The 144,179-nt window shown below is 34.3% G+C and overlaps 10 protein-coding genes, 1 long non-coding RNA gene and 1 pseudogene across 11 annotated transcripts; 6 read left to right on the top strand and 6 right to left on the bottom strand.

The window, feature by feature from the left end:
• Positions 1-24,042: 24,042 nt before the first annotated feature.
• On the bottom strand, positions 24,043-25,721 carry LOC128172282 (uncharacterized). Its single transcript, XM_052838075.1, has one exon. It carries the CDS (start codon positions 25,433-25,435, stop codon positions 24,176-24,178), a length of 1,260 nt encoding a protein of 419 aa, XP_052694035.1. The 5' UTR covers positions 25,436-25,721; the 3' UTR covers positions 24,043-24,175.
• Positions 25,722-44,567: 18,846 nt separating this feature from the next.
• Positions 44,568-46,007, top strand: LOC128172284 (uncharacterized). Its single transcript, XM_052838078.1, has 3 exons — positions 44,568-44,754; positions 44,915-45,046; positions 45,190-46,007. Exon 3 carries the CDS (start codon positions 45,252-45,254, stop codon positions 46,005-46,007), a length of 756 nt encoding a protein of 251 aa, XP_052694038.1. The 5' UTR covers positions 44,568-44,754; positions 44,915-45,046; positions 45,190-45,251.
• Positions 46,008-49,148: 3,141 nt separating this feature from the next.
• Positions 49,149-52,419, bottom strand: LOC128174242 (uncharacterized). Its single transcript, XM_052839838.1, has 5 exons — positions 51,658-52,419; positions 50,661-51,347; positions 50,009-50,170; positions 49,673-49,823; positions 49,149-49,324 (listed from the first exon to the last, which is right to left on the bottom strand). Exons 1-5 carry the CDS (start codon positions 51,676-51,678, stop codon positions 49,149-49,151), a joined length of 1,197 nt encoding a protein of 398 aa, XP_052695798.1. The 5' UTR covers positions 51,679-52,419.
• Positions 52,420-60,513: 8,094 nt separating this feature from the next.
• LOC128172283 (uncharacterized) lies at positions 60,514-63,326 on the top strand. The gene is made up of 3 exons (XM_052838077.1): positions 60,514-60,621; positions 61,891-62,050; positions 62,620-63,326. The coding sequence occupies exons 1-3, from the start codon at positions 60,553-60,555 to the stop codon at positions 63,159-63,161; spliced, it is 771 nt and encodes a 256-aa protein (XP_052694037.1). The 5' UTR covers positions 60,514-60,552; the 3' UTR covers positions 63,162-63,326.
• A 3,312-nt stretch (positions 63,327-66,638) lies between these two features.
• Positions 66,639-67,746, top strand: LOC128172286 (uncharacterized). The gene is made up of 3 exons (XR_008242235.1): positions 66,639-66,931; positions 67,107-67,232; positions 67,652-67,746. It is a non-coding gene; the product is annotated as an uncharacterized LOC128172286 (long non-coding RNA).
• A 737-nt stretch (positions 67,747-68,483) lies between these two features.
• On the top strand, positions 68,484-70,072 carry LOC128174241 (uncharacterized; annotated as a pseudogene).
• Positions 70,073-76,230: 6,158 nt separating this feature from the next.
• On the bottom strand, positions 76,231-76,932 carry LOC128174239 (uncharacterized). The gene has a single exon (XM_052839837.1). It carries the CDS (start codon positions 76,930-76,932, stop codon positions 76,231-76,233), a length of 702 nt encoding a protein of 233 aa, XP_052695797.1.
• A 9,525-nt stretch (positions 76,933-86,457) lies between these two features.
• Positions 86,458-87,081, bottom strand: LOC128174238 (zinc finger CCHC domain-containing protein 9-like). The gene has a single exon (XM_052839836.1). It carries the CDS (start codon positions 87,079-87,081, stop codon positions 86,458-86,460), a length of 624 nt encoding a protein of 207 aa, XP_052695796.1.
• Positions 87,082-97,580: 10,499 nt separating this feature from the next.
• Positions 97,581-98,792, top strand: LOC128174237 (uncharacterized protein F54H12.2-like). Its single transcript, XM_052839835.1, has one exon. It carries the CDS (start codon positions 97,581-97,583, stop codon positions 98,790-98,792), a length of 1,212 nt encoding a protein of 403 aa, XP_052695795.1.
• A 1,402-nt stretch (positions 98,793-100,194) lies between these two features.
• On the bottom strand, positions 100,195-102,198 carry LOC128174236 (uncharacterized). The gene has a single exon (XM_052839834.1). The coding sequence runs from the start codon at positions 102,196-102,198 to the stop codon at positions 100,195-100,197; it is 2,004 nt and encodes a 667-aa protein (XP_052695794.1).
• A 7,797-nt stretch (positions 102,199-109,995) lies between these two features.
• On the bottom strand, positions 109,996-111,239 carry LOC128174235 (uncharacterized). Its single transcript, XM_052839833.1, has 2 exons — positions 110,958-111,239; positions 109,996-110,700 (listed from the first exon to the last, which is right to left on the bottom strand). Exons 1-2 carry the CDS (start codon positions 111,237-111,239, stop codon positions 109,996-109,998), a joined length of 987 nt encoding a protein of 328 aa, XP_052695793.1.
• A 9,481-nt stretch (positions 111,240-120,720) lies between these two features.
• Positions 120,721-138,983, top strand: LOC128172280 (uncharacterized). Its single transcript, XM_052838074.1, has 27 exons — positions 120,721-120,898; positions 122,009-122,058; positions 122,177-122,242; positions 123,134-123,208; positions 123,476-123,586; positions 123,823-123,907; positions 124,019-124,145; positions 125,092-125,173; positions 125,451-125,642; positions 125,969-126,089; positions 126,486-126,602; positions 127,033-127,160; positions 127,485-127,609; positions 128,021-128,163; positions 128,684-128,800; positions 129,121-129,215; positions 129,522-129,651; positions 130,080-130,255; positions 130,805-130,886; positions 131,422-131,544; positions 131,762-131,878; positions 132,984-133,217; positions 134,099-134,200; positions 134,563-134,679; positions 135,397-135,513; positions 136,556-136,792; positions 138,206-138,983. The coding sequence occupies exons 1-27, from the start codon at positions 120,805-120,807 to the stop codon at positions 138,451-138,453; spliced, it is 3,411 nt and encodes a 1,136-aa protein (XP_052694034.1). The 5' UTR covers positions 120,721-120,804; the 3' UTR covers positions 138,454-138,983.
• Positions 138,984-144,179: the final 5,196 nt, after the last annotated feature.

The following is a 144,179-nucleotide window of genomic DNA, read 5'->3' as shown; positions in this document are numbered from 1 at the left end:
TCAGGCATTAGTCCCAATGACCTCTGACGATGAAGATATACCATTAAGTAAAATCTGTGAATTGATCCGTGATTTACCCGAATTGGTTAAGGCTCAAATAATGAAGTATCAAAGAATCGCGGAACAAAATCGCCCTACTAGGCCTAAGATAAATTCAGAATTTCAAAGAATAGTAACCCTACAAGCCATAGTGATAGGAAATAATGAAACGCTGCTGCTATACCCCTCTTTCATCAAATTTATGAGAAAACACTTTCCACTTGATTTAGTAGAAACTCACACAAAAATGATAGAAATGTCAGAAACGAGAAGGAATGTAATTGGTTGGATATACCAATTTGAAAAAACTTTCTGCAAACACCCTTGTATTAGAAGTTTCAATTATTAATCGCAGGATGAAGTGGGTCTTGACAGTATTCCTCCTAGCTGGAGTGTTTGGGATACCTTTCGCAAACAATATCGTCAGGAAAAATGTAATTTTTGAAAAAGTTAAGGATATTTCTCTGGTGCATGGAAAATGGACAGCAATCACGACAATAAGCTTAAATCCTTATTATACCATTCTTAATTTGTTACAAACGGAATTAGTAACTGTCAAAAATACTTTAGTTCAAGCCATTGGGGATGAATCAAAGAAACTATCAGTCACGGATAATAATCAAACTATTCGCATGACACCCATCTTTCGGCTTTATCAGATGAGCGAAAGGTTTTCAGTTGAAATAAACAATTTTAAGGTAAACAGAAGATATTTGGAACAAGAGGTACAAGAAGTTCGTTTTACGCACCGTAGAAATACTAGAGCTGTAATAACAATTGTAGGGAAAGTCCTATCTTTTCTTTTCGGTACATTAGACGAAGAAGATTTAAACAGTATTAGAAGCAATGTTAGGCAGCTTGCCAATTATCAACAGCAAATGAAACATGTATTAACCGAAAGTATGACTTTTGTTAAGGATAACCAGCAAAATATAATGGACAACCGCAGGACAATAAATGAAATTATTACTAGTCTTAAGGAATCAATGACAGAACAATCAACACTGGGCAGAGAATTGCATGACATGCAAAGATTTAATGACATTTACATACGTTTCGACAGGACATTAAGTAGTTTATCCGAAATCGTCTCAGTAACTAGAAATCATTTACAACAACTTCGTTTACGTCTCAATATGCTTTCTTTAGGACATCTCTCTCCAACCGTTATTCCCCCAGGAGATCTCAGGCGCCTGTTGTTAGAAATCTCAGATCAGTTACCTTCGTATCTTAAATTACCTTATGATATAACCACCGACCTTTGGTCTTATTATAGGATTTTACCATGTACGACATTAATTGGGGAGGAAAATCTCATAATTGCAATGACTATACCCCTGTTAGATACAAACAAACGATTTGAGTTATTCAAGGTCCATAACCTCCCGGTGCAGAATTTAAAAACGAATCAATCCAATCTGTTGGCTAGATATGATATCAAAACTGAAGCAATCGCTATAGATGATGTTCGGGGAACATACACTACCTTATCTAAAATAGAAACCAACGCATGTAAAAGACAACACGGGAACTTTTGTTCTATAAATAAACCCTTTTACCCCGTAAGCTCGAGCGATTTATGCATAGTAAAAATATTTATAAATAACATGCCAGAAATAGAAAGACATTGTTCGGTATTAGTGGAAAATAAGTTACTTGATCCAAATGCGGTCAACTTGCGTGAAGGAAAGTGGTTAATCACTTCTTCAAAGCCATTAGAAATAAATGTAAAATATGGACAAAATACACAAAGTACAAAGGTTAAGAGCCCGATAGACATTTTGAGTTTGGGACAAGGTTGCTCGGGTTTTCACGGTTCATTATTATTACCACCATTTTATAATAGAGAAAGTCAGTTCAACATGACCAATTCTTTCCAAAAAATTATCAATGAGATCGATACATGCACCCTTTAAACACCAGACACCCCGAAATTAGCCAAATAAAAATTCATTACAAACTAAAAGATATTAAAATTTTCCCTATGAATGCACTAATGGCGGAATTGCCAGTAATTAATTTGCAACCCATGAAATCCTCGTCTTGGGTGGGAAGCCCCTGGTTTTATGTGTGTTTAACTTTGGCAGTAACAATAACGATAGGACTTTGTATTAAGAAACATAAAACTATTAAAAAGTGGGGTGGTATATGCTGTAGTGGTTGCTGGACAGGTTGTCGAAAAAGGGGTAGTGACGGAGATAAGAAAGGTTCTTCCAAAGACACTGTATTTTTTTGTGAGAATCCAGGGAAAAGGACCTCTAGCGACATTATTGAACTTGAACCAATCCCGAAAGTCACTAGGATCCAAGAGAAACCCCGACGAGGCGGAAGAATCGCAACTCGCAAATTGACCAATTACACGGGGACAATTTCGACTAAACTAGCATAACAATTTCTTCGAGAGGAGGAAAATGAAGACTATCCATGGACCAAATACTATCGACCGGACCCAGAGCTGGCACGTAAATACCTGGAAGAGAAGGCCGCGATGTCTACGCAACGGAGGAACGCAGGAGACGCTCCGCGAGAAGTCGCCTCGCCATCCGCGCCGACCCTCTATCCACGGGTGCCTATGATGGATGAATAATTAAACTGCAGCCGTGAAGAAGTTGTGTATTTCTTATAAAGGAATTGTGAAATCTAGTGAAAATTAAAAATGTGAAAATGTAAAATGTGCGTTATCTTGTGCTAATATAAATCTTGTATTTGGTGATTCACTCTGGAGAACATCAAGAAGAAACCGATGGACTCCGAACCTATGACGCTAACCTCAACCCTGAGAAGAAAGAAATATTTTGTGAATTTACAAGCATGCATGGACTTAGTGTATATATGTGACATTAAACTTAATCATACTTAATATTACTTTGATGATGAGTTACGATTATATTCAACTATGGTTATTTCATCTTGGTCATTATTATCATACTTTATTCATTATTGTTTTCATGATTGTAATGCGATATAATGAAGCTATATGATTTTATGTACATGTATACATCTTGGTTATAGATTTGTTTTTGTAGATGAATGATGTTCCAAGCCGGAGGTGGGAACATGTCACTTGTTACTACCTCTTAACATAGATGTTCTGACTGGTATGTCACTAGGAAGTTCGTCTGATCAAGGGTAGATCAAGGACGCTTTCCTATTCCGGGCGCCAGGCATGAGAAATCTCCCTTCGGGACATTTCTTTTGTTTTGGGGACGTATGTAAACAGATAGCCATGCTATGACCTTGAGTTGTTAGTATTACATAATGATCACTATGATACTTATGTGTACCTAGGTGCTGCGCACTGAATAGTGTTAATGATAATTGACAGAATGAACTCTGTGACTCTTGTAGCAATGCGTAGTATTCCTAAATGATGTTATGAAAACAGGTGCATAATACGGGCATAATAATATCCAAATTGAGAGTTTAACAACAAGTGACATATTTGGCGATTATGTGTCTGCAACGATAGCTCTAGTACTTCAAATTGAGTCATGAATTGTGTATTCTATATATTAACCTTTGTAACCTTATAGGCCGTGTATGAATGAACGTATTGTGAGTAAGTGATGCCTCATACCAGGTGGGGGACTCCGAGACCCAGGACTCAGAGACTCACATCCTGCATCCAGACTCTTTGATTGGCAGTTTTGACGGTTTTGTTACTTTATTTAGAAATTAGAAATATTTAGAAATAAAATATTAATCTTAATTTTGAACACTAAATGTTCACTCATGATCGTCGTATATGGGCCGAACTAGTCAAAACTGTCCATCATAAGTAAAACCTTATATATACCCATATGAAATGAGATTGTGCAGACTCCTGATTTGGGCTGCTATTAGCTGATGTAATTGTAACTATACGATCACGCTTAATAAAACCGCTTGAGAAAGAAATACTGGACTTGTCATCACTAAGTTTGAGCTGACCCTCAATTGGATCCGTAAGACGGAAGGCTTACATAAGTAATTCGTTAAATATAGCCCTAAATTAGGCTCAGACGGCTGCTTATTTCGATTAAATTAGGGTGAACTTAATCTCCTGCTTGCTTCAGTTTTTCACTTTGGACATCCTTTCAACTCCCCCTTTTTTAAAAAAAGTGTTTGCTTCTTACCTTTACAGGGCTTTCATTCGACAAAATATCAAGATGTTGATTTGAAATGTTTACTTTCACGAACTGACAGTCGTACTTGAAATTCAATAGTGTTGTAATTTTAACGATATCTTAAAAAATATATAACGGAAGTCCTTGAAAATAAATAGGAATTGTCCTTTAAACATGCTTATGAAGTGTACGAAGTTTGATACACATGCATGCGAGGGTTTTTTTTAAAAATTTAGCTAAAAAGGCTGAAATGGACACACACACACATACATACATACATACATACATACACACACACGCACAGCAGCGACGCTATATCCCCCTTGCAACAAGTTGCGCAAGGGGGATAATAAACTTCTAGATTTTATATTTTACTAGAAGAACCTAGATACTGTGAACTAGTCTATATACACGAGGTACAATTTTTACTGCGAAACTGAAAGGGTCAAATAAAACCACGTGGTCTAAAATTTGAATGACTATAACATTCGCAGGGGTGTCTTTAATCTTATCAAACTGAGAAAAAGTCCTTATTTTCTCTCTTTTTTTAAGCACACTTCAGACCAAGTAAATCAAATTAATAAAAGATATGTCTGTGCAGTCGATTTTATCAAATTTTCACAAAGTTTGCAGTTTGCAATCGTATAACTGTAAACAGAAAGTACACACTAACATGTGTTAGTTTGTTTACATTAGTGTTTTGTATGCATTTTAAGTTCTTTATCTACCTGTGCATTGGCAAAGTTTCCTGTAAAAGTGATATATACACTGTCTGGAAAACAGAGCGCAACGAAGGATAGATAAGGCTACACATCGTTTTGATATGCTAATGAAGGGATAATGAGATATGACGTCATAATATACGCCCCGCCTCTCTATCTCCATATATAGAAAATATACCGAAAACAGCGGTTTAAGCAAAAAATACAGCTGATTTAATATTTCATAAGAAAAATATAACTACGAATCATTCATGTGTGTTTTTAAATGTTTATAATAATCAGAATATACGAAGAATTTCCATAACGCATCTGTCGTATGGGTGTGAATCTGTGTCCTAAAAGCGCTCGTCAGACGATGTAAACACGTGTAGCTGGTATCCCGATGATAGCGATCTTTTGATGATTTATCAGGAATGTAGAATAGATATACAGAGTATTTGTAATGCACCAGATAGCTTAATAACTATTGTATTGTGGTTTTACAGAGTTGATGAATTTCTGTTCGACTTAATGTGTTTCGTTCAAAACATGAGGAGAGACTGGATTGTTTACATTTAGGCCTATACACTATACAGTACATGTAGTCCGTTAAATTGTTGATCATTTTCATCTGAACCAATCGACATGAGTCAGTTCATCGTACTTGTACTGACAATACTTATCTTTACACAACTGTTGTTGTTTTTGATTTTCAATTTGTAAGTAAACAATACAATGCAGTGTGAAAACAGCTGATTTGATTTTCTGAAAACCAGTACAGTACATGCTAAAAGATTGTTACAAACAGCTGATTTTATTTTCTGGAAATTGATGAACAGTTGATCAAGAACACCTTTATACTGTGTTCAAAATTCTTCCATGACAGTTCATTTATATTTTTAACCCATTCATCCAATTGATATAGGATGTTCATGCACATTTATTCTTTTGATTTTTATTATAACTCCGACAGTATGTATTACTATCATAACACTGTATGAACTATTCTCACCTGGGTTCATACTTATGATTCTGTACTATTGGTAATAAAAAAAAAAAACAAATGATAATAAATTATTGACTGCATGCATGTCTCCATCTGATTGTTTCTAAATGATGAATCTACATGTATGATCATATATGGTATTGTTTGTGTAGAATGTGCATGTGTAACTTTCAAATAATATTTAAAGTGCTGGTCATTTTACCTATCCATGCAAAGTGTATGTAGACCTTTCAAAAAATATTCAAATTACTGTTGACATGTCCTATACATGTAAATTAAATTGTATGACTTCACATAATTATTTTTGCTAATTTAAGAGTAATCTGAAAAGAGTTACACTTATATGAAAAAAAGGTTTGAAGAAAATGTAAGTAAATGACATACATGTATACATACAATAATTTATCATTGAAATAATGACAAATCTGATACTTCTATCAGAGAGAGACAGGTGCATTTTTAAGGTCAGGCTGGGTAAAGCAAATAAATAAATAAACTCTCATGCACATATCAGGGGTGAGGATGCTCATAATCTCAAATCGGTCAAACTGAAAAGCTATTTCAAAACTGTATTTCAATTTGTGTAAAATTTAAATGCACACCTGAACATAATGAAATGTTTATTAAGATAAACAAATTCCATTGTCTATCAAATTGTACAAAATGCTCCATTTCAGTCTTTTAGCCATTTTGATTAAAATTTAAACTTTCTGAAATATATATAATTTTCATTTTAGCTGGTACCTGCTTTGTTTTGGGATTTACATAAATGATGTTCTTATTGGTGACAATTTTACCCCACCCTTATCCTGGAGTCATATAAAAGATGAAATGATGAAAAGGAAAACCTGAACTTTAAGAACAGGAAAACTGTGTTTTTGAAGAGAGAGAGGAGCATAACTAAGAAGTCATACAATAAACACATTGACATCATATAAAGAAATTACAATTATGAGTTTGCATGCATATGTCAGATTTAAATGATGTCACATAATTTTTATTTCTTCAGAAAGTCTTTTTATCTTCTTGATTTAATAAAACAAAGGAACCAAATATAATTGTTTTTAAATTCATAATTTTGTTTGAGAAGTGGAAGGGGAAGGACATGCATTTACTTAAGTTAATATATTAAATTGCTATATGCTGCATGTACATGTATTAAGGATGTAAATGGGTGGGAGAGAGTCTCTCACATTGGAGAATTCAGACTTATTTATATTCTATATATTGATTTGAACCAAAAATGGCTTTTGATGGCCTTGTCGCAGGAATTACACACCATCTTTTCTTTCTCGGTAATGAGAAATAAGCAATTAGAAGTTATTTTGTGAGGGAATAGATATGCTAATCCTCTCCCTCTCCTTAATCTTAATCATTCTTCATGCGTTGAATAAAAATAATAGTAATTTTAATGAGTGTTAATTATATATATTAAAAGTGTAACATGTGTAATATATGTGTTTGATGGAATGCCTATGGGGGGTGGTAAAAGGCCTCATACATGGGCATATCTACATGTATAGTCCCTGTGGAAATTTCTAATTTAATTCACAATTTACATAGTAAAACACGATGGTACCTGGCTCCTGGCAAACAGAATAAAGTTATCCCTTTGAACCCCCTTCCCAGAATAATATTATATATACAGACCCAAGCAGTGCTATAGAATATGCATTATGCAGTCATTGGGCAAAGGCAGCACATGGATTCATCTGGCATTAAATAATAGTGAAAAAATACTCCATACATTTATCTTATATTTCAATTTATAATAGTAGCAATTTAATTATCAGGGGCTTATATGACATCCAACCCATCAAATAATTGTGAGTACATTTAGCTCGGATTATTTTTCTCAAATTCCAGAACTCACTAACTCCGCGAAAGCGGTTAACCAAGAAAATTCATACACAGCGGGGTTTTTTGTTTACATCCATGATGCGACAGAGGAAGTGCGGGCGATTCATCGTTACCTTCTTGTCTCTTTAAGAATAAATAAAACATGAACACTATGTTTAAATAACCGTTTACATAATGTACTGTTGAAACATATCTTAAAATTAATTCGGATTAGGTGATAAATGACATTGCGCCTATTTCAGAGGAGTTATCTCTCAAAGAGTTACCTCCCCTTTTGGGATCACTTGTGCATTTGAAATGTGTATTGATTCGAGAGACCTTCCAAATTGAGAAATTAAATGCAAAAGTTCAAGTGCAAGACGGCTATAGATATTATTTAACTTGGTATAATTTTCTTCCCCTTTATGAGTTCTGTATGAAAACTGATGCTCATTTTTTGAGAGATGAAGGTTTAATTTGTTATTTTAATCAAAATATACAAAAATGCACTATTTTTGGAACAAGTAGCCAGTTTTTTAAGAAATTTACATAACAAGTAAACTTTACAACTGAATGAGCATTGATTTCTATGATGTAGGGATAATTTTGAATATGTTGCCATATTACTTACTCTAAACTGTCTTTGCCTTGCTTTTGAACTTTTTGTCTCAAATAGCATTGACGTTTTTTGTCTAAAAGACGCCCACGTGACCCTAAGAAGTCACGTGACCGACAAATTTAGACATGGTCAAGTTAAAGTGACCTTTATCTTTACAAAAAAATCCAAAATAGTGTAGAACTATTCATTATGCACAAAAGAATAGACAAAAGCAAAACGACCTCCTTTTACTGCTGTTTAAAAGCAAAATGTTGGCTTAATTGTCCTGCGAAACCGCTAACCGTGTTAAAATATCCTCAAAAGGGTTAATGGGATAATAAGTTTTAAGGCTGACGTCAGAGTTTGGTTGATAATATTAAAATAATTCATGGTGTTCTCTTATATTGAATTCTAAGATAAATGTTTATTTTAAAATAATATATATATATATATATATATACTTATCAAAACCGACGAGTTCCTCACAGATATAACAAAAGTTTTATATCAAAAGGAATTTTATCATTATCAAAGTATGTTATGACGGCGAAGAAAAATTAAAGGAATACTTACGTTCTCTTTTGCCAGTTATATGACAATAACTGCACCTGATAAGGACTGTGGAAGTTGATGCTCTAATAGAATCCAATGAATGCTATATAACGTATGCTGATATTATTTAAAATTCAAACCATACATGATTTAAAGCTTTTTGTGTTTTAAAATAAGAAACATGTAATCAAATATAATTTCTTTTTGTTGCTGAAGACCATCTGCCCATGTATTATGTGTCCAGTATCTAAATTTGCGTTTAAAACAGTTTTCAAATATTGTAATATTAGCAAGATCAGACATGATTTATTCATTTGAGAAGGTCTGTTTGCTTAGACACTCTTACAGATTACCAAAATATGGCTGTGCAAGGCTAATGTTACAACATTTAATCTGCTCTAAATAAAGGACACAGAACATTTTAGATATTACATAATTCAGGTATTTTTTATGTTCTGAAATTAGCAACATGCATCCAGAGTTAGTTTGTATTCGTAGCTATCACTACTAAGTCCAAACAGTACTGAATTTACCATTTTTTACCGATAAACATAGACATTTACGGACGATGTACTGGCAATACTGATTAACTTAGAAAATTTTACTGACGGGTTTTGCATTGATTTTGAATTATATTTACTAACGGTTTACCCAGGAATTTATTCCCTGATAAGTTAAATTGCAAATTTCATTACCAATTCTTTATCATTCAGTGGCCCTGGTAGGAACATACACAACATACATAATAATGTGTAAATGTAGTACTAGTGTTTTCTATACATGTTGGAGTTTATATAGACTCTCTCAGAGAGAGAGAGAGAGAGAGAGAGAGAGCGAACGAGAGAGAGAACTAGAGAGAGCAAGAGGAGAGAGAGAGAGAGAGAGAGAGTTTGTATTGATTTTGAATTATAAGGAATTTTAAGTTACTAATAGTTTAACCAGGAATTGCTTATTAATAAGTTAACATGCAATCCTACATGCAATCCTATTTAATTTTTATGACTTACAATGTATAATTATTTAGATTAACTTAGAGCGGTCAATTTAGTCACTGTTTCATTTTACACCAGATCAATTGATCACAGAACCTAAAAACACATGTTTAACAACTGGTTGATTGAAGTTAAAGTTTGAAATGAGGATGTTGACATTTTTTTCCTCGGTCGCTGGTTATGTAATAGCTACTGTACACAGTCCTTCTTGACAATCTGCAGTACACGGTAGGGAGATTTGGAACAATGAGGTCACAGAAACTCGTGTACATGTACATACACTTCCTAAGGTCTGAATGGCCGGCAAGTGATTATATAATAGCTACTGTACAGAGACCTTTCTTGACAATTTGCAATGCACGGTAGCGAGGTTGGGGACAATAAGGTGACAGACAGACATGTACTTGTATGTACGCACACGTCCTCAGGTCTGAATGCTCGGTAAGGCTGAACAATAATGCAATATGTTGTTTTAACACCCCTTTATACCCCCTCCCCCAGTTTTTGAAGTAAAGGAGTTGTCATTTATCATTTCTAAGAATTTAAAATATAAAAAGGATGAGTTTTAAATTCGGAACATAATGTTTAAATAAAATATAGTCTCTTCAAGCTTCATTGTAGATGGATAATTTCATTTTTAGATTCATATTAAACACCTTCAGCCTCTGTCCAAAGCGCTTCAAGCTTACTGCGATCATAAGTATACGGAAACACAGTGCATGAATTTAATATGTAAAATGCGCGGACTCCAAACTCATTTTAAAAGAGTAGAAATATTGTAAATGTTCTCCCAGGGGAGGGGGCATATTTTTTATACAAATTTCAGAAATTACATTTTCGGGTGGAGGGTGCAAGGGGGGGGGGGGGGGGGGGGGGTTCAGATCCCCCGTAAATCTGTGCATGGGTAATACGGGTAGATTGAATGGTAATAGCTAGGTAGTGTTATTGGTGATCAAGTTTATTGATGTTTAGCTCAAGTTTTTTCACTGACTTTTCGTTTCTTAATACCTATCAAAATTCATGCTTACAACATGAATATAATAAAATCCGCCATTTTCTTATTTTCAAAAATCAAAGCTTAATTTTTCCTTCACTTATATAATCATATAAAGAATTGACATTTTCATTCAAGGAAAATGTTATCAATTAGTTTATTAATCGTTTAATTCTTTTTTATCATAATCAAAGTACTAAAGTACTAAACGCCGGGCTCTTTTGGTGTGCCTTCATGCATATTGTATAGTAATGACTGAAAATCTTTCTCTCTCTCTCTCTCCTCTCTCTCTCATGCTTTTAATGTCGGCAAAGCGTAGGATAGCGACCAAATTTTGTAAACAGCTATGAACAAAAATATGTCTGTCTAGTAGAAAAAGTTCAACAGTTGCTGCCTTGAATTTTGCAACAAGCGTTTTATTTTCAATCTCCATTACTTCAACGCCAGCAAAATAGTTCATGGAAAATTATGTGCATTGTATGTGTCGAAAATACATAGCTATAAACAAAAATGTGTCTGTCTAGTAGAAAAAGTTCAACAGTTGCTGCCTTGAATTTTGCAACAAGCGTTTTATTTTCAATCCCATTACTTCAACGCCAGCAAAATAGTTCATGGAAAATTATGTGTATTGTATGTGTCGAAAATACATAGTCTTGTTTTTATAACACGTTATTAATAAGAAAACTAGAAATGACAACTCTCTCGAAATTTAAACAAGAGGCCCATGGGCCACATCGCTCACCTGAGGAACAATAGGTATGATAAAGTCAGCTACATGGAGTCATAAAACAAACAATCTGGACAATGTACAATAATACATGTAGATCCTGTATAAATAAAATCCATTTTTCCCCCTTGGAACTCGGATAGCCCTGATTGCTGCCAATATTTACAAGAGCAGACTTTAATCACCGCTCCTGCACATATATAGGGACTCAAAGTTACGCAGGCAGGGATGACCGCACACCTACGCAACTCAACAGGTACCAACGTTTACGCAAGCAGGGATGACCGCACACTTGCACCAACAGCTCAACCTAACGCAAGCAGGGAGTGCCGCACACTTGCGCTAGAAAGGCCTGAACACCAGCATGGATGACCATACATTAGTGCTCCGCCGCTACCACCACCAATACAAGCAGATGTGACTGCACACTTGTATTAATGCGATACAGTGCAGGAATGACCCAAACTTTGTATCGAAGGTTAGAAAACACTTAGATTAGATAGAGCAAGGATGTTCACACACTCAATCTATCCATACCTGTTCAAGTTTAACCCCAAACAGTCGCTCATCGAAATGCAATAGACACTGTCACTATATATGTGTCAACCTAAAATAATTCATAGTATCTAAAAATTGGAAATCAAAAATAAACAAAATAATCTGGCCTTACCCAAAACTTCTTATGCAGAACAACTTATATACATTGAATATTTATTATTGTATAAAAATAATCATCACAATAATTGGTTAACAGTGGATGCATTAATTAAAATAATCAAGAATCAATAAATCAAGGGCAATAACTCAATACAGTAATACAAAAAGATTCTAATTAAAAAATAGCTGCCTGCTTCAATTCTATAGTCATATCACATGTTGAGTATTGCAGTTCTCAAAAAGATCCTTTACAATTGTTTATATATGGGATATTTAGCTACATCAAACTCTGAACCTTCTTGTGAGGCCGAAGAATTGTCCTGGAGCCAAAGTTTTAACAATGATAAAGAATCATCTTGCTGATTAGTTTCTGAGAAGAAGATTTTTAAAGATTTACTTTATATATTCCTATGTACAACTTTAACACCCCCCCCCCCCCATGTGGCCTCACACTACCCCCAGGGATCATGATTTTCACAACTTTAAATCTACACTACCTGAGGATACTTCCACACAAGTTTCAACTTTCCTGGCTGATTAGTTTCTGAGAAGAAGATTTTTAAAGATTTACTCTATATATTCCTATGTAAAACTTCGACCCCCCATTGTGCCCCACCCTACCCCCAGGGATCATGGTTTTCACAACTTTGAATCTACACTACCTGAGGATGCTTCAACAACAGTTTCACCTTTCCTGGCTGATTAGTTTCTGAGAAGAAGATTTTCAAAGATTTACTCTATATATTTCTATGTAAAATTTTAACATCCCCCCCCCCCCAATGTGGCCTCACCCTACCCCCTGGGATCATGATTTTCACAACTTTGAATCTACACTACCTGAGGATGCTTCCACACAAGTTTCAGCTTTCCTGGCTGTTTAGTTTCTGAGCAGATGATTTTTAAAGATTTACTCTATATATTCCTATGTAAAACTTCGACCCCCCCATTGTGGCCCCACCCTACCCTGGGGGTCATGAATTTCACAACTTTGAATCTACACTACCTGAGGATGCTTCCACACAAGTTTCAGCTTTCCTGGCTGTTTAGTTTCTGAGAAGAAGATTTTTAAAGATTTACTCTATATATTCCTATGTAAAACTTCGACCCCCCATTGTGGCCCCACCCTACCCCTGGGGGTCATGAATTTCACAACTTTGAATCTACACTACCTGAGGATGCTTCCACACAAGTTTCAGCTTTCCTGGCTGTTTAGTTTCAGAGAAGAAGATTTTTAAAGATTTACTCTATATATACCTATGTAAAACTTCGACCCCCCATTGTGGCCCCACCCTACCCCCGGGGGTCATGAATTTCACAACTTTGAATCTACACTACCTGAGGATGCTTCCACACAAGTTTCAGCTTTCCTGGCTTTCTGGTTCTTGAGAAGAAGATTTTTGAAAATTTCTCAAAATTTTTCATTAATTTCTAATTATCTCCCCTTGAAAACGGGTATGGCCCTTAATTTTCACAACTTTGAATCCCCTTTGCCTAAGGATGATTTGTGCCAAGTTTGGTTGAAATTGGCCAAGTAGTTCTTGAGAAGATGTTGAAAATGTGAAAAGTTTACGGACGGACGGACGGACAGACGGACAGACAGACGACAGACAAAATGTGATCAGAATAGCTCACTTGAGCTTTCAGCTCAGGTGAGCTAAAAAACCAAAATGCCAACACTTTTGACAGAACATGGCTCTTTGTGTAACTATTTGGTAAAGCGGAAGCTTTTACTACGACGCTGTTTGGATGTTTTGTTCATTTTTAAAGATGTGCTATTTATTGTAACATTGGGCGATTTGGCTGCCTACAGCCAGGACCCTGCTTTCAGCAGAGCCCGGCTAAATACATTATTAAATACAATTCCACACCTTTTATGCTCTAGATTAAGCTTAAAGTACTTATCAGTACTGGTCAGTTTGTCAGAAAAAAATGTCAGGTCTTCACTAAATTTATCAGTACTGTCTCAGTTTGTCAGTAATATTCTAAGTTTCTTAGTACCGTCAGTAAACACGTCATAAGTTTATCAGTAATGTTATAACATTGTCAGTAAATGTCAAAGTCTATTAGTAACTAGTGGGAATGGCAGTACTTTTATGACTTAATAGTGTATAAAGCATCTGCGTAGTTAGTATGCAATCAATATCTTAATATATGTTTTAATATTTTTTCAGATTGGGGAAAAAAAAGACTCAGCTCATACATAATTTTCTACATTTTAGAAGTCCTTTTTTAATTTTAAACCAGAAAAGGTTGTAAAAGGTTTTTCTTGCACAGAAATCAATCTACGCTGAATGAAGACATGACACGGACACTCCACTTAATAATGGACTCGAAACTAGCATTTCACTAAATTAGTTAAGATATAAGAGAAATATATTTACTTTCTTTTCTTTAACATAGATTTGATTTTTATATAAATTTAAAAAAAATATCCAAACAAAGGACTGGAAACAAGAAATAGCTTTCGAAAAAGCTTGCCTGACTAAACAAAATTATTCAATGGAAGTATGCATGGATTAATATGAGGTAATCTTTAAAAAAAATTAATTTTCGCTGCTGATCATAAATTCATAACGGAGCGTTTTTAAGAAGAAATTTCAATCTTACTTTGATCTGGTGCATGATCATCACTTGAAATGAAATAATTTTATTTCTTTTTAGGAATACACATGCGCGTATCATTTAAGTAATTGCATGTAAGCTTGAAAGCGGAAGATAAAACAATTAAATTTTAAATTGTTTTTGTTATATCAATAAATATTATGGAAATAGGAAAGGATATTCAAGCACGTATTATCTTCATTCAAACAATCTTGACAAGCAATTAAGCAAGGCAGAATTCTCAAAATCATGAAGGAAAATCATAATGCGTTGTGATGGGGTTGGGTTTGGAAAGGGTAGGCAGTTTTTGTTGTAACTTAATTCAATTCAATTAAAATTCCTTATTTTTAATGTCATATATTAAATGCTCCGACAATAGTGGAGAGTAGGGGGTACCCATGACATTTCCACTTTTTATTTAGTGAAGTTAAAAATGTGTCTGCTGCCAAAAAAATGGGAGAGGTAGCCCACCCACCCCGATGCTTCATGGCTGTGAAATGTACACACACATGGTGTGCTCCGGAGTATTTTACGATCCCCATTTGAACTTGTCAACTAATCGGCGAGCAAAAATTATGGCTGATACATAGTACGGCGCAAAGCTCTAGTTTATCTTTCACTCAGCAGTTGAGATGTCCGATGGTTTGAATGAACACATCCACTGGCATATAATCATTTGGAGGGGATAAACCGATTTGTTGACATTATTTTGTTTTGTAACAACTACATATTTCACAAACAACTTAAGGTTGTAAAGCATTTGCTTTGCACAAATTGCTGGGGTACCGACCATACAAGAAAACACTGTAAAAGTGAATCAAAATGTAAAGTTTGTATAAAAAAAAATCAGGTCATACCCCGGGAGATCAAAAGGGCGATTCTTACGAGGTTCAACAAAATATCATTGCCTTTAACGGTGAAGATAACGTCCTTTCCAATTTCTTTTTCAATGTGAGATGACCCTTTATGGCGTTCCACATACGTCAGCGGAACATGCGTTCCAATTCGCTAAAGCAATGAGATGTGGTGACCAAGATGCAGCTGCTCAAATACAGAGCGCCACAGATGCGCTGTCCGCTAAGCGGATCGGCGACAAAGTGAAAACAATGAGCAGTGGAACAACACGTGCGAAAAAGTAATGACGGAGGTTGTTGAAAATAAATGTGTGCAGGTCGAAGGATTTCGTGAGAAATTGCGCTTTTCTAACAAACATGCTATTTTCGTTGAATCTACATACAACGATACATGGGGTTACGGGCTTGATAGGGTTGGCACTGAAAACACCAAACAAGCTGCGTGGCCGGGGAAAAATTTGCTAGGCAAAATCATTGCTAAAGTTGCAAAAAATCCAGAAAGAGGAAAAAAGGTGAGCAGTGGAGCCGACCTAAACAAACTCAACAACCGAAGGAGAGCTCTTAACAACGTGACATAGTAAAAATGCTGAAGGACATGCGTGCACAGTCAGACTCCGATTCCTTCTCCGGATGGGACTCTTCCGATTCCGAATCCGAATCTTACGCACAAAGCCTACCCGGATAAACCCGACCGAACATGGACATGATTGTGATGAGACAACGAACGACAAACTTCAATTCAATTCAATTCTATAAGAATTCCATATTGAAAGTTTCACTTATTACATGGTTCGACAAAAGCGAAGGAGGGGTGGGGATGGGATAATTTCATGACTTCATAAAATTGTGTTGGGGGATGTCAGCCCACCCACCGCAGATGTTCCGTGCCTATGATGCCAATTTGGACTCGTCCACAAAAATAATGAATGATGAGTCATAATTAATATGGCGAGAAGTCCTGCTTTACCTCTCAACGGCTGAGATGTCCCAAGGTTTGAATAAACTCATCAATTACCATAGATCCATGGGGAGGGGGTGACATGAAGTTTTTGACATTCTCTTTGTAATAACCAGATACATATATTTTACTTTGGATCGAATGTTGTAGAAGAGATCTATCGACAAAACATACACACTTGACTAGTAATTGTTTTAATGTACATCTAAGGCCGCAGTGAGTAAGGCGACACACAAGTTATATACCCTTTCAAGATGAACGAAATTGCCCAAATGGTTGAAACTCGGGTCACATCTCAACGCATAAGACATCGGTTTATCTTCTTTACGAAATTGTTAGATATTGCTTGCTCCCGTTGCCTGCACTGTTTCGAAAAAGGTAACTTTCAAACCTTAAAAATACCTGAATGGAAATGAAATTTTTACTTATTTCTAAACTAAGACCGCAGAATCAAAAATTCCGAAATAAAAATTTAAAACCTCAATATTACTTCATGGCATTCTTGGATTTTAAAACGGATTTCAGATATGAACTTGATTTGGTAGATAAGGTCAAGAAAACCATTTTTGCTTCTAACCCTGATATAATATTTTTGCTCAGTAGAGAGTTATAATTAAAGGAGCCCCGTTTGCCTCTAATTTAGCCACTTGCCTTTTTTTAATAGGAAATGAAAGGTCTTGTTAATATACACATATTTTATTCAACAAATGTTCAGGAGTTGGAAACCGTTTTAGAGATATTTGAGCAAAAGTGAACTAAGGACCACGATGGTAAGCAGCTGTGTGACATATTGGGCATTCCTTTCTCTTTTTTTCTCCCAAATACAGTGTAAAACTGGTATAAAACAATATGCATCGAATCGCATACTTGTTGTTTATAGGTTATTGTTAACATTACAAATACAATGATAGATATGCTACCTCATTCAGAAAATTTTTGGTTTCTTGATTTTACAGGGTGTTTTTAGGACTGTTTGAGCCGATAAATATATTATTTTTTTCTTTTAATATAATCAGTTTTATAGTTCAGGATATAAGATAGGATAAGAATGTTTTCTAAACTTTCACAATATCAGCACTATCTCCAAATCAAACTGAAAGTAAAAAAAAAACAACAAAATACCTTGCCAAACAGCTGTAAAACAACTGCACTGCACACAATACGGCGTTCAAATGTTTAATGAATTGATCACGTGACAGGAAGCTTAACATTCAAATACAATCTACATCGCTTATATCAATAAAACTAGAAATGTTTGCAAAACACTTATGCCGCCTACCTTTCAAGCATCTGCGAAGAAAATGAACGGATACTGCAAAAGTTTTGGAATTGGTTACGCCCAAGGGGCACAACTCTATAAAAAATTGCCCGATCGTACCCAAAATGAAATATGACATAGATATTATTAAGATAATATGTATACCAAATTTCCTTCTCGTAAGATTAGGCCATTGTTAATGGTATGTAGCTGAAAGGATGACGGTCATAGTTTAACAATTTAAAAAGTTCACCAGGATATGAAGTTGGTTGGTCACGTGATCAAATCCTGTGAACCCCGAAGGGCTTCTCAGTACAACTGATCACGTACTAACCAACTTCATATCCCGGTGAACTTTTTAACATTGCTGTTAATTACTTATATTTACGTTTGAAAAATATGAATCGTTCAGAAGTATTAAAATTACCGAGATTTTATGTTTACAATAATCCAAGCGACAAGCGATAAGTGCGTAATTTGATCATTGTGACGTCACGAAAACGTTCATTTGAAAAATAAACAGCAATTTAAAAAGTTCACGGGGATATGAAGTTGGTTGGTCACGTGATCAAATCCTGTGAAGCCCGTAGGGCTTCTCGGTAGATTTTATCATGTACCAACCAACTTAATATCCCGATGAACTTTTTAACATTGCTGTTAATTACTTATATTTATGTTTGAAAAAAAAACAAATTGTTCAGAACTGTTAAAATTACCAAAATTTCAAGTTTACAATAATCCTAGCAACAAACGATAAGAGCGTGCTATGATCATTGTGACGTCATGAAAACGTTCATACAGAATTGACCGTTTTCGCTTTTCTATAGGTTTATATAAGGAAAAATATTTGCAATTGTAAATATAGGATATTGTGAAATGTAGCCCCTCGGTAGACCTACCAAAAATGAAGAATATCCTAATTTTATCCTTATTTTTTTTTTTTTTTTTTTTTTTTTTTTTTTTTTTTTTTTTATTATTATTATTGAGTTTTTCACTTTCACAACATATATACATACATACATGACTTATCTTGTACATGTATTTATATAAATTTCTTGAAAAGCTTCTAAGTATATGATTATTCTATATTATACAGTTCTTATGTAGTGAAAGTAAATTTTGAGAGAGAGAGAGAGAGAGAGAGAGAGAGAGAGAGAGAGAGAGAGAGAGAGAGAGTAAATGAAGGGGAGAGAGCAAGGAAAAGGTTTGGGGCATTGTTCAAATATGAATATAAAACTTAAACCATAATCATGTGATAGATCCCTGTTCTACCGGGATACTTAAGGGAGGAAAAAAGGATAAAACACGAAAAAAGGACATCACAGTTCAAAACAAGATTGAGATGAGACACATAAAGAGACAATTTAACTATATATAGTACAGTGCTATAGCTTATCACATATATTTTGCCAATGGCTTTCATACTCCTTATATCTACAATTTTTCATTAGCATATATTTTTCAGTCAAGAGCCTTTCTATTACAACATTTTTTAATCCATGTATATTTGGATTTGTATTACTTTTGTATTTACAAGAAAAAATATATTGCTTCACAATAAGAACCAACAAGTTAAAAAATCTATAAATATCTCTATTTTTATATTTTCCAAAGAGAACTGATTGTTTATCAAATGTTATTAACAGATCAAACTGTCGCAAAATCCAGTCTTCAACAGCAGACCATAATTCTTTTACAATAGTACATTCATAGAATAAATGTCCAATACTCTCTTCATCTCTTTTACAGAAAGTACATACAGGAGACTCTGCTTTTTTTATTTTGAAAAGATATTTATTTGTCGGAACAATCCTATGAAGAATTTGGAACTGTAACCAATGTAGTTTTGATTCTTGTGTAGATTTAAAGGGGAGTTCAAAAATTTTGTGCCAGGTTTCTTGTGCATAGTTATGACCATTTTCTCTCCATTTTGGTATAGATGTACATGTTTCTCTCTTTTTATCTAATAATAAGTTGTACATAAGTTTGCAGCCTTTACGGTTATTATTAAAAATTAGGATATGATTAGGGATAACAGGTCCATATTCTTTTATTGTTTGTAAGTTTGGTATGTTTAAATCTTGTGTATTTAGTCTGGTCCTTACAGCAGTTCTTAAACTTGCATATTCAATAAAGTTTGTCATTGGATTTATTTGTTTCAATTTTTCAAAGCTTATAAAAGTTCCATTAATATTAAGTAAATCACTAACAAAGATAAATCTTGTATTGGCAAAGCTTTTAAAAAATACTGATTTATTGTCTACTGTGATTTTCGGATTGTACCATATATTATCATTTATAACCTGGGGTTTACTTATTAATACATTTTGCTCCTGTATTTTTAACCAGCTAATGAACACCTCTTTCCAGAATGAATTTCCCAAAGTTTTACATAAACTATGTGAATAATCTGTGCCATTCCTCCATATTTCTGGGATTTTAATTTTCAGAATGGATTCTAGAAGCTTTACCCATTTTGTATCAGCCCTAATAAGTCTTTTTATCCAAGTGGATTTGAGTGCGGTAATAAAATCCCTATAATCAATCATTTTGAGACCTCCATGGCAGTAATCTTGTACAATTATACTCTTCTTTACTCTATGCACTTTACCACCCCATAAAAATTGAAAAATATCATTTTCGAAGTTTTTCAAGTAATCAGTACTTGGGTTGGGTAATGTTAGTATTAAATTATTTAATTTTGGTATTAATAATGTCTTAATGACTGTGATTCGCCCAATAGGGGTTAATTTTCTTGATTTCCATTGATTTATTAATTTTCTTATTTCTGAGAGTTTTGGTAAGTAGTTTAAATCTTCCATTTCATCTAGTGTTACTGAGAATTTAATACCTAGGAGCTCAAATGTTAAATTGTCCCAACTCAGTTTCCATCGTGAGTGATGAAATACATCTCTTGAAAATTTTTTACTACCGATCCAAACCATTTTTGTTTTTGTGAAATTTATTTTTAAGCCTGAAACCTGTGCGAAAGAGTCTAAAACCCTGAGGATGCCATCATATGATTGAGGTGTACCATCCATTATTATTGAGGTGTCGTCTGCGTATTGAGTTATTTTGTATTCTTCCCCATCTATGATTATGCCTTTAATATCTTTATCGTTTCTTATTAGTATTCCTAAAATTTCAGCACAAAGTAAAAATAGGTATGGCGATATTGGGTCCCCTTGTCTACAGCCTCTTTCCGGGTAAAAATATTCTGAAATTACACCGTTTTGAATTACACAAGCTTTTATTCCATTATAAAAGGTTTTAATCCATTTTTTAAAGGAGGGTCCAAAATTAAAAAGATCTAGTGCTTTCGAGATAAAACTCCATGAGATAGTGTCAAAAGCTTTTTCAAAGTCAATTAACATTAATAGGCCTGGTATATCATTTTGTTCTGTATAGTACATGAGGTCATAAATAAGTCTTATATTTTCCCCAATAAATCTTCCTTTTAGAAATCCAGTCTGGTCCTTATTTATCAGTTTATCTAGAACTGTTTTCATACGTTCAGCTATACTTCCTGATGCTAACTTGTAAATTACATTTAATAAAGTTATAGGGCGCCAATTTTTCAAAAACTTTTTAGGTTTTCCTGCCTTTGGAATGCACGTTATTACACTAAGTTTATTAATTTCTGAAAAACTTCCTATTTCAAAGGATTGATTTATTGCTCTTGTAATGAATGAACCTAAGTCTTTCCAAAAAAATTTAAAAAACTCACTTGTGAAACCATCTGGGCCAGGACTTTTGTCATTTTTTGTTTTTTTAAGGAAATTCAGTACCTCTGTATTCGTTAAAGGACCTTCAAGGGTGTTTAATTCTTCATTATTAAGTTTAGGGCTATTTATTGTTTTCAACTTATCATAAAAACTATATTCATCTATGATTTCTCTTTTCTTATACAGCTTTTCATAAAAGGCTTTTGTTTCTTTTAATATTTCTGTTTGATCAAGAATGAATGACCCATCTTCTTTTTCTATATTTGGAATTTGTTTGTTAATAAAGTTCCGAGTCTCAAGATTAATAAAATATCTAGTAGGCTTTTCCCCCTCATCAATCCATTTAGACTTTGACCTTATACAATGACCTTTTAATCTATTTTTTCTTATGTTAAGTAACTCATCTTGTTTGTCTGAAAGTGAATTTAAAGAGTTTTCTGTTAGATTCTGCTCTAAAGAAACAATATCTTTTTCTAGTTTTTTTTCTCTTTCATTTAATTTTTTTTTTTTATAGGCAGAATATGAGATGGATTTGCCTCTTATTTCAGCAAGCAGAATGTCCAAAAAAAGTTGATCATCAATTATGAGTTGTATCTCGTCATTTCTAATATTTTCTAAGTTTTCTAAGTTGTATATGGGGCAAACATATTGACTTTTGACTTCCCTAATTATTTTTTTAATAGAATTAATATATGTCATATCAACTAAAAGGGAATTATTAAATTTCCAGAAGCCTTTCCCGTTTATAAATTCATTTATTTTATATTCTAAAATCACAGGAGAATGGTCTGATCGATAACTATTTTCATATTTAATTTGTGGTACTCGGTTTGTAAGTGTTTCAGATATTAGGAAAAAATCTAATCTAGCTTGTTTTATGGGGTTTTTTCTCCTCCATGTATATCTCTTTAGATTTGGATTAGTTTCCCTAAATATGTCTACCAGATTAAATGTATCTATTAATTTCAATACTTCCATTCTAGCTTTTGGGTTGTTCAAGTGCTTATAGTTCATAGAATCTGAATCTTTATTCATTACTAGATTAAAATCACCCCCCATTATAATATGCTGGGTATTTAGACACGAGTCAATTTTATCTATTATTTCCGAATAAAAATTGGGTGTATCTAAATTTGGACCATATATATTTACTAGTAAAAGGTTCATATTTTCAATAGTGGTATCTAGTATCACATAATTACCACTGTCGTCTTTATGTACATTGTGTACCTTATATTCAAAATTATTATTTAAAAGAATTGCTACCCCTCTTGAATTTGTTTTATAACTATTAAAAAAAGCTTTAGATCCCCATTGTGATTGTATTAATATTTCCTCTTTTTCATTAAAATGCGTATCTTGTAAAAAATAAATATTGTAGTTTTTCATTCTAAGATTTTTGAGCACATCTTTTCTCTTATTGAAATCATTGAGCCCTTGGCAGTTTAAAGTTAATACTTTTAACTTATTTTCCTCAAGATCCTTGTTGTCCATTGGATTTAACTATAATCATTGCCCCAGTGTGGAAGAAGAGAAGAAAGATATCAACTAATGAAAAGTAATATGGAAAAAAAAGTGCAGGCATGTCTTGGTGAAATTGGCGTCGAGTTTAACCCCCCAAAAACCACTGTATTGATCATAGTAATCAATTTGAAATAAAAGTATCGTTATATAACAACTAGATTCAGTTCGGGTGTAGGTGATGCCATAGGCACGCTCATATGTCTAAAATAAAAAAGATATATTATTTAATTTGCTGTATGATCCCTTTTTAAAAGTGCTTCTTTCGTGTATAGCTTAACTCGGGATATTTACAACAGTAAATTGAATTTTCTTGGGTAAGATACAAGACAACGAGAAAATTTTGACATTAAAGAGAGTACGTTTAGCCCCCTACTGTGTTTTGTGGGGAAAAAAAGACAAGAAATAAGGAAACATTACTACCTTCTACAGAAACCATTTCCATGAATATCAGTATTCGTAACCGGATATAAACACATGCTACGTAACATCAAAACTCAATGCTCCAGCGTAGTGGATAAATAAATTCCGGAATACTGTATAACTTATTCAAAATAAATAAGGTAAAAAAGATGAACTGGTTTACAAAAAGATCATTAATAACAAATTAGGAAAAAAAATAAAAAAAAAAATAAAACAATATTATGATTGAAATATTCGTGCACCGTATATCGAAAAAAAAGCCGAACTTTTCGGGCACATAGTAGACATGAAGTACATACTGTTATACTGATGAACCCAGGAATTGTAAATCTCAGTAGGTTCGGTAAAGACGAAAAATTTGGGTGATATATAAAATAAATATATAAATAAATAAATTTATGAAAAAAAAAAAAACAAAAAACAAAGCTAATGAGAAAAAAGGAACACATATGAGGTACTTCACATTTCATATATATAGAAAAAGGCTTAAGTTTCCGTGCACTTAGTAATTACCTACATCTTCATAAACAGATACAACATTATAGCGTTTTTAAGAAAAATTAACCGTTTAACTGGGAATGGTTTAACACAAAAACAGTGAGCATGTCACGTTCGGGTTTATATTCAGCCTTTGTTGAGCAAGTTTTTCACAGCACTGAGTCCAACATCGCATATGTGGGTGAAACGACGAGGTCCCAGTTTGTTTCCACTGTACCATCTCGATACGACAACTAGCGCGTTTTTTATTTCGTTATCGACCAGTGTTCGTAATAGTTGTCTACCTGCTCCATGCTCCCCATCATCGTTCGAACCTTCGTGGATCGCGCCGTCTTGTCCTTCGAATCGGTAGGCGTACACGTTATGGGTAGCACTCGGTACTCCTTCCAGTCTCATGACTTCGACCAATGATCGTCTGACCTGTTTGTACGATGTGGCATCGGTGGCGTGACCGGTGAAGCGGTTCCCGTTATCTTCTACAGAGTTACCAGCACTGAACACGGTTTTTACCTCTTCCCCTGAAATAACTTCATCGGCGGTGGGTCTGGGTCCAAGTTTGTCCCTATATACCGAGTTACTCTTGGTGAATACTAATTTGTCTCCTTTTATTCTGGTGTCTATGTTGCGCTCTGCATACTTTTGCTGTATATTGTAAAGCTGTTTCCTTTTTTCGCGCATTTCTTCAGGAAGTTGCTGTGCAACGCGGATACTTGATTTGTTTTCCTTCAGAACTTTTATGTTTTTCATAACTGTATCTTTACTTTGTTTGTCGGCAAACTGGATAAGTATAGGTCTAGGGAATTTTCTGCGGGAATCAAAGCTTCCCATTCTGTGCAGTTTCTCGATGCGCAGATTATTTACCACCGTTTCGTCCATTCCCATATCTTGTATAAATACATTTTTCAAAATCAATGGTAATTTCTCAGGATTTGTTTTTTCGGGAGCCTTTTCTTCTACACCGTTAACTATAACATTGTTTTCCATCGATCGTGATTGCAGTTCTAGAATCTGAGAATTTTGGGTATTTACTTGGGATTCTAGTCGAACGACATAGTCTCTTAACATTGCCATCTCTCGTTCCATTTTTTTTTGTTTTTGGTCAACCTCTGTAATTGTGTATAAAGTGTCATTTGCTTGTTCTTGTACACACTCTAATCTGTCATTTATTCCATCTTTCGATCTTATTTCTTTCGTTATTTCATCTATGTGTCGTCCTTGGCTATCTAATCGTAACATAAAATTAGCTAAGGTATTTTGAATGTTAGCGATGCCATTCATAATGTCCCTGATCTGAAAATCGTGTACTTTCTCGTGTTCCCCTTTTGACTCACTGGAATTTTCACCTGTTTCCATTGTATCAAGAGGACGTTTCTTTGTCTCAGGCATTTAAAGCATTGGGCGCTTAACGTGTACACTAGTAAGTTACAAAGTTGTATGGATGAGTTATGTTCACTGTTGTTTACCGTTGTACTGACCAAGCGCACTGAACTCAGGACTCAGGATTTAGAATATCATCAATCAGATTTATGAAATAACGACAATTTGTCCACAAACCACTATCAAAGTGTACTTACATATGTTTAGCTAAGATTTTTCACACTAAGTCCATTGTATTCTGTATTTTTGGTAGAATCTCTCTGCCAGAAAAAATCACTGCCCTACATGTTCACGCATGCGCACTCCAGATTTTTGCACATACATAATCTTTGACATAATTAATTTTATGGAATACCAATTTTACAGAAAATAATGCCATATCCAATATAAATAACTAAATTTTCAGTTGGTGTTCACAGTTAACTTCAAGTTCCCTTTATTATAGCCTCCCCCCCCCCCCCCCCCCATCACTTTATATACAATTAAAATACATGAGAGCATAGAGGTACATTTTTTCACTCCACTACTTACTATACTTTGTCCCGATTTTTTTATTCCACCACTTCGCTTGATATTTTGATAATGATAAGTACATTTGTGCTTAAACTACGGTCATCCACTAATATGAAAAATGTCCAGATTATCTGTTTTGAAACGCCCCCTCTACCACTTTAGGTTACAATACACATCCCAAAATAAAAAGTCTACGGGGTGTCCCAAGTACTTCCGAATGGAGAAAAGATGTAAATATTTCCCATTATAAATCTCCGTAAGAAATTTGTTTTCATCCCTGTAAACTTTTATGAGAGAAAAGGGATAATTTGTCAATGAAGATATCTTCAATATTTTCCATTTCATCAATTATAACTGTACTTCTTTCACAGGTATGTGTATTTTTATTAAAAATCATCAACAAGTGTTGGAAGCAATAACTTGGGACGGACTATCGTTATTAGGGTCTTCCGTTTTCAACGGAAGACCCTTTTGTTTTTCTACGGTTTCTTTTTTTTCTTATTAGGGTCTTCCGTTTCCAACGGAAGACCCTCTTGTTATTCTATTGTTTCTTTCTATTATTATTAGGGTTTTCCGTTTTTCAACGGAAAACCCTTCTGTTATTCTACTGTTTCTTATTATTATTTTTTTTTTTATCCGCAAATTTTGTGTAGGCCATTTCTCGTACATTTGTTGTCTGATTGTTATGAAACTTTCAGGGTATGTAGACAATGTTAAGGTCTAGGGACGTTTTTTTCAAATTTTTAAAATTCACTTCCGGTTATGAGTTATTGCCCTTTAATTGAAAATTGGGGGGTCTTTTGTCCAGAGTTGATCTCGGGAACTACAGATGATAGATGCAAGAAATTTGGCGAAATTGTCGGTAACATTTTATAGTTTTGCTGGCATGAAAAATTTGGTAATTTCTTTGTTAGTTTTTGAGCTATTTGTCGCCAAAGTTTAAGATTTTTTCGGGGCTGAAATTTTGTTGCTTTTTGTATTATAACCTTTAAACTAAAAATATTTTGTTAATACATATAGAACAAAAGTTGTTTAGAATAACGAGAGCTTTCATTTAAAATTAAGAAAAAAGGGTTGGCCCCTATAATTAGGGGTCAGCAGCTCATACACGTATTTTTCTGATAGCAAAAATCGTTATCATTTTATGAAAAAAAATTAATTCAGTTATTGTTAATATATTAAATAATGTCATTTGGTATCAAATTAAACAAGTTCTGTGCTATATTTCTTTTCAAATTTCATAAAACAAATATGTGAGAATCGTACATGAACGAGTTAATATGTCTACATAGACACACAAGCGAACAAATGCCACATTAAGGCCCAGGCATTTACTGCATTACGTTGTGTTGCGTCTTAGATAAATTGATGTGATTCAATTTCATTTTTTCATCTATATCATTTATGAATTTAATGAACACACATTATTTAAACGTTCTATGTGCAACTATTTGTCGGGGCGCCCCTGTTTGTAACCCCCGCGCGCGCGCCGAATGTAAACATTAACGAACGGCATTGTAGAAAAGAGAGAGCCGTAATGCAGAAGAGAAGTTGTGTATTCTTTCGGTGTACACATGCATTTTCAATTTGCTGTGAAACATATGAACATGCACAGGGAACAATACTACATATTTGTTTAAGGAGGATATTTTTCTCGTGTGAATCGTTTACGAGGAAATTAGGACAGCCACACTTCTGTCGACGATCAGCCGTTGATAAGCTACGAGTAATAAAGGAGAAAAGATGGACATTAAAGTGTGTGATTTATGTGGATGTTACTGAAGAAGGTGAGGCTTTTACTCCTTTTAAAGTTTCTTGTTAACTGGTTAAAATTTAGTATATAGTATAGATGTACATGTAAGGGGAACGGGACGTTTCGCCCCTATTGACGTTTCGCCCTGAGACGTTTCGCTCCTAAAGACCTTTCGCGCTGAGACGTTTCGCACCTATATTATTTATTATATATATTGCGATGTTTTCAGGCAAATATTATATATATATATGCATGCATGTACATATGTAATTAAACTTGACTTTATTGAAAACATATCTACAAATGATCATGTTTAATGTGGTACATTCACTGATAAGTTTAATAATGTAAAAAGCGATTATCCTATCCACGTTCAAATATAATTATGTTTGTTTAGCAATCATTATTAAGTGTCTGAATCGGTTTTCTAATTAAGATATTATAACTAATTTGGAGGCTCTCCATGTCAAGCTAAAGAGGAGAAATTAATTATGAGACGGGTGTTAATTATGAGAACTAGCGGCTACATATGCGAAGATCCCTTCTCCATTTTCATCATCATCAATTCAGTGTTGAAGTTGAAAGATTCATCTGAGAATGTCTGGTAAGTAATATAAATTTGTTATAAGTTATTGTTAAAGCAATATGAGCTGTATATTAACTTATTTGGAGGCTCTCAATGGTAGGTTAATATCAATTTACTGTTACCACATAATTAAAAGCCGCAAAACATCTAAATCAAGCAATCATAATTGTGTGTCTCATCAAATTTCTAATTACCCTAAGGTGTTATAACTCATTATTTGGAGGCTCTCCATGCTGATATCAATTTACTGTTACCACATAATTAATAGGCGCGAAACATCTCGGGGCGAAACGTCTCAGCGCGAAAGGTCTTTAGGGGCGAACCGTCCCGCACTCCATGTAAGTACGTGCACACTGTTAGATGTTTTTGTTATGGTGTGGGTGTTTGTTTACTAACGTGTAATTTTTACTTGTTTCATGGATGTTTAGACTCGCTCGAGGTTCATGGGGGACTAGAAAGGGTAACTGAATTTATCTATTTAAAAAAATAACAGATTGTGAATTTTCAACTCAGTATTCACAGCAGGGTCTAATTAGAAACATATCATATATTCTTGTGCAGAAGACTCCAAATGTAGTCATGAATACCCTGTAGACGTAACTTCAAGTAAATAAAATTGTATACTTCAGACTTCAGAGTTAAAACATGACTTTAATATCTTTATGATGCCGATCATTGTATCATTAAAGAGGTTTAGCAGACCAACGGGTACCCGGTACATGTACTTGTACATGTAGGTTACAAGTTAGAACTATGCCTACCATTCTACCAGTTCACATAATTTTTCTAGTTTAGCAGTTATGATGTGTACTTAAATTGTCCTTGTTAATGTTTTAAATGTAATTTTTTATTCTCTTTTTTTAATCTGACTACTGGCGTGCGAGCAGTTCTCGCCGAGGACCATTTCTCGCTGGTGCACTGTTACATCATATTTTCTTATCTAATTTTATGTGTTGATAAAATGACGTAACAATGCACTGGTGAGAAATGGTACTCGGCGAGAACTGATCGCACGCCAATATTGATTAATTACAGACAAAAACTGAAGGTTGCGAGTGTTATTTTTTATTGAACAACATTGTTTAGAATAATTCTTTATATATGTGACGATCAGACCGTTTTCAATACCAGTGCCAGATAGCTCAGTTGGTAGAGCACCTGACTAGAGATTCAGGGGGCCCAGGTTGAAATCCCGGTTTGGTCCTTCATTATTTCTCCCATCCTGTTACAATATTGGTGTTGTGACCAACCCCTGGAACTAACAGGTTAACTCGATCCTGCCAGGGATGATCTTCGAGGGTGAAGATCATTTAAGGGGGAGGAATGTGACGGTCAGACTGGTTTGAATACCGGTGCCAGATACATGTAGCTCAGTTGATAGAGCACTTGACTAGAGATTAAGAGGGCGAGGTTCGAATCCCACTTTGTTCCGTCGTTATTTCTCCCATCTTTTACATATACATGTATATCAGATATATGACAGATGATTAAGGTCATCACATGTTTTGCAAGATGCAATAAGTGTTAAAAACCTTTACTTTACAACAGAATACATTTAAGTGAATATTTATGTTTTTTGTTATTATTTGGTGTGGTTTTCTTGACAGTGTCGCATAAACAATTTACCCGCTCCTAAAACACAAACTTTCTTTTTGTGGATTCAGCTTACCGCTGATTGGCTGCTGTTGCAGCAGACAAATAAGATATGCACGCACAAAACACAATGAACTTATCAGAGAATGAGTTGAGTTTATTTAAACTGTTGGAATTTGGGTATTTTTTTTAAAAATGTATACTTGTGACAAAACATATATGTGGTACATACAGATGTAGCTTTATGAAGAAAATTTTGGTTAGACCATATATACCTATCATGCAAGTAAATGATATTTACAAAAAACTTGCAATTTATGGCGCACGAAATATACGCTAGTTATTACACGTAGTATTGTTTTTAAAACATGTAATTTATAAGAAAATAAACAAAAACCCTCGCTAAATTTATTTGCCAAAAAAAAAAACACAGTAGAAATGATAAAAAATGGTATACCAGAAGCTAATACCAGTACATGTACTTTTGACGCTGTTCGGTGGGTAATATTCGTTTGTGATTTACGAATTGAAATATTGACTGTTGCACTACAAGTACGGTAATAAACTCTCTCTCTCTCTCAAACTCTCTCTCTTTCTCAATTTGATAAGTGTTTATACCTATGAAAATTTTTAATACATGTATTATATTATGACTTGATATGCAAATTTTTGATCTTGTACTGCCTAAATGTTATGTCATGTATTGGGATATGTCATACTTATTACACTGCATGGTCAGTGTATTTTTTACAGAAATACTATGCATATGTTAATGTAAACACAGCTATTACTAGTACATGTATGTAAACACAGCTAATTATTTTTTTTATTTATTTCAGCTCAAAACAGACTCTTGTTACCACATGGCTTTTACCGGTACCTGTTGATTCTTGTGGGTCAGCTCCTGAGATTAACCTGTCACCTCAATCCACATGCATATTCCTTGTGTTCTACAGACTATTTACCGGTAATTCAAATTAAATCCGATAATGCATGAACAATGATGGAACTTGAAGAAAGCATCATGCCATGTTGTGGTTTGTGTTTGATAAGAAATTATGAAAACAAAATTAAGGCTGTTTAAAGAAATTCATAATTGCTGTGAAAATTTGTTTTTCAATAAAAGTATACAATTATGATTCCTTTATTTTTTATTTCATAAAGATATTTAGATGTGTTTACATAATTGAACCCCCCCCCCCCTCTATTTAATTGTCTGCATTAAGATTACATGTAGGATATGTAAATGTACATTTGACTTTGAAATAACATCTGCTATGATAATTACTTTTGAAATGAACAAGAAACAACCTATTTCTACCTTTCTAAGGTATATATGCATAAAAAAGTAGAAAAACATGTCAAATTTGAACATTTTTCATTGAAATCAACTCTCTCTCCAGCTACCTGAGTGTGTTTGAATTTAATTCTAATTTAAGGCAGATGTCTAACTTGTAGGTTGTAACTTACTGTTTTAGCATGGTTAGAAGGAGACTAGAAATCAGAATAGGTTAGATATTCACTAAATATGATTGTTAATTAGCTTACTTTTTTCATGAAAACAAGAAATCACAAGCAGGACAGCTGTCTATTTGTTAATTAAAATGGTACAAATCATTCAATAAACAAATAAAGATCAAATTTTAGAATCATTGATGATTGTTTTCAAATATGTGTGAGAAATTACTTAGGGAAATTGCCACACGTTTCATAAAATTAGGTAAAACATTTCAAACCATTACCTTTTATGAAAATCAAAAGATTGGGGGGGGGGGGGGGTATACATGTAAGGGTATTTCTAAGTGATGTGAAGCTTTTATCATGATTATATCATGTGGGCATATGTTGTATTGAATAAGGTTTCTTTTTCAAGGTGGTTGAACAAAAGTTGACCTCTAAAAGGTCGGGCAAAGATGTTTTACTATGGAGAACCCTGTAAATCTGTGTTTACTAAAGGAAATTGGAAATGGTGGGTTCACTTAAATGGCCATATTTTTATTAAACCTCAATGGAATTGGCAATATGTGGTATTCTTTTTCTCAGAATTGCATTAGCTTTCTTATTCTAAGACAAACCGTCTTTTCATAAAAATGTTAGTGTACAAAGTTAAAGGTACAAGGAACAGTTTCGGATAAAGTACCGTCAATATTTTTGTAAAATTGAGAGTGACTGTACTTGAAGGTTTATCATTGTTGCGTAGATTCATGAAATGAATTTTAATGATTATCAATAGTTAGAGGGATGTCTCTTGTTGGAATTGGTAAGCAATATTAAGGCCCCTAATTTTAAGTACATGAGAAGCAGAAATAAATTGTGAAACTTGCGGCTATGACAGATATGTTGACTTTACAGTGAAATTGAAGGTTACAAACGGGAGGTTATATAACATGAAATGTAGATGGATGGGATATTATATGCCTATTTAGTATTTACTGGGTATGAGGACAATAGCAAGTTTATTGTGATGTATTGTTTATCGAAATAAACAATAAAATAAAGTGTAATTATATAAGTACATGTAGTTTCTTTTCAAAAATGGTCACCTAACTCCTTAGCACAGTGGGTTAGAGGGTTTACTAGGAACCTGTAAGTCATGAGTTCGAATCCCGCTGGGGTTTTTACAATTTTTACCTTTTCAAATATTTTTTAAAGCTATTTTTTGGTTAAATATTGTAAAATTTGAAAATTCTAAACCGGTGAAAATTTTTCAATTATATAGTACTTTAATCCACATTAATATCGACAGATGTCCCATACCACCTTAAAAAGGAGGGAAATCAAATTCTGCTGATGAATGGTTTTGATGACTATTCACCATGGGCAGATAGCATGGATACTATTTTAAATTAGATAAAAAGGCATGTTTATGCGGGCTCCTTCTAGTGATCACACAAAAATCCATATTTTAAGAGCATAGATATACTCTCCGTTTAGCCCCTATTTGGCTAATATTTTACCTTTACAGAGTTTATTGGTAAATTGGCGTGCAGTGACCCTGAACCAAGTCTGTCAATGTGAAGGTCATAGCAGATCTTTTTAAAATTAGTTTTAGACAGTAGATTATTTTCCAAATATGCTTAATCTTGGTCAGATTGAACAAAAGTGCATGTATGTTAGGGGGAATGAAATTGAATTAAAAGTTCTATGCCAGCTGGAAAAATTTCAAGTTATAGGTCAAGGTCAAAGCAGAATTCTCTGAAATAACATAAGCGGGGCCCTTTGAAATGTTCACCATTTCAATGTTGTCTGGTTCATAGTAATTTTACATAGAAAATATTCACAGAGGTACAGTAAAGTAAACTTTACATCGATAAGTTTCTGACAATTAATGACGCAACGAGCACACAGTACGAAAGGTCAACCCTTTGAAAAGCAGTGAAGAGGAAAAGTTGCTCAGAATTATGTTTTAAACAAAATTGATTTTTTACATAAATTTTAATTTTGCATTCTTGGTTAAGAAAAAAGATGTTAGTTCAAGGTAAAGTAAACTTGTACCTAAAATGAAGTCAAATTTGTTAAGTCGTACTTAAACACATTGTTTTTTTTTGTTAAGTCGTTCTTAAAATGGTTAAGGGTTTTTGGTTAAGTCGTACTTAAAAACATTCGGATTATGTTAAGTTGTACCAAGAATCATTCAATTTTTTTTTTATCTTTTTGTACTTAGGTTTCTTTGTTACTAGATTAAGAACTCTGCTTCTTAGACGTACTTCTAGCGTTGCTTTCGACATTAAAGGAAAACCCACTCGTTGCTTTGCAACGAGCTTTGCTCTAGTTATTATTAGGGTCTTCCGTTTTCAACGGAAGACCCTCTTGTTATTCTTCGGTTTCTTTTTATTATTATTATTATTCTTTTTCTTTTCTTCTGACTCCTTTTTTGCCTCATAACTCAAAAGATTTTTAACCGATTTTGATGAAATTTTCAGAGATTTTTGCAAGTTGGCGTCCCTCAAAAATGTAAAAGTTTTAAAGAGAACGTCACCTCCGTTTTGACGTGACGTCATTTTTAAAAATTTCAAAAAGTCATTTTGTCCCGGACTTTTCTCAAAAACGCTTTAAGATAGAGGCTTGAAATTTTGAATGGTTATGATTTGATCGATTTACCTCTGTAATAAGGCTGGAAATGAAAATCTATCACTTCCGGTCGAAACCGGAAGTAAAACAAATTTTTTGAAAAAATGAATTTTCTGATTTAATCAAAAATGTATATGTGTTTTGTAGAGCTTATTAAGCTGAATCTAACACTGAAAGCCGTTTTAAAATCGGACAATGCATTACAGAGATATCGGGGTTTAAAAATTGATTTTTCCGGAAATTTTGATTCCGCGTCCTTGGTTTAAAAAATAGCGTAATGTTCAAAGTAATATTAACTTGTTCCAAAAATAATTGTTAAGTCGTACTTGGACACATTCGGATTTTTTTTGTTAAGTCGTTCTTGAAATCAGAAAGGTTTTTGTTAAGTCGTTCTTAAAATCATTCGGATTTTGTTAAGTCGTACCAGGAATAATTCGATTTTTTTCATCTTTTTATTTTAGTTACTCTTGTTATTGGTTAAAGAGCTCTGCTTCTTACAGGAACTTCCAGCTTTACTTTCAACATTAACGGAAGACCCACTCGTTGCTTTGCAACGAGCTTTGCTCTAGTTCTTTTTATTTTTTTTTCTGACTCCTTTTCGGCTTTATAACTCAAAAAGTTTACAACCGATTTTGATGAAATTTTCAGAGGTTGTGTGCAACTATAATACCTCAAAGTTTGTGAAGTTTCTTTGAAAACGTCACTTCCGTTTTTACGTTACGTCATTTTTAAAATTTTCAAAAAGTCATTTTGTCCGCGGCGTTTCTCAAAAACGCTTTAAGACAGAGGCTTGAAATTTTCAATGGTTATGATTTAATCGATTTACATCTGTAATAAGGCTGGAAATGAAAATCTGTCACTTCCGGTCGAAACCGGAAGGGAATCAAATTTTTCGAAAAAATGAATTTTCTGATCAAATCAAAAATGAATATGTGTTTTATAGAACTTATTAAGCTGAATCTAACACTGAAAGCCGTTTTAAAATCGGACGATGCATTACAGAGATATACAAGTTCAAAAAATGATTTTTCCGGAAATTTTGATTCCGCGTTTTTGGTTAAGAAATTAGTATCAAGTTCTTGGTTAAATTAACTTGTACCTAAAAAGTAATTGTTAAGTCGTTCTGTAACACATTCGGATTTTTTTTGTTAAGTCGTTCTTGAAATCAGAAAGGTTTTTGTTAAGTCGTACTTAAAATCATTCGGATTTTGTTAAGTCGTACCAGGAATAATTCGATTTTTCATCTTTTTATTTTAGTTGCTCTTGTTATTGGTTTAAGAGCTCTGCTTCTTACAGGAACTTCCAGCTTTACTTCCGACATTAACGGAAGACCCACTCGTTGCTTTGCAACGAGCTTTGCTCTAGTTCTTATTATTATTATTCTTTTTATTTTTTTTCCAACTCAAATATTTCAAAAACGCTTGCATCGATTGTTTTAAAATTTACAGGTGTAATGTGTATCTAAAGGATCTCTATGATATGAAAAAATTATTTGATGACGTCATCAATTTCGTCAGATATTGACGTTTTTCACGTTTTAAAAAGTGATTTTGTCCGGAGCTTTTCTCATTTTTGATTTAAGATAAAGCTATGAGATTTACAGAGAAGGTAGAACAATCGTTTTACTTATGACATAAGGCTGGAAACTCAATTCGGCCACTTCCGGTCGAAACCGGAAGCAAAACCAATTTTTTTGAATTTTCATGTTTTTCAATTTTTAAAATTTTACGTACGTATCTTACAGTAATTTTTATGCTGAGTTCAAAACTGAAATCCGTTTTTGAATCGGACGATGCATTACAGAGATATCGGGGTTTAAAAATTGATTTTTCCGGAAATTTTGATTCTGCGTCCTTGGTTTAAAAAATAGCGTTTTGTTTAAAGTGAAATTAACTCGTACCAAAAATAATTGCTTAGTCGTACTTAAACACATTCGGATTTTTTTGTTAAGTCGTTCTTGAAATCAGAAAGGTTTTTGTTAAGTCGTACTTAAAATGATTCGGATATTGTTAAGTCGTACCAGGAATAATTCGATTGTTTTCATCTTTTTACTTTAGTTACTTTTGTTATTGGTTTAGGAGCTCTGCTTCTTACAGGAACTTCCAGCTTTACATCCGACATTAACGGAAGACCCACTCGTTGCTTTGCAACGAGCTTTGCTCTAGTTGTATTTTATTTTTTAAAAATCCTATATGCGAAAGAAGATAAATGAACATCGATGCACCAGAATGAATGCGCTCAATTCCTCAAATTAAAAACATTGAAAAATTTAGTAGGCTTTCTCCATTATAAACGATTGTCGTTTACCAGGCATGAATTCATTTCGTATGATGTTCCATTTCCTTACTCACTTCATTGATGAATAAACTTAACTGAAAAATGTTGTCAAATATGTGAAAGAGTTATAATTCAAATCCATGTATTGGCAGTCATGTCGCTCTATTCTACCAAAGGCTCACCCATTATTTTCATTTTATTGGTGAAAAAAAACCAACAGATGTCTACAAACAAAGATGATTTTCCGTTGCAATATTTTTAAGAACATCGATAATGCTTTTATCTTCATAATAATAATGTGTCAGGACTATTGAAACTGTTTAAAAGACGTCGTTTTCATTTACTTGTGTTCGAAAAACTATGAACAATTTGTGTAGATTTTATGCAATTCATCGTTGAAGAAGGGACACCAGAAAGTAGTTACAGCATATCATCCTTTTAGCAAGACATTTCTATTGATCAACCAAAATTTCAGCGTCAATCGTAGAATTATAAGAAAAATACATCGCTTGGTGCGAGTCATGTTTTTGTTCACATGATTTTATTACATTCAACTTTAAGATTTTTAAATCTGGTATTTCCTATTCAGCATAGCTGCATTTAAAATATAAATGAACTAAAGCATGACCTCAGCTTTGTGTACAAACATACAATAGCATTGCGCTCAAAGCTCTGTATCTTGCTTATAACTAGAAGCTTTACTCTCAGGTTAGTAAATATAAATTTGTTAACAATTAAAACTATAGAAAAATGCACTAAAACAAAGAAAAAACACAATTCATGTTTCATCATATATATACTTTTATATTTCTAGCAGCGAGAATAATCTCCGTTTAGATTGAAATTGCTGAGCATCTTAATAAAACATGTTACATTAATCAACCATTACGTAGAGATCGTACTGAATTACATGTACCAACATAATGAATAGTATTCTATAAAATGTTGTTAGTGCGTCAGATTTTGTGCAGGTACATTTAAACAGTCAGCTGTCTGATTAACCGGTCTACACGTTAAAAATTTAAATTCGAAAATAAAGACGGTTCCTCTCAAGTTAAACTAAACATGCTAAACGAAAATCAAAGCAAGCTAAAACCACCGTCACAAATTAAAATGTCAACGCATTGAAATATTTAACCTCAATTTACTTCACCTAAACGGCACAAATATATTTTGAATGTTTCAAATATTCCCTTCACACGTTAACTGCTGCACAACAACCAAATTCATCTCCGTTCAACTTCAAGATGGCTGCTTCTAACATAGACTGGTTTTCGATATATGAAATATCAAGCCCGAAGTTAAACTAACTGACCTCCATCTTCTCTGTCTTATTATATATACTCAAATTTGAAATAGAATTAGCCCTTAAATTTTGCAATTTATATTTTCCTTCCCATAAGGAGGATTTATGCTAAACTACGTTGAATTTGACTCAGTAGTTCTTGAGAAGAAGAATTTTAAATATGCACCCCCTTTTTCTACTCTTTCGAGGTTTTCTCCGCTTTGAATAAAGGTCATTCTTTGTTTTCTGCAATTTATATTCCCCTTCCCATAACGATGCTTCTGGCCAAATTTCTCTGAAATTGGCCGAGCGGTTTGAGAGATGTTCAAAATGTAAAACATTAACAGACGGACAGATAGACAGACAGACGGACGGACAGACGGATGACGGACAAAATGTAATCAGAATAGTTCACCTGAGCTTGCACCTCAGGTGAGCTAACAAAAAAAACCCAAAAAACAAATGCCTGCAGGATTTAGATGTCAATTTTTAATTGTTACTACAGATAACACAGGGCTTTCTAACATACCGATTTTGAAGAAAGAGGTCAGTAATCATCCGGGTAACCTGAAATAAAAAAAATAGTATTGAATTTAAAACCTACAAGATACAAAAATACGTAAAAGGTAGATGCTTAGATTTTATTATGCCTATTGTTGATGAGGTTAGCGATGTTGCCCAAAGGTCTCTTGTTTGTATATAATGTGTCCGACAATTTTCGATTGTGATTATACTTTTTGCATGATACATACAAAATTCTCCAGGTCTAAATTCGACGCATTGTCATATTGGTATGTTACAATTTGGTTTTTTTTTAATAGCAACATCAAAAACGATAAACCTTAATTATTATGATTTTATTTGTCTTACAGAGCATTTTATTTTTAAATATGATGTACGTGTTTCCCCTTCATGTGTAAATAAACGTTTTAAGCGCATAAAAATTCACAATGTTTCATATGTATAAAATAACTTATGAAAGTCATATTGTTAAAGTTTCAATTCAGTCGAAGCATTTCTGACCGTTTTATCGCCAAATATGAACGATCAATGCTAGGAAACAGTGCCAAAAAATTTAATATCGATGTACATTTATGTATTGGAGACCGGGTCGACATAAAGTTTGTTTGCACGCAGGAACATCTCCGATTAAGACCATGAGGTTCTTAAAAGCTGCTGGAGATAGCCGACATGTGTCGTGGACAATAATTTACAAATGACATAAGTGGTTAAAGACAGAAAGGCTAATATTTTGGATGACGAAAGAACTCCCTATACATCCTGGATTTTGCACCTATATCATTTTCTCACCAGAGGTCGCGCTTCGCAAATGAATGCGTCTTAATAAATGCATCACAATGAACTCAGACATTCAAGAAACAAAGTTCCGTATTTTATTCATCCAACATTTGTCAAATCTGAAATAATACAACGTAGACCATTTGTTTGGTCTTAGGACCGTATTAAAATTATATCTCATGCCCCATTCCTTTCAATTTACACATTGCCTTACGTTCTTTTAATAGCAAATAGCATTATCATCATGAGAGATAATACAAATCAAATTAATTCTTTTAAGACCTTGTAAATAAATGATGAGTGAAAAATCTGTGTCTATGCAAACAAGTCATACTTTATCATTTAAGCTCTGTCCCGAGTTTTTGCTTCCACCACTTTTTGCTTGATATTTCAAAAATAGTAAATACCTTTGTGCTCAAACTACGTTCATCCACTAATATGAAAATGTCCAGATTATCTGTTTTGAAACGCCCCCTCTATTACTTCAGGTTTCAATACACATCCAAAAATTGAAAGTCTACGGAGATTTTGCCATTAATAAGCCCTGATGATGATGTTAAAAAATTGCGCGATGTATTCCGAGTTTATTCTAAATGAAGAAAAGATGTAAACATTTCCCAATACAAATCTCCGTAAGAAAATTGTTTTCGTTCCTGTGAAATTTTATGAGTGAAAAGGGATAATTGTTCAATGAAGATATCTTGGATAGATTCCCTTCCATCGATTTCAATTGTTTCACAGGTATGTGTATTTTTATTAAAAATCATCAAAAATTGATGGAAGCAATAACTTGGGACAGTCTATAGTCTAGATATTATTTTATACTTAACCTAAACCTATAGAGTTTTCTTTTCGTTTTCTTCCTTCCCTTCCTTCCCCACATTATTATATCTCAATCGTTTTGTCGTTTGACTATCCCTCCTACTACAGATCTCCTTAGTTTACTACTGACACTCATATTCTGTGAATTTCAAACGAGGATGTTGGTATAAACTACCGAAAGTTAGTACAATGGTGACGTTACAAATAGAAACTAACATATGAAACTCAAAGCGTTGATCATAACTGTTTGTGTAATCCACAACTGAATACCGCTCCGTTTATACCTTTTAGATTACTAAAGATTAGTTTGTTGATAATATAAAAATTGTTATTATATAATAACGAATAGGGTGGTAAGATTTACCAAGGAATGTCATTTTTCTTATATATCTGTGTATATATAGTTTCATATTTGCTGCAATAATACTTACCGGAGTCATCTGTACACCTGTAACATTCACGTTAATAAGGAAAACTGAGACAAGTAGCAGGAAGATGAACTTCATCTAAAATATATCATTCATTTACAAATAATAAAATCCGATGACCATTGAATATATTTCCAGTTTTGAAATGATATTGAAAGAAACGTTATCTTATTATCAACATATTTGTTTGTCCTAGACATTGTTAAAAAATCATTTTCATATTAAGAATGCATGATTTTTAAACCACAATTCAAGGAATTAATATTACACATGACTTTACAAATGTTAGACAGATGTATAACCGATTAAACTGATAAAAATGAAACATTTGTAAAAAAAAAAAAAAAAAAAAAAAAAAAAAAAAAAAAAAGGTCACTGTTTTAATGACATGTAGCGTTTGCTTGTATTTAACTATATGAATATACCTCTTCAAAAATATTAAGAATGAATTTTAATATTATATTAAGCAAACGCAACAAATCACAAGTAACACGTTTTCAAAATTAAAAACTCTAACTTAGAAAATATTTAGTTGTTCTGCATGCAAGAAAAATTTGGTCATTAAGGGCACTGGTAAAAATATAATATAGATTACGAACAGAGAGAAAAAAATATCCACTAGTCCATGATGATTTGATATAATCCAGTTTACTGTATTAATATGTCTTTCAATTGTTACAAAAATAGGGTAGTACAAAACACCTGTAAAATTAATGATTTGACAAACATGTCTAAAGAAAAGTTAATTTAATTTCCGCATCTTAAAAGAATGATTCAAATTAAACCATTCAATTATTCAAGGCAGAACAAAAATTGAAGTTTATCGTATTTTGATTATTTTGAAACCTACATTTGAATGATTTATTTCTTTTCTATGTAATTTGATCTTCTGCAGTACAGACAACACATAACACATGTTTTCCTCGTGCCCGGCGGTCTAAACTCAAACGCAGTTTCAGACGGTGTCTCAGGGTTGAACGGCGTACCCGACGGTAGGGTGGTTCAGCACGTTCAAAACAAAACCCTGCAGTTTCGACGATCGATTACAGGTGAACAAAAGTAATGGAGTGAAACATAAGTTATCTTCCTCGCCTAAAAACAATTGATTGCTACAAACAATTTTATATCATAATAATAATAAACCAATTTAATAACAGATAGGTTTATATTTTTTTGTCGTTTTTTTAAATTTCATTACTTGACGCATATTCGCTATCCAAGGGTTTACGATCCGCTCCTCTCCTCTACAACCCTTGGCGGATTTAGTTCTCATTTCGTAGCTTCACCTATCTACATTTGATTGGACGCAGTGGCTAACCCCTGCATCCAATCAAAAAGTGTTTTACGTTCGACCACGTGCAGGAAAAGAGAATGTGTAAATAACTAGTCTAAATCTTCTGAACTCTTATATTTATGTTCAAAAAAAGAGTCTTGATTGAGAATTGTGTGCAACAATGGCGGTGTGCAGGCTTTTCCATGAGGTTTTGCCTGTGAAAAAAAGCAGATCTCATCTCAACTTACAGAAGTTTTAGGTTATACTCCACGAGATGATGATGGCTTATCGAAGTACCTTTGAGGGTTTTGATTTTCTAAATTGAACAAATTGTCAAAGATCGAATTTGACTTGAAACACAAAGTGCAGACAATGAATGTCGAAAAGTCGTCGCTACTGAAGAGTTTACGGGACAAATATGTATCTTTCAATGCTGCAATACAGTCCCCGCGACGTCAACAGTTCGATACTTCAGAGTCGGTTCCGAGGAATCCTAAACTCCTAGACTCCAGGAAGCGCATAACTTACCATTCCCCTACACCAAGGAAATGCAAGAAACCTTTGATGTTTACACCCAAGAAAACGACTGAACGAACAATTTTGCCAAAAAGAACTGTAACAGAAAAAAAGAAATCTGCAGACCCCCAACCAAAGCGAGTTAATGTGAAATTGTTATCACCAAGTAAAGTCAAGGTATATCCATATAATATACATGTATTCATAGTTTACTTATTCAAGATTATTTTTCCTTTAAAATAATAAATATGCTAGTTGTTTTTTAAGGAATATTTTAAGTGATTATAGATATGTAAATACCGGGCACGTAGCATAGGGGGTAGGTGGCTAACCCCCCACTTTTTTGGGCAACAAAGATTTTTTTTTAATATACATATATAAATTTGAATTTGGAGCCACTGTGCTCCAGGAAAGTTATTTCCTTGCTAGGAAACTGCTGTAGTGAAAATCGTGCTACATTTTCAGAAAACACTTTGAATGTTGGAATTCAGAAGAGAGCACCACTTCTTCATGGGATTTTACAGTATGTCGTCAAAGGATCTGATTTGGGAACAGTTGTTACAGGTGCCATCGCATTGAAGTTCCGCACTAGCTTTTATCTGCTTTTCATCATGTAGGAGCACAGATTTTGGACCATGGTGGTGCAACAGATGAGGTATTCTTCATTATCCATAACAGTTAAATCTGCTTGGTCCGATTTCATATCAAATTGTACATACGCTTTTAAATGATTTTTTTGTTAAACAGGTGTAAAATAGTAAGCATCAAAGAAGTTTTCTCTTAAGCCATATTTCAATCGGAAAATGATATACAAAGTTGGTTTACAAAACAAACTTTATATAAAAGGGTGTGATATGATTTCGCCTCTTATTAAGACTCGCCCCACGAAGTCTAGGCGGGTATGCTTGTATCACGAACTTGACATTCGCTCTAATTAAAGGAAATAATACTTCAAACGTATTTTTGTAAATCAAGAATAAACCATTGTACATCTTTAACTAATCTTTCCAGAAATTGTTGTGTTTAAAGCAATGCATAATATATGGATATATAAACCCAGTCAATCGGGGGGCGAAATCAAATGGTTCCCTTTTCTTAACAAGCCTATAATGCATTTTTAGTGTTCCCATACAGATATTTTATTTATTTACTTCAAATATTTTTATATTTGAAAAGAGGACGATTCTGCTGGTGAAAATAGGTGAACGTCTAAAAGTTGTTTAGATAGATTGTTTGTATAGAAAATTATTTGGTACTGTAATAGCCAAAAAAAACCAAAAACCAAGCAGCTTTAAAGAAGATAAAATGTACATGTATTAATTAGCTCACATACATTGCTTCTTTGATAATTTGTGGACAGTCACCTGTCCAAATGTTCTAATATGTGTTGTTTAAGCTTTATATTTCATGTTGTGTTCATTTAAACAGTATAACCATTGTACATACAATTATTTACTTGCAGACAATAGATACATCAGGCAAGATGGGCATTTGCGTTTCCTCTTCTGCAGCATCCAAACACAAGAAACAACTACTTGAGCGACAAGCAGAAAATATCGAAAGTTTGATGCTGAGAGAAAAAAACAGGTATGTCTCATGTGCAGTGTAGTGATATTATTGGGGACAACATCGACATAAGTAGAAATCCTTCACAAATGAGTAAAGACAGGCGGATGAAAAGCTGGCATTGGTTTTTGCTTGTCGTTTTGAATAAACGAGTTCTAAACACAGAACTAGATGATTCGCAACCAATAGTCGAGATCAGTTCAGTAGAGAACAGTACATTTGTTCCGAAATTCAATGACTGTAACACATTGGATAGGAATTTCATTTTCCACATCATGCATATCCTCCTAAATTATATTCGTTGCTTGGAATAGTATAAGAACTGTTTGCCCAAGTTTATATCACATCTTCACTTGGAAGAATTATCCAGAAAATCAGATTTTGCCATACTTGACCTTTTAGATATAAATGAGAACAACGCTGAAGATATAATCAGCATCTTAGAGAATATCCATACTAATTACATACCAGGAACAGATGATGATAATCCATCAGTTATTAAAAAAAAGGTTTTTGGTGGTGATGAATTAACAAATGAAATAGTATATTCGGCACAGCTTGCCATGTTAAATGGCCAGACAGATTTTGAGAGACTTGCTGGGAGTTGTCCACAGGCCAGAGGGCTTGCATCGAATGATGAACCTGCTCTTGGTATTTCATTGAGAAGTCTGTCTATCTATCTATCTAGATAGATAGATAGATAGATAGATAGATAGATAGATAGATAGATAGATAGATAGATAGATAGATAATAAAATGTATTCGAATTTGAATTTACAAAGGTCAAAAGTGAAAATTTTGTTTCCTGTGACATAATTAACCTAATTAATTATGGCTGACTGAAAATAGTATTTAGTTAATCTATCAGAATATATTTTTTTTTATTGCGGAATGTTTTCCAAATTGACGGACACAATGTGGTGGTTTAATATTAATGTTAATCATATCAAATTACCTTCCTAGCTATCCAACTTTAAAATTTAGGATCCAGTTACGGGAAACAAAGATTTTATTAATGATGGCCAAAGGATTATTAATGTGGTAAAATGAAGTGATTCTGTTTTATGATAATAATCAATAGGAATTTTTAATTCAATTGCATAGACAATCCTTAAAGTGCATATTTTTTCTTCATGGTCAAGAATTGGGCCATATTGATCATAGTAAGGTCAAGAAATTTTTGACAACATTTAATTTTCATAGTCCTTACACTTTTGTTTGCAGTTCATATATCAGACATTCAACAAAACTTCATCTGCGCATGATAAAGGAAGTGTTTGTCACCTAAGAAATTTTGTCGGTAGAATTGATGTCCACGGATCTGAAGAAGTAATTCAGAAGTACAGGTAATTAACCGTAAAAAAGAGATTATCCATACAGAAATAATCTAAATCTCTTTTTGTGATTTACCCAAGACGTACTAAATTCTTTAATTCAGAGCCCATTACTCTTTCATGGAGGATTGCCTGTATTCCTATATTGTTTGAGCTTGCATGCATCTTTTAGATTTGCCGGACATTGACGCAATACCCAGCATTTATCAACCTCTCTTCGATATTCTTCCTGAAGAACAGCAATTGAATTACATTGCCAAATTTGCCAAAGATATTTTAGACATATACATAAAGATTACTGATGGTAATTTGAAGTTAATTTACTTTAATATCTTGTATTTTCAGTAAATGTTATTCTACTTCAGTCATGATTTAAACAGGTTATATTGAAACTTTATCCTTACATGTACGTGCATGTATATATCAAATGTTTTTCCTTTTTTGCAGAAGTCCTGTTCATTTCAGAAAGAACTTCAGCATTAGACACACAGACCAGACAATTATAGGACATGTACGATACCAGACAACAGAAATATTTATGTGAAGCATGCACCAAGAAATTCAAAACAATTGGAGGCTTGCAAAGACATCTACGGAAAGAACATGATTGGGTTTTTATGGAGGAAGTCACAAACAGTTCATCCAAAAAGGATCACATTGCACTATACCGGGCCTCGTTCATGGAATGTTCTCTGCTTTTGCGGGACAAAAATGATGACGCATACAAGATGGGTGACGAAGAGAGAATTCTAAGAAATTCAAAGTTCCAAATGCTTTTATCCCGCATTGGTAACCATGGGAAGTATCAACTCTGGTTGTTTCGGTTTATGGCATACTGCTTTTCCTTACTGACACCGAGAATGGTGTATGAATACATTTGGAATTACACTGCAAACCTGCACAGTAATTTAGGACACAATATACCAAATGATAACATTGTAGAATTGCTAGTGCAGGCAGTTAAGAAGAAAGTTCGTGCTGAGGGAGCTAATGCCACCTATGAAAATGTTCGATCTAGAAACACAAAGAATATGCAAGAAGAATGTAAGAAAGGGAGAGGAGGAACAAGAAGACCAGAGCCATCAAAAGTTAATGATATCACTCCTATGGTAAAGGAGCTGCAGTCTGCTGAAATATTTGACTACATATTAGGGCGCGAGTTTAATAAATTTCCGGGATTTTCTAAAGTCTCTCGGATCAAAGTTACAGACCTACATAAATGGTTAACAGACAATAAAGAGAGACATTCTTATGAGACATTGTAATTTTTTGAAAAACTTTCCACTTGAAAAGAAGAATGCAATTTATTTTACTCCAAACATACCAAAATTGGTTGATATGTTTTATGAAAGCTATAAACATTTCATAAAACTTTAAAACTTGTTATCAGTCAACTTTTTGACTTGATACATTTCCAAAGTTATTTGCCATTTTCCATATGACAAAGCTCACTTAAGTGTACTTATTAAACATACAATTAACCAAATTATTTTTTTTTAATTTTAATTTCTTTTGTTTACTGTGCATATATGATTTTATTTATTTAAGAAGGCTGGGTGGTCTTGGTCAGTTGTAGAATATTTTACCAGAAAGGACTTGGTTCACTTCCCTTACAAATTGGCCCTCTTTCAAATTCGCTAATTTTTTTACAATATCGACTCAACAACGTGTAGAATAATAATTTATCAAAATAAATTTAGTCAGACATTTAGTCACCCCACACAAGGTTGTTGAATATAGCATGGTTACGCTATCGTTACGTCGCATATTTGTAACGTCATGACGTCACATATCTTTAAGACCTGGGCAATTTAAGAAAGTGGAATGTTATATTAATCCATACTTAATTTGAAATAAGATTCATTTTGTTTCCAAATTAACAGTTCACAGTTTAATTTTTTTATTTCAATAATTTAAATTTTAAAGACTTATCAGCCAAAAAGTCGGGATAAGTATCCAGAACTAACAAAAGAATCAAAATAACACAGACCTCCATCAAATCTTTTCTATCAAGTCAACAACAGTTTGTTGGGGTTATTTTTATTAATATTTAAACAAGTTAAATTTAACAATTTTCAAGACTCGCAATCAAAAAACATTATTCCATATTATATTGATTCTGTTTTTAGAAAAATACAGCTATAAATGGAATCTTTGTTAAAGCACAATGTCATTTTTATTTAATCAAAGAACTTCTTTTGGGTTTTTTTCCGCCGAGAATAACAGAAGTTTTCTTGTGGTTGATGGATGTTCAACTGCCAACAGAAAGATTTGGAACTTATGGCGCATGTTTGGTTCAAGTCATTAAAACATTTGAGAGACATTCTTACTAAAATACTAGTTGCACATGCAAGTCAAACTTCACAAAATTCTTGATATATATCAATGATTTTAAGTACTTTTATTTCAAATAAGCCCAAATCAAGATCAGATAGACAATATATTTACATGCCTATACTGTCGAATCATTAGAATTCGTGGTGGCTCAATTTTCGTGGTATTCGTGGGTAACCCTTGCCCACGAATTTACATCCTCAATGAAAACTAATTATCAAAGATTTAGTTTACCTACTCAAACTGATAACTGACACATCAACGAAATTACATCCCCACAAATAAGCGAAAAATCCACAATCAACGAAAATTGGCCCCCACGAAATTAAATGATTTCACAGTATGTTTTTTTGAACATGCTCAAAAGAAAAACCAGTACCTATGCCAAAAAGCATTTTAAAGTTTAATTTATCTTATACTGTATACAGTCTTTTTTCAATGTGATACATGAGCCAAATAAATATGAAATTCGTACCTCTGGTCAAGATATGAGGTTTGATAGACAAATGGACAAACAGTCGGTCTACATGTATATGTTGCTCTGAAGTCAACAATGTAATATAACAAAATAATCCATGAAATCTAAAAGTGATTATTCTTTAAATATTTCCAACAAAGTGCGGAATGAAAATGAAAGGCTAGGCCTTATGAAGTGTTTAATTTTCTCAGCGCATGTAACATATCCAATGTACCTTTTAAGGTACAATTCTGAGTAAACTGGCACATATCGCTACAAAATGAGTGATCATGGTGATAGCAAAGATAAATTAAACATGCTTCATCCCCCCAAAAACATATTCAATAAAGATGATCAAATCATTTGTAATTTCTAACCAATTGTAAAATAATTTAATTAACATGCTTACAAAAAGCTGTCTTGTTGAATTTTAAAAAGTCTAAATAAATTCATATTATTCGATTTCTTCACTGTCTAGCAAAACTACTATGAGGAAACAACCTTGGGGGATGAAATAAATATTTTATGCATAAAACTGAGGATTAAACAAGCTCCAGGGTATCAAGAAAATTATCACTGTACAAATAAATTATTTAGTTGAAATGTGCGTGTTTAAAGAAAAACTACAAAGAAAGTTTATACTACTACAATTTTTTTCTCTGTAACACACACACAACATTAATTAAAAAAAAATCATACCTCTATGAAAAATGACAATAACAAACTGTCAGAATGTTGACAAAATTAATTTGGTAATTAAACAGTTTACTTTCAAGAGTAATACCATAATTAGTGCAATTCCAATTTAAATACATGTACTGGGTAACTGCATCAGATATTTTGAGTACATGAATTACACAAAAAAAAAATTAATTGACATTGATTAAACTTATAGCATATCTATACATATGGTTGGCCAATTTCCGCTTTAGACATAAAACCACACTAGCTAATTTACTTGAAAAAAAAACTGTTGTTTACATCTGGGGCAGATTATTTCTGCATGCATCCAACATTAAACTCACACAAAAGTTTTCATGTAAATCCGCTTCCCTAAATGAATTAAGGTTAATATTAATTCAGTCTACTTAAACAAAATAGACTGCAGAATATTATAACAATAACTGAATAGATCATAATAAAAATTGAGGCAATTGGCAATGCAGGTAGCATGTATATACATGTATGGTACACATTTATATCTATGAAGAACAGGCAGCCTATTGTTCATTCAAGCACTCTGAGGAATCATCCTCTGATTCTGACTCATCAATTGCATCTGGAATAACAGCTGCATCATCAATGAACTTGCTCCAGTCCCTTACAGATCTTAAGGACTCTATGTCACGTCCTAAACCAATATACCATAAAACTGCGGCAATGTGGGCACACATACCCACTACTCTTGCCACAGCACGACATCTACAATACCATCCAATCACGCTTCCCTCATCATATCGTATCCAAAGAAGGTAAGACTTTGAGGAAATATGCCGGCTCCTAATCTTGACTCTTATCAAGGACGGGTCTTCTTTATGAACCATGATATCACATCCATTCCCAAAGTGTTCCTCTGCGTAACTACTAGCAAGCTCCACTTGATATGTGCCACATGTCAACTCTCGAAGTTGATCTTCATCAAGACGAGGAAAACCTGAAGCTCGTCAGGGTGTTTCCAGATCGCTGAGCGGGTATCCAGTTTCCTTTCTTCTACTTCCTCTTTTAGTTGATTGATTTGTCTGGACAGGTACTGCATCTTAGCTGCTACAAGAGAGTCTTCCTCAGTGCAACCTAAAGATAATTCATGAAATGTAATATACATGTACATGTAACAAAAAACTAAGAGACCCAAGGATCTAACAGCGTGGGTCCCAACAAACACTGAATATAGCATACTCTACAATTGATACACACAATTAAAGATGAAACAAAATAAACTGATAGGTGATTTATTTTTATACCCAAAACCAAGTAAAATCGAATGATCAGGGATAAACAAAATACTGTAATACACTCACATTTTTTCACTAGCATCATGTACACTTAACAATATTATACTTGTAGTGACTTAATTAAGTGACTTAAATATAAAGAAGTTCCATTATTCATGCCTATCATTTTCAAAGCATATATACATACCAGTTGACAAAGGTGGAAAGTACTTGTTTGATATTCCACACACAATCTTGATGAAGTCACTAATGAATGGCACCTGGGACGAAGGAAGGACACGGTCAAAAAACTTCCACCTCTTTATCCTCGCATTAGCAGATTCTACCACCCAGCGTATCTGTAAAATAAATAATAAAAGAGATCAACTCTATGTGAATATACTAATATATAGCAACTCTCTCTTTCTCTCTCTCTTGCTCTCTCTCTTAATTCTCCTCCCCTCTCTCTCTCTCTCTCTCTCTCTCTCTCTCTCCTGATTCTTTCTTATTAAATTAGAATAATGCTGTATATAGTATACCTTACCTTGGTCACTAAACGGCTTGTACTTGCATCTGCTGTTGACATTTGCTTTTCACCTTTCTTCATAAATGCAGGCATGGCAGATACTAATCCAAGGTCTTCAAGTAATGTCAAGGAATCCCGAAAGCCTCTGTCTACAACAAACACATCTCTCTCTTCGATCCACTTCAACACATCTTTGTTAGTCTTCATGATATGGCTCAAGATTGCAGCATCATTGTTCTTCGCTACATATGGTCCAAGAACAGAGAGGTAATAGCCACTAGTTGTTACAACAATCATTGGCTTCACCAATGGACGACCCTTATGCATGCTATATGATTTCATTTGAAAGGCAAAGTTCATACTTTTTTGTATATAAATGTATGTGCCGTCTAAAACAAGAATGGCTTGGGTGCCAGTACCACCAAAAAGAGACTGCTAATGGCCTGGTATGCTTATTTATAACATCCTCTCTGGAGATGTGCTGAAACCCAACATTGTTTGGTACAAATGTCTCCATCAGTGTTCTCCTCACTACCGAGATGGCGCGACGAATGCTTGACTTTGAAACATTTAATAGTGTTGACAGCACTTCATTGGACAGACCACATCTCATCTTAAGAAGAAAAATTCCAAGGCTGGTTCTAACACTGCGAGTGGATGTGTTCTTTACCTTTCCATCTACAGCTGATAGCAGATCATCAAAGGAGACTTTATTTATTCCAGTGAGGTTGACATACTCTTGGTCACTCAATGCATTTGGATCATCAAAGTCTATTCTTTTCCCTCCATATAGCAGAGCAATCCCCCTTAGATACATAAGCATATCAACAATAGATGTCCTGTTAAGTGTAGATGTTTCTGAAAATGAAGAATTTTTTTCTAGTGCCTCTTCAGTGAATCCTCCATTGGGGAGATGACGTGTGCAGCATCTTGAACCTGGCGGAATCAATACTAAAACAGAGTGACGTTCATTTGATGACACCACAACCAACTTTGGCCCAGGTTTTCTGCAGATGAAGCAGCTGGAATGACTGGAAGATGTGGAGGGCACTGTCAGGGTTACTGATGGAGGACTGTGAATGGCAGCATTCCTAGCATTAATTTGCTTCCTCTCTGGAGGAGAGAAGGGAGCTGTGTCTCTTAACTCATGCTCCAAGTTTTGTTGTTCACTTTTCCTCCGCTTAAGATGAGAATGTACCTTCACTCGACACAAACTACACAACACCTCATCCTCAGACACATCGCCTACAGTCCACTTCTGGAGACCTAGTCGTTGTGCAGCTGTGACAGTACATCGATCTCTCTGGTTTGTTCGTTTCTTACAGCAAACACAAGGATATTCTCTTTTCCTCATATGCTATTAAATATAATAAGCAGTAAATTAATTAATTTGTGCACCACTATAATAAGCAAGTTTACCAACGTCTGTTGATAAATATGTAAGCAGATGTACTAATAATTATATAATGCATTAATTATGATTAATGATAAATATTGGCAAGATTGTATATAACCAATGGGCCACAGCAACTCAGTTGGTCATGCAATTTAATTGGCTTGCTGTATTTTTGATACTTTTTCTTCTTATATTTTTTTTCTTCAATAATGGCCTAATTACCCTTTAGATTTTTTTTTTACAAAAAATAATTATATTAATAATATCCTACCTTAAAGAGTTCTTTTCCCATGCCTAGGTGAAACTATTGTACCCTAGTTGTTGTGGCAGTCATATCTTTCTTAGGCCATGGTCATGTATTGAATAAACTTGAATCTACAATACCCAATATTGCACTTTATAATTCATAAATATAATGAACCAAATAAACAGTTTATTTTTTTTTTTTTCATTTTCTATGTAATTTTTGATCATTGTCAAACTTTCCTTTAATCGCCTAACCTACCAGGGGCCAAGATTAAAGCAAATTTAAGTTTAGATGTATTTTTTGAAGTGTCTCATACATTAACATTATGTACATTCACATGTTAAAATGCTCACACAATTAATATACATGACTCAATATGGGACATCATAGACAATACAATATTAAAACTTCATAATATTTTGTCTTTTCATTCGTTAATACATATAGCTATTAAAAAGATAATTTGTATCAAGTGTTCTAACAGCTACGTACCGGTAAACACACGTACAGATATGACATAATATATATAGCAAATATATCCAGATAAAATTCTAGTTTTAACAGTTTAAAGCTGTAAAATAACTTGTAACCTTAAAAACAAATTATCTATTGGACAATAAACATGAGTATATTTTTCATCACATACCAAAGTTCGTATAAAAGTAGTTCCGCAAATCTATTTTATAAAGTTGGCTACCTAAATTCAATACGCCTAGTAAATCTATTTATAGTAACAGGTACTTTCCAATTGTTTATAGGGAATCACACGGTGCATGTGTGAAATGCGCTATATACCTCTCATAATGAACAAATTATAAAAAATATTACCAAACGTCCATTGATAAACTGTGATCAAGTCCACAAATTCACAACTGACGACGAAAATTGTCCACTATTGTTATAGGCCTACCCAAACTGCTACTGGCGTACCAGTACTGTACGAGTGCATATCGATATACATGTACATCTGTAACCTTCAAATTGACCATTAAAAATGCATGTATATGTAAACATACTGAATAAAATATTCTATTTAATGAGTGTATTAATTACACAATGTAGGTGGATTACTAAATACTAGTTAAATCGCTTACATAGTGTTACAGTACCAGGAGACGATTTTAATTGTGTGCATTTTGTGTTCAAGTCGTCTCTACATGCAAATGAAGAAGAGGGACAGGTTTAGTTCTTTTTTTCATGGCAGTTTGACACTGTACAATTCTATGGATTTAAACTTACCTATAGACAAAAATGGCAGTCTTGGATTTCTCCAAATTAAACTCGGACACCTCGATCATTCGTCTGCGTTTGTCACTACGGTGACGTCATACTGTTTACACAGCGAAAGGGATACAACTCAAAAATTTGTTGTTTTTTTTTTTAGAAATTAACATAGTGCGCAGAATTTTACCATCGTGATTTTCGGCATGGAAGTCGCTCCTATAAAGTTTTATTTTTTGGCAAAGTAAGAAGTTGGTAAATCAATGCGCACACAGTAAAATGCTGAATTATACTGCCGATTTTACCATTTTTTTTCCCGGATATTGTAATTCCGCCGGAGAATTTCACGTAAAAAAATTCACCTTCGAGGCAATATCGGCAAAATTTTATTCTATATTTAAATAATACATATATTAAATATATATTTACGGTACAATTTATTTTTCAAGAGTGCAGTTAATTTTTTGGTAAATTTGAGGGCGTAATATCACATCAACTGAATCAAGTTCTTTCTTTTAGATAGAGAGCTTTGTATTAAGGTGTATGGAATTATTCAAAAGTTTATGACAAAAAAAAAATTCATATTATCTTTAGGTAGATCCGACGGGCAATTCGTTAACCACCCAGCCTCCTTAAGCAAACAGCACGCTTAATATCCAGTAACTACCGGTACATGTTTAAGTTATTTCTGTTTATAGCGTCAATGAAAACAATATTTTTGTTTGATGTACTCTGACCGTCCAATATATTACCCCAAAATATATATTCAAGGACTTATTAAAGGATTTTTTTTTATTTTCACAGTTCTTTCTAAAAAAAAAAAAAGTTTTGCTGTTTTTCAATTTTTAATTTCAGCTTTGTTAATTTTTCTGTATCCTTGAAGATGAAAGGATGCACGTTGTACAATAAACAGAAATTTGTGTAAGGGTGGCCTCATGACGCGTATTTAGTGTGTCCCAAAGGCTTATAAAGAATTTGAAGTACTACAACGTAACATTCTGAAAGTGCGAAATTAAATAAATGTACCAATCATTATGATTTATAACTTACAAATTAAATACTTGGTATTCATAGCAATATTTATTTGAATTCTTGTCATCAATCTGAAATAAGTTTTTTTTTTCTCATTAACCATTTAAGGTACTTCGCTACACCGAGACTTATACTATTTGCGACACTACGTCACAAGATGGCAATTTAAATGTGTTTATAAACTGTTTGTATCAATCGATTCAGAGGTATATCGTCAGAGCTCAGTAGTTAGAGTATCAGGCTTGTGAACCGCATATCATGAGTTCGAATCTGCCTGGGTCTTTTGTTCATGTTTACTGAATTTTTTTTGGAAAATATCATTTTTATCTAAAATTACACACTTTTTCGCCTATTTGACATATATATTTCTTATCCATCATGCTTTCTATCATAATCATGTCATTTTCTGCTGATTTTAGAAACTATTTCAAGGTGTAATGAGGCACCTTAACATCATTTCAAAATGCTAAGTTTTGGTTGTTTTCATAAAAATGCCTATAATACTCGTCAACAAATCAAAGAAATGAAAGGAAAGAAACATTATAATTCTTCATCTTCAGTTTCTTCAAGCAGATTATACATTTTTGTATTTCCAAAAAACCTCTGAAACAATAGTGCATATTTCAAAAGCTGTTTGGAAAGACCGTATAGGAAAATTTTTAAGAACAGCATCAGGAGTAAATACTTTGTCACACTTTTGCAATATAAGAGTTACAAGCTCATCAGTTACACCATGTTTAATATCAACAATACCTCCACAAGCGGAAAATGACATAGAATGTTTATATGAAATAATGTTTTGGTTCAAAATCTTTCTGTCATTGTCTGAAACTTGTCTACAAATTTTTTCATCATCAGATGATTCAGATTCACATTCATCCTTTAAAAAAGATATCTGAGTATATGGACACTCACTTTGTTTACATTCACTTTTTTGTAACAGACATAACAGCAGTTATGAAGAGGGGATATAGTGCTATGAGCTACTAAGTATGCTTCACATCTAATTTGCTGTTATCTTTTGCTAGTCTGACTAAAACAGGATCAACTCTTTTCAAGTTTCCTTTACGTTTCTTGTACATACATGTATGTCTGTGCGATCAATTTTACCAAACTTTCACAATATACAGTTTGCAATCGTATAATAGAAAACAGAAAGTACACATTAACATGTGTTATTTATACATTCCCAAAGTTTACTATGCATGTGAAATATACACAGCCAGAAAACAGCGCGCAAACCGCTTGTCATGTCAAAATAGCCGCAAATGGGTTATAGCAAATTAAGTTTTAAGGTTGACATGAGAGTAAGGTTTGTAATATAAAAATACTCATGCTGTTCTCTTGTTTAAAATTCTATGAAAAATATTTATTTAAAAAAAACTTAATAGAAATCAAAATTGACGAGTTCCTAATACATGTATATATAAAGAATTAAAAATCAAAAGGAATCTTATCATTATCAACGCATGATATGACAATAATGGAGATTTAAAAAGAAATACTTACGTTCTCTCTTGCCAGTTTTATGACCATTAACTGCAGCTACAAAGACTGTGGAATTCTAACAGAATCCCATGCTATATAACGTATGCTGAAAGCATTTAAATTTAGAACATACATGATTTAAAGGTTTTTTGTGTTTTAAAATAAAAAAAACGTGAATTCAAATATAAATGTTTTTTGTTTCTGGAGACCATCTGCCTATGTATTATGTGTCCAGTATCTAAACGTGCGTTTAAAACAGTCATCAAATATTGTAATATTAGTAACCTCAGACATGATTTATTCATTTGAGGAGGTATGCTTATTTATATATATATATATATATATATATATATATATATATATATATATATATATATATATATATATATATATATATATAAATACGTTTGTTGGTGAAGACCATCTGGCTATGTAGTACGTGTTTAGTATATGTGTTTAAAATGTTCTTTAAATAATCTAATATAATCAAGCTCAGACATGATTTTTCCGTTTGAGAAAGTCTGTCTATTCATGCTCTCTTATATATAACCAATATATGGTTGTGTAAGGCTAATGTTACTGCAATCAATCTGCGTTAAGCAAAGACAATGAAATGACATTGAACTTGAATTCAAACATTTTTAGCAACATGTATCCTGATTTATTTTGCTTTTTGTTGCTATAGACCATCTGTGTTGTAAGTATGCCATTAATATCTAAATGTGTGTTAACTTTTTTTTTTATATTGTGTACAAAAAAAAATGAGTTCAGACATGATTTCCACATTTTAGAAGTTTTTTTTTTAAATGTCAAACCAGAGAAGGTTGTAAAGAGGTTATCTGGCACAACAATTAATTTACGCTGAATGAAGACATGGCAAGGACATCATACATTGTACTTATCAATGAACTCGAAATTTGCATGTCCATAAATAGTTAAGATATACGAGATAGATATTTACCTTTTTCTTAGACTTTGGTATTAGTTTTTGTTTCTGTACATATAACATATTTCTTACGATATGTACGCAACTGGATATACACAATAAGTCAATATAGCATTTAATGGCGATACATGTACTTATCATTCTGTTGTCCGCTCTTCACTGTATGCGTGCGATTTAGCTGATGATTTACAGATGCTGACTAACCCTGTTTATATTTTATTTACCTTTTTACACACATACTTGTAGTAAACAGGTCACAGGAAAATACCCGGTAATCAACAAATGAATGTTTAAAGTGATAAATATATTATGAATTTATCTAGTAACAAAAATAATACGACAGCAAGGGAAAAAGACTCTGGTCGCCAGTACATGAGTTATGTTATCATGAAGTCGGAAGGAAACTATTGTTGAATAATTTCAAATAGGAAAACTCTTTTTAATAGGGATTTTAGAAAACATAAAACAAATACGTTTTCATTCGATAATTTTCTTGTAGCCATATAGGAGTAGCAAGGTAGCACGCGGCACATGGCGTGGTCTGTACTGTTATACTTAAACTGATTGACAGGCGAAGCACGTGGAGTCCTGTGAACTGTAAACAAGAAATAGCTTTCAAAAAAGCTTGCCTGACTTAACAAAATTATTCAATGTAAGCATGCATGGATTGATATGAGGTTTTTTTTTTTAATGAATTTTACTTTTCGATGCTGATCATCAATTCATTACATAATATTTAACAGTTTCATCAATTGTTAAGGTAAATGTTGACACATTAAACATGCATTAGTTTATCTTTTTATGAAAAATCTTGATATTGTTTGATCCCATTGCCAGCACTGTTTCGGAGAATGCACAGTTATCAAATCTTAGATATGTCTGACGTCAGACAATGGGAGCATGCATGTGTCAATTATCAATTGAAAAAATGAATTTAAATTTTAGCTGCTGATCATAAATTCATAAACGGAACGTGCAGATTTAAGAAGCAATTTCAAGTTGTATCTTTCGATGTAATGCAAGTATATGTATATCAATTGAAGTTAAATCATGACATTATTTTCAATGATTTAAGGAATATACATGTATCAAATAATTGCCAAAAGCTTGAAAGCGGAGAATTAAAAAAAATTATTTGTTATATTAAGATGCAAGGTGTAAGACATTTTTGTGTTATTTTTCATTGTAACTTCAATTCAATTCAATTCTATAAGAATTCCATATTGAAAGTTTCACTTATTACATGCTCCGACAAAAGTGAAAAAGGGGGTGGGGGTGAGAAAATTTCATGACTTCATAAAATTGTGTTGGGGGGGGGGGGTCAGCCCACCCCCCTCCGATGTTCCGTGCCTATGATGCCAACTTGAACTCGTCCACACATCGGCGCACTAACAATTATGAATATCGGAGCACAAAAATAATGAATGATGAGTCTCAGACATAATTACAGTCAGTTCAAGCATATCTTTTACAACCTATAACATAGCATCGCATAGCATCGGAATCTCATGGCATAGCATTGAAATCTCATAGCATAGCATTGGAATGTCATATCATACAATCTCATTGAATCTCATTCGTCATATCATACCATAGCAGAGCATACAACATGATTTTAACTCGGTTTTAAATGTTTTATTTGGTAGAATAAATGTTCACATTGCAGATTAGTAGTTAATTTGGCTTTTTATCATGATTTTACTTCGAAATGTGCGGAACTTTTCTGTGTATGGAGACGTTTTTGTTACATCCCATAGCATACCATACCATAGCATAGCATACCATATAATTAAGCCTTTCATTTTAATTTATCATAGCATAGCATTCAAATCTCGTAGCATTGCATTGGAATATCATAGCATATCATCATAATTGCATACAATAGCATTGCATTAAATTGTAAAAGATATGCATGAAATGGCTGTATTATGGCGAAAAGTCCTGCCTTATCTCTCAACGGCTGAGATGTCCAAAGGTTTGAATAAACTAATCAATTACCATAGATCCATGCGGAGGGGGTGACATGAAGTTTTTGCCATTCGCTTTGTAACAACCATTAACATATATTTTACTTTGAATCGAATGTTTTAGAAGAAATCTATCAACATAACATACACACTTGACTAGTAATTGTTTTAATGTACATCTAAGGCCGCAGTTAATAAGGCGACACACGAGTTATATACCCTTTCAAGGTGAACGAAATTGCCCAAATGGTTGAAACCCGGGTCAAATCCCAGCGCATAAAGCATCGGTTTATCTTCTTTACGAAATGTTAGATATTGCTTGCTCCCGCTGCCTGCACTTTTTCGAAAAAGGTAACTTTCAAACCTTAAAAATACCTGACTGGCAATGAAATTTTTACTTATATCTAAACTAAGACTGTCAGATATCTAATCTTAATGAATACTCTATACAAAAGAAGGCATTATCTAGTGAAGAAGGTATGAGTATAGATACATGTAGTGAATGTTGTTATATAGACAATACGTATCAGATCGAAACAACGGAAGAGCAAATAAGTGGACAGATAAACAATTTCTTAAACTTTTTTTTCCAAAGGTGTGGTTGAGGGTAGCCGCAAGGGATATTTAAGTTAGCCAGTTAACATTTTTTTTCGTTTTTTTACTATTAAGTCAATTTTACGGATCTCCGATCACATCTCCTCTTGACCCGCGCATGGTCGTTCATGGTATTTAAGATAAATAATGTGGTGAACTGTGCATGGCCTCAGGACCACGATGGTAAGCACCTGTGTGACATATTGGACATTTCTTTCTCTTTTTTTTCTCCCACAGAAATGGTAAAACTGGCATCAAACAATATGCACCGAATCGCATACTTAATTGTTTATAGGTAATTGTTAACACAATGCGAACGATTTAACATTACAAATACAATGATAGATATTCTACCTCATTCAGAAAATATTTGGTTTCTTGATTTTACCGGAAGTTTCTAGGATTGTTTGAGCCGATAACTTTATTATTTATTTCTTTTAATTTAATAAGTTTTATAGTTCAGGATATAAGATAGGATAAGAATGTTTTCTCAACTTTCAGATTATCAGCACTGTCTCTAAATCAAACTGAAAGTAAAAAAAAAACAACAAAATACCTTGTCAAACAGCTGTTAAACAACTGCACTGCACACAATACGACGTTCAAATGTTTAATGAATTGATCACTTGACAGGAAGCTTACCATACAAATACAATCTACATCGCTTATATCAATAAAACTAGAAATGTTTGCAAAACACTTATGCCGCCCCCCTTTCAAGCATATGCGAAGAAAATGAACAGATACTGCAAACAATTTGGAATTGTTTACGTCCAAAGGGCATTACTCTATAAAAAAAATTGCCCGATCGTACATAAAATGGAATATGACCTAGATATTATTAAGATAATATGTATACCAAACATCCTTTTCGTAAGATTAGGCCTTTGTTAATGGTAGGTAGCTAACAGGATGACGGTCATAGTAGTGTTCTTTTTTTTTCCTATCGCGCAACAAGTTAAGATTTGCAGGATTTAATTAAATTAAGGATAATTCTTTTTTCAGGGTTTAACCTATAACACATTTCAATCGTTTTAAAAATGCAAATGGACTATCGAACCTTACTTGAAAAGTAATTATAATTAAGTCTATAGTTTTTTTTCTTATGTGTCCATTATATTTTCTCCCTTATAGTTGTATATGACACCAAATGTACAATGCCATAAACACTGAGGTTTTTTTTGTCTGACGTAATTAAAATATTAAGGTTTGTTTACATTGGCTAAAACATAGTTTACTATCGTATACTGTTTAAAAAGGCAATAAAGTGTACATGTACCTTTCCTTATAAGAGACTTATGTCGTAGTTCAAATGGGACCGTTTTATGAATGAAACTTTGACTTATCTAAATAAAATAAATACTCTATTAATATATATATTGCAGACCCCATACTAAGATCTAAATTGCCATCTTTCAAATGTCAAATACAATAATTTCACTAACTCAATGGTCAAAACCTGTTTAATAAGGTAATTACTTGGTACTTTAGTATTTATGAATTCAAAATTACCAGAGACATTAATCGCAATTGCCGTTAGTTGTTGCTCATTTGTCCCATTAAATCGTTTAAATTCGTTTCACACAATTAAGTGAATTTGCTCTATGTCTATATATATTACAGGTTAAACGTTTTAAAAGTTGATTACATTTTGGGCAGACATAGATATACATGATGGCATTGAAAGAACTGTATCTTTTTATGGCTACAGTATTTGTACTGTCTGGAAACCACAAATGCGTAAGTTTATTTAAGTGTTTTTTTTTCAATTTGCTAAAAAACCTAGTCTTTAGTTTTTCATTCTATCATCATGTTTTTTTAAATTATAAATCAAAATGTATGTAAAACATTGATTTTGAAACGGATGATTACTACATTGCACAACAATTATTTTTTTTTTCAATTTTTGAGTGTACAGTATAAAATACAGTATAAAGTGGTTGTTCTGGTGTTGTGAATGTTAAACTTGACTTTAGTCCATTGAAACGTCTAAAAAGGCTACTAAATGACATTCACCATAAAGTTAAAAAATGCACTGGTGTTTATAACTGATTTTACTCTAGTACATGTAGAATGTGCGTGAAAATATTTTTTTCAAAAATGTAATCGGCTTTCTGCAATAAGAGACACCTTGCAAGCTTTATTTATTTTATACACATTACGCTAAACACTGTTTTTCACTTCTTTGTTTACAATGCAATGACAACTTCTTGTAAATCTTCGATTTAAAGTGTTATACATGTAACCAAGGAACACCATTGTAATGTATTTGACTTAAGGTTTATATAGTTACATAAATAATCAATTTCGTTCGGAATATACTACTAAACATATCATACTTCCTTGCCATTTTGGAAAGCAACAAAACAACGCGATTTATCATAATAAATGCTGGTTTACTTTTGGCATACGGAAAAACATTTCAGCCGTATAAATTGCTTATGATTTGTAAAGATGTTAAAAAGATCATTCGTGTACGAATCCGAGGTATAATCAATGAAGTACACTAAATACGTGAAATTTCTTATTACATTTAATGGCATTAACTTCGTTGAAATGCTTTGTATCGATTTAGCCATATAATATGGGTTTTGTTTTTAATTCTTGAAATCTGCTGTACTATTGAAGCAATTAAATATATACATGTATATCCGCGGGATGATAAAATACTTTAGTAGTTTCACTAGTTTGACTTACAGGACCAATCTTTAAATCACTAACTAGCAAACGAGGTCAATGTCATCAGTCAAAGAATACGCTTTTATACTTAAATATTCGTAATGCGAAAAATCGTACATAGAAAATAAAACGTACAAGGTAATACATGTATCATGTCATTTTTTTTTCAATTCCGACATTTCAGTTCACATTAGTTAATTGAAAAATTAGGCTCCATCTAGAGTTTGTCTTTGGCAAGGTTTGCTAACAGCATTTACAAATAATTTCGTTTTCTACTATTTTGTGTGCTGCTTACGTTTCTGCAGCTTACATTTGAACAACATATTGCAGATTGCAGAAACTGTCCGCAACACTGGGAAGCCGTCATTTCAAACTCTCTCTCTGACTTCCATCCCGTTAAACGACAGCCATACCACCTATAGAGGCGTCTTTCTAGCTCCTCCCGACACTCAGTTTAGATTCAAGGGGGAAATGATAGACGTCACAAAAGGTTTGTCGCTCTATAAACTTTCTTGAGACTTTTTTTTTGGTTTTTATCAATTTAGAATTATTAAATCATCTTGATCAGAAGAGTCTCTTATGAAAATTAACAGTTTTTATGATTTTTTTCTAAAATGTTTAGAATTAGTAGTTAAGGGCTACTAAATCAAATTTCAAAAAAATAGGTAAATCTGATGATTAAGATGTTGACCATTTAGCCATATCGAGAGTCTAGTTAAAATGAAAAAAAGCAATAGATATTCTATCATCTTGCCATCAACAATTATCTACTTTGTTCACAATAATTCTTTAATATTTTATTTAGATTTTGTGTATACCACATATTAAAATCATTTTTGGTAAGATGTTTGTTTTCATCAACTTTAAAATAATATATCAACCGATTCACAGTATTTAAAGTGTTTTGCTCAAAAAACTTCTGTATGGGTTAATTGTGGGGGGGGGGGGGGGGCATTCCCACAAATAAAAATGATTTTACATTAAACTTTTTCATATAAGGAACAGATAAAAACGTTGTGTGTTTTGAAACAGGCATATAATAATTGATTTCTTTTTTAGGCGAAAACAATGTGGTGGAAGCAATTTTGTCAAATAACGATAAAAATGTCAACTATAGATATGGAAGGTGGTTAACTCTGACGTCAGAGTCTAAGCAAGAAACCTTAAAACTATACATCAATAACAACTATAACTTTCGCACCCAGACCTTCGTTGAAAACAGCTGCGAATTTGGAATAGAAAAGCTTCAGAAAGACACACGCACCGAATATAAAGCAACTGTACGAAACTGCGCGGAGAGCGAAAATATTTCAAAATACTTTATTGTTCATCTTCTCGACCAATCGGGGGACCGTATAACTCAAATAACGTCTCGAAAGATAAGCTCTCAGGAAAATGGCCGTATTTCAGAAAACAAGTACGTCAACACTTACTATAGAAGTGATGAAGATGATATTTACTACGCCATATTGGATTATCCCGCCATTGAGGCTGATGGTTTGATTATACAAAGCTTTTCGTTTGTTTTGTATGCTTCAGCGAGATATGACTACACAGGAGACGCCATAGCTGAGATTAAGGCTTGGTACTATGATCTATAAAAACTGTAAGGGCTTTAAAAGAGTAAATCGTTATGAAAAAGACATTATCATTTCGAATGATATATAACCGTTCATTTAGCTGCTTTGAAAATATTTTTGATCACTTTTTTTTTATTTTCAAGAGTAAAATACTTAAATCAAACTATGTCTATAAGTATGGTTGGTTTTTTTTTGGGGGGGGGGGGCGGGGGGGGGGGGTTAATTTTTTTTGGTCAAAGGTGTTTTTAATATTTTTTTTAAAAGAAAAGTGTAAATTACTATAAAAAATCATTTGAACGATTCGCAAATGGGTTGTCTGAAATATACTTGAAGTAATGAAATAAACTAATTTATGCAGCCATGGTCTCTTTATTGTTTTTAATGAATATTTACTTTATTGTTTGGTTCCTCTGTAATTCTGTAACTCTGAGTCATATTTTATAAACTACACATGCATTCCGTGGTCGAATTCGATAAATTGTATTTTTATACAGAGGTGAAGGAAGTGCTTGACAAAATGATTAAATTGATTCAGGAAATAATCTTTAAAAACTAAATGAAATATCAAGGAAATTGGTTTCAGAGGCTGAAATAAAGTTGTTTTTGATAATAAACTTGTTTTACGACACCGGGGATACTCAACATCGAAACAATATTTTATTTATTTTCCAAATTTTTATAAAATTAGAAATGATTAGCTGAGCCTTAGGGCACCAAGAAAGCAGTATTTTCTGATGCTAAACGGATGCAAGTAATTCGTAAACCGGTTCCCATTAGTTAGTTGATGTATTAAGAGAGAGGAGATTAAGTACATTGTATACGAACAACAAAACACATTATGGGACCCAAACGGGGCTTAAACCAACAACATTCAGGCTACCAGTCTAACACCTACATTCATTACCACTTGGTTATGTGATAAAATGAAAATGCTGATAAGAAATGTGGTCAATATCATATTCAGATAGGAGATGCATATGCGAAATATTTATCTAACTCTCTTTAAGGTCGGTAGCGGGTTTAAAATTTTGCGCCCTCTGCGCAGGGTATTGCGCATTACTGTTGTAAAACACAAATTTAAAGTAAAATGTTTAATGATACAAGTTATCATGTAACGTTTTTATTTCCAAAAAAAAATACTTATCAAAAATTTATTTGAAGTGAAATGAACCGTTAGAATAATGTCAGAAGTATTTTAATTTTTTCGCCGCTTCTTCAAAATCGATATATTGTCGTCGGAGTCAACGTCTTAGGATGACGTCAGTTTAGACTCTGGCGTAACAATTGACAATAATTAACGTCGTGCATTTTCTATTACAGCGTCAATAATTAAAATCAAAACTATAATTTGTAAAATAAAAACATATACGCGACCCTTCTACGTTCTGTGTGAGTAGAAATGTATTTTTTCTTTTAATACAAATAAAATTAAATTTGATTCGTTAACATCTTTTTGTTTTATACAATTCTATTATGTAAAATGGCTGGCACGGCACGTTTAAAGGATCAAAATATGAGGACGGATAGCCTAAAAACCATCCGGTCAATTTCGTTTTAATTTGGCAAAAAGTTTACTTATACGTTAACCTTCCATCGCTGAAAATTTAAAGAAAATCGTATGTTTGTAATTTATTAAATATGAAATTGAAAATGAAAACCCTCATTTCCCTGTATAATCCTATATAAAATGTCGGTGATGAATCGGACATACGACAAAAATTTGAGCGCGACAAACAGATAAACTATCCGGTCAATTTACTTTATATTTTGCACATAGTTTACTCATAAGTTGACATTTCACTGTAAAAAATTAAAGGAAATCGTATGTTTGAAACATTCAATAAATAGAAATAATTTATGGTTAATAACCCTCATGAATATTCATGAACTCAAAGCTTATTAATATTAGTCCTGCCTCCATATATTCGAGGCTTAGTTTTACTGATTTATAACTTTGCTTTTTTGTACATGTACCCACTAACAGAGAAAAGGTTTGTCAATCTATGTAAAAGTCATCTAGTTAAATTACGAACGTCAATCAAAAACTGCGAAGACAATATTGCTGTCTATCATATATTGTTCATTAAAGTCATTACTAACATATTAGTTTATGCAATATTTATTTTATTGAAAAACGAAGTTTCACTCCGTTTGATAAAAAGGTATTTTTGTTATCCGAATTTAAAATCAACATTAATAAAATAAGAATAACAAAAGAGAAAACTTTTCAAATATAATGACATAATTGATATTTTGGACTCTAATGAAGCAGTATTTTCAGACGCTTAAGATTCCACAGCAATTTTCAGGTGTCCGAAGCTAACACAAATGACTGTATACAGTGTAGAATTAAAAAATAAAAAAATTGACCGAGTATCGCTTTAAATTATCTATAACGGAATTGAAAAGTTTATCAAAAGCTACATTCAATGCATTTGTGCGACTTCACTTTTTTCACGTGACGCACAAATCGTAACATGCAAATGATCAATATAAATCGCTTCTGTGCAGTTTATTAATGGCAGGTTATTAATGACACTAAATGAGACATATACACATGTACTTTGCTGTTCTTCCTTGAGCTTCAAATAGTTTTTCTGGGTGTTTTTTTTTTCAGATATTTTGCACCATCCTAAAAAAGGGTAAATTTTTAGCAATCAAGAGTGATTAACATAAAATTGGAATAATTTCGTGGGTTCTTCAAGCATGGTCTACATGGATACATGTACACATACAATCTTTATCAATTTTAAAATAATAAAAAAAGAAACTATCATTTTCTGATTTAAAATAATTTGCAACAAATGATAATATCTCACTAACCTTTAATTATATGCGAATTTTACTATGTGAATGAGTAAAAGTAATATACATGTAGGATGCAGACTATTTAGAATAGATGTGACACAAAAATGTATACTCAAAAACAGAAAAGAAAAAGCTATTGAAATTGTTTCAAAAGTACAATTAGACTTTAAAATGTAACACAATAATAAAAGATTATAGAGGTTGCATCATTTTTTAAACTTAAACTACATGTATCGTATCTATTACAAGTAATTACTTAAAATCAACCTTTTGAGCATATCAACTATGTGCCGAACATTATTTTTACCTTATAACAAATTCACAATGCCATTGATATTTTCATTGAACTTGATGTAATTGAAATATTAAGATTAATTTAACATTGTTTATATGTTTTCTTTCCTAACTTAAACCCATAAATAACAGGAAGCGTGATTTGCTTCCATTTTTAAGAGACAGACGCGGTATTACAAATGACGCGGGTAAAGTAAGTTGTGGACTTTGAAAGAACTCTGACTTTTTGATATAGAATTACGTCATTAATTTTAATATGGCAGATGTCAAACTGGCAGATCATTCGCCATATTCCAAATGTTAAATGCAATAATTTAGCTAATTTAATGGTCGAAGCCTTTTTAAGGTGGAAGGCTACATCGTCAAAACATGTCTGACTTCCGTTCGAAACGCCATTGTGTTCCGGATTGATAACATTATGTCGTGGTACAAAATAGCTATACGCCGTTTAATTGAACTCTTCTAACTAAGGAGGTGAGATAGGAATGAAATCACCAAAACGCTTAGAAAATATGTCAATTTTCTTCCTGTTTAAAGCTTTTAACTAACATTGATTATCAGCTGTTTTGTACGGAAAACGTGGAATCTAAATAATATACCATTTCCCTGCTCTGCTGCTATTGGCAACACATTTTTGTCATGTCATCTGCAACAGACGATCATACATATGTGGCGGATTATCGATATAGGTAAGCAGATGTCAAATTTTCATTTAAACTATATATGTATGATGAATATAAAACGAAAGTACCGTAGTACGATCTCTTGAATTGATCCTAACTTCCCAAATTAAAAAAAAACATTTTCAGTAAAAGACTTTCACTGAAACTTTGACATTAAACTAATGTATTTTGATTAAAATAGATACAACTAGGTAGCAATAGCAGTGGAAGCCCGGATTTGCAAGCCAAATGAGGGAAAGACATAATTCTGAAAAGGAGCATGTTTTTCATTTCCACACATGCATGTGTATCACTATGGACATCTAATGTATGTATTGATATGCGTATGGTTGTTGTTTATAATTGCTATTGTATATAAGAAAGAAAAAGGCAATTTATAATATAATTAACTACTAATATTTTGTTCTGAAGAGTTAAATATATATATAAATGCATTCATCAATAATATGATTTTTCAGCTTCAAACATTATCATAAGCACTACTTATCTTATATCTACATATTTAGCATAAACTTGTTCCTTTTTTAATTTTTCTTCGTAATTTTTATTAATTAAAAAATTGATCCCAAGACATTTGAGACCATGTAAAATAAAGAAAGACAACTCTTAAACAGGATCTTTCATACCAAGATTTTTGCAATAATTAAGTATTTCCTTTAATTTTTCAATTTCATTCAATTTCTTTTCTTCATCCCATTCACCAACGAATATTGTTTATATTTTCAGGTTTTTGTGGGATTTTGTCCAGCAGTTTGCCTTAAAAGAATTTTTTTATATTTTAGGTTCATATTTATGTGGATTCCAATAAAAATCATTCAAACTTCATTCATGATTTTTTTGTTTTTCATTTCTAAACTTAATAACATTTCACTTTCATAAGAATTTTAAAACAGGAATGTTTAAACATTTGATTAATAAGGGGTTATCTGGAACCAGACTGATATTTTCAAAATTCTCTAGAAAATAGTGTATTGTATTTTGAGGTATATTATTGTTGAATACTGTGCTTAGTATTGGTAACAAATGCATGCAACAAAAAACTCCTACACTTATTTGGTGTAGAGATCAACCTTAAGCCTGTTTAAGCATTTCGAAATTCGAAATTAAAAATCATGCATTATCTTCGTAGATTTCATTCATTCATTTACAATGGTTGAACACAATTGAGTAATTAAGCAATTAAATTAACTATAAAGATGGCAAAAGATAAGTTTTAAAAATTGTGTAAAACGAAGTCAGCTATAGATATACATATTTCCATTGACAGGACGTTATCATTTCATTGTTAGAATATTCGTTGGGTCTAGAAACCACAAAACATTTTTATTAAAGGTATATGTGGCGTATTTGGAGTAAAATTTTTGACATGAGTTTGAGTAAATATTTACATCATGCTTGATATAATTATACGTTTCACCAACTCTGGGCCCACAAAACATGTTCTTTCTTCAGTTATTTGTCTCTAAACTTTGCTACACGTCTAATGAATATTAATGTTATCCGCCATTTTTTACGCCACTGCGCATGAGCGCGGGAAAACCCAACATTGAAAAACACGATGGAAGAAGAGGTAAGTGTAAAGTTTGTTTTCAATATAGAATCACCTTTATCATGTCACAAATTAGATAATTCTTATATCAGATGTCACTTGAACCATTATAAGTCCGTTATTGATACATGTAGAACGATATGAATTGCTGGTTATGTGTAATAAAGGCGAAACACGATTTTAGCGTCATCGACAGTGTAAACAGAGTTAAACTATGGGGCCCCCTGAGGGATACATGTACTGAAAGTTTTTATCGGTCATTATTTTCAGAATTTAGATTTAAAATTGCTTTTTTAATATCGAAATAATATTGAAACTGCGGAGTAGATATTTTAAATACATTCAATATTTATATCTATCTGGATTAATACGCTTTTTCACAATACGTAATGTATGTTGAAACTGAAAATGAAATATAACTTTGATGTCTATAGATAAGTACTAGTGGAAGTTCAAGTCCTGTCAGACGACCAGGTTTACGCCAGATAGCTGAAAGGTTGGAAAGCGATACCAGTTCAACCTCAAGCCCAGTCAGAAGAGGGAGGGGGAGAGGAAGGGGGAGAGGAAGGCCAAAAGGAAGAGGAGCTTGAGGCAGTGGAGCAAGAGGCAGAGGCAGACGAGCAGACACATAAGAAAGAAGAATGCACAGAGGGGATGAAGCAGCTGATGCTCTCTCTGAAAGAAAACGTATTTTAGAGGTAACACACACAATGCAGTTTAGGGGGTTTTATTGTGTTTTTTTTTATAGAAACAATGTTATACTGTACTCCTTTGCACCAATAACCATGATGAATTGGGAACATTTGGTTTGATATTTATCAATCCATTTTTTTAGACTCGGATTGAAGGAATGACAAATGAAGAGAGGAAAGATCTCCTCCTTAAAGCAGGAAAGAAGCATCCCAGTCTGTTTATGGAGCTGATTGAAAGAGTTCCACATGGTGGATATCACCCACAGCCTGGAGCAACTTCTCCGAACTGGTGTTCCTGCATGAAATGCAGAGAAATGCCCACAGCAGTAGAGAGGGTCTGTTGTGGACGCCCCCCCCCCCCCCCAACAGTTGTCAATCTGACTTGCCGGTAATTTTTTCTATGAGTTAAATTCCATAAGACATAACAGACTTCATTTTTCACCTCCCTCCTCTTTCTTTACATCTGTATAATTGTCTAGTTTTTTTTTTTCTCCAGGACTTTCGCCTCTTGGTTCTTGATGAACTAGTTCTGCAGATGGCAAAGCTATATAGACAGGATGCATTAGCCCTTCCTGTAGATGATGATTACTACAAAGGGAAAAGACACGCGGCCTATCGACAATTTAGATTGTGGCACCATGGGCGATTAGGAATTGGAGTAAGAAGAGTCATTCCAAGTTGTTGTGTATTGGCAATTAGGGACAAATTTCCGGACCAATTCGGACAGTATCATGGGTTTGTCCCATCACGGTTAGGATAAACCAAACTTGTGTATATACTGTAGTCCTTAATTTGTGAATTTTATCATGTCCCTTGAAATTACTTATGTGTATAAATCAGAATTGGTCATTTTACTACCACAGGGGCCAAGCCCATTTTGACATTAATTTCATCTTTATTTATGGTTACATTCAAATAAGTACTTCATTCAATAAGTACTTGAATAATTTATATCACTTACAGCAAGTAACTTTTTCCCCAGATTTTTAGCAGCGTGCCAGATGGGTTGAGGAAGCAACTGTCATAGTTGATTGTCCAGCTTCATATCTACAATGTAATCAAAATCTAATACTTCATAATGAACATCAATCTCAACATATCCAAAAAAACAACAACAATTTTCCTATATATTATAGGTAATATCATACGAGAACGATACCATACAAGATATACAAGTACAAGACTTGTTTATAAAATTGCACGGTCCCTTTGGGGGCCCCATCATCTCATCAAAAGAAAATATCGTTTTAAAACGCTTACAAATATTGATGTTACAATGCTTCAGAGGTATGCGATGTATTTGATATTTTTCCTATCTTCAAAAAAATTCTCTGTACGGAAATCTATTTGTTCTGAGAAAGAAAACACATAAATGGAATAGGCATATCATGTACACGAACCTGTCCAGCAGGACCCCTGCAACTTCATGGTTGTAGTTTAGGTTCAATTCAGATTTCAATCGATTCCACCTTTCAATGTAGTCTCCGATAAAGATCTTTCCTTTATTTCTGTCTTTGTCAGCCTGTCTTTTTCTCTCTTTTCTTGCTGAATCCGTCAAACTTATCGGTCTGCCCCGCTTTCTCGTTGTCGCCATTATTGTTGACAGACCGAGAATGATGTCACGTGACCCATTTAAAGGTGGGGTTTATTCAAATCGTTTGTATTTTTTTGCGTGCCGGTAAAAAATAAAATACACTTCTTTTATTTATCGTATCTTTGTTATGCGATTGACTTAGACAACGTAATTAATGTGAAAGTCCTATCTTTGAACAAAGTATTGAAGCAAATAATCAGATCTCCCTAATGTTATTCATAAAAAATACGTCACATATACCTTTAATATTCAGCCGTTAACTCCTTTTCATATTTTCACATCTTTCAACCATTTCATTCTAATATAAAACAAAATGTAAGTAAATAATAAATATTAATAAATTTGGAAAGAAATACAAAAATAATTTTATTTACAGTTTTATTTCTTTAATTGTATTGTAAAATGTATAAGGTGTTGTGCCGTTTTTGAGAATGTTAGTTGAGAAGCTTTGAAAGGTTACCAAATGACAGTTGCTACAAAGTTAAAATATTTACTTAAGTTTGCAGCTTGTTGTATTTTAATCATAGGAAGTGCATGTTCCAAATTAAAAGCTTTTTATTTTTTAACTGGAATTGGCCGAACAGAATTATATCCATTTAAGGCATCATATAATCTTTGAGCACACAATATTTTGTAGATTGCTAAATCTGTTCATTTTCTCATTAAGCTTTTAATTTGAATTGTTTCACTTTTATTAGTTTGTGTTCAGTTTGAAATGCATCTCCAACGAGTTAGTGTGTTTTTCGGGCAAACTACATGAATTTAATTAAAAGGTTGTCTTCTTCAAAACTTTGTTGTAAACGACCTAGGAAGTCATCATTTTGAATTGTTTCGTTTTTTACTGTTTTTGAGTATGTGGATTACTTTTCAACAAGTGAGTAAAACAACATAAACTAGATTGTTGAGACTGATCGCAGTCTCAAAAAAGCTTTCATTTTGAGCTATACTAGCTGTAGCTTTTCTTTTGGTGGTGTTGAACCTTTTGTACAATTCTTATGATCAAACTGTAGTGCTTGGCTTTTTTTTTCAGCGAACGTTTTTGTTATTTTGTATGAACTCTCATGTAAACATATTTAATACAATATAAATGCCTAAATACAGTTCATTATTGAATGTACTATATTAATTGTAAGTACGATTATTACAAAACATCCTGTATTTATGGCTGTTAACAACTTGTCAGGACTCGATCCCTGTAAATAAACGAATATTTTGAGTGAGTTAAGGCTCTTATCAAAACATTTTAGATTTCTGAAACTGTTCGCAAATTTTGTTACAAACTTTGTTTCTGACAGCTATTCCGGTTAACGACAGCGACACAACTTATACAGGCGTCTTTCTAGCCCCACCAGACACACAGTTTGAATACGACGGTTAAAATAGTAGGCGTCAATAAAGGTTTGTTTCCGTACGTTAAACTTTCTAGACTCTTTTAACAATGAAGATTGGGTATTACACTAGTGTGCTATTTTGGAACACAATAATATCCCAAGATAACAAGCACATGTAGCATTGAAAAATCAAGGAAATGTCCATATGAATTATTCTAATATTAATATGACAAATTGTCCTTTTTTAAATATTAGTCTTGAGCTTAAAAAATATCATATTAAAATATAAAAAAAAGAACATTTACAGTGGTTTGGCTACAGTCTATAAAATCATTTAAGAAATTAATATAACGCCATACAAAGAGCTAGAGCCACGAAGCATCAAAAATTGCCATATCCTTAAAACTTACCATATTTTGGTAAAATATAGTGTAGAATCGTAGCTTTTCATAACTGTTTTTCTCTTTTCGATATCTATCATACTTTTTTATAAACGGAGTTTACCATTTGGCATCGTTTTGATGAAAAATGTAGAACAGACGTCATTTTTGTTAAGTAACGTCATGAAATGATAAAACTACGTATGACTTGAATCTAAAGAAATAAAGACAAAAACAAATAAAATTATCATGTAGACAGTCAGTGTACATTATTCTACATGATTATTCTACTTATTTCAAGGCTTCGATATTTTCACCCAATCCTGGCGCTATACAGCAGTTAGATGCTAGGGTTCAGTCCTTTGAAATGTTTTATTTTAACATTTTTCCGTGGGCTTACCGTGCGTTCATGTGCGCTCACCGTGCGTTCACTTGCGCTCTCCGCTCCGTTCCCGCTTATCGTTCACAAAACGCCCACCGTGCGTTCACAAAGATTTCGCCTTGCGCTCACTGCGTTCGTTTAGTGTTCACTTATTGTTTAGTCAGATAATATTATATTTAGGCTTATAACAATACGAAGAGTACATATATCGTTCAACGTTCACTTTGCGCTTGCGTTTGCGCTCTGCGTTCGCTCACAGTTCACCGTTCATAAGCGTTATCCAAATTCGGATAAGCGTGCACTCACCGTTCGTTTAGAGTGCATTCACTGTGCATTCACCGTTCACGAACTGTTCAAGTGAAAAATAAAACCTTTTGGCGACTGTGTATATGTAATGGATATACTAGTATACCGAAACCAGTTCTGTATGAAATAATATAAAACAGTTTCGAGGCCCGTTATAGAGCCGAGAACTGTGATATATTTTCATACAGAAGAGTTTAAGGCATATATCGTACTTAAATCACTCCATTGAATATCATTGTTGATTCCTGAGACAGTCCGATTTTAAAGAATAACAGTATTGAAACAACTGGTAATGGTCTGATATTAGGAACCCCTCTAATATATCGGACTGTCACAAGTAAAATTTTTGACTGCTGGAACAAGGGAATCACATTACAGCAGTGTTTTAATGTTCATTAATTAAATGAAAAAAAGAATACCGATTTCTTGAAAAATATTCTTATGAGTTAATTATTCCTTATAAATGACATAACGTCTATTCATTTACATTTCATTTTTTCTAGTGATATTCATGTCTTTTGAGAATTGTTACAAGTGATAAGCTATCCGTAAATGTCTTGAGAATTAAAATCATATTTCAGAGAGAGAGAGAGAGAGAGAATGAGAATGTGGGTTTACTATTTTGAAGCGAAGAAAGGTTAAAATGAACAGTCTTATTTAAAACATCAAGCAGTAGCACATAAATAATGTTATAAAATTGTCTTGAAAAGTCGAATTTATAGCAAGCATGTAGAATTTGTGTTATCATATATATATATAGATTTGTAATGAAATCGGCTGTAAATCGATTTTTTCAGAGGGTAGGGAAGGGGAGGGGGGTGAATGGAAACAAATACTGCTTTAAATCTCTCTGTACTCATCGTTGTTTTTTTTTTTTAAAGGGCCCGGCAATCTGAATTTTTTCTTTATGCCATACAAGAAAAACTTTAATCAGATTTAATACGCATAAAATAATCATAGATAATTTCAATCGAGAATTGTATAGGCATAAGTAAGTCACCGATGTACACACATTTAGTGTGAATTTTTATTTTATTGGACAAATTATCAACATCGCAAGTAGGATTAGACTTCTATATAGTGCACATGCTGATAATGTATTCTAAGCTGTGTTTACCAAAAGCCGTCTTCATCGAAACGGATACAATCGATCTTTTAAGAAAGGAGTGTAACTGCATCTAACGGTTCACTGGAAATACATTGACCACGCGACGAATCAACACTGATCAACAGGTGGCTGATAAAGAAAGGACGAATGCATTGGCAAAATCTTTTATGCAAGGGACGATGGCTTAATATTCAATTACAGCTGTACTTAGGAATTAAATAATCAAGTTTTTTGACGGAATAAGTTAAGTTTATCATAATTTAATGTACATGCTTACACGTGATGTCGACTGTCTTTCTCCTGCAGTATTCAGGAACACGTACTTGTGGTAAAAAAATATCGCTTGCATCTTTCCTTTCGTTTAATGCATTTCACCGTTTGACAAAAACCCCAGAACTAGCTACTTATACATGCTATCGCTTATTCTATATAAAGGTATAGGAATATATATTTATCTTGCATAGCCCCCTAACTCCGTCACTACCCTAACTCCGTCACTTTCGGGAAACTCCTCGCCGTTTGAAATCAAGTACGATTATGACGTCATTTTTTTACATGTCAAAAATCTTTAACCATTTCTGTGCCACAGGGCCTATTTGGGCCTATTTGAATATCTACGTTAAGTGCCACAGGGCCTATTTGGGCCTATGACAATTTGAAAAAATATACATTAAACTAAAAAAAATTAAATATATTCAGGTTCTGTTTTTTCATTATTGATTTTTTAAATTTGTATCAATATTCATCGTGTGATCTATGTGTTTAGTGAAATACTGCTGATAACGTCACAACGTAAAAAATGACGTCATAATAATAACGTCACTACGTCAAACAGCGCCAACACGTTGTCTGCGTTTTACCATGGCTGGCGTATGGTTTTTGTTAATAGATCCCATGGACTTTTCCGTCAGAACCGGAAGATAATATCTGTCCTTATGCACAACCTTGACCAAGGGAAATGCCCCCTCCCCCAAAAGAGCAAGACCAATCTTACTTTTTTCCTACTCTGCCATATAAACCTGGGGCTCGTTTAACATAACTGACATTTGACCAAAATATATCGTAAGAACAAAATTTTTTGTAAGATCTCATCATAGCTCATAAAATTGTCATATCTTAGGATAATCTGAAAAACTGTTAAAATACAGGTTTTAAGTCCAACTTTAACATGGCTAATACTTTAGTCCACCACCGAAGGACAAGTATAATTCGAGTGTGCGCGACTTTTTTATTTTCATGCTGCCGTTAGTGCTGATTAATTAAATCAAATAAAACACATCGGTAATAACCATGCGGTTTTTTTATATTTAAAACATAAATCTTACATAAAAAGCTACTACATACAGCATCGATCTCTGGTATTGTATAATATGCAAGAAATCGAGAGAACATGAATCGCATGAAGGAGACCATGTGTCTTTTTTTACTTAGAATTGAAATATTGACAGAGCACCAAAGGAAGCATGTACTTTATATATTATTTTTTTCATTCAGAGTTAATTAATGAACGGCAATATAAACTGCGATATGCCAAATAAGGAGGAATGGGGCACTGAAAAATTACTTTGATATGATCCTAGAACAAAATTTTAGCCAGATGATCAACATAAAAAAAATTCCATCTGGTGACATTCTACTGTAGTTTTCATGCATGTGAAAGAACAAAACTGAATATTTGGACAGAAAAACAAGAAATGCACGTAATAACTTATTTGGAGATAATGGTGATGCTTCTTCGACCGTGTTCGAGATCAGTAGTATAAGGCGCCTAGCTGGGCGGTTCAACTGAGTGCACTTTTTATGCAAATGAGGTAAAAAAAAACCGGGTTTAAGGTTGAAATGAGTTTTATTGAACAAGAACATCAAAAATCATGAAACAAGTGAAGAAATAAGCGCAAAAAAATAGAAAACATAGAATGACTTTCTGGAAATTACATTGTTCAGAAATTCTCGTGCAATTTTGTCAGATAAAGTTCATACGAGTGGGAGAATCCACGAACACATTTTTTTTGTTGACTTTCATCATACGGCCTGGTTTTTTCTGCTCCGTTTTCATTTCCTCGTCCCAATCTTCATTGGATTTCTGGGTTTTTGCTTTTTTCTTGTCTTTGACTCCTTTCCCTTTGTTGGTGGGAGGGTGATTTTCTTTTTCTGGGCAGTCCTGAGCCTCGTGTTCTTGGTCTGCCCAGTATTTGTTTTTGAGATTTTCTGGGCAATCTTTCATCCAGTGGCCTTCCTTTTTGCAGATGAAACAATTGTTGTTTGAAGGTCTACTGTAGTTAGTACTCTGCTGGGAAGTCGAGCCCCGGTTGTTTTCCTTTATAGGGCAATCCGGCGAATAGTGACCTGGTTCTCCACAGGTGTAGCATGAGCCGGTTTTTTTCCCCTGTGTAGTTTTTGGCTGCGTAGTTTTGTTCATTTCGTCCAGTTTGTTTAAGATCAAGCTAGTATGTTTTCCTATTTCGTCACTCATCAGATGGAGACTGTTGAGAATTCCTTCTTGGGTCGTGGTAATGATCCCAAAGTCTTCCTTACTGATCACTGAATTGTAAGCAGCCATCTCTAAGTTGACTGGGTCCTGGGTCTCTGTCACTAGTGATGGGTCGTAATAGCCCATTCCACTAGACATAGGATCTTGGCTATCGAGGAAGTTTTTAGACGTCATGATTTGCAATGTGCACAAGTCCTAGGGGGGCCCTGTTTTATAGACCTCGGGCGGTGATTTCCAGGTGCAGAAATCCCCCCTTTTAGCTGGTTTTTTCCAGTTTAATTTTCACGCGAGGGGAAAAAAACAATGTCACGCGCAAGTTTGACCTTGGTTTCTGTTGAAAACCGGTTTTTTCTAGTTTCTCACGTGCCCCAGAAGGTATTGATGGGGCGCAAAATATGGGTATATAATGAACTGCTTTTTTAATATTTTTTATAATTCTATCAAGGAAAAAAAATTGACGATGAGCGAAATATTGAGTCTTACCTTTGAGGGTTATCAATTAGTAACAAAATGGAATGCAGATATGAACGAGGAAAAACAGAAAAAAATATTGAGGGTGTTAGCTTTGGCTCGGAACATCACCAGTTTGAATTTTCTTGCCCACATACTGTTGATATTAGCAGTAGAAAATCCTTTCCCCGGAAGACTAGCCACAATTTATTGGATTTGCGAGGGGGCCAAGATTCAATTACTCGAGAAATTAACAGGCGTCTCCTACAAGGATTATCAGAACTTCGGGTATCTGAGATGCATGTTCACCCATCAGGGGAGAGCTTGTCGTCGAGTGATTTCACAAATAGACAATATGAAGATGGTGACTTTGGAATTTCTATACCTGAAATTGAAAACTCAAGCCATAGACGAAGAAAACGGAGTGTAAAGTTTAATATGGACATTCAAGTGTTGGAAATACCATACGAAGATAGGACAAGTGAATGGATGACTTTGGCAAATGACCGATTTCGTTTTCAAAGAAGAATTCAACAGACTGCAATTGTTTTAGAGCCTATGTTAAAAAGACATTTGTTAAATAATTAATTTGTGTTTAAAAAAGACAATTGTTCCAATGTATGATTTGTTTGAAAATAATAAAAATAATTTTATTTCATGTATTTTTTTAAAATTTCTACCATTTAAAATAGCGAATAAATGTTTATTCCAATGTTTAATTTGTTTGCTGAAAAATAATAAAATTTTGACATTTTATGTCATAGTTTTTTTTATTTCTACCATTTAAAATAAATGGTTTGCACTCTATAAGACTCTATAGGGAGTTTGCATTGCTTTAAACCCGGTTGTCATGGTAGCCTGGCTAGTAGAGCCTTGCTTAAGACTTGGCACGGATTCAAGTACAAGATTCTGACGTCATAAATGAAAATGACGTCATATCTAGTGCTTAATAGCAGCGCACTTCCGCCCAGCTCTCATTCGTCTGCTTGATTTTTCTAAATCGACGCAATTAATATCTACTCCGTGCCGCAGTTTAACACTGACCTTTCGTTAGTGAGAAGAGTTGTGACAATAGAAACGTACAGATGGAATGGAACACAGTATGATTTACAGTCTAGCGTTCCAATTGCTTGTTTGGAGTCCAGTACCAATCCTGTGGATTCCAGGACTAGGGGTTTTGTAAGCCAGACGACCCATGGTCCCTCGTTGCCTCCGCCGCCGCCCCCTCCCGGACCTGTTCCTGATTTGGAAACTATTCTACAGATGCTAGAGAGGAGAAGAAGAGAGTCATCTGTCGCCTCATCACCTCAGCAGCCACCGCCTCCTCCAGCCGCTCCAGTGCTGCCTATGCCCTTAACACCGTCACCTCTGCCGCCACCGCCTCCTCCAGCCGCTCCAGTGCTTCCTGGGCCCTTAACACCGTCACCTCCGCCGCCACCGCCTCCTCCAGCTGCTCCAGTACCCAGGGGACCGGTTTCCTTATTCCGACAAATGAGGAATGTTGCCAGAAGGGCTATGCCCTACCGGAGAAGAGGACCGGGGATAAGATTTTCCCTCCCCCCCAGGCACCCAGCACCGGAGCTGCCCCCCTCGCCTCCGAGGAGAGTGCCGCCCATTCGACCACCGGGGCCAGCCCTCACTGTAAGTAATTTTAATACTGTACTTTTTGTAACATTTTAATAATGTAAGTGGCTGTTTAGTATTTAACATTTTTATTTATTTTAGGTTTCCAGGGAGCCTATAGTGATTCCGGACTCACCCGAAAGTCCGGATCCCTCTCCACCAGGCAGTCCGGGGGGGTACAGCCCGATCAGTCCGGGCTACAGTCCTGCCCCCTCTCCACCAGGATCCCCGGTGCAGCCCGTCCCCCATAGGCTGGTGTATCCAGCTCCCAACAGACCTAGACCCCAGCTACCATCCGGATTTATTCGGAGGCCTGTTGCCACGCGAGATGCGTCCACACAGCTGAGGACGATTTTGAGAGCTGCCACCCCTCCCTTGTATCTGCATACTAGAAGACCTGAGGACCCTACGAGGCATTTTTCTATTGTCCCCAGCTGGGGTGTAAAAGTAATCGAAAAAGACGAAAAGAGAGAAGAATGTGTTATATGCTATAGGGAGAACGGGCATATGCAGGTAAATAAAAAATGAAATGTTTTTTTATAATTTGATTATAAAATGCTTTGTAATTATAAAATACTTTTTAAAAAATAATTATGAAATTGTTTTCTTTATATTTTTAGATCAAGTGCAGGGACTGTGGGCAGCAGCGTGTTTGCTGCAAATGCATTCCAGGCATTTGCAGGAATCTGAACCCCTGCCCTCTTTGTCGCTCATTTGGAGAGCAGTGAGGTGTTTGTTTTTTTATTCATTTATTTTCCCAGAAACCAAAATACAGAAAAAGAAGAAAAAAACTACAAAAGAAGAAAAACACAAAAAAACCGGCCCTTTTCAGGGCCACCCCCACATCTTTAGAAAAGATGTCTCTATTACGAGCAAATAGAAAAAATGTGTACAAAAAGAAAAACACCAGTGGTCACTTACATGCACACACTTAAATAGAAAAGGTGAAGGTTTTTTATTTCATAAGTGAAGATGTATTCTTACGATACACTAGACCCTTTTAAATTGAAACGTGAATTTACCATGGTGGTGGCGGGTCCTTCAAAATCGGGAAAAACACATTTTGTTAAAAAGTTAGTAGAAAATAGACATTGGATTTCCCCTCCCCCCGAAAAAATCATATGGTGTTACCGAGAATGGCAACCCGCTTACGAATCTTTACAAGATCAAGTCAAGTTTATACGCAATATTCCAGAAGACGACGAGAAATTAGTGGCTGATTTCAGTATTCGTCACTTGTTAATTTTTGACGATATGATGGGAGGCAAAGCCATCGAGTCTATCGTCGATTGGTTTACTCGCAAAGCTCATCATAGGAATACCAGTGTGATTTACATTACTCAAAATGTATTTGATCGAGCAATTCAACATCGTACTATTAGTCTCAATGCTCATTATTTAGTACTGTTTAAAAATCCTCGAGATAAATCTCAAGTGACGGTGTTGAGTCGACAATTAGATATGCCTCATTTAATGTCTGCTTATCAAGAGTCTACTAGTATTCCTCACGGTTATTTGCTTGTAGATCTCAGTCCACAAACTCCAGATGAATTGAGATTAAGAAGTCAAATGTTCGATACCCTAAGTGTCTATATGCCTCGAGAATATAAATATTGAACACACGAGGAGTTACCTTCATTTGGATTGAGTTCGTCATGGCACGACAAAACAAAGTGTTGAGACTTTTGAAACTTTTATATGGAGAAAAAGATCCACAGAAAAGGCAGGAAATCATCGAATTAAGCCGTAAAACCTTAATGAAATGGTTTCTGATAGGAGCTAAGAATTTACTGAAAGGAACTATTCCTGTCGACAAACAGACTCAACGGTTTATTGAAAAACACCGGGATGATTTGAAAGTGATTGCTGACAAAAAAGTCAACGAAGATAACAGATTGAAAGCCGTATTGAAACGAGGAGGAGCTGGGTTTTTAGGAGGGGTCATCATTCGTAATTTATTGAAATGGAATTTGAAAAAAGAAAAAATGGCTCAGCCTGGAAAGAGCAAATCGAAGAAAGCCATCAAAAAGAAATTAAGCAAAAAAGATTTTTTGAAGACTCCTCCCCTTAGGAAAGACTTGCCTGATTGGGTTCAGGACCAAGTAGACTTGTATCGTCAAGATCAAAATCAGAAAAATCAAGGTGATTTAGAAGCCACTCTTCCCTATGCTGAGGATGATACCCCAACTTTTCCCATTATCAATGCTAGGGCTATCCAGAAAATGGATAGGGCCATGCAAGGTCCTATAGGAGCGGCCAGAACCTCAGATAATGTAATGACTTCTACCCCTATTAAAGCAACTCAAGCTCCCTCTTTGTTTGATGATGTCATTACTATTGATCAGTCCCCTATTAAAGCACCATCTACCCCTACACTCTCGAAAAAGTCTCCAAATGAGTCACCGGCCTTGAAATATTTCTGTCCCCACGATGGAGTCGGATTCAGACTGAAGGAAAATTACGATCGTCACTTGGCTACCGCTCATAACCCCGCTTGGATTGAAAGTCAATCGAAAAGGAAAATAGTTCCTGTACCAGACATGTCTAACTTTACTTTAGGTATCAAGAAACCTAAACTAAATTATTATTGTCCCGACTGTCACATGGCTTTTAGACTTAAAAGGGAATACGAAAAACATAGACAAAGATATCACCCAGTAGCTGAACCATGGGTCCAGAATAAATGAGTGTCTTTGGTCATCCTATAAAAGACAACCATAGATGAATTTTTTATCAGTTTTTAATGATGGCTTCTGATATAAAGAAGAGAAAAGAGGCGACAGAAAAGAAAGAAAAGAAAGGGGTGAAAAAGGAGAAAAAAAAGAACAATTCTTGTGAATGTAGATTGAGACCTCACATGCCCGTGTTGAACCTATTACTCTCTCCTGAAAGTACCCCTGTCTTAAAAAATCAAGTGTTAAAACATTGTAGTAATGACTGCATTCATAAGATTTGCGAAATTGTATACAACCTATTAAAAGGAAACATATCTCTATCTCCCTCTCAGAAGAGACAACTGGCTCCTAAGAAACACATCTTGAGAAAGTTAGTTCAACCTCAGAGTCATAAAAAAAGAAGAGCTTTATTATTGAAACAAAAAGGAGGATCTCTTCTTTCTTTACTTTTGAATAAAATCTTGCCAAAATGAGTCGTAAAATGTTGTTGGTTCCCGAAACGATGTTATTGGAATTAAAAGGTAAACTACCTAAATCTCCCGATTTTCAGGCGACTATTGGATTAGGCCAGCAGTTAGATCAGATTCAAAACAGGGAAGATTTGAACCCTGAAGAAAAAGCGGCTCTCTATGGACATCAATTATATCGTTATCGTAATTATTTACGTCAAGCTCGTAGCGAAGGAAAGGAAAAGATACTACCCAAGCCTGTTACCGTCCAAGAGGAAGGAGATGCTGGTGCTGGTGGTGCTGCTGCTGCTGAGGCTGAGCCCAGTTCTTCAGAATTAGAGGAGCAAGTCATTAAAAGTGTTAGTAATAAAATGCAAAAGAAAGCAGGCCTTCTCTTAGAACATCTTAAGAAATCTCAAGTCTTAAAATGGAATGACGATGGAGAAATTAGTTATCGAGGAAAAATGATTCCTGATTCTAATATTGTGGATCTAGTCACTAATACCATGAAAACTAAATCCCGTAAAGGGTTTGCTTCTCCTGTAGGGACAAACGAATTTGCACAAGCTTTAAAAGAAACCAAAGTACCTAAAGATTATATACAGAATCCAAACATTATAAAAGCTATGGAAAAGCCAGGAAAAATCAGTACTCCTAGACCGATGTTGACTGAATATGATGATGATGGAAACTACGACGATACCGGGTTTCAGGATGCCTCAAGTTTTAGCACACCTCAAGGTTCTTCTTTTGCTTTAACTCCAAAGACAACCAAAAGGACTAAAAACGCTATTCTAGATTGGTCTATATTAAAGAGATGAAGAAAAAGGTGTTACCAGAGATTTTAGCAGAAATTTATTACAATCCTAAAACTGGATATGGAGGGGTCCAGTCTTTATATCGTCAATTACGTGCAAAGGGACATTCCGTTTCTCTTCCTCAAATTAGAAAATGGTTAAGGGAACAAGAAGCTTATACTCTGCATAAACCCATTCAAAGGAAATTCAAAAGAGAGCAAACCAGAGTGACCGGTATAGACGAACAATGGCAATTAGATTTGGCTGATGTGTCTCCCTTGAAAAAAGATAATGATGGATATACTTTTTTATTGTGTGCCATTGATGTTTTTTCTAAATATGCTTGGGTAGTACCCTTAATACAGAAATCGGGAAAAGAAATGGTTCGAGGATTACAACAGATCATAAAACAAGACGGAAGACAACCTCTTCGTATTCAATCCGATCAAGGAAAAGAATTCACCAATAAAGAATTTCTTAATGCTTTTAAATCCATTCATTTTTTTACCACTCGTAATGCAGAAACCAAAGCCAGTATCGTCGAACGATTTCAACGTACCCTGAAAACCCGCATGTGGAGATATTTCACTCGTCATAAAACTAGAAGATATGTGAACATTTTACCCGACTTAGTGTATGCCTATAATCACAGTTATCACCGAAGTATCAAGAGAGCTCCGGCTGAAGTGAATGCCTCCAATGATTTAGAAGTCTGGAAAACTTTGTATAAAAAGAAAACCAGTCTCAAAAGTCCAAAGTTTAAAAAGGGGGATCTAGTGAGAATCAGTAAAGCTAAACGTACTTTTGAAAAAGGGTATTTACCTAACTGGACTAGAGAACTGTTTACCATATCTCGTTTAGTGAAGGGGTCTGTACCTTATAGATATAAGGTAGAGGACTATAATAGAGAAGAATTAGAAGGAACCTTTTACGAGTCTGAATTACAAAAAGTCATTAAAAAGGACAATGTGTACGAAGTGGAAGAGATTTTGGGTTATAAAAAGCGTCGTGTAGGTAAAAAAGTCATAACGGAAGTAAAAGTAAGGTGGAAAGGTTATCCCCCTAGTTTTGATTCATGGATTCCCCAAACGGATCTCATTCTACCAGCTTAGAACACTGGAAACTGTTTGGTGAAAGAATTCCTAGAGCAGAAATTGTCTTTTTTGCTCAGTTATTTGTTTGCATTACATTAATTATTGCTTCTATTGTGATGTTAGCTGTACACGATAGCAATAGAGAATATTGGATGGTCATTCTCAGTTCTCTTGTGGGTTACATCATGCCTAGTCCCACTCTTCCCGCCTTAAAGAAGGCAAGCAAACCTCAAAACTTATAAAACTGGATCAACTGGAAAAAACCGGATTTTGGGGTTTTTTTTTTTTGTTCGACCAAAACCCTCACGTGTCTCTATTTTTAAACCATAAAAAAACACATAAAAAGGAGATGTTCTTTGTTTTTTGACATCAAAATTCACAAAGATGACAAGAAGTGAATATCGCTGGAAAATCTTATTACCGCCTTACTACGAAAATGGACTGGATGGAAGTCCTACCCTAAAAGGGGAATGGATCAGCTCCAAAAGAGAATGTTATAAGGATTTCTTAAAGAAGAATTCAGAAATAGACGGAGACAGAGAAGCTTATCTCTACAAGAGAATGATCCTTCCCGACCATTTTCTGATCTTTGGAAAGAGTAAATACCACGAATACAAGTATAAAATCAAAGCTTCGTTTCACAGAGAAGAGGATCTCTGGACCATGTACGAATCCAAGTGGGATAGAAAATTGAAGCAGACTCTCTCGGATTTGAAAACATTAAGAAAAAGGGGATACGATTACGTCTGTTGTTGTGAGCCCATAGAATATCTCTACATGAGACGTCCCTTTCCAATCGAGAATCTTCCTCCCTTCGAGACGGAAATTCATTATCCAGAAGATAATGATGATGATGATGATGGAAAACCTAGTGAAAAGAGAAGAACGATGGATAAAGAAACCAAGGAACCCATGGAATTTGATGAAAATGGGAATAGCGACACGGTGCCCCTCCTCAAAGACAATTGACATTTGTGGGATTTTTTTTAAGATGAACTGCAGAAAAAAAATGTTGTATTTTTGTCTTGTTCAATAAAAAAAATTGTTCACTTTATATATAAAGTTGGTTTTTATTTCAATAAGAGTCATTTGGAATCAACATGGCACAGAGCGAGGGGTTTTACTTGACCTTACCCAGTGATGGATCGATGAAAACATTTCCAAATAATATGATCTCCCAGTTTAAAACCTTGTTACCCCAAACTATTGACTTAACCGATGGAGAATGGGAAGTGGCTCTTACTGAAATGATGTATGGAACGGATGTTCAAAACATTTCAGATAAGGAAGCCTATTTCGACATTTTAATCACTAAAGAATATAGCGATCAATTAGGAGATCCTAATCTTTTTAAAACCAATCGTTTTCAAAAGACTAAATTAGAAAGCACATTTCTTGCTGATTGTGAAACTTTGGTGTCCTGGAAATATTCTTACTTTGGTTATAATTATAGACAAAAAGAAGAGAAAAAAGAAGTCCCGCCTACTTTAGAAATGGATATTTGGAGAATACAGTTTCAACCAGGTCCTTACGTTCATCCCAAGGCCCTAATCTCTGAAATCAACGAGGGTCTCCGAAAAACCATGCATGATCTCTGGGGAGTCTTGAGTAAAAACCCCAACGAGAAAAATAACATGCAATTAGTGTACCATGATAAATTCGATCGAATCGAATATCAATACAACGGAAATGTATTGCGTCAAAGCCACCCTTTTTGTATCCGTTTTCCCGTACCCCTAGCCTTAAAAATGGGGTTTGGGGAAAAAGCTTTCTTTTTATTAAAGGAGGAGGATATGAATAAATGCCTCTTAACCAAGGGCCTCCAATCGCTTGGGACAAAAACTTCTTTTCAAATTGACCAAGACATGACCAAATGGATCAATGTAAATTATCTTGCTCCCAATAACATTGATTTGTTCGAGAATTTGAAACAGATGTATGTGTACTGTGACATCATAGAACCTCAGATGGTAGGTTCTAATGCTTTGAAATTGTTGAGAGTCGTCCCCGTGACTTCTGGCAGTCAGGATCAAACGCAGGCAAAATGGGAACCCGTGAGAGCCGAATATTTGAAACTGAGTAAAAGGCATTTTGATACCATTGAGATTCAACTCAGAAATTCTTTGGGTGACTTGTTTCCCTTTTTAAGGGGAAAAACGGTTATAAAACTTCATTTTAGAAAAGTGTATTAATCATGGAACTCTGGACTATACTCGGTGGTGTTTTATTGGGTGTCCTCTTCCTGTTCTCCTGTTGCATAGAGTGTTTCAAAAGATAATAAACAAGCACAAAAGTATATAAATAGGTAAGATGCTTAACATTTTATTCAGTATTGTTGAACATGGCTTACCCTCAAAGACGACGACGAAGACGACGAACAGAACAGAGAGGGGGATTTTTTCCACTTTTACCTCTGGCAGCTACCCTTGCTCCTGCTCTATTAGGTGGCATAGCTTCTCAACTGGGAAAAGGAAAAATAAGAGCCAGAAGGAGAAGAAGATATAAAAACAGACCTTGATACAAGATATAAAAACCGAATTCACTAAAACTTTTACTCAGTCATCATGGCATATCATCAGGGATTATTACGTCAAAAGGGGTTTGGGGATTATCATAGAGTTTTCATTTCCTCGTCCCAATCTTCATTGGATTTCTGGGTTTTTGCTTTTTTCTTGTCTTTGACTCCTTTCCCTTTGTTGGTGGGAGGGTGATTTTCTTTTTCTGGGCAGTCCTGAGCCTCGTGTTCTTGGTCTGCCCAGTATTTGTTTTTGAGATTTTCTGGGCAATCTTTCATCCAGTGGCCTTCCTTTTTGCAGATGAAACAATTGTTGTTTGAAGGTCTACTGTAGTTAGTACTCTGCTGGGAAGTCGAGCCCCGGTTGTTTTCCTTTATAGGGCAATCCGGCGAATAGTGACCTGGTTCTCCACAGGTGTAGCATGAGCCGGTTTTTTTCCCCTGTGTAGTTTTTGGCTGCGTAGTTTTGTTCATTTCGTCCAGTTTGTTTAAGATCAAGCTAGTATGTTTTCCTATTTCGTCACTCATCAGATGGAGACTGTTGAGAATTCCTTCTTGGGTCGTGGTAATGATCCCAAAGTCTTCCTTACTGATCACTGAATTGTAAGCAGCCATCTCTAAGTTGACTGGGTCCTGGGTCTCTGTCACTAGTGATGGGTCGTAATAGCCCATTCCACTAGACATAGGATCTTGGCTATCGAGGAAGTTTTTAGACGTCATGATTTGCAATGTGCACAAGTCCTAGGGGGGCCCTGTTTTATAGACCTCGGGCGGTGATTTCCAGGTGCAGAAATCCCCCCTTTTAGCTGGTTTTTTCCAGTTTAATTTTCACGCGAGGGGAAAAAAACAATGTCACGCGCAAGTTTGACCTTGGTTTCTGTTGAAAACCGGTTTTTTCTAGTTTCTCACGTGCCCCAGAAGGTATTGATGGGGCGCAAAATATGGGTATATAATGAACTGCTTTTTTAATATTTTTTATAATTCTATCAAGGAAAAAAAATTGACGATGAGCGAAATATTGAGTCTTACCTTTGAGGGTTATCAATTAGTAACAAAATGGAATGCAGATATGAACGAGGAAAAACAGAAAAAAATATTGAGGGTGTTAGCTTTGGCTCGGAACATCACCAGTTTGAATTTTCTTGCCCACATACTGTTGATATTAGCAGTAGAAAATCCTTTCCCCGGAAGACTAGCCACAATTTATTGGATTTGCGAGGGGGCCAAGATTCAATTACTCGAGAAATTAACAGGCGTCTCCTACAAGGATTATCAGAACTTCGGGTATCTGAGATGCATGTTCACCCATCAGGGGAGAGCTTGTCGTCGAGTGATTTCACAAATAGACAATATGAAGATGGTGACTTTGGAATTTCTATACCTGAAATTGAAAACTCAAGCCATAGACGAAGAAAACGGAGTGTAAAGTTTAATATGGACATTCAAGTGTTGGAAATACCATACGAAGATAGGACAAGTGAATGGATGACTTTGGCAAATGACCGATTTCGTTTTCAAAGAAGAATTCAACAGACTGCAATTGTTTTAGAGCCTATGTTAAAAAGACATTTGTTAAATAATTAATTTGTGTTTAAAAAAGACAATTGTTCCAATGTATGATTTGTTTGAAAATAATAAAAATAATTTTATTTCATGTATTTTTTTAAAATTTCTACCATTTAAAATAGCGAATAAATGTTTATTCCAATGTTTAATTTGTTTGCTGAAAAATAATAAAATTTTGACATTTTATGTCATAGTTTTTTTTATTTCTACCATTTAAAATAAATGGTTTGCACTCTATAAGACTCTATAGGGAGTTTGCATTGCTTTAAACCCGGTTGTCATGGTAGCCTGGCTAGTAGAGCCTTGCTTAAGACTTGGCACGGATTCAAGTACAAGATTCTGACGTCATAAATGAAAATGACGTCATATCTAGTGCTTAATAGCAGCGCACTTCCGCCCAGCTCTCATTCGTCTGCTTGATTTTTCTAAATCGACGCAATTAATATCTACTCCGTGCCGCAGTTTAACACTGACCTTTCGTTAGTGAGAAGAGTTGTGACAATAGAAACGTACAGATGGAATGGAACACAGTATGATTTACAGTCTAGCGTTCCAATTGCTTGTTTGGAGTCCAGTACCAATCCTGTGGATTCCAGGACTAGGGGTTTTGTAAGCCAGACGACCCATGGTCCCTCGTTGCCTCCGCCGCCGCCCCCTCCCGGACCTGTTCCTGATTTGGAAACTATTCTACAGATGCTAGAGAGGAGAAGAAGAGAGTCATCTGTCGCCTCATCACCTCAGCAGCCACCGCCTCCTCCAGCCGCTCCAGTGCTGCCTATGCCCTTAACACCGTCACCTCTGCCGCCACCGCCTCCTCCAGCCGCTCCAGTGCTTCCTGGGCCCTTAACACCGTCACCTCCGCCGCCACCGCCTCCTCCAGCTGCTCCAGTACCCAGGGGACCGGTTTCCTTATTCCGACAAATGAGGAATGTTGCCAGAAGGGCTATGCCCTACCGGAGAAGAGGACCGGGGATAAGATTTTCCCTCCCCCCCAGGCACCCAGCACCGGAGCTGCCCCCCTCGCCTCCGAGGAGAGTGCCGCCCATTCGACCACCGGGGCCAGCCCTCACTGTAAGTAATTTTAATACTGTACTTTTTGTAACATTTTAATAATGTAAGTGGCTGTTTAGTATTTAACATTTTTATTTATTTTAGGTTTCCAGGGAGCCTATAGTGATTCCGGACTCACCCGAAAGTCCGGATCCCTCTCCACCAGGCAGTCCGGGGGGGTACAGCCCGATCAGTCCGGGCTACAGTCCTGCCCCCTCTCCACCAGGATCCCCGGTGCAGCCCGTCCCCCATAGGCTGGTGTATCCAGCTCCCAACAGACCTAGACCCCAGCTACCATCCGGATTTATTCGGAGGCCTGTTGCCACGCGAGATGCGTCCACACAGCTGAGGACGATTTTGAGAGCTGCCACCCCTCCCTTGTATCTGCATACTAGAAGACCTGAGGACCCTACGAGGCATTTTTCTATTGTCCCCAGCTGGGGTGTAAAAGTAATCGAAAAAGACGAAAAGAGAGAAGAATGTGTTATATGCTATAGGGAGAACGGGCATATGCAGGTAAATAAAAAATGAAATGTTTTTTTATAATTTGATTATAAAATGCTTTGTAATTATAAAATACTTTTTAAAAAATAATTATGAAATTGTTTTCTTTATATTTTTAGATCAAGTGCAGGGACTGTGGGCAGCAGCGTGTTTGCTGCAAATGCATTCCAGGCATTTGCAGGAATCTGAACCCCTGCCCTCTTTGTCGCTCATTTGGAGAGCAGTGAGGTGTTTGTTTTTTTATTCATTTATTTTCCCAGAAACCAAAATACAGAAAAAGAAGAAAAAAACTACAAAAGAAGAAAAACACAAAAAAACCGGCCCTTTTCAGGGCCACCCCCACATCTTTAGAAAAGATGTCTCTATTACGAGCAAATAGAAAAAATGTGTACAAAAAGAAAAACACCAGTGGTCACTTACATGCACACACTTAAATAGAAAAGGTGAAGGTTTTTTATTTCATAAGTGAAGATGTATTCTTACGATACACTAGACCCTTTTAAATTGAAACGTGAATTTACCATGGTGGTGGCGGGTCCTTCAAAATCGGGAAAAACACATTTTGTTAAAAAGTTAGTAGAAAATAGACATTGGATTTCCCCTCCCCCCGAAAAAATCATATGGTGTTACCGAGAATGGCAACCCGCTTACGAATCTTTACAAGATCAAGTCAAGTTTATACGCAATATTCCAGAAGACGACGAGAAATTAGTGGCTGATTTCAGTATTCGTCACTTGTTAATTTTTGACGATATGATGGGAGGCAAAGCCATCGAGTCTATCGTCGATTGGTTTACTCGCAAAGCTCATCATAGGAATACCAGTGTGATTTACATTACTCAAAATGTATTTGATCGAGCAATTCAACATCGTACTATTAGTCTCAATGCTCATTATTTAGTACTGTTTAAAAATCCTCGAGATAAATCTCAAGTGACGGTGTTGAGTCGACAATTAGATATGCCTCATTTAATGTCTGCTTATCAAGAGTCTACTAGTATTCCTCACGGTTATTTGCTTGTAGATCTCAGTCCACAAACTCCAGATGAATTGAGATTAAGAAGTCAAATGTTCGATACCCTAAGTGTCTATATGCCTCGAGAATATAAATATTGAACACACGAGGAGTTACCTTCATTTGGATTGAGTTCGTCATGGCACGACAAAACAAAGTGTTGAGACTTTTGAAACTTTTATATGGAGAAAAAGATCCACAGAAAAGGCAGGAAATCATCGAATTAAGCCGTAAAACCTTAATGAAATGGTTTCTGATAGGAGCTAAGAATTTACTGAAAGGAACTATTCCTGTCGACAAACAGACTCAACGGTTTATTGAAAAACACCGGGATGATTTGAAAGTGATTGCTGACAAAAAAGTCAACGAAGATAACAGATTGAAAGCCGTATTGAAACGAGGAGGAGCTGGGTTTTTAGGAGGGGTCATCATTCGTAATTTATTGAAATGGAATTTGAAAAAAGAAAAAATGGCTCAGCCTGGAAAGAGCAAATCGAAGAAAGCCATCAAAAAGAAATTAAGCAAAAAAGATTTTTTGAAGACTCCTCCCCTTAGGAAAGACTTGCCTGATTGGGTTCAGGACCAAGTAGACTTGTATCGTCAAGATCAAAATCAGAAAAATCAAGGTGATTTAGAAGCCACTCTTCCCTATGCTGAGGATGATACCCCAACTTTTCCCATTATCAATGCTAGGGCTATCCAGAAAATGGATAGGGCCATGCAAGGTCCTATAGGAGCGGCCAGAACCTCAGATAATGTAATGACTTCTACCCCTATTAAAGCAACTCAAGCTCCCTCTTTGTTTGATGATGTCATTACTATTGATCAGTCCCCTATTAAAGCACCATCTACCCCTACACTCTCGAAAAAGTCTCCAAATGAGTCACCGGCCTTGAAATATTTCTGTCCCCACGATGGAGTCGGATTCAGACTGAAGGAAAATTACGATCGTCACTTGGCTACCGCTCATAACCCCGCTTGGATTGAAAGTCAATCGAAAAGGAAAATAGTTCCTGTACCAGACATGTCTAACTTTACTTTAGGTATCAAGAAACCTAAACTAAATTATTATTGTCCCGACTGTCACATGGCTTTTAGACTTAAAAGGGAATACGAAAAACATAGACAAAGATATCACCCAGTAGCTGAACCATGGGTCCAGAATAAATGAGTGTCTTTGGTCATCCTATAAAAGACAACCATAGATGAATTTTTTATCAGTTTTTAATGATGGCTTCTGATATAAAGAAGAGAAAAGAGGCGACAGAAAAGAAAGAAAAGAAAGGGGTGAAAAAGGAGAAAAAAAAGAACAATTCTTGTGAATGTAGATTGAGACCTCACATGCCCGTGTTGAACCTATTACTCTCTCCTGAAAGTACCCCTGTCTTAAAAAATCAAGTGTTAAAACATTGTAGTAATGACTGCATTCATAAGATTTGCGAAATTGTATACAACCTATTAAAAGGAAACATATCTCTATCTCCCTCTCAGAAGAGACAACTGGCTCCTAAGAAACACATCTTGAGAAAGTTAGTTCAACCTCAGAGTCATAAAAAAAGAAGAGCTTTATTATTGAAACAAAAAGGAGGATCTCTTCTTTCTTTACTTTTGAATAAAATCTTGCCAAAATGAGTCGTAAAATGTTGTTGGTTCCCGAAACGATGTTATTGGAATTAAAAGGTAAACTACCTAAATCTCCCGATTTTCAGGCGACTATTGGATTAGGCCAGCAGTTAGATCAGATTCAAAACAGGGAAGATTTGAACCCTGAAGAAAAAGCGGCTCTCTATGGACATCAATTATATCGTTATCGTAATTATTTACGTCAAGCTCGTAGCGAAGGAAAGGAAAAGATACTACCCAAGCCTGTTACCGTCCAAGAGGAAGGAGATGCTGGTGCTGGTGGTGCTGCTGCTGCTGAGGCTGAGCCCAGTTCTTCAGAATTAGAGGAGCAAGTCATTAAAAGTGTTAGTAATAAAATGCAAAAGAAAGCAGGCCTTCTCTTAGAACATCTTAAGAAATCTCAAGTCTTAAAATGGAATGACGATGGAGAAATTAGTTATCGAGGAAAAATGATTCCTGATTCTAATATTGTGGATCTAGTCACTAATACCATGAAAACTAAATCCCGTAAAGGGTTTGCTTCTCCTGTAGGGACAAACGAATTTGCACAAGCTTTAAAAGAAACCAAAGTACCTAAAGATTATATACAGAATCCAAACATTATAAAAGCTATGGAAAAGCCAGGAAAAATCAGTACTCCTAGACCGATGTTGACTGAATATGATGATGATGGAAACTACGACGATACCGGGTTTCAGGATGCCTCAAGTTTTAGCACACCTCAAGGTTCTTCTTTTGCTTTAACTCCAAAGACAACCAAAAGGACTAAAAACGCTATTCTAGATTGGTCTATATTAAAGAGATGAAGAAAAAGGTGTTACCAGAGATTTTAGCAGAAATTTATTACAATCCTAAAACTGGATATGGAGGGGTCCAGTCTTTATATCGTCAATTACGTGCAAAGGGACATTCCGTTTCTCTTCCTCAAATTAGAAAATGGTTAAGGGAACAAGAAGCTTATACTCTGCATAAACCCATTCAAAGGAAATTCAAAAGAGAGCAAACCAGAGTGACCGGTATAGACGAACAATGGCAATTAGATTTGGCTGATGTGTCTCCCTTGAAAAAAGATAATGATGGATATACTTTTTTATTGTGTGCCATTGATGTTTTTTCTAAATATGCTTGGGTAGTACCCTTAATACAGAAATCGGGAAAAGAAATGGTTCGAGGATTACAACAGATCATAAAACAAGACGGAAGACAACCTCTTCGTATTCAATCCGATCAAGGAAAAGAATTCACCAATAAAGAATTTCTTAATGCTTTTAAATCCATTCATTTTTTTACCACTCGTAATGCAGAAACCAAAGCCAGTATCGTCGAACGATTTCAACGTACCCTGAAAACCCGCATGTGGAGATATTTCACTCGTCATAAAACTAGAAGATATGTGAACATTTTACCCGACTTAGTGTATGCCTATAATCACAGTTATCACCGAAGTATCAAGAGAGCTCCGGCTGAAGTGAATGCCTCCAATGATTTAGAAGTCTGGAAAACTTTGTATAAAAAGAAAACCAGTCTCAAAAGTCCAAAGTTTAAAAAGGGGGATCTAGTGAGAATCAGTAAAGCTAAACGTACTTTTGAAAAAGGGTATTTACCTAACTGGACTAGAGAACTGTTTACCATATCTCGTTTAGTGAAGGGGTCTGTACCTTATAGATATAAGGTAGAGGACTATAATAGAGAAGAATTAGAAGGAACCTTTTACGAGTCTGAATTACAAAAAGTCATTAAAAAGGACAATGTGTACGAAGTGGAAGAGATTTTGGGTTATAAAAAGCGTCGTGTAGGTAAAAAAGTCATAACGGAAGTAAAAGTAAGGTGGAAAGGTTATCCCCCTAGTTTTGATTCATGGATTCCCCAAACGGATCTCATTCTACCAGCTTAGAACACTGGAAACTGTTTGGTGAAAGAATTCCTAGAGCAGAAATTGTCTTTTTTGCTCAGTTATTTGTTTGCATTACATTAATTATTGCTTCTATTGTGATGTTAGCTGTACACGATAGCAATAGAGAATATTGGATGGTCATTCTCAGTTCTCTTGTGGGTTACATCATGCCTAGTCCCACTCTTCCCGCCTTAAAGAAGGCAAGCAAACCTCAAAACTTATAAAACTGGATCAACTGGAAAAAACCGGATTTTGGGGTTTTTTTTTTTTGTTCGACCAAAACCCTCACGTGTCTCTATTTTTAAACCATAAAAAAACACATAAAAAGGAGATGTTCTTTGTTTTTTGACATCAAAATTCACAAAGATGACAAGAAGTGAATATCGCTGGAAAATCTTATTACCGCCTTACTACGAAAATGGACTGGATGGAAGTCCTACCCTAAAAGGGGAATGGATCAGCTCCAAAAGAGAATGTTATAAGGATTTCTTAAAGAAGAATTCAGAAATAGACGGAGACAGAGAAGCTTATCTCTACAAGAGAATGATCCTTCCCGACCATTTTCTGATCTTTGGAAAGAGTAAATACCACGAATACAAGTATAAAATCAAAGCTTCGTTTCACAGAGAAGAGGATCTCTGGACCATGTACGAATCCAAGTGGGATAGAAAATTGAAGCAGACTCTCTCGGATTTGAAAACATTAAGAAAAAGGGGATACGATTACGTCTGTTGTTGTGAGCCCATAGAATATCTCTACATGAGACGTCCCTTTCCAATCGAGAATCTTCCTCCCTTCGAGACGGAAATTCATTATCCAGAAGATAATGATGATGATGATGATGGAAAACCTAGTGAAAAGAGAAGAACGATGGATAAAGAAACCAAGGAACCCATGGAATTTGATGAAAATGGGAATAGCGACACGGTGCCCCTCCTCAAAGACAATTGACATTTGTGGGATTTTTTTTAAGATGAACTGCAGAAAAAAAATGTTGTATTTTTGTCTTGTTCAATAAAAAAAATTGTTCACTTTATATATAAAGTTGGTTTTTATTTCAATAAGAGTCATTTGGAATCAACATGGCACAGAGCGAGGGGTTTTACTTGACCTTACCCAGTGATGGATCGATGAAAACATTTCCAAATAATATGATCTCCCAGTTTAAAACCTTGTTACCCCAAACTATTGACTTAACCGATGGAGAATGGGAAGTGGCTCTTACTGAAATGATGTATGGAACGGATGTTCAAAACATTTCAGATAAGGAAGCCTATTTCGACATTTTAATCACTAAAGAATATAGCGATCAATTAGGAGATCCTAATCTTTTTAAAACCAATCGTTTTCAAAAGACTAAATTAGAAAGCACATTTCTTGCTGATTGTGAAACTTTGGTGTCCTGGAAATATTCTTACTTTGGTTATAATTATAGACAAAAAGAAGAGAAAAAAGAAGTCCCGCCTACTTTAGAAATGGATATTTGGAGAATACAGTTTCAACCAGGTCCTTACGTTCATCCCAAGGCCCTAATCTCTGAAATCAACGAGGGTCTCCGAAAAACCATGCATGATCTCTGGGGAGTCTTGAGTAAAAACCCCAACGAGAAAAATAACATGCAATTAGTGTACCATGATAAATTCGATCGAATCGAATATCAATACAACGGAAATGTATTGCGTCAAAGCCACCCTTTTTGTATCCGTTTTCCCGTACCCCTAGCCTTAAAAATGGGGTTTGGGGAAAAAGCTTTCTTTTTATTAAAGGAGGAGGATATGAATAAATGCCTCTTAACCAAGGGCCTCCAATCGCTTGGGACAAAAACTTCTTTTCAAATTGACCAAGACATGACCAAATGGATCAATGTAAATTATCTTGCTCCCAATAACATTGATTTGTTCGAGAATTTGAAACAGATGTATGTGTACTGTGACATCATAGAACCTCAGATGGTAGGTTCTAATGCTTTGAAATTGTTGAGAGTCGTCCCCGTGACTTCTGGCAGTCAGGATCAAACGCAGGCAAAATGGGAACCCGTGAGAGCCGAATATTTGAAACTGAGTAAAAGGCATTTTGATACCATTGAGATTCAACTCAGAAATTCTTTGGGTGACTTGTTTCCCTTTTTAAGGGGAAAAACGGTTATAAAACTTCATTTTAGAAAAGTGTATTAATCATGGAACTCTGGACTATACTCGGTGGTGTTTTATTGGGTGTCCTCTTCCTGTTCTCCTGTTGCATAGAGTGTTTCAAAAGATAATAAACAAGCACAAAAGTATATAAATAGGTAAGATGCTTAACATTTTATTCAGTATTGTTGAACATGGCTTACCCTCAAAGACGACGACGAAGACGACGAACAGAACAGAGAGGGGGATTTTTTCCACTTTTACCTCTGGCAGCTACCCTTGCTCCTGCTCTATTAGGTGGCATAGCTTCTCAACTGGGAAAAGGAAAAATAAGAGCCAGAAGGAGAAGAAGATATAAAAACAGACCTTGATACAAGATATAAAAACCGAATTCACTAAAACTTTTACTCAGTCATCATGGCATATCATCAGGGATTATTACGTCAAAAGGGGTTTGGGGATTATCATAGAGGATTATTAAGACAAAAAGGATTTGGAATACCTATAGGAGCCCTCTTGAAAATAGGAGGGCCCTTAGTCACAGGTGCTTTGGGACCAGTTATCGGAGAAGTCCTGGGAGGCCTAGTTAGAAAAAAACAAACAGGAAGAGGAATCATTGGTGATGTCCTTAAAGGAGGTTATGAAGTCACTAAAAATTCTATTATAGACAGATTCAAAAATAAAGTACCCTTAATGGAAGGTTTGAGAACACGAACGAAAAATAGACTGAAAAGGTTTGCCATTCCTTTAGTAGATAGACAATTAATGAGAAATGTCCCAGGTATAAGAGCACCATTCGTTGGTGATTTACTAAGAAAAAAGGTATTGCCTTTGGTCAAAAATAAAGTAGCCAACCTTATTGACACCAATGTCGACAAATTCTTGGGAGGTCAGACAGGAAAAGGAAGGAGAGGAAAAAGAAGAAAACAAAGGGGTAGAGGAGTGGTGACAGACCTGATTAAAGGAGGAATGAAAGGAGGAATTAAACAATTACCACAGTTACTGAAACGAGGTACAAGGGGTCTCATTAGATCAGGGGTTAAAGAAGGGGTAAAAACAGGGTTAAAAAAGGGGGCTCAAGAGTTAGTCAAAGAAGGAACCAGACAAGCCATACAGAGTGCTGCCCGAGCCGGTTTAGATGCCCTTGGAGGAAAAAAATCTTTAAAAGAAGCCGTTCTTGATCGAGGGTTGGAAGGTTTACAGAAAACGGGAAAAACTATGGAACATAAATACCTAGCTCCTCTAGAACAAGAAACCAGAGTACTCTTAGCCAAAGGAGGTCCTCATAAAAGAAAAAGAAAAGTAAAAGTGGGCAAGGGTAAAAAAGCAAGAACCGTAGATATCTTCGACTGACACTATAAAAAGACAGTTCCTCCCCTCACCCCAGGCAGTTTGGTTTTTGTCATTCAAAAGTCACACACACCTTTCTCAAACAAAAATGATGCACAGAGAATCTTGCATGTGTGGGATGGAGAGTTTAGAACTCTTCCAAGTTCCTCCCACGAATATAGCTTTACAAGAATCGAAATGGATGGAGTATTATCCGGTTGCCAGTACCCTTAATTCCGATACGGCTCCCATTGAATTCGATATCCAGGGACAGGGAGACGAATTTATTGATTTGTCACAAACTTATTTACAAGTGGTTTGTAAATTTACTAAAGGCGATGGTAGCAATTTAACGGACGGACACATGGACGATGCTAAACTTGATGCTGCAACCCAATCCAAAAGTCAATTTGATGTCCCTGCTGGAGACAACCCCAAGGTAACAGTCACTGCCGCCAATCTGGAACTGAGCTATCCTGATGGTGCTAAAAATGAAGGTTTGAGAAAACGCCATGATATCATTGAGGACAGTAAAAAAATAACTTTAATTGATCGACTCTATCTGGATCTGTTTCAACAGGACAGATTTATTCCTAATGGAGTAGACATTCGTTTGAGATTCAATCGCGCCAAATCTGATTTCTACATGATGACAGCTGCAGGAAGTACAGGGAAAGTGTCTATTATCAGTATATTATTGTGGGTGAGAAAAGTTAAACCCACCCCCACTGTACTCAATGCCATCAATCAGCGTCTAAATACCGAAACCGCGAAATATCCTCTGAGAAGAGTCGAAGTGAAAACTTTCACCATCCCTAATGGTATCCAATCTAAAATCAGCGATCATTTGTTTCAAGGACAGATGCCTAAACGCTTAGTCATTGGATTTGTACCTAATGCCTCATTTAATGGAGATTCTACTAAAAACCCCTTTAATTTTAAAAACTATAAAGTCAAAAAATTGGAAGTGAGCATCAACGGAGACACCATATCTACAAGACCCTTTGAACCTGATTTCACCAATAACTTGTATCTTAGATCTTATCTAAGTCTGTATCAAGGACTAGGAAAATTTGGATCCGATTGGGCTCCGGACATCAATTTTGAAGAATATAAAGACGGGTACACACTGTGGTGCATAGATTTTACCAAAGATCAAGAAGCACAACTAGACAAATTTCATCTCATTGAAACTGGAAATTTAAGAATCGAAGTTCAATTTGGTGAAAATACCCCAGAAGCCCTCAACTGTTTAGTATATGCTGAATTTGATAATTTATTGGAAATCAACAAACAGAGAGAAGTGAACATAGACTATTAAAATGGATACCTATCAATTGGAAAAAGTCTTATCTCGAGATTTAGGATCCTCTTTCGGAGGTGTCTACCCCGTAGATTTAATTCCTGATTTAAAATCTAAAGAAAAAGCCATGGTGATTAATCTCGATCCTCACGATAAACCAGGATCTCATTGGGTGTGTTTGTATTTAAACGGAAATACGGTAGAATATTTCGATTCTTATGGGTTACCTCCCATTTCAAAGCCCATTAAAGAATTTATGGATAGAAATGGATACCACATGACCTATAATAAAAATCGCTATCAGGATTACAATACGAATGTGTGCGGAGAATATTGTGTGTATTTCTTACATCATCGACATAGAAGAGGACCTAATGTATTCAATCATTTATTTCCTAAAGGTTGGAAACCCAAACAAACAGACAAATATGTGAGAGAATGGTTTAATGAACACTATCGTAAACCTAAAACTCATAAGGGACAATGTTGCAAGACTTTTCAACAAAATTGTATTGGCTGGGAATTAGGGCACTGAAATTTTTTTTTTTTGCACGTTGAACGTCAGAACGTGCAAAATGACGTCATGAAATTTGTAAGGGAAATGAGCGTGAAAAAATCACGTGCGGAAAAAAAAACCTCAAGTTATAAACCGGCTTAAACCAGTTTGAATGATATATAAGTTAACCTTTTGATATTAAGTGTCACTTGCAAATGGGCAATTGTCAAAGCAAACAAAGAAAAGCAAAGAGGATGGAGAGAAAAGAACTTAACCTCATGGATATTCCTGACCAACCCTTTGGATGGAGTGGCACTTTAGAACACCCCCCAATGTGGGAAGTAAGCTACCAGAAAAGAAAAGAAAAAGAAGCAGAGGAAGAAGAAGAAGAGATCGTGACAGATAAAGAGGAAGAGGAAGAAGAAGAGAGAAAAATGGACGAAAAGGGAGCGACCGGTGAAAAAGAGGAGGATGAAGATCAAGAAATGGATGAGGACAAGCTGTCCAAAGTGATGGAGGAGTGTGAAGTCTACAACAAAATGGAAAGGAAAAGAAAAAGAGAGGAGAAAGAAGAGAAGAATGAAGAGAAAAGAAAGAACATCAGAAAAATGAAACTGAAGCTTCAATTGGCGTCCTATCGAAAACTGAAGAAAATTGTGGATAGAGACAGTGAGCTCCTGAAACTCCTGCAGATTTGTCAAGTGTTAGACAAACTAAAACAAATTTAAAAGACTATTTTAAAAGACTGTTACTATTCATTGTATATATGTTGATTGTTTGTTCCTTGTTAAAAAAAATAAATTTCATTGTTACTGTTAAAAAAATCTTTTTTTTATTTAAAAAAAAAAAAAATGGGACTCTGGTCCTGAATGACAAAAAACAAAAATAAAAATGGTTCAATATTTTATTCAAATTACAACAAAGTTAATAACCAAATGGAAGTGTCTTAAAATGATCAATCATTTGCCGCTTATCGTAGACAATTTTATAGTTCTTGGAGAGAGGACGAGTAAACAATTGGTGTTTCTTACTTCGCCGTATCTTGTGAGGGTATTTGACCGTCACGTCATCTAACTGTTTAAAGATCATTTTTTCAAGGGAATCCATGGTAACAATCTGAGAAGCTCTATAATTAAGAGTAATGCCTTTGACTTTTTGTACCGTTTGTCCAGTATTTGTTTCAAAGGCATAGTTCTTAGGTCCTCCAGACATGAATTTAACAATGTGTCCTCCATCCAGTTCATCCGTCCATCCTCCTAAACTATTCACGATAGTGGGATTAAACAGTCCCTCCACGTGTTGATAGATGATGCTGTCTGTATCGAAATATAGAACACGATCTCCTAATTTTTCTAAGGTCTCGTAGAGATGTAATCGAGCATGAGCCGTGGTAAAAGCAGCTAAGATCACGTTGCCAAAAGGACAGTCTTCAATGAAATCTTGTTTTTGCAAGTAATTAATCAAGATCATATCCGATTCAGGTTTTTCAGTATTATTCAAAAGTTCTAACCCTTTTACTTCGAGGGTAGTGTCTTGTAACATTTGATTCAGTTCTTCCTGTTCAGTCAAATATTGAATTTTAGGCAATTGCAAGCGTTGAGCAAATTTACCCCATAAACAATTTAAGAATAACTTGGCAATAGTACGCTTCACGGGATTTTTCTCGATTTCTAAAGGATTCAGTACCAATTTTTCTCGTCTAAAAATATCGTTCATGTAAGCCCTTTGTTCTTCCTCGGTCTGACAATCGGGAGGATATCCCGAAGCCTCTTGCTTGATTTTCAAGAAAGTATCAATGTAACCGCGAAATAGATTACAACTGCTCTGAGGAAAATGCCACACTTCGTAAATGTGCTGGATTTGGTATCCGCATTCCAGGGCTTTCTGAAGTTCGCTAGTCACCCAAGTTCCAATCAAGAAACGTTCAGAATCGGTGTGTTGACATCGGTAGTGGGGATCCTGTGGACGTTCTTCGGCACAGGTGCGGCATAAGGGAAACAATAATTTTCCTCCAGTGCGATAGGGTAAAACGGGATGATACAGGCCTCTTGGAGGCAAGATCCGGCACTGCACTAATCCAAAATAACTACGAACATCCTGGAAATGGTCTGTGATGATTTCTGGGTGCCCCATGGGAAAAGGTTTGTACTTGAGAACGTAAGGGTAAAGGGAGCACACATCCACATATCTCATATCTCCCTCGTTACAAAACAATCGAGTGGCATTGGTCCGCCCCCCGTACAGAGCTTGGCGTGGATTCAAAGGATCTTGGAAATTGAGAGTTTGTAAAAAGTGTTCTAAATTGGGATTGTTTTTTATTTCCTGATCAAAGTCATGTTCCCAGATTGTGACTACTTCATACCCCTGTTCTCTTAATTGATGTTCTCGTATTAAAGTCTGTTGATACAAAGCACCATAGGTACAATCGGATCGATGAGGGTGAGTTTGAGTTTCTAGTTCGGGATGACAGGTAGGACACCCGTGCCAATAACATCCGTAGAATTCGTAAACGGTATGAGTCTCTTCGTCGTATCCGTCCACGGTATAGGGTCCTATCTGCATTTCTCCCCCATTTTTAGCATGTCGAATGACTCGCCCGTCGCGACTCATCCAAGCTAGCCATCGACACCCTTTCATTGAAAATTGTCGTGAGGGATCATATCCGAGATTAGGAACAATAGCAATGCTGTCTTCGGGCATGAATCCTCTCCGGTAGGCTAAATTGGCAGTACTAGCAAAAGTAATGGCTTCTTGAAAGGGATTCACTTGAACCAGATTTTGAATGGTGTTTCTGAATTGAGCACAACAACGCTGTAAAATGTCGACATCAGAAATACAGTAATCTAAAAATTCCTTTTGAAAATCAAACAGTTTGCCTTTCTGTTGCTCGTACCACTGATAAAAGGCTTTACGCCCAGAAGCCGTCATGTCGTCGGGATTGTAGTAAGAGGCGGGGGGATAGGGTCCCACATAATGTTGATTTTGATCCGTATTGAAAAAGTGGGGGAAATATCCTTTTTTTAATTCTTGAAATCCAAAAGCCAAAGGCATTTTCGATAAAGCAAAAGGTAAGTAATTGTAAGAATCCAGAAATTTCAATCCACAGGCTTGCATGGATAAAATTTTGGTTCCGTTCATGATCACCGAGGGAGAAATGCACGCCGTATGCACCAAATAATTCAAAATAAATTGCCCGTCGTACCCTTTAAAATTATGAGCTATGACAATGGCATCCTGGTGTAAAAGTCGATTTTGGCCTTTTTGGGTAGAGTGGGGTTGACTCTGAAACAACCAATCCATAAATTCTTTTAAAGTGTCGGGTCCACGGAACACGTGTCGACGAGGTCCCAAAGCTTCACAGTGGGGGCAATGTTCGTCCACCGGTAAGTGATCGCAATGTTGACACACCCGGTGAGCCACACATAAGTTAGGGACATGAATCCCTTTCTCTTGAGTACATTCAAAATCGAAATAAATGTATAAATCCAATGAGTTCTTTCTTTTTTTATGAGGAGGTTTAATTTGAACGTAACACCGATGGTCTTTGTCGACTATTTTTTTACAAATCTTACACTCTTTCTGTCCCCCACATTTGTGATTAGCCATCAACTTTTTACTCATCCAGGTTTGACATCGAGGGCATCGATCCATTAAACTACAGACAGTAGTTTCGCATTTCGTGCTGTAGGGTTCTAAGTGTCTCTTGTAACAACTCAAGTTTTTGAAATAACCCTTACAGTGATCACAATGAATGCTACTGCCATCATCCATACAAAGAGAGTCTCCTAAACAGAAAGAGCATCGATGAGGACACTTGGTCCGGTGATCTTCGATGTGACTATACCCTAAATCGCAATAATCACAGTAGTAATTCCTACAGACCACTCCTGGCATGGAAAGGATAGTATCGTAATGTTGCTTGTCTAACAAAATATTCAAACAAGTTCCATGTCCTTTCCCTTTGTAAAGGGGTTCTAATTTCGTTCGAGAACACCCTGTTTTGAATTGAAATATTTTGAGTCTATATTGGGGAATTAATGCTTCTTGTAATTTGTTCCATTCCTGGGGTCCACAAGGCATGTCAGGGTCACAGTGGGCTTGTCTCATGAGTTCCATGGCTTGTTGTTTCTGATCAACACTTCGGAAATCACCTTTACGCATTCGGTTCCATTGTTTTTGCCATTCGTTGAGAGCCTGGGGATCTTGGGGTTTGTGACTGTATAATCGAGCCACCACAATAGCCCGAGAGAGGCACAAGTGATCCCAAGGATTAACAATTTTCAACACAGATTGTTTCCCTTTCTTAAATTTCTCTTTACTTGAATCTAAATGTTTCAAAGACTGACCTCCACTACCCTGTGGATATTTCACGTGAAACAATTCAAATTGAGCCGATCCATCGGTAATGGTAAATTCTTTTTTTGATTGCTGAACGGCTTCAATTTTGTTCAATATCTTGACTTCGTTCAAATGTTTCGATTGAGTAAACTCGTACCAAATGTCCGATTCTAAAGAAGGATGTCGTATATTCAATCTTAAATAATCGTTACGATTACATTGCATACGTTCTTTGACTTGATTGAGAACGTCTCGTAAAATACGGCGAACAAAATCATTCTGAGATTTCTGAGGGAAAGGGTGAAAGGAAACTGTATATACATTTTGTTTCACTTTAAATTTTCTTGATTGTCGTCCACGATCTAATCGGATGTTGTAATAATCAGAAACCACTTTTCTTTTCTTTTGGGTACGTTTAGATTTATTGATTCGTCGTAAACTTTCTTCCTTGAAACGTTTTCTCTTATGCTTTAATATTAGTAATTGGGTCAATAAAATTTTCTCCTTTGACTTCATCTCGCTTGGAAGTTATGAAGAAAATAAAGACAGTCATATGAATATGGCCTTTTTAACCATGGGGAAAAACCTCACGTGATCACGCGCTCACGCGGAGAACAAACAAAGTCACGAGGTACACGTCATATGAATATGGCCTTTTTAACCTTGGGGGGAAAACCCCACGTGATCACGCGCTCACGAGGAGAACAAACAAAGTCACGAGGTACACAGAACTGGTCTAAACTAGTTTTTTTCTGGAAGAAACCCAATTAGAAAATACCCCATAGAAAACTGCTGACATGGTCTAAAATGTCTATAAAAGTAAGCCCTTTTTCTTCAAAAAGACATTTCAAAAAGCCATGGCTAGTGAAACAATCACTACAATGGAAACAGAACAAACTACAATGGAAACAGAACAAACTAAAGAAATCTCCAAAGTTGTTTACTTCAAGTTACGTCTCCCTGCATCGGCAGACAACAAGAAGACATTTCCAAGATTGAATGATCTCTGCAAACAACATGGTGATGCCTATAGCTTATTTTACAACGGCTATACCCAGGCAATTGCAGGAGAAATTCCTGTTAGAAGACCCATACTATCCAGAATGCATAGCCAGTCAAAAAGAGTACGAGAAATTCCAAGTGGAAAAACGCCTAGAAGAAACTCAACAAAAATTAGCCAAAATGACTGAAGATAAAAACTCTGCCATTAAACTGCTGAAAGAATTATACGAGGGGTTAAACGATATCCTGCCTCACATCCAAAAAATGGCTGAAGAAAAAAAAATTGAATGACAAACAAACGGAATGGATCCAAGAATTGCTGAAAAATAAAGAATTAAAAAGACATTCCTGGACCATTTACGTAGAAGCTAAAAATGGCACAGAGAGTCAATTCAAAAACCTCAGAGATATCTGCATCAATTACTGCAAGAAATTCGCTCTAGTCCAAAACGGAAACACTAAAGCCATCAGCGGAGAAGTCTTCTTGAAAGAACCAATGAATGTCCTAGACATAAGCCATCTCTTAGGACCCACAGTTTACCTCAATGGAGAACCCAAAGAAGAAGAAGGAAAAGAGGAACAATGGAAAATGATCACTACATTCAGAGAGAAGGACAGTGTTCTAATTTTAACTTAACTTTTGTCACTACATTCAGAGAGAAGGACAGTGTTCTAATTTTAACTTAACTTTTGTCACTACATTCAGAGAGAAGGACAGTGTTCTAATTTTAACTTAACTTTTGTCACTACATTCAGAGAGAAGGACAGTGTTCTAATTTTAACTTAACTTTTGCGCTTATTTCTTCACTTGTTTCATGATTTTTGATGTTCTTGTTCAATAAAACTCATTTCAACCTTAAACCCGGTTTTTTTTTACCTCATTTGCATAAAAAGTGCACTCAGTTGAACCGCCCAGCTAGGCGCCTTATACTTGAAAGTCAACAAAAAAAATGTGCTCGTGGATTCTCCCACTCGTATGAACTTTATCTGACAAAATTGCACGAGAATTTCTGAACAATGTAATTTCCAGAAAGTCATTCTATGTTTTCTATTTTTTTGCGCTTATTTCTTCACTTGTTTCATGATTTTTGATGTTCTTGTTCAATAAAACTCATTTCAACCTTAAACCCGGTTTTTTTTTACCTCATTTGCATAAAAAGTGCACTCAGTTGAACCGCCCAGCTAGGCGCCTTATACTACTGAGATCAAGACTTCAGTGCACACCCCTACCCCCCGTGTGCGCTTAAAGTCCTATTGATACCTTTTTCGTATATATTCTGTCTCCTTATTCAGAGCATTTCAAACAGAGACATTCTTTCTTGAAACTAAATTTCAACCGTGTCTCTAAAATTGGACACTGCACATCATAGACATTTAATTTTCACATGGATGGTTCTGACTGCACGGACTTTAAAGTCATTACCTGTTTTATGGTCACATAGAATATCTACTGTGTGTACAGGCGCAAATATAGTGGTAAACGAAGGAAAGATTTCTAGGAGTGTAATATACTTTATGAAAATACTTTTTATTCTTCAGTTTATGTATAATTTTAGTATATAAAATATATCAATGTTTTAATCACAAAATTTTATCATTATTATATTTTAGACAAATCAGTTGGTCAAGCGGATTTAATCACTAAAACAAACTGTAAGACCACAAGTTGGTAAAAAAAAAACTCCTTAGCTCGAATCGAGATATAGAATCGTAAATGTTTTGCATTTCATAACTGTTATATTTCATCGTATATATGATGATGAACTATGTGTAATCGTTAACTTTCTTAGGTCTATATTGTTTTTTGATTCTTTGAATATTAGAACTATAATATAAATCACAATCATAGTTGTATCGATAAATAAGATAAGATATTAGAGAACATTAACAACAAAATTATACATCTTTTTCCGAGAGGTCAAACGTTTAAAAATGACGATCGTTATTGTCAATATTACACGTATGATGTGGTTAAAGTTTTTACTTTGTATGGAATAAAATGTAAAAATTAAGATAGTGTTCACCTGTCCGAGAAAGGGAAGATTTTAAAACATACAAATAATTTAAAGCTACATAGTCCGATTTTTTTGGGCTGAGAGTATCAAATATTTTTCCATACAGACCAAATCTGTTAGAAATATGCCTATTTACACAAGCAAAATCCGCCTCCTTTCAAGGTTTGAATAATTTAAAGTACATAAAAAATTTCTGTATGAGAACACAAAAAACAAAACAAACAAACCAACTCCATCTTGGGAATGTTTAAACCGGAAACCGTTTGGTTTCGTTCCCGAATGATTGGGTTTATTCAACCCGCATGTGATGTATCGATTGTATACAAAACACTTCTCCAAATATTAGTGAATAAAATGTACCGACGGTTATTTTTTATTTGAATTTTTTTCAAAGTCGTAATACAACCATACCCGCCTTCAATCTCTCACCCGCCTTGACCTTAGCAGCGAATTTTATTATGAGACGAAAGAAATCAATACAATTTATGTCGTTTGTTTTTGTAAATAAATTGTGTTCATCGCATTTTCATTAAAATATGGCTTAATTGACCTGGAAAACTTCTGCAATGTCTATTAAGATACACACACATAGCACAGCCATTGTATAAAAGCGAACACAAAATTTTAAATGAATCGGGCATAGCAGTTTTAAAAAATTTCACGATAAGCCTATTCTATTTACGAAATCATTAATACAGTCATTTAGGGTATTGTGAATAACACTTTTTGTTGAACTTGATTGTAAAATATGTGTAAAAACGTTCGTTGTTTTGGTCCAACAGAAAGATCATACTCGTTTACGTGCGGACCTAGAAGGGGGTGCATAGACTATTCCTTCCACCTCTTGGAAAATTCAAATTAATAAGATTACATAGCAAAATTCCCGAAATAGGCCTATAACCCCACATATCCATCCTTGGAAAACAAAATTACCCCTTGGACACCCCCTGGAAATGTTTTCTGAATCCGCGCATGCGGTAACAAACATACATTCAATTTTCTCGCTTAATAAAGCAATAACATACAATGTAATGAGAAATGAATATTGAACAGCGTTTTCATTACACAAATTCCCTTTACTGAGGTAAGCGAAAAGATTTTAATCACAAAATAATTTATTAATGTATGTCATTTCTTCTTTAAACTCTCTACATATAAATCACTGGCGTCGGAAAGGGGGGGGGGGGGGGGGCTAGACTAATCCTCAGAAATATTGACAATCAAAAGAATCCCAAAATCATGAAAATCCTAATCCATGGGGGGAGTTGGGAATACGTATACTTCCAACAAGAAAGAATTAATTCTTACCTTCCAAACCAAATCATTGGGGGATCATGATATTCCTAATCCGGGGGGGGGGGGGGGGGGGGGAGGGAGGGTATGCTTATGACTCCAACTGATCAATGTTTTAATCATTTCATGGTAAATTTAGGAACAATTATGTTTCCTGCGAGAAAAAGAGGGGGGGGGGGGCGGAACCCTCTATGATGCTATGTGCCTAATGGTTTGGTCAAACTTTGCAAAAAAAGTGGGGTGGGGGCTAAGCCCCCCTTACCCCCCCCCCCCCCCCCCCCCCCGATTCCGACGCCTATGTAAATAACATTGCAGGTGGTGACTGTTGGAGAGTTTCATTTGTTCATGTTTTGTACATTGCAGAGCGATACATCAAACTTTCTAAAACACGGAACGCGGGGTGATTCGAAATACCCCAAATGACTGTACGAGCATAAAGGACTAAATCCATGTTTAGCCAAAATCGGCCTAACGTCAAAAGCAATTAAAATTGTATTAAAAATATTCTAAAACATTTTTTCATTCGTGATGTAACTTTTTTTTTGTGTTTAAGGATTCAGAAATTATATTTCTGATGTTTATTTGAAGACACTATAATAGCGAAAAACGCGTGCTTTTTATAGCGTCAAGCATGACGTTACGTCTTTAAAAGAGCCTTCAAGTAAATTACATATTAACTATATTGTTATCTATGAAATTGAATGTATTTGTCATTAAATTGAAGTTAAAGATAAGTTCATTATCAGAATTTAATCGAGAAAGAAACGGAATTGAATTTTTTTTTACCCGAATGGCACACCTTAGTTTCCGTAAAGTCGGCCATTGTGACACGATTTCGCACGGTGACAAACAGGATTGTACAGCGACAAATGCAAAGGATTTCATCGACGCATTTGTAAAGTAAGTGTTATAAAACATCTCGATATTCTCTCTGTAACGTAAGGAAATATAAAATAAGAAATATTTGAATTGTTTTTATAAAAAGAGTTAGATCAACGATCGAGTCACATGTAATGTACAACACGCTGCATAGCCGCATGGTATGGTGTGTTGGCAGCGTTTCCATTTCATTGCGGGAAAAAGTTCACTTCACTATAGATTGGTTTATTATTGTTTAATTGCTATTTAAAGTATTATTTATTAACACATATCATGCATTTTTTCATCAGCTGATCTGAGACACTCACACATTTACCCAATTCCAAGAATGTACAAGGATATACATTAAATCCAACTTGAATGCAAAACAAAGAAGAGCTACATGTATTAAAAAAAACAACGACAGCAATAACTATACTCTATTTGTAACATATTTTAAGCTCTAGTGACTACATAGCATATATGTAACTACCATTTTCAACCCAAACAATGACTCATATATTTCAAAAATATATAAAAGAATAATTACATGTAACATATTTAACACAGAAATTAAAATAGCAAATAATGGGTAACAAATATGGTAATCATAAAGTAAATGATTCTTTGTTATGGCACATTGTCAATTAGTTTAAAAATGAGATGACAAAATGATTCAATATTAAACGAACATGATAACAGAACACATCATGCAAAATGCACTGACATTAGTCTATACAGAGGAGATACCCCTATCTAGTGCAAACAATGTTTCCAAGTTATACAAACATATATATATACCAGTAATCAGGGTACAATTTATCTGCAGTGAAGATTTTGTAATTGACAAGAAAGTTGCATAATAAAAACTAGGTAGTGTGCTTCCATCATGATTTAGATAGATTGTATATACTTATCGACAACAATAAACATCTTATTTAAATTAATACACAAAAATATCTTTTGACACTGTATTAGAATTTTCTACTAGTATATATGTAAAAAAAAATTATGATATAATTCTCGATTAAGTCATAATATGTTACAATTGACAAATTGTTGATTACAAAACATTTGTGTGATAATAATGCAACCAGATCTGTATTGTGTTTAAATGAATCAGATAAATGAATATTTCATATTATAAATCAAAAATGTTCATATTTTCAGGATACCAACAGAGTCTGATTAATCACTAGAAGAAGAAAAATGAACTCAGTTACTCCTCTACCTCACTGTCATCACTGTCCTCAGATTCGTCAATGACAGCTGCATCAGTGACAAACTCGGACCAGTCTTGAATAGACGAAATAGCCTCCCTGTTGTGTCTCCCAACAGCGAGAAACCAGATAACGGCGGCGACATGGGAACATACTCCCACAACACGGGCACCCGCTCGACATCTGCAATACCATGCAGTGATATCAGACTCGGAAAACTGGATCCAGAGCAGATACTGTCGGGAAGAAACATGACGACTCTGTAGCTTGACCCTGATAAGCCCATGGAACTCACTGTGTACCAAGATATCCACATCCCCCTCCAAATACTCCTGAATATAACTTGGACACAACTTCAGTTGATAAACTCCACAGGTCAGATTTCGTATGTCATCTTCGCTGATGTTGGGGAATTCCAAAGAATCAGCAGCCACTTCCCACTTTACAGACTTCTTATCCAGACAGTTTTCTTCAACAAATGTCTTTAAAGAGTTAACTTTTGTTGACAAATACCTCATTTTGCATGCAAGGGCCATGTCTTCATCTTCACTTCCTGTCGACAGAGGCTTGCAGTAACGGTTGGAGAGGGCACACACGATGCGCACATAGTCACCGATAAATGGCACTTGATTGGTTGGAAGAACATGAGCAAGGTACTTCCATCGCTTTATCCTTGCATTGGCTGCCTCAACAACCCAACGAATCTGAAAAGTTAAGAACAAGCACCACTCATAAAAAAGGTAAAAGTGCCTTATTTAAAATTAACAGTTGGTATATTTCTTTACTAAAAGAAAAAAAATTTAAATGATGAAAATCATAAAATCAATGATTTGGAACAGCATTTGTTTATATTTCAGATGAAGACAGATGTAGAATAATTGTATAATGTAATTGTATTGAAGTTTTTCTGACATCATGTTTATGTTGTAGGTCTGGTAATCAAAATATGAAAACAACTAACCTTGGTGACCAGACGAGAGGCATTGGCATCTAAGGTTGTCATCTGCTTCTGCCCTCTGCTCATCAGGCGAGGCATTTCGGCCCTTATTCCCAGCTCCTCGAGCATATCGACTGAATCTCGGAAGCCTCTGTCTACAACAAAAACATCATCTTCATGGAACCAGCCCTTCAGATCTTCTACATTGGTATGAAGCATATGGTTGAGGATAGTGGCATCATTATTCCTAGCTAGGTAGGGTCCAAGAACTGTTAGAAAGTATCCGTCTGTGGATGTGACAACCATGGGTTTAGCAAGGGGCCTGCCTTTATGTAAACTATATGATTTCCGTTGAAACTGGAAGTTGTTACTTTTCTGAATATATATATAAGTTCCATCCAAAACAGCAATAGCTTTCTTATTTGTAAAATCACCAAAAAGTTCCTGTGCCAGAGGTCTTGTATGATTTTCTATAATTTCTTCTCTTGTTGTATGTTGTAGTCCAAGATGATGTGGTACAAATGACTTCATGAGTGCTGTACGGACTGATTTTACTGCTCTACAGAGGGAAGACTTTGAAATTCCAAAAATCGTGGCCAGAAGTTGATTTGACATTCCTGATCTCAGTTTTAGAAGAAAGATTCCAAGTGACATCCTTGTGCCTCGGTTTTGTGTGTTTCGAATATCACTGGAAATAAAGGAATGGAGGTCTTCAAAGTTTTCTTTAGAGATACCAGTCAGTGCCATATAATCACTGTTGCTCATGGTAGACAGTTCAAAAGAAAATCTGCTTGTTGAGGTCTGGAGGGCATAATTTCGTATTTTTTGGATCAGTTCCAGCACTGTTGACTTGTTTACAAATGAAGACTCGAATGTCTGTATTTTGGTCAAAACACCAGGTCTAAACTCTCCTTCATCAATGTGGGATGGACAACATCTGCTTCCAGGTGGGATGATGATTTCATGGTGAAGAAAGGCTGAAAATCTAGCTGCTGAAGACACGACAACAAGTTTAGGACCCGGTCGCTTGCAGATTAAGCAGTAAGCATGTGAAGAAGGTGTTCTCTGGAGAGGCAAAGATATAGATGGTGGACTGCACATTCCTGGTTGTAGAGGCTGACACACAGGAAGGGAACTAGACTTCTGCTGGCATGTTTTCTGGTTTCCATGGTAGCGATGTCTGCACTTGTTGCACAAAATGTCATTTGAGTTTGCCTCAACAAGAAAGTTCTTTCTGAGGAAGCGACGGATTGCTGTTGACTCACATTTTTTTCTGTCATTTGGCCTTGTTCTTTTTTTGCAAAGGATGCATGGGAAAATCTTTTTACTCTCTGTTTTCATTTGATCTTCATTCATTTTTATGTTCTGAAAATACAAAACAAAAATGTAGTGATACACAACTTTAATGTTCACTAAAAAATAAAGATATCATTTTATATGTATTGTGAATATTTATGTTTACAACTACTAAGCAAATACTTGCAATGTATCAAGTATAAATTAACTTTATAGAAAAACTCAAATTGACAAACTGTAGAATTACAGTGCCCCCCCCCCCCCCAATGTATTTAATGGAACTGTCAGTCTAATATTTTTTGGAGCTGCAGATCTTCAGTTGTGTTACAAGTGTTGTTTTTGACATGTGATCAATATATTATCATTTACACATATTTTTCTAGATTAACTTTAATTAATTGCTATAATATGATGATAAACTATAATTGCCAAATTATGATGAAAATGGTTTTTTTAGGGGGGGGGGGTTATAGAAAAAAAGTGTATATTGAAAAAAGGTGTACTCAATAATTTTTCTATCCAATATTTAAAGAAAAAAATAAAGCGCGCCGAGCGGTGATCGATCCCGGATCGTCGGATTTGCAGTCGAGAACGCTACCTTTACACCATTCAGACTACGGTAAATGTGGGAATGATATGCTGTACAGTACACTAAAAAAACTTTAAAACAAAACACTTGGCCGTTTTTCCTTCTATTAAGAAAATAATTATGGTTTATACAGGTTGATTCATTTACTAAATATATATTTTCCATTAGCCTATATTGCGTCCTTCATTTTTTATTTCTAAATATAGACGACTAACGTTCACTCTTTGCCTACATGATATCTGCTATACTGGCTCGCCAGTATGCATTTTAGTATCGGCTATCGAATATTGATTGTTTTTAGACCAAATCTTCAGATTAATAATCATTCTTGTATGTTTTTAATTACATGCATATATAAAAACAGTCTTTAAGGCTGAGTAACGTATACACGGATTGAACAATCTTCTCATCTGTCAAATAGTATCATGCAGACGAACGTTGCGAACAATATTATTTATTCAAGAAAAAATGAACAGAAATCTACGTATTCAATCAAATTCTTATACATACCTTCAGAGTTCTTCTTTCTTCATTTTCTATAGGTTTTGTTGATCTTTCGTTCGTGTATTTTCAAGATTAATCACGCAAAGTAATAGTCGCTGTTTGTTTACGTATGCAAATAAGCATGTATGGAATGTCGTGCATGCGCAAAATTTGGTGTTAAAATTGAACACATATACGTTTCATTAACAACACACTGTACCTTTTTATTTTTCAGATTAGATGACAATTACTTAATGTGTTTGATTCTTGTGGTTTTTATATTTTTAAAACAAAAAGGTGTGAAAAAACGTGCAATACTGTCAAAAAATAAGTAAATCCGGATTGCTCCTCTTCTTGTTTACATTTTAATTTTCATCAACAGCACACCCTCTGATCCAAAAACTTTCACTTTGAATATCTTTTTTTATTGATACAATTTCATAATTTAAAAACAGTTTTTAGATCAGAGGGTGTGCTGTTGTTGAAAAACACCACCAAAGAACGAAAATGCTGTGATTTTACCCCAAAACCGATCCGGAACCGGTTTTGTCATTTACATATTTTTGCAAGCAGACGTTTTGGCGGGGAAATTCTGGCATGTCAAAATAGTATCAGGTCTAGACTAACACATAACACCAATTTTATTTCATTTTGACCTAGTTTAATTTTTGACATATCACAGGGCCATTTATAGCTAAACATGGATTTTGTCCTTTGGATGGGCGTTTATGCTTGCGCGATTTCATAGAAATGATTATTTAAACGAACAAGGAATTGCTTACCAATCTCGCACAGTCATTCGTTGTCTGTCTGTCTGTCTGTCTGCATATCTAACACACATTAAAAATCAATTCCTTTTTGCGAATTTCTTAAACTGCATCACGATAAACCTTTACAGCTGCAGCTAGCAATACCCGCCTTCTGACCACTAACATAATTGCATTATACTAATTAATTAGTTTTTGAAAATTATCCGCTATTAATGACAATGATTGTTACAAAAATGTTGTATTAATGATGCATACAGGCTCTAAAACAATGTAAGTTGGTTATATAAAATCGCTTTAAAACATTTAGTGTTTTGCTTAATTACACATTATAGTTTACTGTTGATATAATATGGTTCGTACATGGTCAGTAAATCCCATACGGTGCGAGACCGAATGAAGATGTTTTAAAAATAAATGTCCACATTATTCGGGGGAAAAACTTAGTTATTGCTATTTAGACCATATACTTTCGTGATAACTATTTGATAATCCCGCCCCATTAACTGAAGTTTTCTAGTTCCATTTTTCACAATTTGAGGGAAACTCTGGTGTGAAAAACATGATTAAGTTTGCATTGCATGTCATAAGGTTAGCAAAATAGAAATCCGAAAATTTATGAATTATTTTATGTAAACCTTCTCTCTCTCTCTCTCTCTCTCTCTCTCTCTCTCTCTCTCTCTCTCTCTCTCTCTCTCTCTCTCTCTCTCAGGATTAAGATAGATTTTTTTTCAATCGTGAAATTTATGTCTCATATATATGCAAACAAAGAAATAAGAGATATATGCGTTAGATCTTATAGAATTAATTACAATTTCAATGATAAAAAATTCACATGTATGCGTGGATTATAATAAAGGATTGACAGGATAAGAAAGAGATTATTTTAAAAACTGCACGTATTTGTTAAAGCTTGAGAACATGCATCATTAATGAGGTAATTCATATTTTTTGAAAGACGTGGTTTTCTTTACATTTCTTTTTCATTTGGCGACGCTAAAAAAAGAAAGAAAAAAAAAGAATGGCGTAACCTCTTATTTGAAATGACAGAGAAAAAGATAAAAAGCCACTGTTTTCGATAATAACATTAGAAATTATCAACACAAAACTGCATCCCGCAACGCTAAAAAGATGGTACGGCGCGTTGTGTCAGATTGTTACGTCAAAACATGAATTTGATAACGTCATGCTTGGCACTGAAGCGTAATAACGTCTTTTTTGACGTGGCAGCGAAAGGGTTAATCAAATGTTAACAATTTGCAACGGTTAAATTTAAGAATGTGTCAAAAAATAACGTATTAAACCTTGTTCATTTTATGCACCATTAATTGTGTGAAATCAGCTAAAACTTTTTCACGGGTGCACTAAAATATCGATATTTCTGACATGCGGGCCCATTCAATCAGTTACGGTGGTCAGCCATTTTTAGAGATGTCAAGATGAAACATATCACATGTAATACATTTTTGATTAAGGTAATTAACACATTTTTTTCAATCCGCAATAGCCCTTATGCACTATTCTTGATGATAATGTCAAATCGCTCATGCCGTAACTTTTGCTTTATACAGGGTTATAGATATATCCGGTATATCGCTATTTAGAATATGATACATTTCTAAAAATGTAATAGATAAATAATATAATAAGTAATATATTAATTAATGATATAAAATATTTGAAATAAGTAAGGACATAAATCAAACGGCACCCATACATTCTGAAAAGGCCATTGTGATTGTTGTTACATGGACCCATATTTTATTCTGGCGATCATTTCATTTCGATGAAATTAAATACTATTAAATTGTATGCACCATTTTTACTTATTATAACTTAGACTAGATACAAACGGAGTTTTAACTAAATTGTTAATGTGTCTTCATTCCCTGCCATATCATAGAGCATGTGGGTGACGGAGTTAGGTTCATAAGATATAATAAGCACGCGTGATGAACGTCGTATTCAGAGGGCTTATTTGAATAAAAATAAAAATATTTTTGTTAATAATTTTATAAATTATATTGTTGCAGATTATATTTAGTGATTGCAAATGATAAAAACCACAAAAAATAATTTACAGAGAAACGCGGGAGGATTTCTGCTTATGGTGACGAAGTTTGAGTACTCGGGGATACTTACGTACGTACAATGTTAACTTTGCCAATTTAATTTGTTTTCTGTTTGTTAGCAATGTTCACGTATCTCATATTCTACTGCAATTGAATAATACCGTGGTACATAGAAATAATGCTTTTTAAAAATGCAGACTCTACTGGTAAATTCTATTGGCAAAATACTGAAAGAACTCAAGATTCCATGTGCAGATTCAACTGACGTCGCAAACGTCAAACTATGACGTCATTGATTATGCACGATGTAAGCATGAAGACACAGTATAAAATTACTAGATAAAACATGTTAGAGTTCAGTTTATATGCATTTTTTCCTCAAATATTTAATTAAAATGATGATTTTGCAAATAATCACAAATAATTCTTTATCATTATTAATTAAATTCTGCTATTTCAATAAAAAGGAAGCAAATAATTACCCTCAAATAGAGTGGTCTGTTTTATTTTCTGGTACTAACATTTTAAAACTTTGTAAAATACACATTGGCCACACTTGAGTACCTCTACGAAATTTTGCAGGCAGAAGCATTTCTGCAATATCTCTCAGTTTTAAAAGTTTCAAAGAGGTACTCAAGTGTGGCCACATTCAAATTTGGGAAATACTGCAGTAAAATCTACAATTTTCAGCTATTTTTAACGATCATAGTATGTTTGATGATGCGCATGTGCTAAACGGTGGGGCCGAAGTGAAAAAATGTCATATGCATAGAGGCAGAATATTGTGCCCTACATTATAAGTAATTACAATTTGTATTGTTTCAAACTTGAGTTTTGTGAAAATTTTAAGGCACATTTTGATGCTTCGTTGCTATAGCTCTTTGCAGACATTATTTTTCATCAATTTTTTTTTCAGGACGAAACAACGTGGTTGCAGCAATTTTGTCAGACAACAACGACAACTTCGAAAGATGGTTGACTCTGAAATTGGGGTCCAAACTCCAACCTTCGCATCCAGACATATTTTGTTGAAGACAGCTGCGAAATAGAAATAGAAAATATTCAGAAAGACACACACACCTAATACAAGGCAACTGCGCGGAACTTCGGGAATATTGAAACTCTTTAGAATACTTCATTGCTTATATACGCGACAAATCGGGAAACGTTGTTTAATTATCATCCCGAGATTCAAATGCTACAGCAAATGAGAATGTTTAAGTGTAGTACAGGTACCTAGACACTTACTATACAAGTGATCATACAGACATTAACTGTGCCATTTTGAATTTTCCTACAATAGAATCCGATGACGTCATTTTAGTAACATTTGCGTTTGTGTTGTGCATCTTGGAGGGATATGATTAACTGGTGACGTCATAGCTGCGCGGCATATTTGGTACTATGACCTTTATAATCAATGAAATTTAAAATGGGAATTAATTTTGATAAAAGAAAATCATAATTTCGAATGGTTTATGCGCTCATTGTGCATATTTAAGATTATTATCTATATCACCTTTTTTTACCTATCAACTTTCCCTAATTGCCCGTTATCCGTGCTTGAAAAGCAAAGAATAGAAGAAGAAAGGTGATATTTTATTCAAAGCACGAGGACGTGTTAAATACGCGGAGCGGTGAAAAACTATAACCGTGCAAAATTCACTGTTAAATTATTACTTCATTTTGGACTTCACAATTTGAATTCAACATCCTCTATGTAATATTTTCTTGCAATATATATAATCAAAGTTACATGTGTTTATTCAATTAGTGATTGACACTTTTCGGACTCTATGTTATTGATTTCAAAGAAACTGAGTATCATGGACTGCTAAGCTGTTAAAACAACATTGTGCAATTATATGTTTTTCATTCCTAGGACATCAGCGACTCGTTGACTTTATTTAGTTAGTTTATATCTGTCAATCTTTCATTCAGCTTAATTATATTATCACCTGTCAATTTTTACTTATTTTTCAAATTCCTATAATAACATAGTTGTGTACAATTGTCGTTCGGCAGTCCGGAATACGGCGGCCTGCTTTTCACGTCCGACTCACCCAGAGTCTTGAGTCTGGAGGCCACTACTGGCCATATCCCACTTGTTTATAACATGTCTGTATGTCAAATTGTTATAATGTTGCGATCGTTGATTATCGTATAATAAATTTGAAATCCTGCATCAATTGCCTTTATATCGCTGGAACTGTATGTATATACCTTCACTATAAGTCTACGACTGGTACTCAAATTTTGATTGATCCTTAGAAATTTTAAAATAAAAATAGAACAATAAAATTATACCGAAATCTTTTTCATTAGTGTTAAAGCAAACACACAGTATAAATGTCACAAAGAGTGCATGTACATGCATTTTAATCTAAACTTTAAATGACCAGTTTTGGTGGCCCTTTTTTTCCCGAATCATTGTTTATGTTACAAAGTCGTTTGCTCCATTATTCTGTTTTCGACTACTTGGATATTAGTCATTAACTATAGGGATTTTTTTATGCTTAAATCATAAAACTTATTTTTTAAGATATGAACTTACATGTAGCTTGTCAAACGAATAACTCCTTAAACGTAAATGTAAACGGTTAAATTATAACAATATATTCATGGGAGGTTATTTTTACCCTTATACCTTGCTCTTGCATTTTAAAACGAGTGAAATGTGTAATATGTTTTTTTTATTGTTGAATATTTTGTATCTTATCACTTGTTGTTTCAAATAATAAAGTACACAATTATCTACTTTCTTCCGTTCATTCTTACCTATTTGGAAATAAAGACCATTTTTGACAAGTTCATAACGAGGTTATTAAATTTTGTTGTGTTGGTAAAATATTCCAATTTCATATCAGAAGCACATGTTCAACAATGTGATTTCAAAGTTCATACAAATGCGTTCAGGTGAACTGATAAGTCTCAATTCAGAAGTGTGTCGACGAGATTTTTCTTTTTTTAAATTTTAAATATTGAGTATCTAACCTCATGGTTTAGTGCAACTGATAGAAATTGATAATTCATTTACAGGGTCACCTGTAAGTCATATCTAAATTTTGTACAGCATTCCCACCCTCCATATCCAGAATATTAATTAGGACAGCGTCCGTAAACGCATATCCTGGTTTTTTTTTTTACACTTTTGAATATTGTTAAATAAGACATGAAGTCCCCAGTCGAGAAAATGTTATTTGCGTTGTTTAGAAGAAGAGGCAATAAATTTGAAATTTTCTAAGCACAGCTTTTATAAATCTTTTGCATATACCTGAAACTTTCAGTGACCATTTTTTTTTTACCTAAGACTGATTTTATTGTATCAAGTGAAAAGAAAATATTTATCAGCATTGTCAGCAAGTTTACCTAAAAGTGTCCATTCTTAAAACAGAGAAGGTAATGTGGCAAGTCGATATTAGCCTCAAACTGTCAATTCTTCGAGAAAAAGAACCAGATTCGGCTCTTCCAGCCTCAATCAGTATTTTTGTCGTACAGAATAGACAGTTTTAGGCTAATGAGGTTACAAAAACTTATTTTATTACAAACCCAACATTAATTCGAGTCTTTCATCATTTGTTCTAGAACATTCTTATAATGATAGAGTGTAACTGAAGTTTTGAATTTTTATGGTTGGAATGATCATTTGTTAAATCTTGAAGCATTAATTTAAAATTCAAAATAAACATAAATAAAAATGTCATAAAATGTTGCGAGGAAAATTCATAAAACAGATTGATAACCCGTTTTCAAAGTTTTTATTAGTTCCTAAATATTATTGACTTGGCGAAACATTCAAAATTTCATATCAGAAGCACGTGTTCAACATCACAATTTTAGAGTCCGTTCGATATGCGTCAAGATTATTTGATATGGCGCAATTCAGAAATGTGTCAACGAATTTTTTTTTAATTTCAAATATTGAGTATCTACCCTCATGGTTAAGTGCAACTTATAGAAATTAATATTTCATTTACAGAACCACTTTTGAATTCAGATGAAACTGCAGTACAAATTTTAAAATGAAAGAGGGCATTGACAGATATGTTTTTGTTATTTTTTTGCTTTCGCAATAAACTAATTCAGTTTTACAGAGACATTGATAGACAGACATTTTTTTTTGAACATGCAAAAACAGAAGACGTTAAAGCAAGGTGATTGGCAACTCTTCATGTCGCCGATGAATGCAGATAAAGATATCGAATTAAGTGGTTTAACAACTCCACTAATTTAGAAGGTCAACACACATTATAGTTAAAGCCCAGCATGCGGAATGTATAATAAAGGGTAATTTTTTCTATAACCTCTCCAAGTTCGTTTAAAACCCCCTTCACTGGGAGACCTTATTCAGCTAATGACATACGTCACTCAACGAATTAAGCTTTTTCTCCATAAAAAAGGTTAAAAAAGCGTCAAATCATGAACTTGTCAATCATATTATGCAACAGGCGTTCATGTTAATTCACCAACAATAAACAAAAATTATAAGGCCTAAGATCTTACCCCTAAAAAAGACTCTGTATTTTCCAAAATCTTGGTGATGAATTAAATCAGTTCAACGCCTTCACTACAAGAGTCCTTGTCCGTCGAATTTCTATGGTGAGACTGATTGTTCTTGGTATAAATTGGACCGGGGGAGCGATGTGTCGCCACAGAGACGGTAGATGGGGGTAAAGATGTGGAAGCCATATGTCTTGTTCCTGGTCCTGGCGATTTTGGTCGTTGCAGCGTCCGCTACGGAAAAGATACACAAATCACGTAAGAACTTTTATATCAATAACCATTAGATTCACGAATTAAAGTTGCGACATAATTCTAATTCTAAAACATCGAATGTCCTCTTTATGGGATATTTTTTCATGTTTCACTCTATTTTGAATAAAATATAAATTCCTTCGACTTTGTAATGATTCTAAAGAGTTGAAGTAGTTTTGTATTTCAAAAATGTTTTGAATTATTTCAATAAAATTAAATCTGAAATTCGCGTCTTATGCGCTATTGATTAAAACAAAATCCTGAACATTTTATGCTTTAACATTAATGATAAAGCAACGTTATTTTTGATTCGTTCAATGAGTCGCGTATTTGAATTTTATTTAGCATATATACTTGTAGCGTGTACTTGATTTAATTTAAATCTAGTAAACGACCCCTGCATTAAAAATGAGATGAAGAAATACTTCAACACATTGCTTTATGAAGAAACGTGTTATTCATCTTTAAAAGGGAAAAATTTTCCCCCGTAAATTTGGGTTGACTTTGTATGCCGTTTACTGATTCCCAGATTATCATATTACTAACTTTAATTTTCCAATTTTGAAATTTTTAATCAATTAATGTTTTTTATAAGAGAATGTTGCCAGTTCTTTGGTCTGCTTCAATGAATTGATTGCAATAGCCATCCAGCTAGGGTACCCTCAAACCTTTTCTTCATAAATATCTCGTCCAGCTGAGCGTAATTCTAAAGACTGCATAATAATGAATTTTCATCAGCTGCAAGCAAGTGAACATTTATTAAAGTTAACATTTGTATCGAATAGAAATTAAAATATAAAGAAAAAAAAAAACAGATTGTGTCTACCATCTTTATAATCTTATAAAGTGATATTGATAAATTTGAAGTAAAAGCAACTGTAATACATATCTACCAATGTTTTCTTAAAACGATTTTTCAAGAATTAACAAACAGATCTCGGACTTGAGAATTATTAATTGAATCTGATTACCAATAATTTTTATTATGAATAAGTAAAAGTGAAAACAGCAGAGGGGTGTAAATTATATTTACTAGAAAATAAGTTTTACATGCATACATATATTAATGTATTATTACTTTTTTATTTTTTTTTTTTTTTTTATATATTTTAGCCCTCAAACCAAAAGATCTTAAGGAAAAGTCCAAGAATGAAGTAACCGAGGTGGTATTTTGAAGTATTATTTGTTTCACGCATTTCAATTTTTTATACATTTAACAAAAATTATGAACACGTCCGTTTTTTCTCTAACGCTTTGTTTAATGCTTGACTTGTTCTGTAGACCGATAATGAAGACGGAAAGAACGAGGCGACGGCTCGTAAATGGGAAAATAAAATCGATCAACCGGTAAGTTCAATACGCTGCCATTAATTCAATGTAATGGTGTTTTAAATCTGCCCCACGAAGTAGAAACAGTTGGATTAAAGAGATGTGTTTCAGGTTTTTTAACTATAACGTCAACTATCTAGGAAATATTCCAAGTGAATTTTTTTACAGGGTTTATGCTCGATGTAATTTATATTGGTATTGTTTGACTCATTCAGGTTCTTTATACTTTTTTTTGCCAATTTAATACAACGAGGCGGAAGAGAGAGAGAGAGAGAGAGAGAGAGAGAGAGAGAGAGAGAGAGAGAGAGAGAGAGAGAGAGATGTAAATCTCAAAATCTACAAAAGATATGAGTTATGATGTATTTCTTAATTTATTTCTAAATGATATTTGTTTCCAGAAAAAAAAAATACATTACTAGTCGAAGAGAAATTTAAACGACCTACGAAGTCAATGTCAAAGCATATCTTTAAATAAAACTAACTTATTAACATTTCTGAAAATAATGAAATGAATTAATTATATAGTTAAATTATTCTTCTCAGTTGTCTAAAGTTTTAGTACCAGGAGTATATTATATTATTTGCTTGAAATATAACTGTTATATATCTGTTAAAAAACTGTTGGTAAAAATTTAATTTTTAAACGAGCTCTGTCAATCGTAATTTCACTAATTTAAAATTGTTGTTGTTTTATATTCAACTTATAAACATGTAGGTCTTCTAATGTACAAGTACTTGTACCCGTTTATTTAATGTTCCGAAAAGAGTTTGTAAACATACACCCAGTGCCAAGCCCTTACCAAATACCGTATACGACAAAGCTTAAAAAATCCTTATATATTGGCGGAAATGCCCAAAAAGTTGCCAGTGTCAAGCAATGATGATGTTTCGTGGGTTTTCAATTTATAGGATATCGATCCCGATGATCCAGACATGCGCCTGTTTCTTAGTATGGGGGTAGGAGTAGATGGCGCAGTTAAACACGTGAGTAAAAAAAACAAGGGAAGGACACTGGTTTAATAATCAGTATTTAGAAAGAGCTTTTTACAAAAAAAAATTGCTGGGGGTTTTTTAACAATCAATCATTAAGCAATTATAAGCAATTCGTTATGAAATAGGAAAATTCAAAGTGTATACTTTCAGTGTACCCTATTTTAAGAGCACGTAAGATGTATTACAATATGTATAATTGTGTTAATGTTATTGTCTTTATGTGTTTTATAACGTGTTTATTGGGTTTTTTTTGCCCAGTCCAAGGGACTTCATCCGGAAAACTCAAAGCGACTACAAGCAAGACGCTTAGACAAACCTGATGATTCAGAGAAAAAGACCGAGAACAAAAGAAAACCCTCTAGAAAACCGGTGTGTTGGCTATACAGTTACATCATCTGTTTCTCATATTGAGAATATTAATAAACATCTAGATTTTTTTTTAATTATACACTAAATATAATTTGTCTGAAAACATGATTTTATAGGTATTGCTTTTAATTCCTGTTGATACTATCCTGTAAGGGAACTTCTGTGTTTACAATATTCTATTATATGAAATGTTGATAATTAATTCTAGCTAAATTTACTACATACTATTTACTTAGAAACGAAGACGAAAGAGGAACTTTGGCCCAAATTGGGGCAAATGGCCCAAGGGAATTGTCCCCTATGTGTTTGACGCCAGCCTTGGTATTTATTTTCATGACCATTGTAACGAATATCTGATTAACAATTCGACATTTTAAACTGTGATTTTGTTAATTGTGTTATTAAATCAATTAATATCATTTTTATTACCAGATGTTAATCGAGGTTACTTCCTGCAAGCGATTGAGCTCTTTGATAATTTTACCTGTGTAAAGTGGAAGCCGAAATCACCGGAAGTAGCAGCAGAAGTAGGACACCAGGGCTATGTGCTCGTCAGAAGGTACAATCTACCTGTACATTCAGCTTCATATTGGATAAGTGGTCATTAGACTTGGTGTATTTCTAAAGATAATTATTTAAAAAAAAAAACAGAACTTTAATAGGGTTTATTGAGTTTAGTTTAAACATTGGGTCAATAAGGTTTGTTGTGTTTAAGTTAAACATTGGGTCAATATGGTTTATTGAGGTTAAGTTAAACATTGTGTTAATAAGGTTTATTGTGTTTAGATTAAACATTGGGTCAATAAGGTTTATTGAGTTTAAGTTAAACATTGGGTCAATATGGTTTATTGTGTTTAGGTTAAACATTGGGTCAATAAGGTTTATTGTGTTTAGGTTAAACATTGAGTCAATAAGGTTTATTGAGTTTAGGTTAAACATTGAGTCAATAAGGTTTATTGAGTTTAGGTTAAACATTGAGTCAATAAGGTTTATTGAGTTTAGGTTAAACATTGAGTCAATAAGGTTTATTGAGGTTAGGTTTAACATTGAGTCAATAAGGTTTATTGCGTTTAGGTTAAACATTGGGTCAATAAGTTTTATTGTGTTAAGGTTAAACATTGGGTCAATATGTTTTATTGAGTTTCAGTTAAATATTGGGTCAATAAGGTTTATTGAGTTTAGGCTAAACATTGGTTCAATAAAACTGTTTTCTTATTTGTGGTTGTTTGACGTTGACAATGCAAGTATATACGTATTACTTAAAAAAATTGTGTAGAAAAAACATTCAGTTTGCAGTATTGGGTTATTTTTTGGTGTTGCAAAATTTGATTTCGATAAAAGACATGATGACATTTTTTGCAATTTATTGATGTTTTTTGTTTGTGTTTTTTAAACCGATATTGCTTGTGAGAGTTTATTTTCTGAAAAAAAAAAATAATGAAAAGCAAAATGAAATTTAACTCTAATATACAACTTAAGTTCCACTCTATTTGTTTGTCTACCAGTGGGACTAGTTGCAGTTCTGGGGTTGGTTTCCAAGGCGACGTGGAACACATCATAAATTTTAAAGAGCCCGGATGCGGTTGGGTAAGAACATTTTATTGTATCTCGCCCTATACCAATATATTATTTTGTATATAGTTAAAAAATCCTATTAATTCTTTACAGAATGTCTTTGTTCATTTTTTTTGTCTTAACATTAAATCTATTCTATAGTTTGAACATTAGTTGTTGTTATTTTTTTATTTAATTGAATTCATTACAATTCTACACGTATTAATGGTATATTTAACTAAGCTTTCCGGATCATAGGTTCAATATAAACAATTGAACCTGTTTTATTATCAATGCCTTATATTGTTAGGTTGATGTTGCGGTTCATGAAATGTTGCATCGGATTGGCCAAAGACACGAGCATGCGCGGAGCGATCGGGATCGGTATGTCAAAATCAATTGGGATAATATCCATATTTCGGGAAGATACAACTACTACCGGCTAAACACATACAACCGGAACCCCTATGATATTGGGAGCGTGATGCATTATGGGTACTCTGTAAGTAAAGATGACAGATCAAAAGTCAGAGCAAATATAATTTATCTTTTTTTCGCTCGCTATCCCTTTAACAAACATTAGCATACACGTTTCTCTGAAATTGACAGTTTTTGTTACAATTAATCATAGTGAATAGAAGGGGTGTAGTGGTAAAGGGGGTTTAATGGTAATGAGACAACTTCTGTATTTGCATTGCGTACATATAACTGCTAATTTCATATAAAAAGAAAAGTTATAAAAAAAAATATATTAAAAAAGAATTAAAATTTCCCATCGCTAGTAGTCGACAAAACTCATTGTAATCTCTGTAAATATGATTATTCTAGTCATCTGAGACGGCTGACATAGAGTTGAAGGACAAGAACCTGAATTTCCTGGAGTTTCCCGGAAGTCAGATCTTCTCTTACTACGACCTCAAGGACGTCATTGACCAGTACCAATGTGCTGGTTAGGATTTTGTTTTAAATTACATTCCAATATTTAGTCCTTTTATATAAAAATATTTTACCAATATCTTAATTATATATACAGTTTTGATATCCAAAGGACCTAGACTTTTTTGAATAGCATGGTTGACACTGAATGCAGGATACTTAGTAAAGAATAAATTATATACAATGTTTCAAAAAATATCTTATTCATATTATCAAGCATTTATCAGCAAATCAAATTCGAGGTACGTTATAATATTTGGACTCTTTTTAACATCGCATTGAAATAACTGTTAAGATAATGGGTTTTGTAGCATAATGTGTATCGTATCTGTGTGTCAGAATGGAAGAATAGTGGTCTTATTTTCTTTATTTTAAAGAAGTATATCATAGGTTGTCGTTACTTTTGTAGCACACTGTATTTCGCCACCAGTATGTAAGAACGGAGGATACGTCAACGCTAATTGTCAGTGCACGTGTCCCGAGGGATTCAGTGGAGTGTCCTGTGACACCGTTGTTACAGATCCGGGTAATCTAACTCTTAATATCATACAATGGAGAGTTACATTGTAAGATTATGACTTTTCTGGTATAATAAGAAAAACACGCATAGTAGTTGTTACTTAATGAATTGTTCTTTGAAAATGTGAGCTAAAATCAAACGGGTTTAAGTACTACGTTACAAATTGTACGTACAATTTTATGCATATTAACTGCAGATGTTCATATGTTTAAACTTGTGTTGGCCAATTTGCTTAGAGTGGTAGGTAAAAAGATAAAAGAATTTTTAATAGTATTTTTATATATCTGATACCAGATTATTTATTAAAATAAAACAAAGGAAGATGTTTGATGAAAACATTTTCAGTTCAATTGTCATATTTCGATTAGAAACATTATTTTCATTCACAGCAAGAATTTTGACAGAGTATTCTAATCTTCCGTCATTTTGTTTCTAGATTGTGGAGGGTATGTACATCTAAAAGAAAACGACTTAGTCCTGGAACGAGAGAAAGTAGCCTTTATTACGTCACCGAACTACCCGGGTCCAATCGGTCTAGGCAAAATTTGTAGATGGGCAGTCACGGTAATTTCTTCTTGCATACTTTATTTAAAGATGATAAGTAAACATGTTTTTTCATTATGATTATTATGTAAGAAAGATAACATCCACATCGTCTATTCTATTTTAGGACCAAATATACATTTCTGCTGTGATAAATTAATAACGCTGAATTACAAGTAAATGATACATGTATTCTTTACAAAATAAACATGTATTGTATTTTTAAAAAAAAAACATGTAAGTAATGAATGTTTTTTAGCAAAATATGTAAAAGTTTGTTTTTAGGATAATTTTCTAACATACAAAAAAAAACCAAACTATGATTTGAATCTGCTGTCGTAATAGGTGCCTGTTGGTTACATCGTCAAAATGACGATAGATGACCTCCACATGGCCTATAACCCGGATACACTCCGTTGTTACCACTGGCTGGAGATTCAATACAACCTTCCTGGCCAGCAGGGAATCCGGTAAGTATGCAGAAAGAAATCTAATCTATGTTTTGTGCTATTAATTTGATCTTTTTTTTAGATCGGAATAAACTGCGTATAAATGTTCTTTGTAAGGCTTTCTCGTATCTCACACAATGTGAGCAGTTTTTGCATCCTAATGCACTGTTGCAACCGATTAATATTCCTTTGAATTCTAATTAATTTTTTGAAACATAATTAGCGAATTTCGAATGAAAAAAGAAAAGAAAAGATGTAAGGTGTAAGGGAGACAAGTTTGGAACTTCGGTAACTCAATGTTTCAAAGAATGCAAACTACAATCAAATGATTGTTCAAATGTTCAAAAATAAATGTGTAATTTAAGATCAAAACGTGTGGCTGAAACTTAGTACTAATTAGTGCTTTATGAATACTCTAATATTTGCCTACAGGCGCTGTGGTGATATTGTTGGGGAGACTTTCCTAAGCTCTATCGATTCTCCAACATTGATGATCATCACCATGGATACCAAACTTGCAGGCGGAAGGGTCACCAAGAAAGGATTCAAACTCCACGTTGAAAAGGAGAGGGAAGGTAGATGTTTGAACATCATTTTGTTTTCTGTCCGTCAATTCATAAAGGGATATTCTTTTTGAGCCTGCAGGATCACAGATCAAAATTTTATATTTCCTATAGCGGTATTTATTTCTAGCTTGATTTAAATTACATGCATTGTGTTTTATAAAGCAAACTTTAAAAATGAATAGCAAATATAGGAAAAATATATTGATTTACTAATCATAGAAATTTATTCAATGTCTTCTAAATAAGTATTTATAAACCATATCATGGTTATAAAAGAGTAAAATTAATCATTTAGCCAATGTAAATGCGAGTTTCAAACAAACCGGCACAAAAAATGATTTTTGGCAGAATATTCATCAAATGTTTGTTTTATATGGACACAGTTGTAAACTATATAAAACGATTATAGAAAATTGGCGCTTGAAAATTCTATAGTCTTGCGATTTTGTCCAAAACGACAAAATTTTGGGAATAAATAACTCACAAAAATGGAATAAGTGATTTAAGATCTGCGATTTCTTTTTTTTAGTTTGTAGAGACAGTCCCTGTGTGTTCGGAATATGTGTCCCCACTGAGAGGAAGTCGTATGAGTACAAGTGTGTGTGTCAGCCAGGCTACACGGGGGACAAGTGTGATCAGGTCGTTGGTGAGTACTATCACCTATAATGTTTGTTACTGACCGTCTACGGTAATATGTCGGGTTGTTAAGTCCATAGATGAAGATGAAGGAATCCTTCTCTGTACTCTAACAACCCACCCGCCATATTTTCGTACTGACAGTAACAAACCTAACTAGCGTTTTGCATTGTCGAAAACCAGACATTCTTGTACATGAATAACTTAAGAAATAATTAAAAGTATTGTTCTGCCATGTTGGCGTCTGTTACTTACTTACAATGAAAATATAAACGGCGATCATTTAACGTAATTTATGTATTGATGATGTCCATTTCATTTTCTTTTTAGACGGTGCAAAACTGAAATGTTCGTTCGAAAGATTTGAAAAATGTTTCTTTGACAACGTGCAGGAGGGAGATGAATTTGAATGGGGACCAGGCTTTGTAAGTCATCCCTCTAAGGCAAACGATAGAATCTTGCACACATTATATGTTGTTTCATATTACGTGTTAATTTAGCGTTAGTAATGTATTAATATTGTTTTGGTAGGAGGATGGTAATATTTGCTAGTTTGTTGTTACTTGGTTGTGATTGAGTGTTGGGTTTTTTTTAAGGGGGGATAGTGCTAATGGGGAAGGGGTGTTAAAACTAACACATTTGTAAAATAATTACACAACAAACGTAAACACATTTTTTTGATTCTAAACAGTTATAAAATTAACTATATAAATAGCAATCACCATTTACAGAGACACACCATATCCGAATGGACAGGGCCAGAGGATGCCTTCCGAGGTGAACGCTTTATATTTGCTGAGATGTCATTACCCAGAGTTCCTGGCGACACAGCCATTCTACAGACAACCGTCGCATTACCAGGTACATTGACTAGTGTTGATTTTTTTTTTCTCTGACCGATGAATAATAACTGCAATGTTCTTTGTTCAAGATTTGATATGAACAAAAAGTTGATTATGTAAATTGATATAAACACTGGTATATATATATATATATATATATATATATATATATATATATATATATATATATATATATATATATATATATATACAATTTATACAATGTAATTTAGAACGGGTTAACTATTCCATGAAACTTTTTCATAGTCTTTTTTTACTTTGTGAAGACATTTACAAAAGTAACGTTACCGGGTTTCATAATAATAGAAATAATTTCAATCAATGATATTAACCACTGGGATCGTCTGGGATTAACAGTCAAGATAAGAGTATAAATGCCTTATCAACGCACTGTTTTATTTTTATCTTACTAAAATCGAATCGCAGAGCAAGCAGGCTGCCTGTCGTATGCCTATAACATGTTTGGGAGTACCGTGTACAAATTGACTCTGTTTGCCGAGGGAACAAACTCGCCTAAGTATGTTCTGTGGTCAAAAGAAGGAAATCAAGGGTCTGATTGGTTAACAGCAAAAGTTGACGTCCCAGCAATTCAAGGACTAAAGGTACGGTTTTCTTCATAACTGAATATCACCCCACCCTTCCCGTTATAAATATATGTAAGAAAATGCTCCAATGACAATTCCCTATCTGTGTTAGTAGTTTTTTTTATCAATATAAACATCCTCTCTTCCAAGACACAAAAAATCTTCTAATAGCAAATAGCAAAATACTGAGTATCAGATTAATTTGTTTTAAGTGATTTACAAAACTGTGTAATAACTATTCTCATACGCATAAAATATAAAGCAAATGTTAATGTTTTCTCTGTATTAAATTTAACTGTCAATTAGAATAGCGTGGAATCATTCGAATTCGTGGTGGTGTAATTTTGTAGCATTCGTGTTTATCTCTCTTCAACAAATTAACATCCTCAAAGACAAGAACTTTCGAGAGCTTTATTTCTCTTACTGAAATTAAAAACCGACCTATCCACGAAATTATATCCCAACGAATTAGCAAAATATCAACAATCCACGTAAATTGGGCCTTCGAATATAATCGATTTCACAGGTTAACATTATTATGTCTTAGTCTTTATTATTGTGCCACAGCTGTCCTTTGAAGCAGTGACAGGAGACTCGTGGGACAGTGACATAGCGTTAGACGAGATCACCTGGGAAACTGGACAATGTGGTAATTAATTTATTTTGAAATAAATAAATCTAACGGAAAAATGATTTTATTTTCAACATGTCAAGACAGAATAAGAATATCCCTTTTTTTAAATACGCAGAATAATATATTTGAAGATCACGGGTAGGATTTAATAGTTTATCATATCAATAATTTTAGTTGGTCCGATAGCATCCTAAATACTTTTAATAACTGATAGTTATTATAGAAAAGCAATTTAGTAGATTATTAACATATATGTACATTTAGATATTAAGTATGATATTAAGAATCACAAAAAAATAATGATAATGGTTTAAATAATTTAGACAAGAAACTTATTATATTCACCGCTTAAAAAAAATAATTCTAGATTGACAATTTATTGTTCGAAAAAAAGCAAACCTTATTAAAAGAATTTGTAAATTTATTTATCAATATGGATACATGTGTATATATTTAACATTTTCGGATGTTTAAAAAAAACCAAATACAGACTTTGCAACCAGACATATGGGTACAGTATATATACATGCATTATGACTTTCTTTTACAGGACCTGATACTTTTAATGACTGTCTCAGAGTTGGAGAAGAGTATGATGGAACACTCAACTACACGAAACGGGGCGTGGCCTGTCAGGCCTGGTCATCCAATACACCGCACACACCTGGTTCTCGTACGTTAGAAATGTTTTAGAAATGTTTCGATCATTTAGTCACCATGATGGTGTATAAGATATTAGAAATATAGCATTGAATTTAATTCATTAACATGTTGGACTAATATGCAACTGTTCACCTTCATCACTTCACCCGAAATAAAGCTTAACATTCCAATGTATACATTACATTTCATATATACATAAAAACTTTTATCTTTTTTTTTCCCCCTAGAATACGCGTATTTAGCATCGGACTCGAACTACTGTCGCATCGCTGACGAGCCCGACCCTTGGTGCTACACCACAGATGCCGGAACCAGATGGGACTGGTGTAGTATTCCATACTGCTGTGAGTTGAATCCTAAAAATAAAGCAAAAATTAATATCATTGTCACCTGCAAAGCTTAGGTGATCACAAAATAGCAGATTTTACTACCATCAAACAAGTTACATTTTTGCCCGTGTAATAAAAAACTACAGTTATTTAAGAAATTAATTAAGACAAGAAACATACAGAAACAACATCATCTAAACATAAAAAGTATGAATAGTACAAAAATCAAAGTACGTGTTAAACACAATAATTAAAAAAAATGCTCTCTATTTATTATACACGATACCCTATATATGGCTAATACAGTAAACTCCGGCTCCATTGTAACTCAAGTTGGAAGACAGTCATGACCATTCCTATATTACTTAACCTCTTTTGAAAGAAAAACTCTCTACATAGCAAACTATTCCAGATTTTAAAATTCAAATAATTGATTTTTCCCCTTTACACTTAATGCTATATAACGCAAAATTTCTCAGATATAATATTGAGGCAATCGTTTTAGGGTGTTGCTTATCACCGCTGTATACCCAGTTCGATCACCGTGATCGACAGTGGTTGTATGTGAAAGAGGGTGGTGGCCGCCCGCTTGGATTTTCTCCGAGCACTCTGGCTTCCTCCAACATCAATGACCCCGCTTGCTTAAACATCTGTGTCAACGAAAGATAACAATATAAAGTGTTAAACTTGTTTATCAATCGTTGTAAAATTAAAAAAAAAGTTCAGTTCAGTTAATGGTACGAGTAACTTGCTGACCATGAAGTCTCCTTAAGGGTCCTAATCACTCATGAAAAAAGTTATTTTATACAGGAGCACTCTTCTAGATAAAGTAAAGATATGGGTTTTTAGCAGGTATTCGACTGAAAAATGACCAAAGAAAATTTTAAATATGGGGGGAAAAATCATCGTCTTAAATTTTACTGTTTTTCATGAAAATATAATTCCTTGCAGTATTGGAGATCTTAGGATTGGTAGACCAAAGCTACCAAGAGTTAGACATCAAATCTTGGAGATATACACTGTTTAAAAATGCGTTAAATCGCCATGTTGTGACGTACTGTCATAAAAAGTCACGTGGTGTCGAGGATCCTTAAGTGTTCATTTTTTTTTCTCGTTACAGTTGCGACAGAGTGTGCCTACACGCCGACTGGCATGGACTACATGGGTACTGTCAGTCACACCAAGACCGGTATCCCCTGTCAGAGGTGGGACTCCCAGTCCCCCCACCCCCACAGCTACGGCTACCTGTCCAAGGACGAGAACTACTGTAGGAACACCGACGGGAGCGAGGGGCCCTGGTGTTATACACAGGACCCGGATATACGTTACGAGCTGTGCGATGTACCCGTCTGTGGTAAATATTATACTGCACAAGTTGTAATCGCGTTGACCAAATGTTTGTGAATTGTTAATCACTGTTTGCACATATAGCATTTAAAAATTCCTCTTTAATATAATTTATTTTTTATGTTTATGAGATATACTGAGCCCTAATAAAAATTCATTAAGCGTTATATTTTCGTGGACCAAGTTTTAATTAAGTTTTTTTTTTTTCGTTGATATTATTGATAGTTAGTAACAATAATGTTGTGTTTAGTAAGCCTTTAGAAATGTCATTACTTTGGTTAGGATTTTACATGAAGACCATATACCTTCAAGTCATAGAACTGTGTTATAGTTCTGTGATTTTCAAAATTATATTTAATATTATGATTCTTTTACTAAATGTCATTACCAATTGATTACTTACATTAACTTGATTATTAGAAGATTGTCGTATTGTATATACCTAATCAAATACGAGGAATTAATATCCGAGTAAAATCGTTAGAAGCACGCTTCGTGGATTTACAAATCTCGCCATTATTTTCTAAGAGTTGACAACCATACGAAATTAGGAGAAAAATTTCCCATTCGCGATTTTTTATTCTCGCGATTTCCGTAAGTCTTACTTAAAGTTGATCAGGTACTAATATCAGATATGATAGAGAGCACTAATAGGGGCGTATTGCATTATGTTCTTCTTAAACAAAGAAAATGATGTCTGGATCAATTTAACAATTGGATCCAAAAAAATGTGTGTACATGTACATCTAATATTGATGAAACTATATTGCTTTCACATTGAGGCCAAGTACAATGATAATATACCAATACATTAGATATATGCATGTTTTGACTATCATTTTGAAAACAATGATAATTAATATTTGTCTTTTTAATATTGTATTTTAGAGAAAATCGAACAGGAATGTTTAATGACAAGTCGAGGTTTGGATTACGCAGGGAAACAAAGCGTAACGAATACTGGCAAAACGTGTGAACACTGGACCGATGGTAAGTAAAGGGTATAAAATATAAATATATGTACCAATTTTATGACAACATCATCTGATCTCTAGTGGTTGTATCGCTACAACAATGAATTCTTATATTCTGTATGTTAAATGGTTAAAAATGGGGGGAGGGGGTGTATACGCAGAGACGTGAGAGTTGACTAGAATTATAATGCAATAATGTTTCGTTCCGTAGAAAATGTCGTTCAAAGAATAACTTAAAAAAACAACCCAAACTGTTGCACTACAATCAAATCAAAATATTTGGTTATGCTATACATTGTAGAGTTCTATAAAATGTGTTGGTGTACAATGTATACTATACCTATGTCATAAAGAACCAATTTTATTTTATCATTGTAGAACAAATGTCAGAGGACGAAAATTATTGTAGAAATCCAGACCAGTCAGTTAAACCATGGTGCTATGTTCAGAGCGGAACTGGACTGGTGAAAGAGTATTGTGATATACCTTCGTGTGGTGAGTTCAGTGTACATTTCATCATTTTGATTTCAAAAGATAACATACCGTAAATCAGCCATAGTTGGCACTGTTAGATTCCCCACAGGTAATTTGATAAATCTTTTGTTTAAAACCGTCATAGCTCTTCATAGTATATCTGGTGGTTTGTTTTGGTTTTTCATTGTTTGAGGAGGGGATAGGTTTGTTTAACTAGTTATGCTTCTTTTTTACATGCTTTGAAAAAAAAACCTTTAACTTACCTTTTACCCTCAACGAAGATTTAATTCATACTGTATCTAAATTAAGAATGACATGCAAAGCATGGTGACTGCATCAATTTATTGTTGAGAAATAACTTGATTTATTTTGGGTTTGTTTTACAATAGCTTTTAAATAATATAAACTATCAAACTGCAATAATAAACAATGTAATTTTAAATGTATTAGCGAGTGCTGTAAATTTCTAGTAAAAAACGAAATTTTATAACTGCGTCCATGCAACATCACCCCTTCCTCGTGAATTTCAAAACATCCATTTTTTTGTGTAATTACAACTCAAGTTCGGCACTAACAATTTCGTATTTATGACGTTTGATACATAAACAGCAGATATTACCGTTATTGAATTATTTAAATTTATTTTTTGAGGTCTACCTAGGAGTTTACAACATCTATACGGATAATGAACTAGGTTTACAGTATACCGATTGTTTTAACCAAGTCATTTGATTTTAGCCGATTCCCCATGTTTTCCCAATCCTTGTAAGAACAGAGGAGAATGTTCAGTGGAAGGAACCTCATATTCATGCACTTGTTTGAATGGCTTTTCGGGCGATAACTGCGAAACACAGGGTAAGTTTTTCCGTATATCCTAAATAAGAAAGAAAGGGGAACATGGGGTTGCGTTTTATAAATATTGCCAGAATGAGTGAATTTGAATGTTTTGTAAGTTCATTTTCTTCTGTTGATCATTTAAGCATTTTGAAAATTGTCTCCTTATTAATAAAACAGGACACTGTTTCAAAGTATTGTATTAATGCAATAAAAAAAACTTAAATATATTTATAAATTAAATACTGCATTGATCTCTGTTGATATTCAAAAAATCACCACTAAAAGGAAAAGAAACTTCGTGTTAAATTAAATAGATACGGGATAGCAATGTCTTAAACCTTACTTAAAATTTTCGAAATATAATTGAGCAAAACTATTTATACTTTTATTGTTTATCTGTATTAAAGGGACATGGTGAAGCACAAACAAATTATTTAGCAAATTTTAAAATAATATATATGAAAAGATGGACGTTTGAAAAATTACGGTATTCAAAAGTAAATAAATCAAATTAAAAAGAGAAAAATAGAATTAAGTGTTTGGCAAACACATAAATATAGAGTATTCCTTCCGCTTCATAGCCACACAAACGCAGGGGAATGTAAATACTGCAGCTTGGCATACATCATGAGCCAGAAACATCTCATTGAAATATGATGTCTTCAAGAACTATATGTTTAATAAGATGCATTCTCTATAAATGCACATTCCTTACCACAGACATCGAATAGCGTCAAATTCAAAGCCTTTTTGCAGTTGTCAAATCAAATGTAACTATTTTAGATAGACATCGCAATCACGTGACACTAACCAATGTCCAAACATCTCGGTTTCTTTACATGTGCGATTTCCTGATGAAATTCAGTGACTTGTAAATTGATAGGTGATGGCTTATGATACGTGAAACCTTCCGTTTGATGAAATTTCAAGTAGCTCTTTTTATTGACATTGACATAATCAAAAAGTAAAACATCTATATTGAGTCACCGTGCCACTTGAATGGAAGACATCCGAGATGTTTCAAATTACCGATTACTACTGCATCTTTTTAATGTTTCAGAATTAGGAAATCAAGAGGACTGTAAAAGATCAAGCAATGGTTGGGATTATTCCGGGAAGAGAAACGTCACACAAAGCGGAAGGACTTGCCAGGTATGGAGTGCGCAGTCTCCACATTCCCATGGATACACTTCCTATCCTGAAAACTACTGCAGAAACCCGGATGGGGAACCATCGCCGTGGTGTTACACCACAGATCCGTACAAACGCTGGGAACTCTGTGCCATTCCGGATTGTGGTAAGTTTAACGGTATTCTTTTTGTCCGTCTATAAAGGCTTAAAGGGTACATGTTGATATTTCTATATTTTAGCATTTGCTAAAATTAACCATGCCTTTCAAGTAGGATTTATATGTTTACTGGTGTTTTTTTTTAAGATAATAAGGTCCAACCATTAGTATGCTATTTCATAACAGAACTCATGTCAGATCATTAAAATTTTAATGTGATTTTAAGGGGTTATTATATAATTGCATTTCGCTTTTGATATTTAAAAAAATATATTGAACATGCTAAACAATTCTTAATTTACTTATATATTTGAGCAGATTATTTTTTTGTAATTATTTGTAAATGGCAGAGACTTCTTAATTATAGGTTGGGTTTTCTCCGCCTCATTGTAATATTAAATTACATTTTTAATGTAGTATATACCATCAAAGAATGTAAAATTCACTTCTGCTATGGATGAACAGCCTTATAGAAGACCCGTACATTTCTTACAGTTACATGTATTTTTTCTAATTATTTCCTTTGGTTTTTGTAACAAAAGAAATTTAAAAAATAATCAAAGTTTACTGCAGTTTTATGCCATGCATAGTTCCCGCATTATAAACACACCTTAAGATCTTGCTTATTTCACAGATGCATACATGTTAATAGAATCAAACAATTTGTATCAGTTCTATTGACAGATTACGTTAAATTCTCTCTTTAGATATTTTAAAAGCGATATGTGTGTCTTAATAGATGGTAATGGCTATTTCTCGACTTTATTGATCGCTTGAGAAACTGTGTAAAGATATACAGACAAATATAGAAACATACTAAAAATTCAAGGCTTAAGTTTATAGATTTTTCTGTACTAATATATTTGTAGTTTACCTAATTAGATTTAAAAATTTTATGTAGATCTGATAAATTAGTTGACCACTCAGCTGCCTTTAGATACCCGTGATGCACCTGTCCCACTTAGTCAACTGGAAAGTAACAAAGAGTTAACCAAGTGTAATTCAGTGGCATAACTTTGCCAATCAGTCACTTTTCAGACATTCATATAATTGTAAATTGAGTTGATTCAACGGAACACGTTTATCTTCTGTTATCAAAACATGGGCTGCGTTTTACGAAGGAAATTATGTTAATGTCGTTAAAAAAGGATTATTCCCGTACAACGACCTTCAACAAACAATACTTATATAAATCTATTCAACCTTAATAGTTTTGATTTCTTCCATCAGAATTGAGCAGCTGATAAATAAAAAAAGTGATTAATTTGTAATTAAAAGGCTATCATAAAATTGACCGCTGGTCGTAAGTGCATTTGGAAAACGCTGTTTTGAAGTTAAAGTTAAAATATCGATATTTTCGTAGCATGCAATATGTTATGCAAGTTATTCAATAACAAACTGAACTGATATAATACCTTACAGTGTCTCCTCCCCTGGAGTGTCTCCCAAACTCCGATCTGAGGGGTACCCAGTACTACGGTACTCAGAGCGTGACGGAGACAGGCGACACGTGTCAACGCTGGGACAGCCAGTCTCCCTACACCCACAGCTTCAGTTACCTAGGCGACCAGGAAAACTACTGTCGTAACCCTGACAACGACTTGAAACCATGGTGTTACACGACCAATGTAAACAGGCGATATGGCTACTGCAACGTTCCTTACTGCTGAACGTATTTCTGAACAATCCGTAAAAATTAGACATGATCTCTGTCTTATTTTCTCATATTCTGACTTTTTAAACCAATAGTGATTTCTGTTTCAATAGTAACGTATTCTTCTGGACTTTTGTGTGTGACTTATATTCATCGAAGCTTTTTTAAAATCGTTTTTCACTACTTATTTGTGTCCTTTCTTTAATAAAATAAACTTCTGCTTAATTGAATGCAGCCAAAAAAAGATCTAAATTTAAGAAGACAATACGTTAAAATAAAATTGTGTCAACTACTGTGAAAACTTGTGGATATATAGTTAATATTAAGATACAATTAGAGACCTAGTGTCTAGGTGCACACATCCATTAAATTGACTTCAGACTGTCTTATTTGTTGACTTGTTTATCATTCTATCTCGCCATAGAAAGGAGAGTGTGGGTTTAAAGGGCATGGGGAGTGGTATCGATAACATCAAAATATTATGCATTTATGCATTGTTCCATTTCATATGCGCCTGACGAAAGCAATAAAATGTCACATAACATACTTTTTCAAAGCCATTTTTTTTACTTCGTCTCAAAAAAGTTGTTATTGTAATGCATACATGTATACATGTATTGTTAAATTAACCTTGAAGAATGCGATAGAAGCATGTCTATACATATTTGTTTACCTGTATATTTGAAACCTTCGTAGAATACAGCGTTTTTGGATAGGGCATGTAATACAACTGAGAACAGCCAACGATTGAAAACTACGAAATTAAAGTCTAATTTACGCTTAAATAGTTTGGTTCATAAATCACCTAAAAAGCGCATATGATGACATTTTTTAATGAGTAACCATCTGAATGTCCTATTCCTAAAAATAGATTTCAAGGGGTATTATAGATACCTTTCTAAGTTACTAGAATATACGCAAAAAATAGATTTGCAGGTTGAACATATTTTTTTCCAACTCACGCTTTGATATATTATATATCCGGCTGTACTGTTGCAGATATTTCGGGTTTGAATCTACAACACAATCCTTTTAAAAAAAGGTCTGCAATAGCAAAAACATTATGTAAACAAATCGCAAATAAACTTAAAGAAATGATTCATCTATATCAAGCAGAAAGTTTTCTCCCTGCAAATCCTCTTAGCGATATTTTTTTTCGTGAATTGTTCAAAACTATATCTGTAACAGATGAAGATATGGCTCGTGTTTTATCTAAATTAAAGTTTATTAAGAGCAAACGGCAACTAATGAACCTAAAGAGGATACTCTGTTCATCTACCATTACACGTCAATTAATACGGTATCTAAATGTGGAGACATGCTGCGGCACGGGCCCGTTTTGGGAAGTTGATTTTAATCAACTCTCCTATGCAGTTACTCTGGCAAACCGAAAGTGAAACAGTGTTTGGAGCTAAACACAAATCATCACCGCTGACAAGATATAGTTCTTGAAAATAATCGATAAATTCGATGTAATGTATCTTGAAGCATTGGTTTTTAAGATACTTATTTATGAATACCTTGAAAATGGTCAGATGTTAAATAGTACGAACAATTTAGATAGTCGTATGTATTCATACGCCAGAGTTTAAAGTCTCGTTCAACCATCGGCTGTTTCCGTAAATCTCCGACAAGCAAAGAGTCATTTTATATTTAGAGGTCGTTTCATCAAGCTAGTGCGTGACCTGGTGTACACATTCTCTTGTTAGTTGGAGATCAACGGAGACAGCCGAGCATCTGGTTGAACGAGACTAGAGTTCATTGTTGCTTGGATCCATACAATTTTTTTGATATCTCGATTATTTACACATAGTTTGATGGAATCAATTCTATCTTTAATCATTATACAACACGATTCATATGGTGTTTTTTTCAAACTTCTTGTCGGAAAAGTCCGAGAAAGTACATTGTAACATGTCGTTGATTTTAAAATGAATAATAATCGATAAAGTCAACTTCTGTCAGTACTTTAGTACTTTGATTAAAACAAGGCAGCTCGATAGACTTCACGGGAAAACGATTCCATATAAATTAGGACGTCATATCAATCCAAAAATTTAATTAATACAATAATATGTGATGGTTGCAGCCAACTTTAGATCGGCGAAACAGGGACTACGTTACGAACAAGAATCCGGGTGCATAAACAGCAGATTAAAGACCCAGAGTACCGACAAATAAAACTCAGCGAGCACATTGATGTATGTGGACAAGGGCATTTCAAAGTGTTTTCCTTTTATTAATTTTTTTACAGAGAGTGCAACAGAAAGAAAAGTTAAAGAAAAACAGTTTATTCAAACTTTAAAACATTGCCTCAACATACTTCTATAATTTGATTTAACTTTGTGTGTATTGTATAGATATTTCAATATGCAGAAGAAGTCGAGAGGCATTATGTAAGAGATATCAAACAACAATTATTTTGTTACTTGTGTCAAACCTACTTTTGTTAGTGAATTAGGAGTTATCCAAAATCAATTTCTAAAGTTGTACTTATCCAAGATGCTAGCCATCTATTACACTTGCATGTGAATGATAATGTTCAGTCAGATTGTTCATGTTAGGATTGTAAGAAAACATATCAGTCAAGCGTGTTATTTTGCTAATTGTCATTTGAATTGCATTACAAATATATGTACTGTCATCATTATAATAATTACCTGTTGAAATTTAATGCAACCAATAATACAAATAATTGTTTATGCTCTCAACTTATGTAAGACAAATATGCAAAAATGTATTTCAGTTTAAGGGTATTTAGAAATAAAATAATTCTTATCTATTTAAAAACGTTCAAATATATTTTGAATTTCATTTCACAATACGATACCAAGTTTCATGATGCACAGGCATGTTAAATGTTTTCTCGGTCGACCTCACACAGCATTATTTGTTGACTGATTTAAGTTTTATTTCACCATAGTAAGAAGAGTTCAGGAAAATAGGGCTTGGAAATTGGTATAAAAAACGTTATCACTTTATGCATGTTTGCTTGTTATGCGTCTGATCAAATCAATAACATATGATTAAACATACTTTTTCTTAAGAAGGTTTTATTTTTAGAAAAAATGATTGAAAACTATCTCAATTGTAATGAATGAATGTATGTATATTGTTACAGTAACAAATACATTTATGTACTGCTATTATATAAGTAAGGCTTAACATCTCTATTCATCTATTTCCAAATTTCGAAAACATTGTATGGCAACATTTAATTTGAAGCTCAATTTACTCATACACGATTTGTTTTATATATCATTATATAAGTCTGGTTTTAAAAGTTCCTGCATGAAATAGGAAAATTAACGAAAATTAACGAACGAAAATGATCCACCTTAACAAACACCTTTACAGATATATAGTCAGATCTACCATTTCAAAAATAAAATCGTAACGCAGCAATGTTAAGGCGTCCTGGAGCTTAAATATATCTCGAAAAACAATATTATTTGAATCCCTGCAAAAATAGTTTGACTAAGGATGTTTCTCAAAATCTCTAACATTTATTAACAACGATGTAGACATTAAATTTGATGTCTGTGACGTTATGTGCACTTCTTAATCACGTGACAGCTTAATCCTAAAATTGCAAATGATCTAATTAAACTACATCGGCGCAGGTGATTTATGACATTGAATCATAAATATTCTTACGTAAATCCCTTTGTCATGTGATATACTTTGAAGTTTTACCTTAGGTTTAGCAGACCAACAGGTACGCGTATTTGTTCGTGTAGGTTACAAGTTAGAACTGCGAATACCAGCTCACATTACATTTCTTGTTTAGCAGTTGTAACGTGTACCTGTATCTGTAAACGTTTTATTGTTATTTTAAATACCCACACCTACTTAGCTGAGAATTTAATAACAGTCTAAAACTGAGAATCCTGCATGTGTTATTCTATTAAAAATCATTGTTTGTATATGTATATTTTCATTTATCATAGATGAATAAAATAACAGAGCCATTGCATGTGTTAGGGGAAGACATACCTATATCAAAACTGCAATAACATATTTAGATTTAATGAGAATTTACGTTTCTTTTCAGTATTCGCATTAGATATTTAGGCTTAAGAAAAATAAACATATTGGTTAAAATAAATGGTTTGCAATTACCACGTATGTTTATTCGGGTACGTCATTCACAAACTGATGACGTAATGCACAGATTTTCTTTTCTACACGTACGTGAGCATGTACGCGTATACCTTGGTTTGCTAAACTTCTCTTTTGTTAAACCTTCCACAAAATCATCAAAATAGGGCACATTTTTACTAATCTTAATCGATTTACAAAAATCGGGGTAAATCGGGGTAAATCTCAAGCACAAATCACATCAGTACTCATATTTTCTAAAAATTCTATGTAAAATCTTCTTAAATTGATCTTTCAGTTGCGCTCAGCTGTTTTTATATGCATAAAAATTTCTGTATTCAGTTGTTTCAACTAGTTTATAAATAATTTTTAACTTTAAACAAATGTTTAAAACTGCCGTTTATTTGATGCTGGTTATTAATATTTAATGAATTCTGTACCTCTACCATTAACAACAGCATCTGTGTTTAGTAAACATGCAGTTTTAATATTTATTTGATATGGTTCACTTTTAACCTTTCAGATACATTCCCTGAAAACTATAGACAGGAATGCATATCATGATGTCAAAGTTAACTATGACGTAATATCGTAAGAAGTACAGACAAGTGACTTTCTACACATATTTATAAAATCGATCTGGAAGCCTTAAAGCTGAACACCGCTCGTAAATAGGCACTGTCCGCCATATTTCTTTTTCATTACTGCTGTCCCTACAATCTTTATATACGACACAGACCTCTAAACAGTTCAAGGTACTTTGCTGTAGAGGTCTCACCTGTATGGGCGTTGATCTTGCCTCGCCGTGTTACTGGGTCGCAATGAAATTATCAAATTTTACACACTTTTGTTCAAATCTGAAGAATACTAATATCAAATAGATATGCAAATGCGTTATTTACCTACATAATATAAACTTTAATAAGAAATAAATGCATACAGTCCAAAGACCACGAAAGGAATACAACATGTCGGCCACGAGTTTCAAGTGTGCAATTGGGTGTAACAAAATCGAAGGGTTTTTAAACCAACTACCTGTGTGCCGATGTCTATTTACGACCGTTGTTCATATCTGACATACCCGCGAAATCCTTTCACAAAAATAACAAGAATTAAATTCACTCACTCCTCCTTGGCACCTGATCATAAATCTATCTGTTTAGAAGTCCGCATTGCTCTGCTTGAAATATGCATTTCGTTTTATGGATTTTAGAGATGGTTGACTGTTTATATCAACAGTTTTATATATGTCAAACTGTTTATGACAAAAGTCGCATTATATTTATATTTGTTCATTTTGGTAATTTTAAATTTGTTTGCGTCGAAAAAGAAATAAGCTCCTTTATAAGAATTAAATTAGGACGCGGCAAGTTGATGTATATATCATGTTATTCACATTCCCATCCCATTAATTTGTTAACAAAAATTGATCAAATTTCTAATCAAAATTAGAAACTTGATTAGGCAAATTTAATGCTTGTACATCAGTTTATATAACAAAGCACCCACAAAAGGCGTGGTGCATTTGGTGACATTACTTTTGGATAAACCCTGTAATAATGTTTTGCAGATTAACATATATCTCGTTACAGGTGCGTGCAACATTAATTTAAATGCATTCGTATGAAAAAAAGAACATAG

Source organism: Crassostrea angulata, chromosome 2 (assembly GCF_025612915.1).
Source record: "Crassostrea angulata isolate pt1a10 chromosome 2, ASM2561291v2, whole genome shotgun sequence".
Classification (NCBI taxonomy): Eukaryota; Metazoa; Mollusca; class Bivalvia; order Ostreida; family Ostreidae; genus Magallana; species Magallana angulata.
The sequence above is the reverse complement of the archived record's forward strand: the minus strand, read 5'-3'. Positions and strand labels throughout refer to the sequence as shown.

What these genes read in the sequence shown, in the direction of transcription:
- LOC128172282 (XM_052838075.1), bottom strand. Translation starts at nt 25,435, where the DNA reads ATGCCTGAGACAAAGAAACGTCCTCTTGATACAATGGAAACAGGTGAA.
- LOC128172284 (XM_052838078.1), top strand. Translation starts at nt 45,252, where the DNA reads ATGTACGATACCAGACAACAGAAATATTTATGTGAAGCATGCACCAAG.
- LOC128174242 (XM_052839838.1), bottom strand. Translation starts at nt 51,678, where the DNA reads ATGGGAAAAGAACTCTTTAAG. An exon ending in TATCAGCTGTAGATGGAAAG is followed by an intron (nt 50,171 to 50,660) that starts GTAAAGAACACA and finishes GATGTGTTGAAG; the next exon opens with TGGATCGAAGAGAGAGATGT. An exon ending in CAAGCCGTTTAGTGACCAAG is followed by an intron (nt 49,824 to 50,008) that starts GTAAGGTATACT and finishes TTTATTTTACAG; the next exon opens with ATACGCTGGGTGGTAGAATC.
- LOC128172283 (XM_052838077.1), top strand. Translation starts at nt 60,553, where the DNA reads ATGATGGCATTGAAAGAACTGTATCTTTTTATGGCTACAGTATTTGTA. An exon ending in TGTCTGGAAACCACAAATGC is followed by an intron (nt 60,622 to 61,890) that starts GTAAGTTTATTT and finishes AACATATTGCAG; the next exon opens with ATTGCAGAAACTGTCCGCAA. An exon ending in AATGATAGACGTCACAAAAG is followed by an intron (nt 62,051 to 62,619) that starts GTTTGTCGCTCT and finishes TTTCTTTTTTAG; the next exon opens with GCGAAAACAATGTGGTGGAA.
- LOC128174239 (XM_052839837.1), bottom strand. Translation starts at nt 76,932, where the DNA reads ATGACGTCTAAAAACTTCCTCGATAGCCAAGATCCTATGTCTAGTGGA.
- LOC128174238 (XM_052839836.1), bottom strand. Translation starts at nt 87,081, where the DNA reads ATGACGTCTAAAAACTTCCTCGATAGCCAAGATCCTATGTCTAGTGGA.
- LOC128174237 (XM_052839835.1), top strand. Translation starts at nt 97,581, where the DNA reads ATGATGCACAGAGAATCTTGCATGTGTGGGATGGAGAGTTTAGAACTC.
- LOC128174236 (XM_052839834.1), bottom strand. Translation starts at nt 102,198, where the DNA reads ATGACGGCTTCTGGGCGTAAAGCCTTTTATCAGTGGTACGAGCAACAG.
- LOC128174235 (XM_052839833.1), bottom strand. Translation starts at nt 111,239, where the DNA reads ATGGTTGTCACATCCACAGACGGATACTTTCTAACAGTTCTTGGACCC. An exon ending in CCTCTCGTCTGGTCACCAAG is followed by an intron (nt 110,701 to 110,957) that starts GTTAGTTGTTTT and finishes TTAACTTTTCAG; the next exon opens with ATTCGTTGGGTTGTTGAGGC.
- LOC128172280 (XM_052838074.1), top strand. Translation starts at nt 120,805, where the DNA reads ATGGGGGTAAAGATGTGGAAGCCATATGTCTTGTTCCTGGTCCTGGCG. An exon ending in TGACCAGTACCAATGTGCTG is followed by an intron (nt 126,090 to 126,485) that starts GTTAGGATTTTG and finishes TTACTTTTGTAG; the next exon opens with CACACTGTATTTCGCCACCA. An exon ending in CTGGGAAACTGGACAATGTG is followed by an intron (nt 130,887 to 131,421) that starts GTAATTAATTTA and finishes TTTCTTTTACAG; the next exon opens with GACCTGATACTTTTAATGAC.